We start from the raw sequence: 144,179 nt of genomic DNA on the forward strand, positions 1-144,179 counted from the left end.
TGACTAAATGCATAAATGCATGTAGAACTCAGTGGAGCACCTCACCCATGGCACGTGCTCAACAGACATTAGTCATTTTACCGAACACTCATCTTATAGGCGAAGGAAGCGAAGCCAGGAGGAGGGGTGATTTCCCAAAGTCCCGCAGCCAACCAGTCTCCTGGTTCTCACGGTGGGTGTGATGCCCACCACGCAGTGGGGCTGCCGACTCATACATCTGGTATACACAGACCCTCACTCAGAGTGAGCCCAGCCTCCAGTCACAGATGTAACAAGGACACAGGGACCACAGTGCCAGGGAGCCCCCAGCTGAGGAAAGAGTGTGACTATTTGGAACCATAAGTTCCAAACTTATAACATACGGCACCACCTCCCTGGAGTTAAGCCTTTGTCAGTGAAAGTTTTTGTAATTAACTGTGTACGTCATTCATGCCACTGTAATTCAGTAATTGGCTTGGACTGTCCTCTTAGTTCACTAACCAGACAATCCTTCTTAGTGCGTTGCTGTGGTTTCAGGCAGGGAGAGGGTCCAGGGGTTAGAACAAAAGACAGGTATGAGGGCAGAGCAGGATTCCTGGCTCCAGGAGACAGGGCTGAATGGAGGGCTACATTCAAGGGATACGGGCTCACTTGGGAGCCCCCTGCCAAGAGAGGGGGATCCAAGCAGCAAGAGGGCGTTGAAAGAAGAAAGGCAAGACGCACTCTTGAGCACCTACTAATTGCCTGGCACCAGCTAGGAGCTCCTCACACATTCACTTGTTAATCCTTTGTGGTGGGTGTTTTGGTCTTCATTTTGCAGGATGGGTAAACTGAGGCTCAGAAAGAGAGCCAGAAGCTTGTTCATGGCCAAACAGGCCTGTCAGTGCTCACTGCCATGCTCCAGCCGCCGGATGGATGTGGTGGGGTCTGGGAAGACTGCATGCTTGTCCTGAAAGTGGGAATGGAGGCATGAGTCTTTGTGACACATATGTGAAAGGTCAGGGTTCTCCGGAAACACCGACTGCTGTGTTTACAGAGCATGGGTTTCCCGGGGTGAAAGAGAAAGAAGTAACCCCTTTCCACTGGGAGCCAGTATGGACAGTATTCACTGGGGCTAGTAGAGTGGAATGTTGTACAAGGGCTGGCAGGGGCCAGAGAGCCTGGCAGAGGTTGGCATTTAAGGCCAAGCCATCCATTTTCCAGGGTGGATGAGCCAGCTGGGTAGCTGTCTGTCACAGTTTGCTGGCAGGTCTTTGGGCAAGAGGTTATAGTATTATTAGAAAGTGGGGGCTCATTATTAGAAGGGAGTGCTCAGTTTGCAAAATACTTCTTGGTCACTTTTAATCTGGGAAATATTGGGTGCAAGTTTACTAATACCCGAGTATCAAATTTTGGTGATGGGTGGGGGGAAGCTGCTTCTTGGTGATTCCTGCAAAAGGGAACAACACTGAACGGGAATTACTGCTACAGAAACCAGAGTTGCTCTGGAGAGTCGTCGGATATAACACTTTTTAGGGATGAGGAATTGAGCAGGAAGGACCCCTGGACGCCAGCTGGTCCAAGCCACCATTTAGAGAGTGTGGACACCAAGGTCCCGGAAGGTCCTGTGACGTTTCTCAACTGACATCCATCCAGCTAGTGGCCAAGTCAAGGCTGAAACCCAGCTCCCATGCCTCTGGAAAAAAATTGGGGGAAAAGGGTGTTTTTGGAAGGGTTTGAGGGTCTCAGGGAGTCCTGCCAAGTCACCATTAATAGTCCAGGAAGTTACTTGATCCCAGGTCTTCAGATTTCTGGTCAAGGAACTCAATCACTTACTACCCCTAAAGTTGGCACATAAGCCCCCAAACTGTTAGTTTGACCAAAAGGTGTTTTCCAGCTAAATCAAAGTTCTGAATAGATGGTATAATGACCTTTTGTTGTATCACTCAATGCTTTATCTGTATTTGAGGAAATAGCTACAGTTTGAGTCTTTCTTCCCCAAAGAGAAGCCAGAAGTCAGTTTCCTAGCCTTTCTTGAAGCTAAGAATGTTGCCTAGACTCAGACCATCAGAGGCATCCATGCAAGGCTTTCTTTTTTTTTTTTTTTTTTTTTTTTTTGCGGTACGCGGGCCTCTCACTGTTGTGGCCTCTCCCGTTGCGGAACACAGGCTCTGGACGCGCAGGCTCAGCAGCCATGGCTCACAGGCCCAGCCGCTCCGTGGCATGTGGGATCCTCCCGGACCGGGGCACGAACCCGTGTCCCCTGCATCGGCAGGTGGACACTCAACCACTGCACCACCCATGCAAGGCTTTAACTTAGAAGCAAGCATAGGAAGCAGACGCCACATGGAATCCTTTCCTGGTAAGGATGGCAAAGAACGAGGCCAGAGAGAGCATCCAGATCTCAGAGCCAGCAGAGCCTAAGGACTCAGCAGCTGTGCCCTGTGCTCAGCATCTGCAGGGTCTGAACCCAGAGCCCATGAGATCTGGATGAGCTGGGAGCGGTACTGGCTGGCTGTTTGGATACTGTTTGTGGTGGGCCTCCGGCCTCCAGGCCCCAGTCTTTGGCTCTCTTGGAGATCCTGTGAGCTCCTAATAACCTTTATAAATTCCACTTCTATTTAAACTAGATAGAGTGGGCTCTATTATCCTCAACTAAAAGTCCTAATCGGCACAAATATCATCATCATCATCATCATCATCATTATCGTGATCATCATGGCTGTGATTTACATCTTAGATTTAAAATGACTGGAGGGCTTCCCTGGTGGCGCAGTGGTTGAGAGTCCACCTGCCGATGCAGGGGACATGGGTTCGTGCCCCGGTCTGGGAAGATCCCACATGCCGCGGAGCGGCTGCGCCGGTGAGCCATGGCCGCTGAGCCTGCGCGTCCGGAGCCTGTGTTCCGCAACGGGAGAGGCCACAACAGCGAGAGACCCGCGTACCGCAAAAAAAAAAAAGGACTTGAGAAAAAAATAAACTTGTTTGTTTTACTTTGTATGACATTGTAGACCTTGAGACAGCAAGCTATGCGTGCATGGTAGGTGTTCATTAATGATTTGCTGGCTGCTGGCTAGTTGGGTAGAGAAATGGATGAAATTCCTATAATAAAACATGCTGCAAACCTGATCTTTCATTCTTGGTGGGTGTTGTTACTCAGATGGTTTCAGCTCCATCTAATAGATGACTGCATTTGAAGGAGCTTAAACAATAAAGGACATTAATTATTTCATGTAACCAGGAATCAGAGTGGAATCAGAAATAAGGTGGAATCCACACTGGTTAATTCAGAGGCTTAGTAACAGCATCAGGGCCTCAGGTTCTTCCATCTTTCTTCTCTGTCATCTCTGTGTGGTAGCTTTTGTTCTCAAGCTATTCCCTCGTGGTCACAAAATGGCTGCAGCACTTCCAGACGTCACAGATAGATATCAACATCTGGTAATACAAAACACCTACTATGTTTACGTGCTTGTTTTTGAGGTATCCCTTTTGCCTTTTGACAACTTTTGATTATACTGTGCCTAGGGTAATTTTCTTTGGGTTGATCTTTCTTGGGTTTTTCTGATCTTCAGGTATCAGAATGTCTATATCTCTCTGAAGAGTTGAGGAGTTTTCAGCTATTATTTCTTTAAGTAAGATTTCTGCCTCTTTCTCTCTTTCTTCTCCTTCTGGGTCTCCCCTGATGTGCATTAAATTAGTTCATTTGATGGTGTCCAATAGGTCCTGCATGCTTTCTTCATTCTTTTTTCTTTTTGTTCCTGTTGACAGTTTAGCTAAGCTACTTCATAGTATTGCTGTCTTGGCACCCATTATGTTCGGCCTAGCACCCTGCAGGGGCCTTAAACTGACACTAACCCCTCATGCAAGCACATAGATAACAACCCAAAGAGTCACAAACAGATGTAAGCTCTGATATGATTTCCCCAAAGCCCTTGTGCTCAACAGTCTTCCCGACCTCCCAGGGCCTTCCTTTTGTGCACACCTTAGATAAGAACCCCATGGAGCTTACCAAAATCCTTCTCTTTTTGGTTTGATCAATCCTGATTAGGTTTGGGAACCACAAAGCACTCCACCCATGAACCCTAATAAAGGCTATGTCCCAGGTCCTATTTCTCTCTCTCTGCCTATACCCTGCCGTGAACTCCCCATGTGGCCCCTCAAGGCATGCTGTGTACTTGCTTCAGAACCTGTGAGTAATAAGCTTCTCTGTTTCAATTTCTCTTGTGTTCTTTTTTTTTTTTTAAACATCTTTATTGGGGTATAATTGCTTTACAATAGTGTGTTAGTTTCTGCTTTATAACAAAGTGAATCAGTTATACATATACATATGTTCCCATATCTCCTCCCTCTTGCATCTTCCTCCCTCCCACCCTCCCTATCCCACCCCTCCAGGCGGTCACAAAGCACCGAGCTGATCTCCCTGTGCTATGCGGCTGCTTCCCACTAGCTATCTACCTTATGTTTGGTAGTGTATATATGTCCATGCCTCTCTCTCGCTTTGTCACAGCTCACCCTTCCCCCTCCCCATATCCTCAAGTCCGTTCTCCAGTAGGTCTGTGTCTTTATTCCTGTCTTACCCCTAGGTTCTTCATGACATTTTTTTTTCTTAAATTCCATATATATGTGTTAGCATACAGTGTTTGTCTTTCTCTTTCTGACTTACTTCACTCTGTATGACAGACTCTAGGTCTATCCACCTCATTACAAATAGCTCAATTTCATTTCTTTTTATAGCTGAGTAATATTCCATTGTATATATGTGCCACATCTTCTTTATCCATTCATCTGATGATGGGCACTTAGGTTGTTTCCATCTTCGGGCTATTGTAAATAGAGCTGCAATGAACATTTTGGTACATGACTCTTCTTGAATTATGGTTTTCTCAGGGTATATGCCCAGTAGTGGGATTGCTGGGTCATATGGTAGTTCTATTTGTAGTTTTTTAAGGAACCTCCATACTGTTCTCCATAGTGGCTGTACCAATTCACATTCCCACCAGCAGTGCAAGAGGGTTCCCTTTTCTCCACACCCTCTTCAGCATTTATTGTTTGTAGATTTTTTGATGATGGCCATTCTGACTGGTGTGAGATGATATCTCATTGTAGTTTTGATTTGCATTTCTCTAATGATTAATGCTGTTGAGCATTCTTTCATGTGTTTGTTGGCAGTCTGTATATCTTCTTTGGAGAAATGTCTATTAACACCATAAACAAAAATAAGCTCAAAATGGATTAAAGACCTAAATGTAAGGCCAGACACTATCAAACTCTTAGAGGAAAACATAGGCAGAACACTCTATGACATAAATCACAGCAAGATCCTTTTTGACCCACCTCCCAGAGAAACGGAAATAAAAACAAAAATAAACAAATGGGACCTAATGAAACTTCAAAGCTTTTGCACAGCAAAGGAAACCATAAACAAGACCAAAAGACAACCCTCAGAATGGGAGAAAATATTTGCAAATGAAGCAACTGACAAAGGATTAATCTCCAAAATTTACAAGCAGCTCATGCAGCTCAATAACAAAAAAAACAAACAACCCAAAACAAAAATGGGCAGAAGACCTAAACAGACATTTCTTGTGGTCTTTTGTTGAACTGCAGCTCACCATCTGGCATGCTTTGTTCCACTTAACAAATGTTAATTTAACAAAGTCATAATGATTCCTGTAACTGGATAATTTCATATAACTTGTCTTCAGGTTCACTGATAACCTTTTACATGTTCAGATCTGACGTGGAAGCTCTCTATTGAATTTTTCGGTTCTGACATTGTGTTCTTCAGCTCCTGTTTTTTTGTTGGGTTCTTTTCTGGTGGTTTCTATTTCTTTATTAAATTTCTCATTTTGCTTATACATCGTTCCTGATTTCATTTAGTTTAGTCCATATTCTCTTGCATTTCATTGAACTACTTTAAGATGATTATTTTGAATTCTTTGTCAGGCAGCTTGTAGATTTCCGTTTCTTTGGGGTTGGTGACTAGAGCTTTTTTATGAGTTTCTTTTCGTGGTGTTACATTTGCCTGATTCTTTGTGATCCGTATGGCTTTTCATTAGTAATCATGCATTTAAAGGAGCAAACACCTCTTCCAATCCTTAACAGACTGATTCTAGCCGGTAAACACCTCTCCTGTCAGGTACTCAGGCTGATGGCATGTTTTTGAGATTTCAGTTGAGTTGGGTTGAAGCCAGGTCACATAGCTGCTACTGGTTCTGCAGTGGGGTCTGCAGTCGGTGGGCCTGTTACCAGGGCATGGTAGGCATGTATTATGTCTGGTCCCTGGGTAAACGAGACTGCCTCCAGGACCTTAGTCAGTAGGGCTGGTGGTGGGACAAGGGTCTATTCAACCTACCAACAGGTGGCAGGCTGTTACCAGGTTTGACATGGGTATGACTCCCTCTGGATGCCTGGGAGGGTTCCTGACAGATCACTGGAAAGGTTCCTGGGCAGTGAGAAATGGTCCTGGACTGTGGCGAACAGGAGCTGAGCCAAGTCACAAGGCTACTTCAGAATCTGAGCTGGGACAGAGGCCTGGAGGTCTGTCTTTGGGGACACAGAAGGTTGTGTCTCCTACAGGGGCTGTGGGCAGGCAGCATGTGCCCAGATCACAGCTGAGAGGGGCTAGAGCCAGGTTACGGGCTGTTTTAGAATCTCTGGTCAGACTGTGGTCTATAGACCTGCCTCAGGAGCATGGGTGGGCATGTCTCCTGCCCAGTCACTGGGCCGGCAGGATTGGTGGCTAAGAGAAGCCAGAGCGAGATCGTGGGCTGCTTAAGCGTTCATAGCCAGGTCTGAGGTCAGTAGGCTTGTCACATGGGACACAGGTGGGTGTGACTCCTGTTGAGCCCTGTGTTGAATGTTGGTGACAGGACCGTGGCCATACGGGGCTGTAACTGAGTCCACAAGTGGGATGAGACTCTCTGGGTCTGTAGCTGGGACCACGGTCAGTGAGTCTGCCATCTGGGCAAGGGTCTGCCTTTGCAACATGGCCCTCCTCGGTCTTGGGCTCTACCAGGGTTTCACAACCTATTCCCTGGATCTCAAAGCTCCTACAAAGGCGCTTTTGTCATGGATGGCTGCCAAATTATTGTTGCTGAAGGTGATCAGCCCCCTTGCCGATGGTGCTCCTTGAGGTATCCCTTTGGGAAGTGAAGATACCATTGCCAGAAGATTCCACTCCAGCATATTTCTCCTCATGTCTTATTGGCCAATAAGTTGTGTCCTATATTTTTCTTAAACCACCCATGGAAGGGGAAAAGATTATCATGATAGTGTGTATCAATCAGGAGTCATGTCCTGGGCTGGAGAGGCCATACCTTCCCCCAAAGCCTGAACAAAATAGGATCTTTGTTGCACAGAAGAGAGGAATGGCTTTTGGGTAGTTGCAAAGGTTTACTAATTGCTTCAGTGTGCCAGCCCTTGAGCTGGCCTCTTCCATGTTCCTTAAATCACACCAGCCTCTCTGCAACATACAGGCAGGTATTACTATCCCCATTTCTTGAACTTGAAGCCCAGAAAGTTGAATAGCGCTTTGCCGATGGTCCCACAGGTGGTTCCTGGGAGAGCTGGGATTTGAACCTGATTTCAGGTTCAGAACCATCACAGTCCTCTGAGGAGAAAGCACTCTACCTGCTGTTTCGCAGAGGTTTTGCAAAAGCAGGAAACATTTCAGCATTGAAATAGCTAGCTAATTGAAGGAGGAGGCAGAAAAATGTATTCCCTTGCTGGAGTTAACCTTGTATTTTAATAAACAGTTTAAAGGAAAGAGAAACAGCTTCCCGTTTAGAAGCTGTTTAGAAGCCTAACACTGAGCTGCTGAAATATTTACTCTCCTGTAATTGGTGGTCATCCCTCAGGCTCAAGCAAACTGCTGCGCAGGAGAAACGAATTCAGCAGCAACTCGGTGGGACTTTCACGGGAAGAAATTCCTGCCCGTGGGTAACCGTGGTTCACTAATGGGCTCCTTGGGAGGCTCATTGGGGATTTATTTCTGGGTGGAATTAATTTCTCTCTAGAGGGAAGATCTCCCTCTTCCGGAGGGAGTGGGGGGGTAGTCTTGTTAATTTTCTTTCTAAATAGCGGACAAAATTTTTCCCCCTAGGTACATGGGCAGTGCTGGCAAATTGCTTTGGGTTTGAAGGTAGTTTTGTTTCTAATTCAGATAAATTCAGTTTATTTTAACTCCCATGTACTGAAAACATCCGCTGTGTGCCACACTCTGTGCCAGGAATGATCAAAACACATCGGGAAGGTCGTGTTTGCCCCAAGATCTCCACTGTCAGCTAGGAGACGATGCTGATAACCTAGACACGGGCAATCCCAGTACAGTGTGGGAGTGGGCTGTGGGTGTCCACAGAGGTCAGTTCTCCACCTGGGGAGGTGCAGGGGCAGGAAAGGAAGGCTTCCTGGAAGAGGTGACGCCTAGCATTAAAGGAAGGGTAATGAAGGCTATTTTAGTGTGAGGGAATAACCATGAAAGCCTAAATCATGAAATCACAAAAGCCCAAACTAGTGTTGCCTTCTCCACCCCATCCTAAGTGTCTTACATTTATAAAATTATTGAATTCTCATAGCAACCCTGTGTGGTAAGCACTTATTATTGCCATTTTACAAATGAACAAACAAGCACAGAGAGATTAAACAACTCGGTGAAGCTAAGTACATGGCAGAGATGGAATTAGAACTCAGGCAGCCTGGTTCCAGAGCCCCCCGCTCTAAACTACCATGCTGGGCCACTTCTCTTTATGTATTATACATGTAAAAATTATTTACCCATTGTATACATTTACTATTGCAGCAACATTTATGTGCACATAACAATATATAAAATTTAATTTGAAAAGATAGGAATTTACATTTTCTTCCAACCTGCCAATGTCTTGTGTTAGGCATCTATACCCTTAAAGTAGCAGCGTATTGGAAGGAAATGAACCACAATGGGTTGTGATTGGGGCAAACTGACCAGGGAGAGCATATATTTTGTAGCAAGTGGCATCTAGGATGGGGAAAAAAATCTTCCTTTCGTTGGGATCTCTGCATATGTTGGAATGGTCCTTCTGATAGTTCTATCTCTTCTACGGTATTGAAGAGATGACAATAATATCTTATCTCTACAGAACTTTACAGTTCACTAAAACACATCTAAAGCCTTTTTTCCTCCTCACTACCACTTTCAGAAGGTATCAGTGTAGTGGTCATAGTTTCCAATTCACAGGTAAGGAAAGGGGGCTCAGAGATGGGAGAAGATTTGGTGCAGGTGACAGAGGAAGCGGTGGCGGAGTCAGCCTAAGGAGCAGCACAGAGGGACAGGTGGCTGCCAGGAGCAGAACGGAGCCTCTGAATGGAGAGTGTTCGGTGACAAGGGGATGCTGAGTGATTCTAGGAGAGACTGAAGAGGTAGGCGTGATTATTAATACTTCTTTTTTGGAGGATCATTGATAGGTAAGATAATGCCGTCTGAGGTTTCACTGCCATATCGTTTTAGGTCATGGGGCTGAGAGGAGGTGCAGAGAGATGTGGGCAGAAGTCCGCTGGGCAGCATCTTGGATGGTGACAGCTTCACCCAAAACATTCAAGAAAAGAGGCTCAGGAGTCAGGCAAGTTTGGATTCAAAATCATATTTATTCTCTCTGGGCCTCGTCTGTGTGATGAAGATAAAAAATAACCTATTATATAGTATTAATTGAGATGATATATGTAAAGATTCCGTGATAGTGCCTGGCACAGGGTAAGTGCGATTTATTTTAGTAATTGTTGATACAAGTTGCTGGGACGCTTAGCAATAACGCATATAAAATGTCTCACTTGGTGCTGTTTATCAGTTGTGCTAAAACGCACTCATTACTGTGCTAAGAGCTAATGTTTACTGAGCATTTCCTATGTGCCAGACACCACTCTAAAGACCTTTCATATATCGATTATTTTAATCATCCCAATGATACTATGAGGTAGGTACTATTTTGACAATAGAGTCAAACAGTGGATCAGGAAGCCCAGAGAATTTGAGTAAGTCACCTAAGGTCTACACAGCTAGGATTTGAAGTCAAATCCTCTGGAAACTGCACTCTTAACCACCATATTATTCTGCCTCTCGCTGTTTAATATTAGTCCTACTGTTGTGACATTCTCGTTATTATTCTTTTCTACTATTATTCTCACTGTAATGCTTCCCATCAGTAATGGGCTTTTCAAGAACAGTCTTCTTGTAATAGATATTTCCCCACTGTTTCCCTGCTGCAGTCTGGGTGTACTACCACGATGTAAGCGGTGAGTAATGGGGAAAACCCTTGATGGAGTATCTTGTCTGGGACACGTGTGTGTTACATCCAACTGTACATGCTGCTGCAAAGACTTGTCTTCTTGACAGAAGATGGAGGCCCCCGGCCGTCGTAAAACAGATCAGCAGCACGGAGACCTCCTTCAAGTCACCAAAATGGAATGTGGGCTTTTGGTTAATGAAAGTGAAATTAAAACTCTGGTTCTATAATTATAAAAAAACTTTAATTTATGGACTGATTTCTATGTGCCAGATACTTTGCATATCTTATCTTATCTAATTCTCACAACTAGCCAGCAAGGTGGGTGCAATTATTCCCATTTTGCACGCAAGAAGACTGAATCTCAGAGGGAAAGCAACCTATACTTAGTCACACAGCTAGAAAGTAGGGAAGTCTGGGTTAAATCAAATATTTTGACTTCAAATTCCCTGATTTTTACGCTATATCATTAAGTTTCAAATTGCCCTGGGGGGACTTCCCTGGTGGCACAGTGGTTAAGAATCCCCCCGTCAATGAAGGCGACACGGGTTCGACCCCTAGTCCGGGAAGATCCCACGTGCCGCGGAGCAACTAAGCCTGTGTGCCACAACTACCAAGCCTGCGCTCTAGAGGCCACAAGCCACAACTACTGAGCCCTCGTGCCACAACTACTGAAGCTCATGTGCCTAGAGCCCTTGCTCCACAAGAGAAGCCACTGCAATGAGAAGCCCATGCACCTCAATGAAGAGTAGCCCCCACTCGCTGCAGCTAAAGGAAGCCTGCATGCAGCAAAGAAGACCCAACGCAGCCCAAAAATAAAATAAATAAATAAATAGCCCTGGGAAGTCTGTTGTAGGTTTCACCCTGGCCCCTTGACCAAGAGCCACCTTTACAGGAGCCCATCCTTGAATGTCTGAGTCAGACAGGTGTTTGCACTGGTTCTCCTTCTGTCGTTCCTACCTGGCCACTCACCTGGAATTATCTTCATGGACATGACCCTCCATGGGAATGGACCCTGGATCTATACAGTTTATTAGTGTAGCTTTGGTCAGCTACCAGCATACAGCAGGCACTCAAGTATCTGTTGAATGAATGAATGAGTGAATGGATGAATTAGTGAATTGCTTTTGAAGGCTTTTCCCCAAAGACTTGGCCTCTAACCTCTTGACATCCTCCTTCTCCTGCTTTCTGAGCTCCAGAGATGTTGTCTCTTTGTTTCTGACAAAAGCAAGGTGGGTGAGTGGACAGGGAGAAAGAGGGTTACCCAAGGGGCACAGGAGCTGCCCTTCCCTGAGATGAACAACAGGGTCCAATAAACCTGTGGGAAGACAAAATACCCCACTTAGAGGATATTCTCCTCCTTATACACATGTATTAGAGACACAGCAGTAACTTCTCCCCTCATGAATTGTTGAGCACCTATTGTATACCAGGGACTTACCTCAGCACCAAGGAGATGATTCAGCCACACTCAATTTCTTTTACTCCCCTATATATGCCATACTTTCTCATTTCTTAGCTTTCTGTTCCCTCTATGGGAATACTGTTCCCTCCATTCCCTGGACCCTTTGTCTAGATGATTCCTATTCCTCCTTCAGGTCAGAGATCAGACCGTTCCTTCTGTGGGAAGTCATCCTCTACCTTCCTGAATCTGGGGGTCAGTGCTCCCTGGGATCCCATGCCCCCCTTGACTCTCCTTATCATCGCATTTCTTAGTACTCTACAATGTAATTTTCAGCTTCCTTGTCTCTATCTTCCCCAGGAGATGGGGGTGGAGAGGATGAGGTTCCCTGATGTGCTCCCTATTGTATCTCCATGGTGCCTGGCAGCCATATAGTAGGCACTCAACAGATTTTTTAACATTGAATAGCTAAAATAGAACATATAAATGAACTTTCTAAGCAATAGACAACTACATAAACATAAATTGTTTTCATTCTTCTCCACTGAGGACCGCAGAGGATCTCATTTCCTTCCTGCTCAGGTAGTCCACCATCAAGTCCTAAGTTCATTTTCCTGACTCTTCTATCTCAAATGAATGGGTATTGCTTTCCCTAACATCTACTGAGCACATATTACTAGCCAGGTACTGTTTTATCCCCTTCTGTACATTAGCCTATTTGATCCTTAGAACTCTCTGAAGTAGGTACTATTCTTAGCATCATCTCCACCTTATAGATGAAGAAACTGAAGCAGAGAAAATGTAAGTGACTCATACAAGGTCACACAGCTTCTGTATCAGTTGATGTTATGGTAGGAAGTAGCACACACAAACTGGCAAATTGAGGAAGGTCTAATAAAAGAATAATTTATTAGGTTGAAACGTGACATTGCCAATATTTGATAATCTTTCAGTTGACTTTCAAAATGACAATTTTAGAAGATTAAACCTAATACAAATGTAAAGGCAGCGTTTAGGGAAAGCGATAAGCGATGGTGCAGTGCCCTGAAGTTAACAACTCAGGAGCTGTGGCCACCACTAGGTCGGAAAGACTGAGAGGAGGGAGTGGTTACCAGAACCCAGAGAGGGAGACAGAGATATGAGGAAGCCCCCCGAGAGGAGGTGTGGCCCTTGGATGAGCACATGGTGATCCACCAGGGAGGGCGGGGAGGGAGTAAATTCCTCAACCTGCTTCTTCTCAATTCCTGTGTTCTCTGCTGGGGCTCCCCGTTGCCTGAACTTAACTGGAAGCCAGGGGCAAGGGTGCCTATTGCTGTAGTTCTCAGAGTAGTCCACAGAGCAGAGTGGAGAATGGTAGAGAGTGAATTGAAGAAGCGAATGGAAGCTATTCAGCGCTGCTAATAAGTGATGGAGCTGGCTGGCAGGTCCAGGCCACTTTGTTCCAGGGCCCATGTTCAGAACCAGCACCTCTCACTTTGAACTTGGCAGAAGGAGCTGGGTCTACAAAGTCACTGGTATACCAAAAGCTCCTCTCAGGGATTTCCACTGAGCTTCTCAGGCACTAGGCTTCACCAACGAATTATTCACCTTTCATTTTAATATTTGATTTCTAACAAAGGAGCCGACGTTAAGAGTGCTATGGTGTAGAATGGATCCAATCTGAGCCCAGGGCCTCAACCCACACTTTGTAGGTCAGATTCACCCCTGGCAGTTAAATACTTTGGAGTGGATAAGGGCCCATGCCGTGTTTCATAATTCTTTTACAAGTTGAGGCTTGTATCAAGACTATCAAGACTATCAAGATGATGGTACATTTATGAACATTGATGGCATCCAACCAACAGAAGGCAGTTCACTCAGATCACAAAATATTGACTCTGGGAAGAACGATATGATCCTGGAAATGGAAAGTCCATGCTTTGAGGACATTTTGAGATGAAACACACCAACACATCAAGCTCTGGGACAACCCAGTGTTACTAGATAGTGGCCGAAAAAGATGAGGGTATGTGCTCTTGGTGTCTGTGCCAATAGGTCTGCCAGGGGCTGGAAATGGCCCCATTCTCTCTATCCCTTTGGTACCTTTGCACTCGATGTTTCTTCTGCCTATAACGTCCTCTACCTTTAATTGAATGACCAAATCTTACTCATTCTTCAAGTATCACATTTTCTAGGAAGGCTTTCATTATTTTCCATTTCACCCCAGGCAGAGTGAAGTTTCTTGGGCAATAAGATAGTTATCTATTTCTCTCCCCAACCAGACTGTGAATTAGCTTCTCCTCATGGCCAGAGATCAAGTCACAAAATCATTTCTGGAGACCATGTCACGATCGTATCTAGCCTACAGGATGCCTGGAACATAGTAGAGGCCCCACACACTTCGGATGCATGAATAAATGAGCTAATATAGCCTACAGTTTCAGAGGAAGCTATCCTCAGTGTTGGAGGAAGGGCTCAGTAAGGTTCTGTAAGAAATTCCACTGAAAACTCCTGTCTGTTCTTTGGGTGCAATAGGGAGTGTCAGCTGGAATTCTGAGTGCCTGACAATGGCAAAAAATATGCAAGAGATATGTGCACTGGGATACTGGGTTTGTTCCCAGAATGTGTGTGTGATTCTAGCCCCATGAGGTCAGTCTATCCCTACTTTTCATCCGAGGGGAGAACTAGTGGAATCTAGTTAGAAGCCTAAGTCCAAAGCTTTTGGTTTCAGATGATTCTGGTTCAAGTTCCAGGTTTGTCAGTCACTTTGTAGATGATCTACCCTCTGTATGCCTCAGTCTCTTTGCCTATAACATAATGATAATCATACCTAGCTCTCTGGGTTACTGAAATTTTTAAGTAACACTCTGGGCTACTGCATTTTTTTGTGAGATGATATACGCATATTCTTGGGCACAGATTCAATCATGAATGATGTTTCCTCGCTCCCTCTTTCGGCTGTTTTACCTAAAATCACTAATTCCAAGTGCAGGACTCCACACGGTGCTGTTGCTAAGGCAGTGTGTGGCAGATTACCAGAGCACCAGCCCATAGGCTACGGCATGTTTCTCACACTTCCCTTAACGTTTTCCCTTCTTATTGCATCAGTACTGGTCTATGTCCCTAAACTCTTTCATCTCTAACATAGTCCCAAACTGGTTTACCTCCCTGGGCGTGATTTCTACCACTTGAATCCATCCCCCATACTCCAGCCAGAGTTATGTTCGTAGAGCACAGCTCAGCCAAAGCCACTAGCCAGCTTAAAAACTATCAGTGTCTTCTCTTTTCCAACAGAGCTGAGCCCAGGCTCACTGAGATAGCGGTCAACACTTGCTGACACCTGGTTCCAAATTTCCTTACTCTGCACTACTCTCTCCACTCACCCAATGCTCTGAGAGCTGAATTTCTCTGTTCGCTGTGTATTTCTGCATATCATACTTTTGAGTCTTCCCTACTGTTGTGCCTCTTACCTGGGATGCCGTTGGTCCCATCTTCATGCCAAGAGCAACTCAGCTTTCGAGGATTAGCTCTATAATAACTAGAACTAGAGGTCATCTTTCCCTTCGCTGACACTTAAAACTAGTTCAATGTACTCTCTACGACTCACATATCACCACCACCACTACCGCTACAGACCAAATGTATGTGTCCTCCCAAATTCATATACATATTGAAATCCTAACCCCCAATGTGTTAGGAGATGGGGGCCTTTGGGATGTGATTAGCTCATGAGGTTGAAACCCTCATGAATGGGCTTAGTGTCCTTATAAAAGAGACCCCAGAGAGATCCCTTCCCTCTTCTGCCATGTGAGGACACAGCAGGGAGATGCCATCTATGTACCAGGAAGATGGCCCTCATCAGATAGTGAATCTGCCAGTGCCTTGATGGTTTGATTTCCTAACCTCTAAAACTGTGAGAATAAAGGTCTGTTGTTTAAGATACCCAGTGTGTGGTATTCTGTTATAGCAGCTCAAATTAATTTAGAGCGCTGCCACCATTACTATGGTCTCCCTCTTCATCCTATACCTCTTACTACTATTATCTAAATATGCCTTCTTTGTCATTCTAAGCAGAGCACTTCAAGGGCAGGGTTAACATTTGTGTGGGCTTTGTATCCAATCCCTTACAGTTCCCTGGGTCCTGGGTTAGGAGCCTCAGTAACTGAGACCCACAAGTGAGTGAAACTTTTCACTTTTCTCCTTTCTTTACCCAATCCTTGCTGTATCACCAGTTTGACTGTTCAGGTTCCATAACACCGATGGGGCTGTTTTTAAGCTGGAGACACTGAGTGAATAAATCAGCAAGTGAGCGTGGCTTCCTCTCTGGTTCCATGGGCTGATGTGGCTACAGGAAAACGTTTCCTTTCCCTGGTGCCAAGTGGTCAGCTTCTTTGCTTTCTCTCTGGCATTGATCTCTTCCTCCCAGGGGCAGGTGAGTTGGGTCACTGTCCTGGATGTCCAGACCAGCATGGATAAATGCACTCACACCGGTCTCTCAGTTCCAACAGGTCTGCAGTATTGGCTTCTGACCTGAAGCATTAAAGCCAGCAGGTTTAGACCAATAGGGCCCGCCCACACTTCCAGAGGTGGCAGAGGCTGCTACATGCTCACCTGAACCCGTTCCTTGTCCCTCCTGGTTACATCCTCAGTTGACTCTTCCCAGACTCCCTTGCAGCTAGGTCAGAACTTGTGGCTGCCTTTTAGCCAATGGAACAGGGGTACATGTGGTACATTGCTGTGGTAGAGCTGTCTCACATGTAGTCCAAGAGCTGATTATTGAATTTTCAGGAATTTTCTGAACTGGTTGTGAACTGTTATTAGCTGGAAATCAACCATGGTGGGGGATTTGCACCATGAAAATTGGCAAATGCTACAAATCAGATTTTTTCCCCCTAAAAAGAGCCCATTGTTAACCACGTACCAGCATATCACTGCATGTTTGCCCCCTCCAAGACTGGCTTATGAAGTCCTCCCATACACACTCCTTGCTCTTTCTGCCACCAGGACTAAGAAAAGGACAAAGCCATAAGGCATAAGGAGCCTGGGTTCTGAAATGACCAAACGTAACCAGGAACACTGACTTTGGACTATGACAGAAGTAAGAAATACAATTTACTATGTTCGGCCCACAAGAATTTGGGTTCTGTCTGTTGCTGCAGATAGCATTACTTTTCCTGATTAGTATAGCAGAGTTTGGATAAGAGAGGAAAGTTTGAATTCTGGCTCTGCTACTTGTAAGTTATATGACCCTGGTCAAGTTGCATAACCTAACGGGTTCTCTGTGAACTGGGGATAATGAAACCATCCATCTCATAGGGACCTTGCAGTTTGGAATGAGATCGTGAGCAGAAAGCACTTAGCACAGCACTTGGCACAAAGTAAGTGCATGTCAGTGTCTCTGATAGTTAACGTTGTCCTCGGCATGGGATTTTGGTCCCCAAATTGCCACTTTGCTTCCTGCCTGGCATTGCTCCTTGTGTTTCATCTCTTTTAGGAAGCTTATAGAGTGAGGAGGCTACAGTTTGGTGCATGTTCTGAGTATTCCCTGGATCCCTGGTTATGATAAGCACCCCCTCATCCTGTCATTTTTGATGAATAAAATAGTAAAACAATGTAACATCTAATAGTGGAGAAGACAACTAGCTTCCCTCTGAAGGAAGAGGGGTTCCCCAAGTTACTTCCTATTGAAGTTTTGCAAGTACCAAGATTTAACATGATGAAAAACTGGTTACTGTCTCAGGTGCTTTGAGCAAGAACCCAGACTCACTAAATGAAATAAAGTCCAACAGGGAAGGAACTTGTTTAATGTAATCCTAATGTCACATCTTTGCATGAGCCCTTAGCAGAGGATCTCAGATGGTTCTGGACACATATGTAGCTGGGTGATTCTCTTCCCGTCTTCCAAAAAGAGCTCTCCTTCCGTGGGAGGTTAATCTATAAGCAGGGAAAGGAAATCGATGGAGGCCTGGTGGTTGCAGTGGATTTCTCTCAGGTGTTGTTTCAAATCAATTTCATTCAATAAACATTTGCTGAGCACCTACTGTAGCAGGCACTGTGCTGGGCATTGAGGGCCTCAGACGGAAGTTGAGGTGGGCGTGTCCACAGGGACATCAGTCTAATAGAGACTAGGGTGAGTCTTCAAGTCCTGACAGACCAAGGCAGGTGTCCCACGGAGGCATAGAGAGAAGGCTGAGGGGCTCCAGGGAGGGAGTGAAGGGTCAGGAAGATGGTCTGGACCACCTCACGGAGAACTTTGAATGCTAGGCCAAAGGTTTAGAATAACAGAGGCTGTTGAAGCAAGAAAACATGATCAGAGGTGGGTGTCAAAGAGAACAGCCTGGAGTGGAGACCAAGACAGGATTGGTGGCAAAGAGACTGTAAGTGGCAAGCCCATTCTGCAGCCCAGGAGCAGGGTCGTTGATGAACATGTACTCCAGGGGTCAATTGGCTCAGGTTCAAATCCAATTCCATCAAGAATTAGCCATGTGACTTTTGGTGACTCTCTTCACCTTTCTGTGCCTCAATTTCTCTATCTGTAAAGTGGGGATAATAATAGCACCAATCTCATAAGTTTGTTATGAAGCCCAGTTGGAGCAATGTCCCCGAAAGCACCTGGCACGTATGCTCACCTGGCAAAAGTTAGCTCTCAGTATGATCACCTATTGAAGCGCCTAAGATGTGACAGGCACTGGGGAAAATGTGCAAAGACAAGCACAGTCACTGACCATGGCTCTTGGGAGAGAGAGCTCAGTAACCGTGTCTAGCATCTGTCAATTGCTTATGACGATTTGAAACACCCAACATGCTTTATCTCAGCATTCTATGAGCTGGATACCATTACTTACCTGAATAGTAGAGATGAGGAAACTGAGGCACAGAGAGGTTAAACAATCAGCCCAGGTTGCAGAGTTAGAAGGAATGGAGACAGATTTAATCCCGGGCCTGTTCTGACTTCCTCTTAATCGTTGCATCAGCACAGAGGGCTGTGTTTGCACAAAGAAGGGCCCCCAATAAAGGGTTGGGGGCAGGGCAGGTTTCTCAGAGGATGTGATGTCTAGACCAGGGCCAGAGGGCTAAGTGGGTGTTAACTTGCCCCAATTTTTATCCATTCTAAGTGATTCATTTCCCCACATTATAACTTCTCTGGTTTGGGGGTACACCTATAAATGATGGTATGTGATAAATAACGGGCAGCATTCTTTTCTTTCTTAGAAGCACATAAAATGATGCAGCCTAGAAATACAGGTTGATGGGTGAGGGCACAGGTAGGAGAAGCGAGGCGGACGAGCTTCAGGTGAAGGGGGGCATAGGCAAAGGGCCTTGGGAAGAGGAGAATCTGGCCCAAAGGAGCGGCTCTCGTGCCCAGGGCTGGAGGCTTCTTGCTGTGTTACAGATCAAGCATAGAGCTGCTGTCTTGCACGTAGGGAATGAGCGCTCTTGAACTTCTGTAGCAATAAATTCTGCTGTGATGGAAATGAGGAAGCACTACCCTTGGCATGCCCGTAAAGACTGGGAATGAGAGGGCCAGGGCTGCCCATGGTGACTGTTATTCTCTCCCTGAATGGGATTGTAACGCTTTCCCACCCCATACCCCCACTCCTTGCCCTCCCCTTCCTGTCCCCAAATCATCATCTCCCTCTGTGGCCTGCATCCCAGGCTGCCTCAATACAGATTTACTCTACCACCATAGAGAGAGCCGTTGGGAATTGGGGGCTATATCTTATTCGTTATTACGACTCCCACCCCACCCTGCAGTGTGGTGTATAACGCCCTGCACAGAGTCAGCGCAAAATAAATTCTGGCTGCATTGAATCAGAAGAAAAGAAACCTGGAATCCCGTTCCAGGTCGCTTCACTTTACAGTGAACCTTTGCATTGACACTTATAAACGACCTGGTTCGGGGCAGCTCGGATCATAAAGAAGCCATGGCAGGTAACTGGCTTTATTTTCTGAGCATTCCTTCATTCCTGTACCTAGGAATGACAGCACAGAACCTGGGGGATTTCTGAAAAATTCTCAGATCCCATCTCAGAATTGGAGATATCATCATTTACAGGAATACAGCTGTGAATCCGGAATAATAATAATAATATAGTAATAAGAAAACAGAAACCCACTGAAAATGACTTAAAGAAAGAAATTTATCAGTTCTTGCCACTGAAAATCAGAAGCATACTATCATTAGGTATGGCTGGATCAGGGGGCTCAAATAAAGTCATTTCTAGTAAGTTCTTCCACATAGTGCCCCGTCTTTAGATTTAAGGGATCCTGAGTCAAACACTGTGGCAGGTGTTACCAGCTTCCAACCTGCAGGAGAGCCTCATTACTCTTTGAGTCATCTCCTTGAAGGCCATCTTTCGAGGTGAAGGGGGAGACATTCCCTGTCCTCCAAGTCCTTTCCAAAGAAACACTTCCTGCAAGCCCTTCTCCAAGCTCCAGACATGACCCCTTTGTACCCTCAGTGTGAGCAAGGGGCTATCTCAACACCCACTTTGACATCTAATATCTGCTATATCTTGGTGTTTCAGTCAAAGCTATTAGACATCCTATTATATAATTTCTGTGCAGCTCTAGGGGCAAGTTGGAAATGGAAATTGACTTTAAGAAGCTTGAAAAGCGAAGATAACTTAGAAAGGATCAGAGTGAGTGATGGGTACTTAAAAGGTCTGCTCATGGGATTGAGGGCAAGGGTACCTCATCCCCAAGTCTCTGTTTTCTTACCAAGATGCCTTCAAAAGCACTTCATGGGCGTGTGATTAAGATTGAACCACGCAGTGATTTGCACAGAGCCGTAGCAGGCCCTGGATAATAACAGTGAGTCACTGTGCTTGGTTACTCACACCCATGGAAACTCATTCAATTCTCACAACAATCCTATGTAGCAGGCTCTGTTGTTAACACTCCCGTTTCACAAGGATGATCGTTAAAGCGCAAAGAGGTTGAGTAACTTGCCAAGGTCTTCTGGTTAGTAAGTAGTAAAGACAGGATTTGAACCTAGAGAGGCGAACTCTAAGACCTTGGTCTTAACCGCTGTGCCATGCAATCTCCTGATAAGTTATAGCTCCTTTGCCCCTGTCCCTTGCATTGAATTCAGCTGGCTTTTCCCCAGCCTTCCCTCCCATGTTGTCCACACCTAGTTCCATCTTCATTGTAGTTTGACAAGTTACACAGCACTGTGCGGTCGATTGTGCCAAAAACTTTGGAGTTATAGCCTATGGATGGACGTTTGGAAGAGTTTGCACAAATCTGGGTTTTGGAACAAATCCAGTTCTTTACGTAGGTGACAGTCTGCATGCCAGATTTATGAAGCCAATCTATATTCTCCATTTGGACAAGGATTCTCCGGGAATAAAGGATTCTCAGCCTAGCTGCTGGCTGTGAACAAAGAAAACAAATATATCACATTACTTGGCAGGAAAGAGTGCCACACTTCCAAGTGACATCAGGAAAACAGGTTGTGTCTTTTTCCCACCAGCTGGTAACCACACCCTCTACAGAGGCAGCCAGCCTGTAGCCCAAAGCAGCCTGTGAGGTAGGAGCTGTGCCAGGTCTGGCCTTTCCACCTGTGTCCTTAGGGAGGCAGGCAGTTCTCATCTGGTCATGCTACCTCCTCAGAGTATGACTCTGGGCTAGTTACTTCCCCTGCTTGAGCCTGTCTTCCCAATTGTAAAACAGAGCAAGGAGTGAACTAGAGGATGCCAAAGGTCCCCCTTGCTATGTACGATTATAAATTCATGGGTCCCTGCATACTACGCAGTGAGGGGTTTGGATGCTGTGGAAGATACACAGGACACGAAGCAAGACGGAAATCAGCATTTTGTAATCAGATGTGTTACGTAAAGCATGGTCGGGAGGGAAGGTAATGTTCGGGTTCTCAGGATCTCAGAATAGGTTTATATCTTTTGTTGCTCCTATCCTGGTGTACACAGACCCTGACAGAGTGTGAGAGGAGATTCTGGGCTGTTGTCTTGTGTTGAGCCCTTTTGATTGCTAGTAACAACGAACAACGAATTTCTTTTTCAGTTCCAAGGACCACAGCCCAGGAAGGGAAGAGATGCACCTGGGCCTGAGGGACTCCTACTCATCTTTTTGTCTTATTGCATGTAAGCTTCAGTCTCTTGGACCAGTTTCCTCTCATAGCCGGAAATCAAATGAGCAACGTAGAGCAGTGGTTAAGCATGTCAATCTGCTTGGGCTTAAATTGAAGCTCTTCTACTTATTAGCTCTGTCCCATTAGCAGACCTGTTAACCTCTCCAAGCCTCAGTGTTCCCAACCGTAAGATGTGGATGATATCAGAAACTACCCCATAAAGTGTTGCAAATACTATTGAGTGTTCAGTAAATGTTAGCTATTATGAGAATCATGATGATGCTGTCACAGCCTTGCCATCCAAGGGGCGATACTCCTCCTAATCTTTAGTCTAATTGTCGGTTCTGGTGATTATCCCTGGACCATTCAATGCTGGCCATGTGGGAAATTACTATGATTGACTCACCATGAGCCAATCAAGAGTAAGGGGGAGTACAGAGAGGTAGGATCTGGAAGAAGATGACAGCTCCTTTCTAGAATCACCTCAACTAAGAGAAAATCACCGTGCAGAAGAATGAGTTCTGTTTTAGCAAACAAGATTGTAGATGTCCAAGATCCAGTAGCAGATTCCCCCCTAACTAACAAAGCCAACATTTCAGGGCCTCTCAGAGCTGAACATGATTTTTACAAGGCCCTGGGCGGGTCACTGGCAACATGTTCACAGGGTCATATGTTTTGGTCAAAGTAAAATATTTTAACCACAGTTGGTTAATGTTGCTGTCTCTTTCCCATCTGATTTCCCCTCCATCACACCTTCCTCTGTGTCAGGTGACACTGGAGTGGCAACACCTGCATCTGGCTAAAGGGACATTGAGTTAGGGACACATTTATTTTTAGTTTTGTGGAATGAATTTATGTCATTCAGTGACTTTCATATATAGTTAAGCTGTTACTAGCTCACCCAGCGCAGGAAGACCTTCCAGGAAAATTGTCACTCATTTAACTGACTTAACTGGCATTAAGACCAAAGGTACAAGGCCAGAGATGGATTCTTAACATGAATATGATCTGTGGCACCTACCACCAGAAATATGTGGTCAACAGAGGAGGAGAAATAAGGTTTGAAACATACAAGGAAGAAGCTTACCTGGAAAATTTCTGATGCCTTCAAGCTTCCAGAGTCTCATAGTTGGATGGTTTTAAGCATACATGACAACTTGGATTTTAGAGCAGGAGTAAGGAGAATGTCTGCACATTATAAAACTGCTTAAGTCTTACACCGTGGGTGACATCTTAAAGAGCCTAGCAAATATCTTGGAGACTCAGAAGACACAAGATGCAAAAACTTTATTCTAAATGTGGGCGTTTAGTTGGCATTTAAAATTTTCATTTCCCTGATGATTAATAACATTTTTATGTGATCATGGGTCATTTGTACATTTTCCTTTGTGAAATTTCTGTTCAAGTCTTTTGCTCATTTAAAAAAATTGGGTTGTCTTTCTTTTTATTATTGAACTGCATAAGATATTTGTGCATTCTAATTATAAGTCCTTTATCAGATAAATGTATCATGAATATTTTCTTCCAGCCTGTGTCGAGTTTTCTAATGGTGTCTTTTGATGAATAAAAGTTCTGAATTTTATGAAGTCTAATTTATCACTTTACTGTTTTTTAATGAGTGCTTTCTGTGTCCCATCTAGGAAATCTTCACTTATCCCAAGGATGAGATATTCCCTTGTGTTTTCTTTAGGCAACTTTATAGGTTTAGCTTTTACATTGGTCTTTGACTCACGTCAAACTAATTTTGTATAATTTGTATGAGACAGGGAGTAAAGGTTCAGAATTTCCCCCCACATGGATATTCAGTTGATTGAGCACTATTTGTTGAAAAGATTTTCATTTCCCCATTAAATTGCACTAGAACTTCTGTAAATAATCAATTGCCCTATTAGGTATGGGTTTATTCCTGACTTCTCTATGCTGTTCCCTTCATCCCTCTGTTGCTCTTTACACCAAATACAACAACATCTTGGTAATAGTAGCTTCAGAGAGAGTCTTGAAATTAAGTGAGGGGCTTCCCTGGTGGCGCAGTGGTTGAGAGTCCGCCTGCCGATGCAGGGGACATGGGTTTGTGCCCCGGTCCGGGAAGATCCCACATGCTGCGGAGCGGCTGGGCCCGTGAGCCTGCTCGTCCGGAGCCTGTGCTCCGCAGCGGGAGAGGCCACAACAGTGAGAGACCCGCGTACCGCAAAAAAAAAAAAGAAATTAAGTGATGTAAATCCTCAAACTTTGTTCTTCTTTTAAGACACTATTTTCGGGTGGTTTTTTTTTTTTTGTATTTTATTTATTTATTTATAATTTAATTTAATTTATTTTTTTATACGGCAGGTTCTTATTAGGCATCCATTTCATACACATCAGTGTACACATGTCAATCCCAATCACTCAATTCATCACCCCCCCACCCCCCCCACCCCGCCACTTTCCCCCCTTGGTGTCCATACATTTGTTCTCTACATCTGTGTCTCAATTTCTGCCCTGCAGGGTGGTTCATCTGTACCATTTTTCTAGGTTCCACATATATGCGTTAATATACGATATTTGTTTCTCTCTTTCTGACTTACTTCACTCTGTATGACACTCCCTAGATCCATCCACATCTCTACAAATGACCCAATTTCATTCCTTTTTATGGCTGAGTAATATTCCATTGTATATATGTACCACATCTCCTTTATCCATTCATCTGTCGATGGGCATTTAGGTTGCTTCCATGACCTGGCTACTGTAAATAGTGCTGCAATGAACACTGGGGTGCATGTGTCTTTTTGAATTATGGTTTTCTCTGGGTATATGCCCAGTAGTGGGATTGCTGGATCATATGGTAATTCTGTTTTTAGTTTTTTAAGAAACCTTCATACTGTTCTCCACAGTGGCTGTATCAATTTACATTCCCACCAACAGTGCAAGAGGGTCCCCTTTTCCCCACACCCTCTCCAGCATTTGTTGTTTGTAGATTTTCTGATGATACCCTTCTAACTGGTGTGAGGTGATACTTCATTGTAGTTTTGATTTACATTTCTCTAATAATTAGTGATGCTGAGCAGCTTTTCATGTGCTTCTTGGCCATCTGTATGTCTTCTTTGGAGAAATGTCTATTTAGGTCTTCTGCCCATTTTGGGATTGGGTTGTTTGTTTTTTTGTTATTGAGCTGCATGAGCTGTTTATATATTTTGGAGATTAATCCTTTGTCCGTTGATTCATTTGCAAATATTTTCTCCGATTCTGAGGGTTGTCTTTTGGTCTTGTTTATGGTTTCCTTTGCTGTGCAAAAGCTTTGACGTTTCATTAAGTCCCATTTGTTTATTTTTGTTTTTATTTCCATTTCTCTAGGAGGTGGATCAAAAAGGATCTTACTGTGATTGCTGGACATTTTTCTTTTATAGTTTCTATGGCCTTGTTTTCAAGTTTAGTGATCTTATGTATGTCCAAACTGCTGTAAACCCTATCCAGTGAATTTCTTTTATTTTAGAAATTGCATTTTAGAAATTGCATTTTTCAATTGGCTGTTTTATATAACTTCTACTTCTCTACTGAGATGCCTCATCTGTTCACTCATTACTTCCATCTTTTCCTTTAAATTCTGAAACATATTTACATATCATCTATTCTGAAGACTTTTTCTGCTAATTCCAAAATCTCTGTTATCTCTGGGACTGTTTCTTTTGGGGGTTATATTTTCTTGTTTTGTATTTGTAGCAATCTTTTATTGTATATTGGAAATTGTGAATGCTACATTGTTGGGAGTCTAAATTTCATTGTAACACCATATTTAATTATTTATTCGTTTATTTATTTAATTGATGCACCTTTATAGGGTGTTATGTTTTGTTCTATCTGGCAGTTAATTTACTGGCACACCAGCATGATTTGTTTTTGTAGGCTCGTTTTTAAGCTTTGTTTGGGGGTTAGAGCAGTCTAACCCTATGGCATGAGTTTCTGGCCCTCAGTGGAATGCCTGGTATATTTAGTAAAGTCTCTCTACTCTGGGTAATTGGAATTCCTATATATCCCAGCTATGTTTGACATACAGAGTTTCTGTTCAGCTCACAAACTCCCAGTAGTTGCCAGACCCTCTGTCAGGTAGCAGAGAGTCTCACCCTTCCCATTTATGGCATATTACCTGGCAAAGACTACAGGGGACCCTTATACAGATTTCTGGATCTCCTTCCCTGGGCAATTCCCCTTTCTCCAAATGCTGTACTGCAAAATAAAGGTATCTCAGCTTTCCCAAATTCTGGTTTCTGCCTCTTCAGCTCAGTGAGACTGCTATACTCTGCTTAGGCTCTTCCTCCCATATTATTATCCAGATAATTCCTACAGGCAGAAAACCAGAAAGATCTAGGAGCTCATCTCATGTGTTTCCCTTCTCTAAGAATCAAAATCCTGTGTGCCTGTTGGCTAATAATGTTGAAAACAGTGGCTTCATATAGTTTGTCTATATTTTAGTTGTTTCCGGTAAGAAGGATGATCTGGTATAAGTTACTCCATCATGGTCAAACGTAGAAGTCTGCTCAGATGTTTAAAATCCAGTAATTTGTTGTGATGTTTTTGATCATTATAAGTAAAGGTTCACTTTAGTATCTAATTTTGCATTTCTAATTTTGTATTCTTTTTCTTAAGGAGGGCCCCAAATTGTAGAAACTGTAGACTCCACAAAACTGAATCTGTCTTTTTAGAAGACTATTTTCTTGAATAAAAATAAAAGTTTATTGCACAAGCCGAAAAGAGCTCCACAGAAACCCAAGGGGAGGAATGGGGGCACTGCCAAGTTCAGGAAAACTCAAACTTGGAAGTGTCAGAAATACAAGTTTCTCCCTACCATAGTATTTTCACCTCACTTTGCCTGTATTAGTCAGCTATGGCTGAAAAACAACCATAGAATCTCAGTGGTAGACAACAATAACAATTTCTTTCTCATTCACACGTCTTCAGGTTGACAAGTGGCTCAGGCTGCAGGTGTGTGTTGGCTGGGGAAACTCTGATCCTGATGGCTCATTTTCAGACTCAGGTGGCAGTGGTGGCAGATACCCAGAATATACTCTCTCATGGTTATGTTAGAAGCTCAACAGGGAAAACCCAAATGCAGAAGCACAGAACCCAAGTGCAGAATCCAAATGCAGAATGTGATGCTACTATATCATGTTCACTAGCATTCCTTTAGCCAAAACAACTTATGTAGCCAAACCTAAAGTAAAGGCTGGGGAATTAACCATGGGAGGTGGGAAGAGGGAGGAGAATATATGTTACTATTACTGTATAGGAATAAAAAAATTAGAATCAATTATTCAAGCTACCACACTGTCCATATACTTCATTTGCTTCTTCTGCTTACTGTACTCCAAGCCTTCAGGCTGTGCATTTTCCCAGCCATCTGTACATCATGAAAGCTGTCAATATATTTATCCTTCTGACCTAGATCCCTGCTGGAAACTTCTACGTATATAGCTTAGAAATTGGATTGGCCCAGTTCATCTTTTCGAGCCAGGTTACATATGTTGTGGTCCTTGGCTTGTCAATGGAATGGCCACCCTTGGCTCAGTCATCCATCCCTGGACAAATGGTGGCTAGCTCTGAGCTAAGAAGAGTCTGGCACTGTTTTCCCGCAGAGTACTAACTGTGAGGCAGCCTCAGCTAGAAGGGGAATTTTGGAATGGATGGTACCATGACTGGTATCTCTTGTGCTAGGAAGCAATACTGGGCAAATCATAAGAACTTCTGCAGTAGTTTTTGCCTCAAAGATTCTTCCACGTGGCAGGAAGCATGAGAAGTGGTGGGAGCTGACGGTGGTTGAAGGATAGTGGTGGAGGATACAGCAAATGAAGGAGTGTACTGACCCCTTCTAGGAAGGCTGGGCATAAGGTAACAGATGGAGGCAAAGTGCTATTGAAAATATCTACTCATCTGTATGGCATAAGAACTAGCTAATGAGAATGGGATTCCAACCAATAAGAACAGGTGTCAGCCCTGACAGCGAGCACCTCCATGCTGGTGTCTACCAGCTAAAGACCAGCTCTGGAAGGAGGAGAGGAAACAGGAGGGAAGATCTAGAATGAGACTCCCAAATCACCTTGCATCCCAATTATTGGAGACATAGTTAGGATTATATGAAGTATAATGGAAGTATTCTAAACTTCAGGAGGAAGAATAAGTCTTGGTGTGTTACAATCCATCCCTGGAGATGCCATTCAGATATCATTGCCTCTAAGAAAAAAGTGCTCAGACAAGTAATTTGTCTCAAGGCCATACAACTAGTAAGTAACAGAACTCTTCAACTCCTTACACTTTCCAATGCCAGATCACTTCGCAAAAGGGGTCTAGAATGTCATGTTAGAAGAGATGGTTACTAAGGCTGACTTCAAAGGAACTGAGTGGAGCCCTTTACTCTTTTGTCTTGGTGAAATAAGGAAAATAACTTCCACTCAGTAAGCACATTCTATATGCCAAGCACCGTGCTAGGCACTGGACACGCACGGTCTGTAAACCTTACCGAATTTTTGCAAGGTAGCATCCTATTTTATAGATGAGAAAATTGAGGCTCACAGAAATGATGTACCTCAGAAATACAAATGCCATCTACTGTAGGAGAGTAGCAGAGACAAAGAACTTCATGGTGACCTCTTCAGCAGCCATGACTACGGCTCTGTCTTCTGGAAAAGCAAAGACCCAGCAGAGGGGACAGGAGAACTGGCTTGGGGGTTCAGGAAGGATGTACTCATTCCTGATTGAGACTGATGTCTGGTCTCCAGCTGCTGCATCCATTCCACAGAGATTCTTCTGAGGATCACCTGGCATGCAGGGGGTTAAAATACACGGCAAGTTCTGTCTACATGGAGGACTTAAAAAATTTCCCATCCTGTCATACTGTTCACAACACACACACACACACATACACACCTTTGTCTTCCTAATAATTATTTCTCTTTTCATTTTCTTTGTGAGTAGAAAACAGAGCTAAAATTTCAAATTACTGATGAAGTAATTGAACTTGTGCTCAAATTGTGCTCAGATTTTAATATGGAGTTACTTCCAAGTCCCTAATATTTAGTTTTTCAATTAAATAGACCTTTGCCATCATCCCACGTGAAGCTACGCACAATTTCGTCACCACTGAATCTGATTCTTTTATCCTTATTATTATTCTTTAGTGGAAAAAAGATTTTAAACACACACCTTTTAATTGCTCTTATTAATAGCTAATAGAAGCTTACTTTCCTTACTTCCCAAAATGCTATTACATAAAAATGTAATCTACACACCTACACTGAGAGACCAGATTTATTAAATTCATGACATGAAAATGAAATATTCATTCAGAAATATTGAGAGTCCTGTCCAAGATCAATAGTCAGTCAGTGGCAGAGTTGGGGCTTGAACACGGATTTTCCGGCTTTGAGCCCCATCCCCATTCTGGATGATATCCTGGTCCTCAAAAAAAGTGAGATGGTGGTCCCTGGTGAGGAGAGAGTGATGGACTTCGTGCACACACTTATTGCTCAAATACCCACAGGCAATGGAATCACCCACCGACTTTTCTGGGGGAAAGTGTGGGAAGAAAGAACTACCACCCAGCTCGGGTGGCCAAGCCAACATCAAACCAGAATATTGCATTGAAGCTGAGTTCAAGTCTCTTTAATACAGAGGCAGAATCTTTAGAGCTTTAGAACCCAAAGTTCTGCAGCAGAGTCTTCAGAACTAAAAACACTAAAGTGGACTCTTTAGAACAGAAAACAAGCTACCAAGGAAAAAACATGGCCAACGTTGTCAGGTAATGACCTCAGAGGCTGGGACAATAGGGACTCCGCTGGCAAGAGGGTGATACAACCAGGGGAAGGACAAGCGCATTGGGGCGTGTTGCCCGATTCCTGTTCAGAATTATAAATACGAGTCTCTGGGAACTGACCAAGGGGTTAGCTAAGCTAACATGTATGGACACGCCAGTGGAACCTACAAGTTTATTCTGGAATATACAAGTTTGTGAGGAAATGTCTGAAGTCCACCTTTCCTGGGCTGGAGGTCCCAGAGGTTCAGTGACCTGTAGGCATCTCAGCAGCTTTAATTTGTGGCTGGTCCACACCAGTGGATCATCAGTCTGTGCTTTTGGCCTTTCATGATAGAAGCGTCTTCCTGATTAAGAGAAAGATGTCAGCTTGCAGGTCAGGGAGATTCGAGGAACAACCTTTGCATCTTGGCAGAATTCAGGCTGGCTCACCTCTGCTTGATCTAACTTTGATTCTTTTAAGTCCCAATGAGACAGATACTAGTGAAAACCATTGTCCTTTTATTGCTTACTAGCTACAGTGCTTAGAACTATTCAGCTGTTACTCTTTGGCTTCCTGCCCTTGGCTGGGGGTGAGACACTTTGACTCTCTGTACAGGACTTTGGGTTGTGCTATCCTGCAGTGATTAGGGGCAGGTGACAGAGTTGAACGTCTAGGCTTTGGAGCCAAGTCTCTGCATACCTGGCAGGCTGCTGTCCCAGATAGGGAGAGGTGTGTTAATCGTTTATTACCTTGCTGTAGAGACATCTGATCATGACTCTTACCTCATTCTGCATTCCCCATTATTGTCTAATAGAAATAGAGTAAATAAGCACATCTCTTAACAAAGAATCTTGTAGTGAAAAATTATATATTATGTGATCTTATTTCTCGTGGCAGCATGTAGCCCTTCTGTGAAAAGTATACACAGTTTTGTATAACTTGTTTACAAACAACAGAAAATATTAAGTCTGTTCATTCCATCTGCTTCCCATGAGAGGAAAGAATCATTATGTAATGATGTCAGAGGGTATTCCAGCCCCCAAGGGGATCTTTCTGGAGGCGTCTCATATAGAAGTCCTTCCTTTAGGGGATGGGCACCAGAGGGTCTTCTAGGAGAGTTTCTCAGAAGAAAAAGCAAGAATCTGGCCTCTGGAACTTTCTCTTCCTAATGTGTGTCGTTATAATAGCCAGTCTGGGCTCCCGAAGCAGCTATTAGGAAAGCGCTTAGATGGCCAATGAGATTGTTTCTATTACAAACAGCGAAACACGAGATGGGTGGGCTTTCTGGTGTTCTTCAGGCCGTTGATGGAAAAAGAGAGCCCTAAGTCTAGGCATGGGTGATGGCAACAGCGAGGGAAAGGAAGCAAACTGGGGTTTAGAGGAGAGAGAGAGGGAGGAAAGAACAGAGGGAGGGGAAGAGGGAGAGAGAGAGAAGGAGGGTGAGAGGGAAATGTGGGAGAGAAAGAGACAGAGAAACAGACAAGAATTGTTCCTATATTAGATATACATAGGTGTTTGTTAGAAGGAATATGAAAGAAAGTTTTGGCCCAGCGTTTCTTTAGTAAATGGTACCCATACGCAGTGTGTGATGCATGAAGCGAACTGTTGATAAGATCTATAACTTCAGGGTTTCTACAGGCTATTGCCCTGCACTGAGCGCAGAGTTCTAATAGCGAGCAGACGTGCCAGCCTATCCGCCCGTGATTCTGCCACCCAGCCACGTGCACAGCTTTCGGCCGGGAGCTGTATCGGCCTTCCCTCAGTTGACTTTCATGATGACCTGTGAGGCAGATGTTACGATCAGCTTTTTATAGATAAAGAAACACAGGGGAATAAAGACGAAGTGACCTGTACAAGACCAGCACAGCCACCAGAGTCCCAGGGGCTCAGAATCAGGCCCGAGCCCAGATGGTCATCCTGGGTTCACCTGGATCAACATCTCCAAACATGCCTGATCATCTGGGAGATGCATTAAAAAGACCCCAGGCCAGGCTCCACGCCAGAGCTATTAACCAGAGATCTCGGGGAGAGGCCCGAGAATATGCATTCTTAAAAAAGCATCCAGGTGATCCCCACCTTCATTTTAGTTTGGGAAACAATGACTTATGGGGATACCACCTCAGACCACTCTAAGGGGTGCTGGGCAAGGGAAGGGCAATGCTTGGGATTTTTTTTTTTTTGAAGTATAGTTGATTTACAGTGGTATGTTACTTTCTGCTCTACAGCAGAGTGAATCAGTTATACATATACATATAGCCACTCTTTTTTAGACTATTTTCCCATATAGGTCATTACAGAGTACTGAGTAGAGTTCCCTGTGCTATACGGTAGGTCCTTCTTCGTAATCTATTCTATATACAGTAGCGCATATAGGTCAATCCCAATCTCCCAATTTATCCCTCCCCCCATGGTAAGCATAAGTTGGTTTTCTACATCTGTGACTCTGTTTTGTAAATAAGTGCATTTGTACCATTGTTTTAGATTCCACATATAATGCTTGGGATATTTTAAAGAGCAAGGCTGAGTAGTTCGTAGAAAACACTGACAACCACCTAAAAACCACCAACAGTGAGAGAATGGGAAAATACGTGATGGTACATCTAAGCAACAGAATACCAAATGGCCCTTACAAGCGGTTTGTCTAAATAGATTGATGAATATAGGCGCATATTCACAACTGTTAATGAAAAAATATATGCGGGCAACGTTTGCAGCATGGCGCCGTTTGTGTGAATTGTAATATTTAATATTTTTTAAAATATTTATTTCCCCTACTGTTTATAGGGAGATGTCTGGATGGCCATCTAGAATGTTTTTGGATCTAGAAAATAACAGAAATGAGGGAAGCTGTCCACTGTCACAGGGAACGTGGGGACAGTGACCTAAAGAGTGGCCCTACCTAAAGGCAGTGGAATTTTAAAACTCCAAGGAAAATGGTCTCACCAAACAGATATGCAGGCCACCTCGTCTATAATTTCTATGCTAAACACTAGCAGTGGTTGCCTCTAGGTGGCGGTATTTGGGGATTCTTCATTCTACAGAACTTTATTTTAATTCTGTAGAGTTTTTTTAACTGCAATTTTTTCAGCTGTAACTATGCATGTGTGATTTATGAAAAAAGTGAGAAAGGAAGAGTCGTTCTGAGTTGCTTGTCCATCAGTCCCCTTTCGTTGTTGGCATAAAAGGCCTCTCTCCAGCCCCCCTGCAGGAGAGGGCACCTCAAAGCTGTGCTCTTTGGGGTTAGGTTGTCACATTTCTGAGGACGAGGCAGGGGCAGAGCCCTAGATCCTCTGAGAGGCCATTTGCTTTGCATAGAAATCCGAGAGCAAGCAATGGGAAAGGTCTTGTGGTCCAATGCCCAATACCCAGCAGCAATACCCAATACCCAGCAGCCCTTTTCATGAAAGTGAATCTCTGTGTTTTCCTTTCCCAGGCTACCTTTGAGAACCCTGGACTACAGAGCTGTGTGACTTTGGGACTTGATCTTGTCTGGGCCTCAGTTGGTTATTGGTTACTAAAAAGAAAAGAAAAAAAAAAAAACATAGAAAAAGGGTCTCTCTGTCCTGTCCTCACCCCATCCTATAGAATCACAGGGGCCTCAAGCCCCTCTTCTGCCTTCCCACAGTCCGGGTCCCTCACACCGAACTTCAAAGTCTTTGAGGCATCCTGTCCCCAGCCCCCTGGAGATCTTTATTTCGGGGTTTAAGTGTCATTCTTTGGCTGTCAAGGTGAAGGCAGCAACTTATGGAGCCGCTGACGTCATGGTCCCCAGGCCTTTGCTACGTCAACTCACCTTTCCAGGCCACGCTTTTTCCATCAGTTAAATGGGGTTAAAATACCTACCTGATGGGGTTGGGGGCTATTAGCACCCCTCGTTGATAGATGAGGGAAACCGAGGCTCACAGAGCTGTGTGAATCGCCTGCCATCACCTAGATCATATGAGGCAGAGATGGGATTCAAGCCCAGGCTGTTTCTGGCCATCGGCAAGCACCTCGCAGCCCCAAACCACCAGGGCACACTGCCATGCGTGCCTGGCTCTCCCCTGCCAGAGGCTGGGCTTTCTGGGGTAGAAGTTAAAGGCAACGATTCAGCCACACCGACCAGGCCAGCTGCCTTGTGACAAAGGAGAGGCAGGCGTGGTGGGAAGCTGTGTGCTGGGACTAGCCAGACGGCTCCAGCAGGGCTCAGACCCACAGTCTGGACCACACAAGGTACAGACGGCACACAGATGTGGAGCCAGGTCTAATTCTACTGGTTTCCAGGTGTGCGACCTTGGAAAAGTCATTAGCTGTTTTGAGCCCCTTTCTCTTTATCTTGTAATCTGGGGGTAGGCGTGCATACCTCACGGTGTTGATGTGAGGGTCCCGTATGCTGGCTGGGAAGTATACAGCCCTCGTGTCATTTAGGTCGTTGCTATTGGTGCCAAGGCTGGGCTCGGCGTGCTTAGACACTCAAGATCCAGGGCCACGGGCTGCTTTCCCGTCACATCCCCTCAAGATGCCTTGGGACCCTGGGGGAAGCTGCGAGTTCGCCCAGTGCGTGTTCTCGGACTTTCCTAAATTAGAGCAGAAATGAAGGCCTCTCTCTGCAAGAGAACAGTGCTGCCACTTTGGTTGGCAGTCACTGAACGGGCAGCGTTATTTCTAGGCTGTGGATTAGGACAATCTAGAAGAACCATCGGGGAGCTGTTGAGATGATTGGAAAGGCAGTTCTTCCCCTCAATAAAGTCCAAATGAGTACACTTGGAAACTCACCAGGGCTTCTACAGCCCAAACGGAACAGTTTCAGTTGAACAGTCATGTTGTTTCGTGTGTTTTTTAATAAAACAACAATATGTATAGATAAAGGAATGACACGGAGTTTTAAAAATACCAGGACGCTGCAGGGGAAAAAAGGACGTCGGTAGTTTTGTTTTTGTTTTTTTTTTTCCATTGCACCTTTATTGTTTACTCTGTCCACTGTTAAGAATTCTTACATAGTCTTTCTAGAACCACACAGAACCTGTGAGACGGCCCCCTCCCCTGATAGTCCATTATATTTCTAACCAGCCTCTTGGCCCTCGTCCTTACACGTGGGACATTCTGCCAGGGTGCAAGGAGTTCCCAGGCGTTGTTTATTTTTATGAGGGAGGGATGGAGGGGTGCAGAGCTGCCCTCAGCAAAGCCATCGGTTTGCATCTGACCCCCGAGGGCCCTTTCCTGGACCATCCCCACCTGTCTATTCCCTCTTTTCCCAGCATTTGACCGACCCTCACTGGGCTAGGGAATCAGACAGACCGGGGGTTTGCATCCTGACTCACCACTAGAAGCCACCTGATCTCAGGGAAGTTTCCCAATCTCTCTGAGCTCTCCTTTCTTCTTCTACAATGTGGGATAAAGACTCCCTAGCTCACTTACTGGGAAGATTCAGTGACTTAAAGGAATACAGGGTCTGGCGCAGCGCTTGGCACATGTACTCCCTGAATGCACATCAACTTTGTTTCTTCTGGTGGGGAAGAGAAGACACCTGATGAGAGCCAGGTGCTCAGGGCATTTGCTTTATAAAAGGGCCTGGTCCCTAGCAGAGTCCAAGAAATGACTCTCTAACAGTAGAATTTCAGACACCACAACAGAGGGATGGAGAGACCTGGCGGTGGAGATCTCCTGGGCATCATTCGAATCCAACTAGGCAGACTGCTGCTTCTTTTGCCCACGGGCAAGGCTGACACTAGCAGAAGGAATTCTAACACTCCTTTTTAAAGGCCGTGCCGCTGCAGCCAGTGAAAGGCCCATTTCAGGGAGCAGAACAGGGCAAATTCACATTGATGCAACTGTTCCTGCCAGGGAGGAAGTAGCTTCATGTGGGTATAAACCAGGAACTTTAAGAAATGCAGCAATCTTCTAGGGTGATCATTGCATCCCCTTCTAGTGCCCTGGTAAAAGTCACCTGTCTCAGGGGTGTCCTCACAGCCTGAAACACCCAGGTGAGCTCCTACAGTGGGGAGTCCATGTGCCATTTACACCCCACCTACTTTGAAAAGGATCCCAGGCGGCTCATTAAGGAAGGAATGATGCACCTAAAGCTCAGCTTTCCCCCTTGTCCTTCCCATCTTTCATAGTATGTGGCCATTAAAATCAAATGTGCTCAACAAATGGTCACAAGAATGCTGCCGATAAGAAGTTGGATACTCCATCCTACAGTCGATCTGCAGATGCAGCCGCGCTCCTCCTCCATGGTAGTCCTTGTAAAACATTGTTTAAAGCTGATCTATCACTCAGCCCTTGTTCATGCATAATTCTCAGTAAGGATACGGTACGTCCAAGGTCCACATGCCCACGATCGTTTTATATCTCCGATACAACAATAAAAAGCCGCTCGACAGACAATCTTAAAACATGCGCCAACCAAGATCACGGCTGGTATTACAGAGAAACGTCCTCCAGACTGAGAAGAGCTAGAGGGAGGAGAAGGTAAACAATACAAGATGACAGAATGAGGACTAGCGTGATTACACAACAGAACGTCTGCAGTCTAGGGGTTTAAGCAGGTAGAACCAAAGAAAGCTCTATGGATCCAGGAGCGCCTCCCCAAATATCTGGTTCATGCTAAAAAATAGAGCACGTTTATTAAAAATATATATTTATAAACCTCGATATGAACAGATACACACGTCAAGCCAATGAAAAAAGAAAAATAAGTTATCTTCCCAGTATCAAATAGACACTTTTGATGAATGGGATGCTTGCCCAAGGATGGTCCCTGTGGTTTTTTGTACCAAACAGCTCATCGAGTTAGGAGGAACTGCGTGTCCTGGGAGACACACCATGAGCTGCGTCCACTGTGAGCTGCGTCCTCCCTGTTCCTCTTTTTGAACATGTGACATCCGTCAGCGACCTGGGATAATGAACCTCTGCACCCATCCGCTCCCAGACGACGTCAAAGGCGAGTCTCCCAAGCGTCCTTTCGGGTCCCCTGCCAACGGCGTTGAGTTCCCTGCTGTGTGAATGAGTTTTGCTGGATTCATTGTGCTTCAGTGTCTGATCCTCGCAGCAGGATCGGTTTCTTCTGGTGACCCTTTATCAAGTTCGAAGGTACATCTGATTGAACGGTGTGTGTAGGTCAAAGCCACTTGTTTGCGCAGTGTCCTGTCACTGATCTGCAGACACACAGGACTCTTTTGGCCATCGCAAGGCCTGCGCACCCTCTGGGCCATTCACAGAGTGGTGTATATGTACACAAATATGATGACGACTAGGTTCAGAATGGTCCCGAGAATTCCCAGCATCGCCAAGACACTCTCTTCTTTGCTCTCTTTTTCTTGGCCTCCTCTGTCTTCATCATTTCCACTCGTGATTACCATCTTGGTTGCAAACGTCTTTATCTTCCTCCCCAGGCTAACCTGTAGTTGGAAAGAGGCAGCACAAAAGATGATGGTTTATAAGCATCCTCTCCATAGCCAGGCAGATTGGGCAGGGCAGTGATTTCCTGTCTGGGGACTAGATCTCAGGTGGGGGTGAAAAATCTTCCATGGAACCAATCTTGGGACCCATTGCTCTTGGCCGTGGAGAAATGGCAGAGCACAACTGATCCATTTCAAGGATGAATGTCCTGACACGGGCATAAAGAGATCAGCCCTGGAGTCCAGCCTGGGCGCCACCTACTCCACTGAGGTTTTGATTTAGCCCTTTTCCTTGAAGCAGACAGCTGCACAGTAGTCTGACTGAAACATGTGGGCTCTCCCACAGCGACGGCAATTTGACACACGTTCACATATTGGATCCCACCCTAGAGAAGCGCTGTCCGGCATATGCACGAAGTGTGTAGGAGGGCATCACAGCCACACTGTGTTCTAAGTGCCGGCTGCCCTGTGAGCAGGGGTGACTGCACCTAGGGAAGGTGGTTAACTGAGACCAGACTGGATGGAAAGGAGGTGGGGAGAACATCATAAGGAACCTGCATCACCTCCAGCAGGAGCATAAATTGGTATAACCATTCTGGAAAGTTCCTTGGCATTACCTAGAGAAGCGAAGAGACATATATTCTACAACTGGGCTGAGCACCTGATCTCCTACATGTCCACCCTAGAGAAATCCCTACACCTGTGCACCTGGAGACGGGGACAGGATCACTTCTGTGAGCTTCATCCGTGACAGAAGAGGACTGGAAGTTACCCAAACAGGCACCAAGAGTTGAAGAGACCAACGCATGGCCCATACAATGGACATGTCCACCAAAAAGAATATTATATGCACTGAGGCTACACGTGACGGCGTGGATGAGGCCCCAACACTTCAGGTAGTGTGAAAAAGCATATTGCACAGAATACACACAGCATATGTCAATTCATAAAGGCTCAAAACAGGCCAAAGCAAACCTATATATTTAGAGACATATACTTTGATGTTTTTTAAAAAGCAAGAGAATGATTAACACAAAATTCAGTAGAGTGGCTTCGTATAGGTGAGGACAGAGTGGAAAGCCATTGGGAGGAGCCAAAGGCCTTCAATATACGGGTCATTTTCCATTTTTTAGGCTGGATGGGGGGGTACACGGGAGTTCATTTTTATCCTTATCCTTTCAACTGTTTCAGAGATTCTCCGGAATGTATGATATATTTTGCAATAACTAAAATCTTTTCTTTTTATTCTTTAAAATGATAAATGTGGCCATCCAGGGGGCCTAGTGGGCAGCTGAAGCCTTCTTTTCCACTGATTACTAATCCAAACAATATGTAAGAAATGAACTATGTATGTGGGGTATCGACAGCTTGTCTGACGGGATGTGACACGGACCAGGCCAGGGCCCCTGGCTGCATCTCTTCCAACAGAGAGCTGTGTCTTTAGAGCTGGAAGGCTATTCATGCTCTAGAGTTGTGACAGTTAATTTTATATGTCAACCTGACTGGGGTGCCAAGACATTTGCCAAACATGATTCTGGGTGTGTCTGTGAGGGTGTTTCTGGATGAGATGAACATTTGAATTGGTAGACTGAGTAAAGCAGATTGTCCTCCCCAGTGTGGGTGGGCCTCATCTCATCAGTTGAAGGCCTGAATAGCAGAGGAGGGCTGAGTAAGAGGGAACTCCTCCTGCCTGACTGCCTTTGAGGTGGGACATCAGGTTTTTCCTGCTTTCGAATCCAAACTGAAACCTAGGTGCTTCCCAGGTCTTGAGCCTGCAGGCCTTCAGACTGAAATGAAACCATCAGCTCTCCTGAGTCTCCTGGTTGCTGACTCACCCTGCAGGTCCTGAGACTTGCTGGCCTCCATAATGACATAAACCAGTTTCTTATAATAAACCCCCATCTATCTATCTATCTATCAATCATCTATTATCTACCTATCTATCAACTATCTATATATCCATCTATCATCCTTCTATCTGTTATCTATCTACCTACCTACCTATTATCTACCTATATATCTATCATCTTTCTGCTATCTATGTATCTATCTATCTCTTACCTGTGTATCTATCTATCTCTTATTGGTTCTGTTTCTCTGGAGAACCCTGAGTAATCAATTCAGGACTCAGAGGCTATCTCAGGACAAATATGTGAGAAGGATCACGAAAAGGGGTCCGGGAAGGTGAGGAGTATGGTTGCAAGGTGAAATGTCTGCGTGTCTCTTCCTCTGGGTACGGGAACCCCTGAAAGGGCCAGGTCATGCCTTGTGGATCAAGTTTGGATTTGGAACACAGCGTATGTGGATAGATGTCTGTGTGGAGGAGAGAGACAGACAGTCAGTGAAGACTAGGGGAATTAATGCAACAGGAATGAATGAATGAACAAATGAACGTCTTAACGGGAAGTTTCACTTCCTTCACAACTTTGGTTTACTTGGTAGGCTCAGAGGGGGTTCCTAACCCCCTGAAGTGATTGGAGCCGACTTCATCTTTTCAGAGCTGTCCACTCTGTCCTAGACAATGAAATGAAACTTCTTGGAATAACTCCTGTATGTAGGATGTAATTTCTGATTAAAATTGCTTTAAAAAAAAAAAAAAAAAGCTTTGGCTAGGCAAACCTTCTAACTGGAACTGTTCGGCTTTCTTTCTTTTTCTCCCTAGTACAGTTTTTAATGATGTATAATACACGTAAAGAAAAGTGCACGGACTTTAAGTGTACAGCCTGATAAGTGTTCATGTCTGTTAGCTGTCACCAATATCAAGAAACAGAACCTTCCAGTACCCCAGGAGGCCCTATGGCCCCCTATTCCACTCACAATCTCTTTCTTCCTTCTTCTCAAAGCCATCATCCTGACTTCTAACATCCTAGGCTGGTTTTGCCTGTTTATGAACTTTATAGAAATAGAACCACACAGCACGTCCTCTTTTGACTCTTTTCCCCCCCAAGGTTATGTTGGTGCGATTCACCCATGTTGTGTGTAGCTGTGGCTCATTCTCAGTGTGAACAGTAACCCATTATATAAACAGACTCACATGTTTCTGCATTTATTTTACTGCTGATGGGCATTGTGTTGCTTTCAGTTTGAAGCCATTATGCTGCTATGAACATTCTTGCACATTCCTGTTGGCAAACACATGTATGCATTTTCCCCAATGTTTTAGATGAAAATTTTCAACATACAGCAAAGTCTAAAATGAATTTACAGTGAGCACCCATACACTCAGCAACTCAATTTCACCACTAGCATGTTACTATACTTGCTTAATCAGATACCTATCCATGCATCTATCCGTCCATCTTTTGGGGGGTATATTTCAAGGTAGACTTCAAATATAATTACACTTCCCCTTAGATACTGCAGCATGCATGTATTAACTAGAGTTCAATATTTGTTTACAAGGCTTTCTTTCGATGTAAAATTTATGTGTGTGCAATTTCCTATTGGTTGCATACATCCAAGAGAAGAACTGCTGGGATATAGGGTATGCATGTGAAAGTGCTCGTATCTGCCTGCTTGTTTGTGAGTGCTAGATTGGTCCCTTCTTTTATTTTGGTGACTCCATGGCCTAGCCTTTGCATGGAGTCACAGGAAGGCATAGGTACATCCACTCCCTTCTCTGCCCTGGGCAGACGTCTACCCAAGCGCCAGTTATCTGTTTCATGGGTCTCTGGTTTCTTGTAGTTTCCTTAGCTAGACTGCAGGCCCTGAGAGAGCAAGCTTTTGGATCTCCACCTCTAAGCACAGGGCTTGGCAGGGACCAGGCATTTGGGTAAAGCATGCTGAATGAATGAGGGGGTACTGAAGAGGAATCTGGCATCCCCCCCGACCCCATCTTTGCAGGGCAGGGAAAAGATCACCAAGGTCGGTCTAAAGAGATACAATGAGTGCTGCCCTTAAAACCAAAGACCCATCATTGCAGTCACTCAAGCAAAACAAAGTGCCGGTCGTGGAGGCTGCTTTGGTTTCAAGGCTGAATTTAGCCTCTTCCCTGAGTTAACCCGAAATAGCTCTGACTTAGGAGGAAGTGGAAGAGAATAATGAGGTCGACTGTGTTTACTTTCTGAGCTCTCTGCAGCAAACCAAGAGCCCGGAAGAGGTCCTCTCCGACTCACAAAAGAGTTGCATCCCCAGAGTTTGCTTCCAAGGTGCGTGAGTTATCACCCTGAATTTCCCCAGAGAAACCGTGTTGGGAGTGCAGCTAGATTCCCAAGGGAGCTACAGGGGGCTTCCTAGCAAAGAAGTGGTTGGGACACTGCTTTCTTTCGGAAATGTTATCTAGCCAGGGCGTGGAGGAGAATGAAAGAGGCTGGAGATTAGCTTGGAAACCAGACCAGTAATAGAGATGGGAGGGGAAAATAAAACCAAAATAAAACAGAAAGCAAAGACTGGGGCCGGGCAATATCTGACATGAGGCCTGCTACACAGGTATAAATTCATCCATTCACTCACTCACTCATTCCTTCCTGCCAGGATATGCAGGGAGGGGGTAGTGGGAATTAACTGCTAACGGGAAAGGTGTTTCTTTTGGGGGTGATAAAAATGTTCTAAACTTAAGATTTTGGTGATGGTTGCCCAACTCTGTGAATATACTAAAACCACTGAACTGTACACTTTGAAAAGGTGAATTTTGTGGTTTGTGGATTATATCTCAATAAAGATGTTTATTTTAAAAAGACAGCATCTGCAATAATAGCTGAAATATAAATTATCTAGGAATAAATCTAACAACAATGTGTAAATGTGTAAAATCTTTATAAAGAAAATTAAGAGTAGTTTACAAACAGACATAAAGGTACGTCTACATGAAAAGGTAGCTATACATCTTCAAGGAGTGTGAGAGTCAATATCCAGAAAACACGAGTTCTTCCCAAGGTGATTCCTATAGATTTACTGCAGTCAAAATTTCTACAGGGTCTTTGGTGCCCCTTGGCAGGCTGATTCTAAAGTGTATATTGAAGTGCAAGGAGATAATGACAGCCAAATTATTTACTAAAAAAGAGTAAGGTAGGGGCACTTGCCTTATAAGACGTCACAAATTACTACACAGCTTTAGTAGTTAAGCTTTAGACAAATACGCCAAGAGAACGGAAATGGGGCTACACATGCGTGGACACGGCTCATCACTGGGGGAAAATGGGCCTTTGGACACACAGTGCTGGAACAATTGAGTATATGGAAAAATAAGTAAAATCAAACCAGTATTTCACCAGTTCCAGTTGGATTATAGACAGCCGTGAAAAGGAAAACTTAAGGACTTTTATAGGACAATATAATGAGCATCTTTATGACCTTGGTGTAGAGAAGGATACCTCAACAAGACATAAAAGCTCCCCATGCGGAGCCTGTAAGAGTTGTCTTACAAAAGTCCTTAAGTTTTCCTTTTCACGGCTGTCTATAATCCAACTGGAATTGGTGAAATACTGGTTTGATTTTATTTATTTTTCCATATACTCAATTATTCCAGCAGGGTATATGTATAGCTGATCCACTTTGTTGTAAAGCAGAAACTAACACACCATTGTAAAGCAATTATACTCCAATAGAGATGTTAAAAAAAAAAAGATCTATGCACATGCATATTTGCCATACTGATTTATACAATAAACTGAAAGAAAAAGAAACATCATAATGCACAACAAGGATTGGTTAAATAAATGATGGTAATAAAAGAGGGAAAAAAAGACATAAGATCTCAAACGATAAAGGAAAATATTAATGAATTCAGGGACATTAAATTTAATACCTCTGTTTATCAAAAAATGTCATAAAAATAGAGTTAAGCGACAATCTGGAATATACGTGTGTGTGTGTGTGTGTGTGTGTGCGCGCGCGTGTGTGTATGTACTATGTGTCTATCATATGTATGCTATATACACTATATATATCATACATATCTTGTTAGTGTCAAGTCAGCAAGAAAATGATACACTTCCAGTAGAAAACTGGGCAAAAACCATGTCCAGGCACTTCTCAAAAGAATAAATAACCACAAAGAAGTTAAACTTCAGTAAGCAGAGAAACGCAAACTAAAACACAATGAGTTACCATCCAACAGCCAACAGATCGACAAGAGCTAAAAAATTCAAGATCACCACTCAATACTCACGAGGCTGTAAAGCAAAAGGGACTCTTACACATCAGCTGCAGGAGCACAACTTGGTCTCTGTCACTCTGGAAAACAGGATGCTATCATCTTATAAAGATGAACATACTCAGACCCTGGTGATCGCCATCCCAACTGCAGGCACACACCTGGATACACCTGCACCGCTGTCCCAGGGTATGCAGCCAAGCATGTTGACCGACAGCAATGTCAGTGTTAGCGACATGCTGGAAACCACAAAAATGTCCATCCATGGTGGCCTGTCATATATGCATACACCGGAATTCTACATGGCGCGAAAAGGAATGAAATGCTGCAGCCTGCAAGAATGAATCACGAATACCGTGTTGCATGAAAAACACGTGTCGCCAAAGACTACATAAGGGATGTTTCCATTTGTATGAAGTTCAGAAATGGGGAAAACCTAACAATGTGTCATTTAGAGGTATAAGTGTGATAAAATTACAAAGAAAAGCGAGAGAATAATAAACCCAAAAGCCAGGGGAGCAATTACTACTAAGTGCAGAGGGGAAGTGGATGGGATCAGGGCGGGGTCCCCAGGAACCCTTGAAGTACTGGTAATATTTCTTAAGTGGGGCAGTGGGTACATGGGTGATTGTTTTTTATACCTTATATTTTCTAAATAGGCTTTTGTTATCTATCCAATAATTAATACATCAATTAATGAATAAATATTTCAACTGAATACTCAATAATAAAACAATGCTTATAATAAAAACAAATTTATAATTTATTAAGATGACTTTAAAAAACAGATCCCCAGGGTTCTAAAGACTAGGGGTACTGAGTGTCATGCTAAGTGCCAGGAGGAACCCTGTACTCTGTAGCCAGGAAGGGGGCCACTCTCTCTGCAAAGACAGAGCATCCCTAGGGAGCGATGGACAACTCGGTTTTGGACATGGCTCTCAGCAAACTGGTCCTCCGCTGGGCTGCTTCTGATAAACACACTGGAGAGCTTTTAGTAGTTGGCCTATTTAGTATGTCTTGGACAATCAGCTCCATGAGTCTAGGGTGCTGGGTATGGCCTGGGTGTAGAGGCTGCAGGGCCAGCAGGGAGAGCCCTGAACAGAAGTCAGGCCTCAGTGCGGTTCCTGGAGACACAGCGGCTCAGGGCTGCCAGGGACCCAGGTCGCTGTGCAGTGCACATGCCCAGCGCCCGTGCCCTTCCTTCAGCATCAGTGTGTCACTTTCCCTCTGGAAAGTTAACCTCTCAGTGAACGCTGTCAATCAAGGAACCAAGGACATGGGCCTGGAACCAGGCTAAGCCCATGTGAGGCTCTTTCTGGAACTCAATCTTTGGTGGGATGATAGAAGGTGGGGCAACCCTAGATGCTGATCATCGCGGCCACGGCACCGAATGAGATTCTAGTAGCTGCTGCCTCCTGGGGGCCTGGAGCCAGTCTGACTTCTGGCCTTTTTTTTTTTTTTTTTAATTTTTACTGGAGTAGAGTTGATTTACAGTGCTGTGTCAGTTTCTGCTGTACAGCAAAGTGAATCAGTTATACATATACATATATCCACTCTTTTTAAGATTCTATTCCCATATAGGGCATTACAGAGTATTGAGTAGAGTTCCCTGTGCTATACAGAAGGTCCTTATTAGTTATTTTACATATAGTAGTGTGTATAGTAAGTCTCCTACAAACGAACGAGTTTCGTTCCGAGAGCGAGTTTGTTAAGTCCAATTTGTTTGTAAGTCCAACAAAGTTAGCCTAGGTACCCGACTAACACGATCGGCTACACAGTACTGTACTGTAACAGGTTTATAATACTTTCCACACAAATAATACATAAACAACAAATGCAAAAATAAAGAAAACATTCTTACAGTACAGTACCTTGAAAAGTACAGTAGTATCAGCTACATCACCACTGCTTTTATACTTGCTTCCAGACATCCTGGGCTTGAAATAAAGATACTGTACTACTGTACTCTCTATAGTACTGTACAGTAAAGTACACAAAAGCACAACCACGTGTAGAGGATGCATGCACGTGACAATGTACGCCAGACACGCAAACTAACTCACGTATTGGACACATGGACGCACATTCGCATCTTTGAAAGTTCGCAACTTGAAGGTTCGTATGAAGGGGACTTACTGTATATGTCAATCCCAATCTCCCAATTTATCCCTCCCCTCCTTTTCCCCCCAGTATCCATAAGTTTATTTGCTCCATCTGTAACTCTATTTCTGTTGTGTAGATAAGTTCATTTTTTAAAGCTGGGTTCACCATTTCCTTCCATCCCATGAATTACCTCAAATCCCTGCAAAAATAGTGTGTTTTTGCTTAAGGCAGAACCCGTTTCTTACCAACACCTGCTGTTTACAAACAAAGATCCTTCACTCGTACAGAAGTGACATTCAAGTTTATTTTGTTTGCTTCCTCATTTGACCTTTGAATTCCCCCTAGAAGAACTCCACTAAGTGTTCACTGGGCCTCGACTTGAATCCCTCTTGTCACTCTGGAATTTACCACCTGTCAGGACAGCTTATTCTACCTGCTGACAGCTCAGTCAGGAAAGTTCTTCTTTGCTTTAGAATAAAATATTCTCGCTGTAGCTCCCACCCCGTGAAACTACTTCCATCACTAGGAAACAGCAAAAATAAGTCCTTGTCATCTTTTGCAAGGCAACACCTCAGGTTTTGAAAAACTGATATGCAGTGGGAAGAGATGATAACTCTGGCCTCAAATACATCTGACATCCAATCTCGGCTCCGTGGTTTACCAGCTGGGTGACTTGGGCAAGCTGCTTCACCTCTCTGACTCAGTTTCCTTATCTGTAAAGGGGAGGTAATACTTAGCTTGTAGGATTAAATAGAACGGTCGTGAACTGCCTAGCTCAAGGACTGGGAACTACTATGGTCAAATGATGATGATGACGGTGATAGAGGCTCGTGCTCATGCCCCAACGAGCCCCCTTTTCTCCAGCTAAGCACCCCCCGTCCCCCACTTGTTTACACAGTCCCTCCTAATCATGATCCTTCTCTTGGAAAGGCACATCCTAAAATCACAGCGTTTACAAGAAAAGCATTACTCCAGGAAAGGTTTTCCCAGCCCAGATGGGCCAGAGCTATCTCCTTCCTCTTTCTGAGGCAGCACACCCATTAATGCTGCCCAGAACCACACCGGCTTTGGGGCCACCACACCGTGCTGTGGAGTCGTGATGCTGCAAAGCCACGTGGACCTCACTTCCGGTTGGAGGGAAGTGAGTGTTTTGAACCCAAGACAGGACGGAGTGTTTGGACTGCATTACATTTCAGCACCTTGGCTCCTAGATGACCTCTTCTCCCCAACCAGTCATTCTCCGCCAGCTTCAGACCATCCAAACGCTGGATGTGCACCTCCTCCGTGCTATTGCCTAGATGACTCACTTCCCAGTTTTCGACCAGGTTTCCAGGTTACTGCTAATTGATTCATAGCCTCACCAGCTGTTTGCCTTCTCCTCCTGCCCATATTTCTCCATCTTTTCTATAAGATGCCATGAAGTCCAGCTAGGACTTCCAGGTCTACCAGACCAGTGACCTTGCCAGAGGAGAACATGGCTGAGAGATGCAGTCCTAGGGACCCACGCTGGGTCCCGGCACCCTCTGTCCCCTCGACTCACTTGTAGGGTCTCGTTCTCTACACCAATTTCTCAGAGCCTTTTATTAAGAGTCACAGACCTGGGCTTCCCTGGTGGTGCAGTGGTTGGGAGTCCGCCTGCCGATGCAGGGGATGCGGGTTCGTGCCCTGGTCCGGGAAGATCCCACGTGCCGCAGAGCAGCTGGGCCCGTGAGCCATGGCCGCTGAGCCTGTGCGTTCGGAGCCTGTGCTCTGCAACAGGAGAGGCCACAACGGTGAGAGGCCCGCGTACCGCACAAAAAAAAAAAAAAGTCACAGACCTTCCTTCAACTGCCACTTGGTGATCAATAGTCAATAAGAAATGAAAAAACCCACAGGATTATGACCCACGGAAACATCGCACAGCAGTTAAAAACGATGATGAAAAGACCAAGTGGCCTAAAGGCAGATGCCCAGGCTAGGAAAACACAGGATATTACAATTCAGGTCTACTTAGGATTATAAGTAATAGTTTTCAAACCTCACTAGTACAGGAAAAAAATGCATGAAAAAATGCATGAGGAAGAATATTTGGAAATTTTCTGTAATGTAGTTGATTACATTATTTTACTTTTATATTCCCTTTTATATTCAAAACACATACATACGTAAATAAAACCATGAAGACTGCAAGCGCTTCTGTCTTTCTACAACCCTTCGAGAACCTTACCACCCAGGTGACAAGGACAAAGCGTTCGATGCTGGTGGGCAAGCAGCCACTTCTGTGACAGCATCTCTCTGCTGGAGGCAAGGAAGGAGGGAAGGGGCTGGAATTCCAGCTGGGAAATGGGCGTGGGTGTGTGTGAGAAGACAAATGATAAAGGTTCTGACACCATTTCTATTACAACAGAGATATTTAGGCTGAATGGAATTGGCTTCAGTACCCTTTAATTCTAGTAGAAACTCATTTTTCAAAATAATGCCAGTCTTGGGACTAAATCTGTGCTCCCTGACATGCTGGAAGGTACCACACATTGAAGACAGGAGTGGAGAGACGATTTCATCCAAATTCTTTCCATGACTCGCTGACTGCCTTCTCAGGAGTGGCTCTGGCTCAGCTGTAGTTCCAAATTTCTGCATCTCTAGGACATTTAGATATTGTGGGGTGAGGACATTTCATTCCAATTCCATTTAACAAGGATGAGCCTCTGCCTGGAAATTCAGAAACGCTGGGTGACAAATGCACTGGATGATGCTTGAGCATTAAGGAAGCAACGAATTTTCCCTGGAGAAGAGACCTCAGTGGTCACTTAAAACACAGCATCCCCTGGGGAACCTGAAAGCCAGACTTCCCATGAGTATGCCCTGGGCATCCACACAGAGCAACGGGCATGCCCCAGTGAAAGACAAAGCCTTTGGCCCTCAAGCACCTCATGACCCAAGGAGGGGAAAACACAGCGTCACTATTGTGATGTGAGCCCAGGGCATGGCAGGGGGCGGAGCGGGGGCCACAGAATGGGGGAGTCCTGATTTACTTGATGGGAAGGAGCTAAGCTGAGACCGAAAAGGCTAGCAGGACTAACTCGGCCCGTAGTAGGAGAAAACTAGGTGTTAGGAGACTGGCAGGTGCAAAAAATAACGTGAATGTGCAGAAGGCTACACACAGAGTCTGGGCGATGAAGCATCATGGTGAGTGTGGTGAGAGCTGACGCCGCGGGGTGGGGAGAAGAGGCCAGACAGGGGCTCTTGTAAACCACTCAGAGAGTTTTGGAATGTATTCAGTACACCATGCAACAGGTACTTGGATGTTCATTTCATGTTTATTATCTCAATTATACATACACGCTATTTATATAGGAGATACTCCATAATAAATTTAAAAACCCATTTAGCTCCTAAAAGCAGACCACAGTAAGTAAAAGTTGGAAACTTGCTCTCCAAGATGAAATGTTTGGGCCAGGTGGATGCCAGCTCTGCCAACATTCCACAGTGAAGCCTCGGTCCTTGCCTTCTGAGGCCTCAGGAAATCAGCTGGGAGCCACTCTCCGAATGACAGACAACTTACACCCAGGCAGGGTCCTCTGCAGAATCTGGGCAAGAGTTCTCCAAAGGACAAACTCTTCCCTATGTGCCCATGCCCAGCCTAGGGGGCCACAGAATGGTCTGTCTGGGTTCCATTAGATGCTACTCAAGGGAGATGGCGGCCTGGACATCCCTGGTGAATGTAACCCCATGAGTTCTGAAGAACCATTGAAGAGAGAACATTTGTAAAGCATTTAACCTGCTCAGCAAAGATTTGCAATTATTATTATTATTATTACCAAGTTCAAGCTTGTACTGCTCACCACATGACAGGCTAATAAATGAGAGACCATTTGTTGGGGCAAGGAGTAGCGACTTTATTGAGAAAGCCAGCGGACTCCTGTCCCAAAGAACCATCTTGCCTGAGTTAGAATTTAGGCTTCTTTTATACTAAAAGGGGAAGGAGTAAAGGCAAAAATTTCCTGGTTCCGGTCAGCCTTCCAAGGAGATGTGTTAATGTATTCCTTCCTGCAGTCATTCACAGGTGAGCCTAGTCAGGAGGTTTCCTGTGAGCTAAACAAAGATATTTTAGCTTAACAGTCATTATCTGGGAGGCAGGGTTCCCAGAAATGGGCCATTGTGTATAATTTAAGCTTATAGACAACATCTCTTTAGTGATTAACTTGTAATAAAATACAGAGATTCTTCCCTATTACATTATTATTATTAACAAGCAGAGTGTTGTCCCTTACTGTCAAGATATTGCTGGATCTAGCTTTGCACATGAGGCCTGTCATGATGTGACCAGTAACTACTTCTCCACCTACCCATGGTGATACCAATCACACCTGCTAATTAGTAAGTACAAGGTATGGGCCAAGCTCTCTATTGTCATCCAGCCTGTCAGCCACTCGACAAATTTTTATTGAGCACCTACTATATGCCAGGCCCTATTCTGGAGTATTGGGATACAGCAGCAGCAGCACAGACAAAAATAAGTGCTAGTCCCCTTTAAGAGATAAGGAATTGAGACTAAAAATAGTTACTGAACACCTACAACCTACCAGGCACTGCCCTAGGTACTAGGGATATTGCAGTGAATAAAACAAAGAACTCATCAAAAACTGAGTCAGGATTAAGCCCAGTCGCCGACATCCTTCTCACCTGCTGCCTCCCTCTCGTGCCCCTCACTCTGGTCTGGCAGTCCCCACCCCCCAACTCCTGCCGTGTCCTTAACCGCAGTGCATCCACGCTCTCTCTCTCTTCCTGGCTTGAACAACCGCCACTCATCCTTCCGGGCTCAGCTCACTTGGCTGCATCTCCAAGGACCCCTTCCTGACGTCGGGAGGCCCACTGCAGACTGTGTCTGAGAATCTCCAACCCTATTCTGTAACCATCCCTTTTTCTGGGTCCTTCCCCACTAATCTGTGAGCTCCTTCGGCAGGGGATGGGCCTGGGTCTGATTCATCTCCAGGTCCCCCAGCCCTTGCGCCTGCCCTGGAATACCAATGGCGCTCAGTGTATTGAGACGGCAAGTGAGTGAATGAAAAGATGGACCTCAAGGTAGCCTGGTGAGGTCCAGCTTCCAGGTTAGGGGAGGAAAAGTCAGGAGAGACAGCTGAATGGGTGACAGGGACAGCCCAGCCCAGCACACCCAGTTGGACCTCACTATAAAAAGACAGGCCATGAGGAGAACCTGTGTTAAAAGAGCAAGCCATCTTTCCCAACTCTCCAGGCAGGGGCTGGTTAACGTTTGCGTGGGGGGATGCATGGTGGGGAGAGCGAGGGGTCATCAGCCCTGAGGCCAGGTCAGAGAGATCACCCCTGCTCCAGCAGCTCCTGGAATCTTCCTTCTCTTGTCCACCATCTACAAATGGCGACACCATTTGCACTCAGAGTGAGCAATGGACAGACCGGGACCAGCTTCCTACCTGCTCCTACCTGGGGAAGAGCCTGGGCAAATCTCCCTGGGCTCAGCCTGTCCAAGTGACCAAGGAGAAGTGGGCCCAGATGATAAGATATGGGGGCCCTCAGTCGACGTGCTTATTTTCTTTTCCACCTTGAAGTCCGATGAAAGGGAGGCTGTGTGGGGTATGAAAAGTTTAAATACTGATATAAAGAGGAAAAACAGCTCCCTGTACTAACAAACACTTAGGGGTAAATTAATCAGTATTTCTCTTGCTCAGAGAAGAATACATTTTTAGTTGTGGGGAAAATTAATTATATCAGCCTAGACTTCCCTGAGAAACACGTCATCAGGTAGCTCTGGGGTGAGACTGCTTAAACCCATCAGTGGAAATGAGACACAGCTCCACCAGAAACATCACACCTGCCTGCCTGCTACTTCCGCTGGGCCGTGTACCTTACTTGACAGTAGACCCCACCTCCAATTCCTAAGAGCAGCAGGATGTAGGGAGAGAGGCTGGCACTCTGGGCAGCTGGATGTGAGTTCCAGCTTGTCCCCCGGTGAGTTATATCACCTTAAATACATCAGCCTCTGTCTCCAGTCCACATCTATAATTGACTCGAGATAGACACAAACCTGGACTTTCAAGAAACAAATATTTGGGCTTCCCCGGTGGCACAGTGGTGAAGAGTCCGCCTGCCAATGCAGGGGACACGGGTTCAAGCCCTGGTCAGGGAAGATCCCACATGCTGCAGAGCAACTAAGCCCGTGCGCCACAACTACTGAGCCATCTGCTGAAGTGGAAATCACTCGGTGCTGGAGGGAGAGACACAGATGCTAAGGGGTCCATCCTTGGTTACAAGGAGCTCCAGAATTGAAGGGAACTTATGAAACATTCTGTCCAACGTCCTCAGCCAGGGCTGGAGTCCTGGGGAGAAGGGCTCAGGCCCTGCAGGGTTCCCAGACTGGGCTGCCTCTCGGCTCCCCTACCCCTCTGCAGACCCTCCCCGCCCTGCTTCTCAGTAGCAACCAGGACCCAGGGCTACCATCTCTCAGGGGCTGAGTCTCAGGGCCCTGGGTTCTGGTCACTTTATTTTTTTAAAAAAAATTATTAATTTTACCTGTTTATTTTTACTTTTATTATTATTATTTTATTGGCCGGACCACACGGCTTGTGGGATCTTAGTTCCCTGACCAGGGATTGAACCCAGGCCCTCAGCAGTGAAAGTGCTAAAAGCTTGGAGTCCTAACCACTGGGCCGCCAGGGAACTCCCCCGGTCACTTCGGATTCCACATTTGCAGGCTGACCGCAGGCCTGGTCAGCACACCCCTGCGCTGCACTTCTTAAGGCCAGGCTTCTGCCTGAGCACAGGCTCCCAGTTCCTGTCTGAGAAGCCTGCTTGGTGACTCCGGGCCTGGGCCACTGACTTTCGTGTCCATCTCCATCCTCCAGGGAAAGAGTGTTTTGCTCTAGAACCTGCCTGGTGGCTGGAGCTCTGCTCCTGAGGCCGGCGGGTCAGGCTACCACCTTCCTGAGTCCTGCCTGTGCCCAACTGCCCCTTGGCACTGCCCATCTTATGGCATGAGCCCCACTGCCCAGTGTCCCACAGACCCTCAATGTCAACTGCTTACCAGGCCTCAGTGCATCTGCCAGATTGACTTTCCCCAGCTCCCCAAAGAGGCGGGTCCAGGCCTAAGCCAACCACCCAGGCCAAGCGGCCTGTCTCCAGGTGTGTCAGGCAGGGCCCCAGATCTATTGTCAGGGAACTCACAGAACCCACGTTACGTGAAAATGAGCTGTCAAACACGTTCACACCCTACGCCGTCTGCCAAAGCCCTCTTCGCCAGCTGTGGTGAGTCACAGATGACCACAAAGCCATCTGAGCCTCTCTCCCCTGGACAGGCAGGCATCCTTGTCCCCTCCCCTGGGGTGACAGCACACAGTGGCAGTGACCCTGTGCCAGTTTCTGGGTCCGGCCTTAAGAGATGGACAGCTTCCACTTCCTGGACTTTGGAGCACTCCACTCTGGGGGAAGCCCGGTGCCCTGTGAGAAGTTCAACTACCCTAGGACTGCCTGCCGTGAAGAAGCGCAAGCCTGGTCCATGCAGAGGAATGAGGAGAGAGAGGCCTAATGGTCCCAGCTGTGCCAGCCCAGGTACCAAATGTCTGAGCGGAGGAGCCTTCAAAGCCAAGTGATGCCAACACAAGAGTCCCCACGTGGGAACAGCCCAGCCAGGCCCACTCCACCCACAGAGCCTCGAGAGATAGTAACAACTTTTGTTTCAAGCCACGAAGTTTAGGCTGGTTATTCAGCAATAGGTAACACTGGCTAAAAGAAGCTCTTGTTTGCTATCCTTCAGGAAAAGGAGGTTTTTCTTCTTCAAGCAACAGCAAGTGATTCCAGCAGAATCTGATAAACAGGCAGACAGAGCCTTCTGGGGGAAGAGCAAAGATCATGGACATCAATTTTCTCATCTGTAAAATGGGATCATAATTCCCTGGGGATTCGGATGAGAACCGTGTGAGGAGGATAATGGACCAAGCTGACTGCATCTGTGATTTGTGTCCAATGTGTGTCATTGCGTGTGTGAGGAGGGCGTTCATTCTGGAATCTGTGCACCTCAGTTCAAACAGATCCAGAGACCTAGCAGGTCTCTAGGGATCGAGTCTGGTTGCCTCTCACCTGGACAATCCTGCTTGGCTAAGCCATCATCTCTTACCTCCTGGTAGCTGAGGGACCCTGGACACACTAAGGGCAGTCAGCAGAGCCTGGGGTGACGGAGCCCTTCCTAAGGCCTAGGCAGTGTTCTGGGCACTTTACATCCACTGACAATTTTAACCCTCACAACAACCAAAGAGGAGGAGGCGCTGTCATCATGTTTTATCAGTGAGCAAATTCGGGCCAGTGAGAGGAAGGGACGTCCCAAGGCAGGTCTCACGGCTGGCAGGTGTAAGAGAGCCGGACTTAACCCACACATCTGGCCCCAAGCCCACGCTCCCAAGTGCCCTGTTCTATCGCTTCCTAGCAAAGGACCACAAGCCACCCCGCCTCCCTCCTTTCATCTCTGAGCCTCAGTTTCCTGGTGTACAAAACGCAATGATAACACGTACCTGCTAAGTGTTACGTGGATTAAATGAGAACTCATCCTCGGGGCCCAGCACACCTCTCTCCCTCCCCCAGCACCACACTTTATGGGTGAAGGTTGCAAATAAAGGGTATCTACTGAGAAAATGTATGTTGCTTTTCCTCCCCCAAAGATCCCACCAGGGAAAGGACAATCCTTTTAAGGAAATCCAACTTGAAGATCTTGATCAGATGAGAAACAGAAGAAGCTGAAGTGGTTGCAGAGGAATGTGGACCCCTCCCTGCAGACAGTACGGAGGCATCAGTCTCTATTCTTTGCCCCAGGGTCCAAGCTCAGAAGTTTAACTAGACTATGAAAGGGATGTGGCCAGAAAGTCCTTTTAAGAAGTGGGCTCCCCATCCCGGCACTTGGGTGCCCTCATTTCTAAATGCCTCTGGGGAGATCCCACGGTTTCTGAAGGGCACAGCCTAGAACAGCGCCTGTAATGGAGATTTCTTAGCGCTCAGGTCTTGCTGAGCAAACAGCTCTGCCGGCAGCTGCAGATCAACAGCCTGTATTTCATCAATATTTTTCTTTGGAAAAGAAAAATACCTATCAACATTTCACTTTCTCAGGAGCATTTGCATTATAATGTGATTTTTTCGACACGACCAGACAGCTGGGTGGGTTTTACCATCTACCGAGATACCCAAATCCCATCTCTGCATGTGGATCTCTCCAATGGTGCTCGTGTCCTGGCTGGAAATAGCATCCGTCTGAATGACAGGTTTTTTGAAGAAACTGCTACTGACATGCGGAGAGAAGTCAGGGTTACAATTTTGATCCAGTACTTGTCCAAAACTAATTGGAATTTTTTAAAAATGGATTTTGCTACCAGGTGTCATCCTCCCCAAAATATACATAATGCAGCTCCTGCCTACCTGTCCAAATTCCTCCCACGCTCCCTCTCAGTCATTCCTGTACCAACTACACTAGCACCTGCCACCTTTTTCGCAAATACCACCCCAGGGCCTTTGCACTTGCTGTTTCCCTCTATCAGAACACACTTTGCCGAAACTTTTGAGCTGACTTGCTCTCATAGTATTCAGGTTTTGCTCAGATATCGTGCCACCAGAGAAGTCTTCCTGGCCACCCTGTCTGTAAAGGTCCTCACTCTTCACTCTTCATTCACATGTTTACTTCATTTTCCTCAAGGAAATGATCACTACTTGAAAGAAAAGTATTTTTCGTTTCTCCTCATCCTCACTTTGAAGATTAGCCACGTGAGGGCAGTCTTGTCCTCCACTGGAGCCCCAGTGCCAAGAACAATGTCAAGTATACTGAAGAGACTCAATAAGTTGTTTTAAACAAATGCATAAGTGCCCATTTTCCAGAAAAGGAAGTTGTGGCTCACTGGAGGTAAGTGATTTGTCCATGACTGCGGGAGCCAGAGGCATCAACCCTTACACTGTCGTGAGCCCAAAACTATTGGATTAATTCCTACATTCTTCATTTGCATAATTTCTATTTCCTGACTCAGTCCAAGCACACCGGCTCCCTTGACATCTCCGCTACCATCTCCATGGAGCTTGGCGCCCAGAAGATGCTCAGAAAACGTTTGTGGAAACAGGTCTGAATGCGTGAGCAGAGCCCCCTCCCCCTGATTCACATGGGGTGGGGTGGGGGAATGGGAACATTAAGGTTCTTCCCATCTGACCACTCGCTGAACACTCAGTCCCTCATCTCTAATAATTTCCCCACGTTTTTGCCCAGATTTCTGTTGGAGCATCTCAGGGCTGCAGGAATCACTGCCTCCCATGAGCAATCGCTCTTGTCAGCGCCAGTCAGAAAGTTCTTCCACCAGCCAGACAATAGCTCATGCTCATTTCTCTGCTAAGCACACACCTTCTGGAGCTATTCCTTGGCTTGCTTCCTACTCATCTCAAATGTTATGTTAGAAAATAAAAGAGAGAATCAATAAAGGATCACTGAAGATAAAAGGCTGGGGAAAAAACGTTCTTAAAAAAAGAGATAAAGAAGGCCAGAAAAAAAAGGAAAATAAGGAATTAAAGGTACTTGTAAATCATGTGCCCTCAGTCCTGTCTCATGGCACATAAATGGGCCAGACTTCCCTCCACGAGCCCGTTTGTCCATAAAGTGGAGATGGGGGCCAGGTGGGTTTGCCCCTTCTAAAGGCATGTGTTTCCCTTCTGCTGCCGCTATTTGTTAACGCTGACAGTACTTAGAAATCCAGCACCACTCGCCCTTCTGAAACTAGCACTGCCTGGGACCTTTAGCCACCTTGTCATGCACGGTAACAGCTACCATAGATTAAGCGCTGACCGTGTTCGGGCCACCTGCTCACTCCCCAGCACAGCCCCGTGCACGCAGCAGCCACTGTGTCTTCATCCAACAAGCTTAGGGCTACCAAAGGGGGAGGGGGAGGGGGAGAGGAGGGGAGGAGGGGGGAGGGAAGGGGAGGGGGAGGGGAGGGGAGGGGAAGGGGAGGGGGAGGGGAGGAGGAGGGAGAGGGATAAACCAGGAGTTAGGGACGAGCAGATGCAAACTACCATCTATAAAACAGATAAACAACAAGGTCCTACTGTATGAGACAGGGAACTAGATTCAATATCCTGTAATAAACCATAATGGAAAAGAATATACATATATGTGTATAACTGAATCACTTTGCTGTACACCAGAAACTAACATGAAATTTTAAATCAACTCTACTCCAATTAAAAAAAAAGAAAAAAAAGAAGAAAAGAAACCCAAGCCTCCAAGTGGCAAAGTCTTCCGCTGCCCTGGGCTCTGCCCGCTGGGGCCTGGCTACCCTGGAAGAGGCCTTGCCCTTCTGTACCTCTGGACCCCGGCTCTTGCTCTATCCTCAGCCATGTCCTGCTGTCCTCACCTAATAACAAAATTCAACTCACACTGGGCACAGAGGCTGAGACTCATGCTGAGGGCAAAGACTGTACCTTCCTCAACCCTTGTAATTAGCACAGTGTTATGCTTACAGAAGCCTTTACATACATTTGCTGAATAAATGAAAACCACCAAGGAACAGCGAAAATCTCCCCGTAAGTGCTTCCATCTCGGATCCCGCGTGATTTGAGGACCTCCCTGAAGCTGAACGACTGTTGTGAATTTCCTTTAAGTGATTTTACTGTTTCCTTTCTGTAAGTCAGAACATTCAAAGGAGAAAGTTCTCAATAGCAGAAGATGAGGGTAAATGAACTAAAATACATGTAGTTAATTTTATTCCACATTTTCCTAATTCTGCACCTTATCTGGAGTCATAAACCTCTTCGAATTCTTCCCTATGCAGGTAGAAAGCCCTGGGGGACCTAGGAGTCCCTCGAGGGGGCGCTGTTCCACAGGCTGGTACATGCGGGTCCCTACGTGGCATCCCCAATGCGAGGGTCTCCTGTCCTGAGAGGGAGGAGCCTGGGTATTTTCTGGGGGTTTGGGGGAGACTGGGAGTAGATTCCGCAGCCCCCACCTTTGGGCAAAGGACACTGGGCCAGGGAGGAGCAACCAGCCCAGGACTGATCTGCATGTTCCCTGACAAACAGGGAACTTGGAAACTTGGAAGGAGTTCAAGCAGGCCTCCTACTGGGGGGACAAAGACAAGTGGATGGGAAATCTGACACCAGTCAAAGGAAATGGGAGAAAAAACCCGAGGGTTTACACCTGTGTGGGGTGTGGGACGAGTGTTGACTGTGCACCAGGTCTGTCACTGGCCAGCCTGTCACTGGCCAGCCATGTGACTTCAAGCAGTCCACACCCCCTTTGCAGGTCTCACTGTCCCCATCTTTAAATTAGGTGGGGTGGGCAAGATACCAGACAATCTCCAGCGTTGCTTCCAGCTCCTACATCCCATTATTCAAGTCTTGAGTCGAGAAATATATGAGAGAGTAGACTGCGATCAGAAAGCCAGGCATCTATCGAAGCTACCAGGATCTGCCAGCAGAAATAACTCTTCCTCCTTTGCAAAGAAGCTGGGCCAACTGCTTTCCCTGGTATTGCACAGAGCACGCTGCATCTCACTGATGCTCTTTGACTACCCTCAGCCTCTTCTGCTACACTTTGCAGAATGAGAAACGTGTCTTACTCCTTTCTGGATCGCCAGCACCTAGCACAGTGCTTGGCACACCGTGAGCACGCAATAACACTTGCCAGACAGATGGGTGGGGCTCTGGCAGGTCTCTCCAGGATGGCTCACCACACCCTCTCTGGTGGAGACTGCTGTCTTACCAAATCCGTGTTCCACTGTTCCCTGGCACACAGCCAGGCTTCCTTTCCCATCTGCCTTGCAGGTAGGTGTGGTCACGTGACTGAGGTCTTGCCAAAGGGATGTGAGCAAAGTGACGTATGCCAGGGCTTTGGGAGGCCGAGCAGCCGAGCTGCTCTCTTTGTCATTCCTCCAGCCTGGATGGCGACAAGGTCCTAGAGGATGGCGGAGACCCAAGATGGGGAAGCTGGGTCCCTGCATCACTGCATGGAGGAGAGCTGTCCACCCACCCGACACGCCCACAGCACCGGGCTATTTATGCACGAGAAATAAACTTCTATTGTGTCTGAACCAGTACATTTTGGGGTCATTTGTTACAGTCCTTCTACTTGCCCTACCTAGCATTACCTTTGCCCTTTTAAAAATGGAAAAGAAAACTCTTGAATTGCAAAAGGGGAAGGTGACAGAAAAGCTGATGTTTTTGCAATTTTTTCTTTGGAACTGGTGTTTCTAGGGCTTTGAGGATCAAAGTTCCTGTCCTCTTACTGACACACCGATGCCACCTTTCTCCCACAACCGACTATGAGCAGAAAATTCCAGGGCTCCAACGGTCAGCAAAGTGAATGAGTCTGGGCCTAAAACCTACCTAAAATCTATCGAGTCTTTTGGAAAACAGGTACTGAAGGTCTAGTAGGTATAAGGCACTGGGATGGATGCCCTAAATTTGCTGTCTATTTTTCCAAACCCTAAATCAGTCTGCGTGATCTGAGAAGCACAAATTCAATCAGCACAGTCAGAGGCAGTAGAAAAGAATAACTGACATTGAGAGAGTCCCAGAACCTCCAAGATGTATGGAAGCCAGAGGGCACGGTATCCAGACATGAAAGATCTAGGCCTTTTTACAGGGTGGGGTGGATAGCCATGTATGAAAAGAAAGTAACACCCGGCTACTGAGAAGCAGCGTTTCAGAGAAAAGCAGATCAGAAATCAGAAGGTTGGAATTTACCAGCTGTGCCCTTCCTCCCTGTGTGACCTTGGCCAGTTATTCAATCTTCCTGAGTCTGATCACTTATTAGCCAAGGAAGACACTCACAACAGCTGCTAGACTTTTCTCAACTCCGGATAAACAGGCACATAAGCAAATGAGCAACACGAGAGAAAGATCCAGATAAACAAACACAAAAAACTGACCTTAGAGGAGAGAGAAATAACTCACAGATTAAAGCAAATAAACAAACAAAAAGCTCTAATGACTATCCCGCCACTCAGTATATTAATGGCTATAAAACAAAAACCGATTTCCTACTAGGAAAAGGAGCAATCAGAGAATAAGGAAAAGCTCTTAAGAATTAAAAATATCAGGGCCAAAATGTTTTTTAGAAATAATTTTTGAAAAAGATGGACAGGAAAATGAAGCCAACAAAATCTAGAATACATTTCTAGGAGAAAGGCAAAGAAATAAGAAAATACGAGAAAAAAAGGTGAAAGTACCTATTAGACCCATTCTGGAAGGTTTAAACGCCAACAAAGAAGGGGTTCAGAAATGTGGAAAGGAAACAAATTGATTTTTAAAAAATCAAATATATTAGGACCTCCCAGAGCTAAAGGACCAAGTCTTCAGATTACAGGGATCTGTTAACTGTCCAGAAGAATGAATGAATGAAGAGCTAAAGGCCCAAGTCTTCAGATTACAGGGATCTGTTAACTGTCCAGAAGAATGAACGAATGAAGGGTATCCTCATGTAATGCATAAATGCCAAGGATGAAGAAAAAGTCCTAAAATCCGCCAGGAAAGAAAAAAGAGGAAAATAAAAAAAACTACAAGGAACCTAGAATCAGGTTTCTCATGGGCAACGTGGAAAGCTCTCAAAATTCAAGATTCTTTAGGAAAATCATTTTGAACCTGGAAGTCTGCCCTCAGTGTGAGTATAAGACACAGACATTTGCAGACAGTCTACTTTCCATGTATCTTTTCTTAGGAGGTTCCAACCCAGGAGAGCAGCAAAGGGGAGCCCAGAAAGATCTCTAGGGAGCAGGTGTGCAGAGGAAGCAGCACCGTTTGGTTCAGGAACGGAGAGGGTCCTGAGAGGATAAAAACGAAAACCAAAAACTGGGAGGGGCTCAACAGAACAGGTGGTGTGAAAAGAACGAAGATATGACAAAGGCAGATAAAAGCAAGAAGGAAAAAAAAGGCAACTAGAAATTCCAGAGGGGAGGAAAAAACAAAAAACAAAATCCTTCATAATAAGGTCATGATACAAACATGAAGCAAACGAAAATATGGCATGATTTTAAGCAATGGATGGAGTACGAGCAAAGAGAATCCATTTGACTCTGTTACGGGACATTCTGCCTCGAGTGATCCAGGGGTTGTGACGCGGATCTCCGGAGGGAGAAATGTTATCCCAGCACATGGTTTAACCCAGCATCAGATACTTCTGATACAGCAATAATTGTATCAATGCTGCCTGCTGTGTCTGAGTTTTAAAGTCAATCTACAGGCAAAGCATATGGCAGAGAATATAGGACAGGAGGTAAATATAAACACCCCAATGTAATATCAACCCTATAAGGTGCGTGATTCTGAATCTGAGGGGGAAGGCAGGAAAAATGGCAAGACACTGATAACCTCATCTTCCAAAATGCAGAGACAGAAGCACTGTGAAAGGATGATGGGCAAAGACATTTATTTAAAAAATGAAAAAGTAACTGATTGAAGCACTTTAATAAAAATAGGTTAAGAATGGTCAGGGGAGGAGTCAAACCTTCTTTTGCACTTTAGCTGACATCCACAGTTATGGCCCAAAGGTGATGAATCCACTGCCCGGATGTGAATCCGGGCTCACGCAGAAACGGGAACGGTCGAGGTGAGGATTAAATGAGTTTATGTACGGAGCATCCCCAGAACAGTGCTCGCCACTAAATAAGAATGCGAAATATATCAGGCATTCTACCGTGCCCCTGCCTACACAGTTTGATGTGTTACAATGTACGTGTATTGATTTAAAATTTTTCAAATGTTAAATTAAGAGATATGCCAAGCAGAGCTATTTGAAGGGACAAATGCAAAAGTGAATTTGAATCAGGGCAGGAAGTGTAAAGTACTATCTTAGAGGCTGTTTCATAAGCAGGACAAGGAGGCTCCTGCTGGGAGCTAACGGGTGGCCCGGAAAATATGGGAGGGGGGCTTTGGTGAGGAAGACTCCCCAGCGAGAAGCCTGGAAGGAGATTCTGTTCTTTGCGCTCCTAAACTGTTGGCAAACTGTAGAGCTCTCTATTGCTGCATTAGATCGACATAAAGTAGTAGTTTTTTTTTTTTTTTCTCCAAATAATACAGACACAAAACAAGTCTGTACACCTTTGGGGGGGCCTGGGGACTTTAAAGAACTATTTGCAAGTGGGATTCAAACAGCTGCTCTGGTGCTTACATTATTTGCAGAGCTAGGCAAATGCGGCAGAGGTCTTTCTGTTTTCATGAAAAGAGAAACAGCGGAGGCTCGAATGGCCTCCGGAGTTCAGGTTGGGGTGATGCAGGCCCTGGCTTGACTCTAGCCTGCCCCAGCCCCTTCTCAAAAGTCCCGGCTTTATTATGAACCAAACAGGGCAGGAGGTACCTCGTCCCAAAAGATGTGGCTGGAATGAACCTTGTCGCCCAAGACAGCCTCCAGTGGGCTCAGAGCGAGGCCTGCACACTTCCCTGAATTAGATGCGTCCGTCCAATCTCTGTTTCTCGGCTCTGCCTCAGTCTCCCATGAAACCCAAATACTTAGGCCCTGACACTCCGCCTGGCTCATGCCAGTTCCCTCCTTTCATAAGCCTGGACTCTGAGTTAGGGAAGCAGAGGCTGGGTGGTGCCGGGGGACCTGCACACGTGCGGAGCCAAAGAGAAGACCGGCTTTGAATGGCATCACTGGCATGTGAATGCCTCACTGGCAGCGTGACCTTGAGAATATTTCCTAATCTCACTGAGCTTTTGCTTTCTCAATGATTCATGAATTTATTTAACAGATAGTTTACTAAGCACCTACCTGGGGCCAGGGACCATGCTAGGTGCACAAGGCACGATGTACGCATTCAAGGATTAGCAAGGAGAAGACACTTGGGGGTGGACGCTGTGATGGGAAAGCCCTGTGCGCTAGAGAAGCCAGTGATGTGGGACCACAGGCTGAGGTGGGAGCGGCCAAGGTCAGGGAGAAGGGGCTGCCCGAGGTGGTACCTAGCCAAGATTGAAACAGCGGCAAAAGCAAGAAAGTGCTCCAGAGGACACAAGAGAAGGCGTAAGGGCTCAAAGGAAGGAAAAACGGATGTGAAAGAAGTTCTGAAGGTTTAGGGCATAGAGTGGTAATGGGGAGGGAAGATTCCAGAAAACTCTGCCAGGAAGAGCAGAGGCTGAGTCCCTGAGGGTGCCTTGTATGGATTCGAGATCACTGCTAATATGCGATGATAATTCCCACTTTGTGGAAATGTTGGGAGGCTTAGTGAACTGTGACCCTGGGGTGAGGGTTGACCCCTGGGACCTCGTGTGAGCCTGTATTGGCAGCCACCCAGTAAAGCACAGTTGACTGGTTGACGTGACCATCCCACTGCCTGGATTTTGGCTTGCCTCTTCCTGCAGCAACTCTCCACTCCCCTGACCCCCACACACATGAACACACACGCACCGAATACAGGTCCACATGCGTGCTCTGCTGGAGCCCAGCTCTGTGGACACCGAGCCAGGCTGGGCTCCCAGCACTTCTCCCAGCAGGTCAAACCTGCCTGCACATCTGTCTTTCCCGCCCCAGGTCTGGCGTCCCGCCCCTCCCACTGGCCCTTGTCAGGTCCCTGCATGTTTTGCCTAGAGCTCTCCCCTCCCCAGTTCTTCCTGCCTGGACTGCCCTCTTTCACGAGGCTGATTGCTACCCCTCCTCTAAGACACAGCTCAGAGTTTTCCCTCCCCAGGAAGCCCCTCTGATGAGCCTCTTCCGGCTTCAGTGCTGGTCCACACTCCCTGCTCTTAACTGGCCGACAGCATTTGTCACGTCCCCTAGAGACACCACTGTCTGACCCAACTCCTAGAGCGGTGAGTCTGCGTGATCCGTCTCTGCCCTCGGCTCCAACCCAGCACCAGCAGAGAGGAGCTACTGGACAGGGGTTACGCGTGGATGAATGGTCCACCCAGTGGGGATGCCACATAGCGCCCCAGCGACTCCAAAAGAGCCCTCGGAATGAGGACACTTCGGGCGCCTGGATCCTCCCATCCTGCCCGTAGCGACCTCTGGACCTTGGCTGTATACCCTTGCAGTCCCATCAGCGGCTTGCTGAGGGGGACGGCAGGCAGGATCCTCTTTTTAGACCTCTTGAAGCTCCACAGGCAGAGAGAAGCAGGTCAACTGGTGGAAAAGCTTGTTCTTTCAGGCACAGCACGGCCTTAGGGATTTTTTTTAAAATGTAAAAACCTAACAATCTATATAGACCCACAGCTCAGCACCTGCAGAAGGTCACGGGCCTGATTCCAAACCTCCTTCCTCTGTCGACTGGGAACAGTTTATACCAAGAAAAAAAATGTTTCGATGAGCACAAAGGCCACCAGAGGCCCCACAAGGCCTGTCCCCCTCCAGCCTCGAGCCCGATCGTCTCAAAGCGGGACCGCCTCTCTCCCTCCTCTGCTCTCCGGCTGCCCGGAGTTAGACGAGGCCGGAGTCTGCTGGGCTCCAACAGGCATGACTGTCTAATTTGTCCAATTCATTTAGTGGTCCCCAACCCCTTGCACAGATGTGGCACACAGCGTGTGTTCAATGACAGCTCATTAGCGGGAACTGTATCGTCTTGTCCCCAAGGAGAGGAGCTCTGACGAAATGGCATTTGCTTCACCCCAAAAGGACACCAAGTCCAAGGAGATGGGCTCTTTTCCCTGAAACACTCTCCCATCCCACTGGCCCTTTCTCCAGTGCCCACGGCCACTGACCCAGCTTGGGACCACCCAGCACTGGCTGCCCCTCTTCCCTCTTCCAGAAACCTGCTGTTTCCCCTTGAGCACAGTTTGCCCAGACTGTGCGTGGCAAAATCGGCTCTCTGCTTTGAATCAGCAGGAGCCAGGATGTCTGTGGCTAGTCCCACCACAAGCATCATGTCTGCAAGGCTGGGCCTTGGGCTGAACGATGAGTCAGACCCAGCAGGGCAGGGCCGGGGCCCAGTAGTGGAGCCACGATCGGTCCAGGTCTCGCATCTCAGCCCTGGAGGCAGGGTCCGTGGGAGCTTTCAGCAGTACTGCTGCCCAGGCCACACCTCAGACTAGCTGAATCCCAATGCAGAGTGAGGGAGCCCAGGCATTTCCACATGCTCCCTGGGAAAAATGTCCTCCAAGGCAGCGGGGGTTGGGGACTCAGCACTCAGCACGTTGCCTCGGGCAACGGGTCTCCTCAACTGCGCCCGTGGACTACGCATCTGGCACTCTGCTGACTGCTGGCGGAGGCGGTGGTCTTTCAGGAGCATCCCCTGCCCTCAGGGAGCATTCAGGCAACTTGGGGGATAAAGGCCACACGGAGGGTGAGGACAGATCTAAACCATCAGAGCCATAAGGAGCCGGTAGAGCATGACCCTTGCCCTGCTGGCCCTGGGCCACTCGGATTCTTTCTGCAGCAAACTTTTTTCCTTAAACAGCCAGGCAGCCTATATTTTCAGGTTTGCCAACCCCACGCCCACCCAGGTTGCCCCAGGCTCCCGTTTCCTAAGACCCTGAATTCCCATCCTACAAACCGAAATGTCCCAGGCTGCCTTCTGTGCTACCAATAGGACAGACTGCTTCTGCCCAGACTCCCGTGCTGCCCTCACCCCTGCCCCCCCGCTCCTCTTGGGTCTCCTCTAGTTCTCGGCAGAAGGCCTCTTATAGAATTCTCTAAAGGGTCCCTGCCTATGCTCCGCTCTCTGGTCTCCTCTAGTGACATGATGTTCCCACCTCATGGACCACAGTTGCTGCAGACTTGACAGATCTAGAGCATAACTCATCTGCATGTTTCCACTTGCAAACGCAAGAAGTTTCTACAGGGGACCAAACGCACCGTCCTTTCCTATGATCTGTTCCCACCGGGGCCACGTTACCGCCCATCCCTGCGAGAGGAGCCACCTTTGACTATGCTCTGTTCTTCAGTCAAGTCCTGCCACTTCCTCCTTAAACATCCCCTGGGTTATAACCAGAGTTGACATTTTTCGAGTGTGTGGTTTTAATGAACACACACGGGCTCATCGAATGCCGCAGCAGCCCTGCAGTGCACATGGAGTGAAGAGATTCGCCCTGGGGTGTCTCGGGGGCCCCAAGTGCCTGCCACAGGGTGACTGAATTTGTAAGTACATGGCAGCTGCCATGCATCCAAAGCTGTGCTGAAGGGAAAGCAGAGATGGCCAGACGTCCCTGCCCTGGAGATGTCTGTTAGCTGGCAGGGCAAAGAACCAGACTAGCTCGAACGTCTAAGCTCTGTGCCACCTCCCCGAACACAGCTGTCCCTTGGCCGCCCTGAAGTCAGAATGATACCCAGACCGAGCAAGGCACCAGGTGCTGTCTGGAGCCCCAAGGAAGGATGCTACAGCCAGCCGGGAGCGACCACGCTCCCCCAAACACGTAACGTGCCCATGCTGCCATCCAGTCACTGCGTCCAGGCTCTGGCGGCATCCCAAACAGGTGCCAAAGCTGCAGGACCCACCCCCACGGGCGCTAAGCGGGCAGCAGCTGAGTTTTCGCTCAGGGGCCAGAGGGATCCAGGGGCTCCCTGGGGGCATGTGCTGAGTCAACCTGAGAAGGGGACAGGTAAGACCCCCCCCACGGGCTCGAGAGAAGTGACTACTCATAGAACCTTCTGGTTGAGGACATGACATGGTCCACTAGAGACCCCGCCACCCAGGCAGTCTCTCAATGGAATGGGTTGAACTGTGTCCCCCAAAAGATATGTTCAAGTCCTAACCACTGGTACCCGTGACCTTATTTGGGTCTCTGCAGATGTAAGCAAATTAAGATAAGGCCATACTGGATGAGGGTGGGTCCTAAGGGACATCTGGATACAGAGAAACAGGACACACAGGGAGAACGTCATGTGAAGATGTAGGCAGAGGTTGGAATGATGCAGCTATAAGCCATTGAACACCAAGGATTGCCAGCAACCACGAGAAGCCTGGAAGAGGCAAGCTTTTCCCCTACAACCTTCAGAAGGAGCTTGGCCATGCTGACACCTTGATTTCGGACTCCTGACCTCCAGATTACACTTCTGTTGTTTTGAGCCACCCAGCTTGTGTTATTGTTACTGCAGCCCCGGAAACTAAGCATTCAGCAAGGACACGTGACAAAGGAAAGCCCAGGTGAGAAAAACCCTCCCACTTGCAGGTGTACTGCATAACCACAGGGCTATGAACTTGGTAAGAAGTCATCCATCGGGGTGAGACTTGGCAGTACAGAGACCCTGGTCCATATTCCCGCTCTACCCGTGTGACCCGAGGCACGCTCCCAAGGTAGTCTAAGCCTTTTTCTTCATCTGTCATTTGGGGCCATGAAGCCCCGCCCACCCACAGAGCTGCTAAATTCGACTGTGCCCGTGATGGGCTTTATAAACAAAATCATTGTATGAATTACAACAAGACTCTCAAGGAAGAGGGTGGACGTTGTTCTAAAGGCGGTGGTTTTCTCCAAGAAGGGAATTAACATTCAAAGTCGAGGTCACTCTCAAGGCTGCCCCCCAGGGAGGCGAAACCTTGCTGTAGCTTTTACACCGAATGCATTTTCAGTAATCAGTCCATTTGCATCTCTCTGCATATGCCAAACATTTGCTTTATTTAAAAGTGTTTTCCAGCACAGATTTCTAATTGCAAATGTTGGTTCAACCTCCACATTACCAACAGACTGTCTTTTTACATCACAGACTGGCTGGTGCCGCTTCCCTGCACCCCAAGCTCGGCTGGCTCTGACTGCACAGTCTGGCCAGTCTGCCAGACCTGCATCCACACTCCTGTGTCCATCCCCTGCCTGGGGTGCCTCCTTCTCTCCTCTGGCCAGTGCTTCCTTCTTGTTCTTCAGGAGTAAACACTTCTTTGGGGAAGTTTCCAGAGTCACTCTGTTAGTCTCTGAGCAGCTCGTTCATTCTGCTAGCTCACCCGTATCACAGGCTTGCCTCTGTTATAGATGGGACCCCATCCATCTCCTTCACCCGAAAGGACCCTTTTTTAGGAGTCAACAACCTGGAATCAAATCCCGCTCCTTTTCTTGCTGTCTGTGCCACTCTGGACAACGCCCTGAGCTTCATTTTCTCCATCTCACAAGGGGGAGGCAGTGGGAGGCTGGGGATTAAATAGTGCACGGCAGGCTCTGAGCCCAGTGCCAGCACATACCAGTGTTTTGTTACTATGGGTCCACAGACCAGATCAGGTCTATGACCAAGGTCTTAGTTCTCTTAGGCAAAATGAAAACAAACCAAGAACAATGCATGGTGACTGGTTAATTAATTAGACTTAAATAAATGAATTAATGAAAAATAATTACTCTTTGAAAATTCCAAAAGTAGGGTTTTCCTATTTTTTCTTAATATTTATCATATGATGGTGGTAACAGAGGGCAGATTGGAATTTGACAATCTCATGCCAACTCCTCGATTAAACAAATTTCCCCACCTGTGTATACCAGAAGGCTGGCAACCGCAACCCTAAACCAGGAAATGGGGTAGTGAAACGCCAGCCCTGCACGCCCGTCCTGGGGAACCTTCCCAATTACAGGTGAGGAGAGTCAGCTCTCCCCACGTGACCCCATCCACCCAGCCACAGCTGCTTAGAACAGAAGACCCCACCCAAGCCAGGCCACTTAGCTTTTCTCCTGGGAATCTAGGCCCCCAAGGAGACGGAGTGAGTTGTGAGGTCACGCAGACACAGGGCTGAGGCTGTCATTTTGGGGTGACCATTACTGAGCCGTGTGCTCAGAGGAGTAGCAAGGGAAAAGCAGAGTTGAGAGACGGGGGGAGGAGGGAGGGACCAGATGGTGAGACCTGGGGCTCCAGACAGCGGGCAAGGGAGACGTCCCGACAGCTGATCATGATTTTTCTGTGAGCATTTCTCCTTTGCGAAGCCAGACTTCAATTCTGGCTTTAGTTTTCATGAAATGCTGATTCCTTATCCACAATCTCCTAGTGATTATAATTCACGTGTTGACTTTTCTGTCTTTCTGCCCCTCTGGGTTCCACGAGGACAGACACCAGGTAGGACCTGTGGGCACACAGAAGCTACTCAATGAAAAGTCTCTGGGTGGCCGGAAGGATGATTATAAGCCTGCTTGGGGAGCAGGTGTTGATTCTTGCCACCCCATGTGCCAGTCAAGATGCAGGACCTCCAGGGCTTCCCTGGTGGTGCAGTGGTTAAGAATCTGCCTGCCAGAAGACCTAAATAGACATTTCTCCAAAGAAGATACACAGATGCCCACAAACACATGAAAGGATGCTCAACATCACTAATCATTCGAGAAATGCAAATCAGAACTACAGTGAGGTATCACCTCATACCAGTCAGAACGGCCATCATCAAAAAATCTACAAACAATAAATGCTGAAGACGGTGTGGAGAAAAGGAAACCCTTCTGCACTGTTGGTGGGAATGTAAATTGATACAACCACTATGGAGAACAGTATGGAGGTTCCTTAAAAAACTAAAAATAGAACTACCATACGACCCAGCAATCCCACTACTGGGCATATACCCTGAGAAAACCATAATTCAAAATGTCATGTACCACAATGTTCACTGCAGCTCTATTTACAATAGCCAGGACATGGAAGCAACCTAAGTGTCCACTGACAGATGAATGGATAAAGAAGATGCGGCACATATATACAATGGAATATTACTCAGCCATAAAAAGGAACAAAACTGAGTTATTTGTAGTGAGGTGGATGGACCTAGAGTCTGTTATACAGCGTGAAGTAAGTCAGAAAGAGAAAAACAAATACCGTATGCTAACACATATATATGAAATCTAAAAAAAAAAAAAAATGGTTCTGAAGAACCTAGGGGCAGGACAGGAATAAAGATGCAGATGTAGAGAATGGACTTGAGGACACGGGGAGGGGGAAGGGTAAGCTGGGACAAAGTGAGAGAGTGGCATGGACATGTATACACTACCAAATGTAAAATAGATAGCTAGTGAGAAGCAGCCACATAGCACAGGGAGATCAGCTCGGTGCTTTGTGACCACTTAGAGGGGTGGGATAGGGAGGGTGGGAGGGAGATGCAAGAGGGAGGAGATATGGGGATATATGTATATGTATATCTGATTCACCTTGTTACACAGCAGAAACTAACACACCATTGTAAAGCAATTATACTCCAATAAAGATGTTAAAAAAAAAAAAGAATCTGCCTGCCAATGCAGGGGACACGGGTCCCAGCCCCGGTCCGGGAAGATCCCACATGCCGCGGAGCAACTAAGCCTGTGCGCCACAACTACTGAAGCCCGCGCGCCTACAGTCCGTGCTCCGCAACAAGAGAAGCCACCACAATGAGAAGCCCGCGCACCGCAACGAAGAGCAGTACCTGCTCGCCACAACTAGAGAAAGCCTGTGCGCAGCGACAAAGACCCAACGCAGCCAAAAATAAATAAATAAAACAAATAACTTTTTAAAAAGAATGTGCATTAAAAACAAAAGAGAGAGAGAAGTAGTGTCTGTGCAGGGAGGAGAGGGAAGGAGAGGAGGGTGAGGGAACGAGGGCAGGGAGGGTAGGTGCAGGCAGGCCTGACTTTTCCATCAGATGCAGGGGGCACAGGGCTCAAGACTCATAGAAACGTTTCCACTTCTTTTAAAATCAGAAGGAAAAAAATGAACTTTTATTTAGAAGAAAATGCTTTAATATATAACATTAAAATATTCATCCTGATATCAACTCAATCATGAGATACAACTTTTAATACTTGTTGATGCAGAAATGTTCACGGAGGCGAACGTGCTAAAGGGTCCAAGAAAGTGAGCAGAGGCCAGGGTGCGGGGGAGGGAGGCAAGGGGACGAAAGGGGAGGCGAGGTGGGGCATACACAGGGCCTGCACCAGCACCTCTTTGAACCGAAAAGCAGACATCGTGTTCTTAGCAGCTTTGCTAGCTGCTTCGGGGAGCACACCTGAAAGGCGGACAGGAGGGTGCCGGGGTTTAGGGAGCTCCGGTTTCCCACAGAGCAAGGTGGTCAGTGTTTACAAATGTCAGGGGGGTGGCCGGATGTGCTCAGGATCCCATCGCCTGGGTCACACCCTTACTCTGCCGCCTACCAAAGTCCACCCCCTGTACATGCCACCTATGCTCTCCATGGTGGCTTAAAACGTGCCCCAAATTCTGCAACGCCCTTCCCATCAATGTGGGCTCCAATGTGGGCAGCCTTAGTAATTTGTTTCTAAGGGACAGAATATGCCGGAAGTGATGCTGTGTGATTTCCAAGGCTTGGCCATAAAAGGCGATACAGACGGCCCTCCCACACCTCCCTCCTTCTTGGGACATGTGCACTGGAGCCCTGAGCCACAATGTAGGAAGTCCAGCTGGCCTGGCCCACCTGCTGGAGAGACCACGTAGAGAGGCTACACAGAGATCCCAGGAGCCCCCCACACCCCCAGGCTGTGTGCGTCCTCCTGGGCCAGGTACCAGGCATGGAAGTGAGGAAGCTTCTGGGTGATTCCAGCCACAGCCACAACCTGACTGTGATCTCACAGGCCTTCAGCAAGAACCATCGAGCTGAGCCCAGGCGGCCCCTGGACTTAAAGGATGACTAGTGTTTGAAGCCACTATTTGGAGGTGTTTCCTATGCAGCAATAAATACTCTCTAAGCCTTAGTTTCCCCATCTGTAAAATGGGAATAAGAAAAGTAACTGCTTTATTGAGCTGTTGCTCAGATTCAATAAACTAGTCCATGGAAAGTACTTATTTAGCACAAAGTCTCCACCCAGAGTAAGGACCTAGTATATAAAAGCTATGATCATCACTAACTGTTATTATTACGGTCATTGTACAGAAGAGAAAACAAGGTCCAAAAAGGCTAAAGCAAATTGCCTAAGAATCGCACAGTGAGTTAGATGCTCCATGGTTTGACTCTGAAAACAGGTTCAACTAAAACACGCATGCCCCCCGGAAGAGGGTGTGACAGTAATCAAAATCTCACTGAAGAACCTGCCAGTCCCGTCTGGAAGGGGCTAGGTCCTTGACCAGAAGAACAGAGGGACTGAGGTCAGACACTCTGAACGTCTTCAGAATAATCCCACTGCCCACCTGCGTGGCACCCATACATTTTCTAAAACATTTAGCCTCCCTCCACATGAGGATAGTACTTTTTAGCTCTGCTCTACTCTTCCATTATAAATAAGTGTAAATAAGGTGATGAAACCTACGAAACCTGCCAGCAGGTAGATTACCTCTGTCCCAAACTGCCATGACATACGGGCCTCGCAAGATTATTTATCTAAAACATACATTTACCAAGTTTGGGGGTAATAAACTGGGAAAGTTTGCAAACAATTCCTTCATGTTCCTGAGGGCTGTGATGGACGCAGTTCACGAACGGGAACTGTACTTATATATCTGCCTAATAAAGCCTTGAAGGTTTTACTGTTGTGAAGTCAGCCGGCAGGACTGACATCCATCAGCTTCTCACGCATTCGGGAGAACCTCCTTGATAAGGCGAAACACAGCCAGGAGAGCCGGGTTGGTCCCGAAGCTCAAACAGATCCCTTTCCACGTAGCACCCCTCACTCAGCCACTAAGAGGCCTGGAGCCACTCCTACCGCTAAGCGAGCTCTGTCCCTGGCGCTGGGGATGCAGGAACAGACAGTTGGGAGGAGACAGAGACACCGATGAGGATGCCAATGGCGGTTTGGGCTGGACTCGGGTACATCCAAGGAGCCTGGAGAGTCTGGGTGGCAGGCTTTCCTGGATAACTGGTGGGGCTTTTCATGATACCCTGAGCTCCAAACGGACCTCAGCCTCAGTTCTTCCCATGGCCAGACGCTGAGAAGCATTCTGATTTGCTCTGATACTGTTCTCTCCTTGCATCAAACACCCACACAAGCTTCACAAACGAGCAAGTGAGGAAAGGGCCAGAGATCCAGGGGTATTCCCAGCCCCCTCCAATTCTGGTCGCCCAGGACCCTGGCTCTGGGCCTGGCTTCCAAGAGGAAGGGCAAAGGAACAAGGAGAAAGCCACATCCTCTGCGACTGGTTGGGGACAAAGCGGTGTGAGCACAAACTGTCCATTTCCACGTGGACTTGCGCCAACACTGGGCACTGGCCAGCTTCAAAGATCATGACCAACTCCAGAATGACTTGATGCCCTGCTGGGTTCCAATCCCACTGTGTGACCTTGGGCCAGTTGCTTCGCCTCCCTGGGCCTCGATTTTTTATCTATAAATGGGGCCATTGGGAGGGCGGAGCTGCATCCCTCCCCTGAGCCCACATTCTGGGGTGATGAGGTCCCCAGCAGGCGGCAGCTCTTCAAACTGCCCGGGATGCTTTGCCCTTGGCATGATTTTGCAGTCAGCCTGTCCTAAAGAAGGCTCTTTTCCAGGGCCAAACTCCCCAGAAACAGCTAAGAATTTGCCCACTGGCCTGTGGAACAGGCCTTTTCTCTCCCTCCCCTTCTCTTAGCAATGAGAAGGTAGAGGACCCCTGGGACCCTCTTCCTTGCGTCTGCCCCACTGGCTCTGCAGAAGTCACCCATCCCACCGAGCATGTTGATTTCAAAGTTAACGATCAGAATGGCATGGCCTTTGCTTCCTGAAACTGACCCCTTTCCCGCCCACGCCCACCGAGCCCGTTGCTGGGAAGCTGGCCGGCGAACGCATGCCCTGGATTCTCTCAGCTGTGTTTGTAGGTCTGGGAGCATTGTTTTTAGGCCAGGAGCAGCCTGAATGCATTTGCAGAGGTGCAGGGAGACCCACGGCTCAGTGAATCAGGCTGGGACACTGCCTGCTCCACTTCCCGTTGGCCGGAGTCCACGACGGCTGGGCAGCAAGTGCTACAGCCAATGGCCACCTCGCTTCCCCTCCGAGTCCCACAGGGTCAGTGGAGCTGGGGTCTGGGCAGCGGGGCCTGGAGAATCACTCAACAGATACAGAGCAGTAGACACAGGGCAATCAGAGAAACAGGGCCTGGAGGTCATGCCCCAGACAGTCACACTCATCCTGCACAGACGATGCCTTATTTTTATACACCTTTTAATACATTTATACCTTTTACACACCTTCACCATAATACAGCCGAGCAGGAAGCAGGACCACCAGCTGTCTTGTTAAAGCCCACACCCTCACGCAAGCACTTCCCACGGCTCCATCACCTGTGAGACACGGCACACTCCTTAACCCGGCACTCCAGGCCCACTCCCGCTGGGACAGGACTGACGCACCTCTGCTCCAGCAGCCCGACGCTACAGCCCTGCACCACCTGCTCACCCACCCCTGATGGTCCGGCCTCTGCACATTTGCTCATACTCTCCCTCCTGCCCGGAATACCTTTCGCCCTCATCTCTGCTTGACAAGTTCCTACTCATCTCTCAAGACTCATGCTCCCACCCTCCCCCATCCAAAGCCATCGTTCCCACCTTTGCCTTCTCGGGGCACGTGAACCACTCTAATTAGCTACAGGGTCGTTACACGTTTTCCCGACTGTCTCGGGGTCCATTGAAGACAGACAGCATCTTTTTTTCCCTTTATCCCCACACCATCCTACCTGATGGCCTCTCAGTGACGGCCTGGTCCATGTGTCCACTGCAGGAACCTGTGAGATGGATGCTAAGAGTGAAAATGGTTCTTTCCACGAGATTCAAGGAGAAGCACCTACCATGTGCAGGACACAGCAGGGCCTGAGGTTTTCATGGCCTTTTTCGTACGATACACTGCCAGGCAGGCTGGCTTCAAGGGACCCTGAACTACTGCCATGTGTTGACTTGTCTAAGACACGGTTTATGTCTTAAATCTCTATACCAGCTTATGCAGTCAGGTCTCCTTGGAAGCGAATCTTACGAGATGGTCCATCTCTCCCTCCTACCCAGCATGCACTCAATATTTCTGAGATCGATTTGATTCAGCCGGGCCCCAGGAGAGCCACTCCTGAAAAACAGGCCAGAGCTCCTCTTCCCTGGTGGGAGAAGACACAGGCCAGAGGACTGTGGTCCAGGCCTCCCTGTTCCATCTGTATGAAAGCAAGAGCCAGAGTTGGAGACGAAACCAAGCAGACCCCAGAGCCGCTGCGTCTCCCGTGTACGGCAGGCCTGCAGTGATGCCTGGACATAGCTGCCGCCCTGGGAATGTTTGTGGACGGAAGAGGAGGGACGGCAGGGCCCCCAGGGTTAACTGTGGCTGAAGAAACATCCAGCCTAAGGGAGGGGATCGGGGTCTTTCTAGAAGATTCCTCTGAAAGAGATCTCCAGGCCCACTTCAGTGATCCCGTCCAGTGATGACTCCCCCCATAATATGGTGCTCTGAATTAAAGGGCTGCTCCTGAAACAGTATGTACTTGGTGGAGGGCCTGAAAGCTGAGACTGGCCCCAGTGAGCGTGAGAGCATCCGTCCGTAGAGAGTTTCAAAGCAGTGGGGAGACAGAGAACAGCACCTCCTCGGGGCTGTTCCCCACCGGCCGAGCCCCCTTCCTTGTCAGTCCCCAGGTCCCATGGGCTCATGGAGAGTGACAGGGCTCTCGGGCAGCTGTGTGCGTTTCAGGAACGGCACGAAGCCGGTGTGGCTAGAAGGGGAGAAGCAAGGGGAGATGGCAGGAGCGGAGGTCGGACCCAGGGCCAGATCGTGCAGGGCCCTGGAGGCCTTCCCAAAGTCGTTGGCCATTGCTCTCAGGGACACTGGCGAGCTCTGAGCTCTGAGCAGAAAAGGTCATGGTCCTTTAGACGCTCCCTCTGGGGGCCACTGGAAAGCAAACTGTAGAGGGCCGCAGGGAAGCAGAAAGAGAATGGCTTGGGTGGAGGTGGGGGGAGTGGCCAGCATGGGAGGCGGCGCCACATTCTGAGTGTTTTGGAGCAAGAAGGGGACGAGTGATTAACTACCTAGAAGAATCTGGTTCTCGCATTTTTATTGCTCCTGAGAGAAGAATTACTGGGAGGGTGCTAAAAATACAGATTCTGGGCCCCTACCCTCTGAGGTTCTGACTCAATAGGTCTGCCACGAGGCCCAGGAATCTGTATTTTAGCAAGCTCCCCGGATGCTTCCACGGAAGTGGTACCTGGATCCCTCTTGGAAAAAAACCCTGCATGACTCAGTCCTTGCACTTCACAGCCGAGGGAAGCCAGTGGAGGGCCAGAGTGGGGCTGAGGCTTGTCCCCAGGTGCCCAGGTGAGACAGGGCTGACAAGCAGGCCCCCTCACTCCCAGGCTGGGCTCTCCTCACTGGCCTCCTTGCTCCGCTGCAGATTTGGGATGGGCCCTAAAGGGCAGTGGTACCGTCCCAGGCCTACAGGAACAGAAGCCATGTGTGGATACACTGCAGCTGTCTGTGGTCCACCACTGCAGCCCCAATGCCCTGCAGTGCCTGGAACAGAGCTGGTGTTCACTGAATCTTTGTTCTACTGTTGACAATCAACACCTGTCCGATGGAAGAACAACCCCAGTGATCACCAGTGATCAGGCAGGACCAGAGAGGCACACCCAGTGGAGGAGATAGCACCATGGCTGGAGAGATGGACAGAGCAGCTCTCCAATTCCACAGGGATACCTGGAGCAGGCTTATGACAACTTCAGCACCTGTACGACATTTTCGGACGGGTGTTGATCTTGTCGGTAACACTGAGAAAAGTCTCAACACTCCCTTCTAGAGAACAAGTGTATTCTTCTATCCTGCTTTCTGGGTGGAGAACACGGGCTTCCACTTCTACCTTTAATGTTTAACACTGCAAAGCCGGGCTTACTTTTTCAGAAGTTTTCAATAAAGCCCTCTCAGCAAGTGAACTGGGACTACATGCACTCATAAATCACTTTCTGCTTATTCATGATGCTGTCAAAGCACATTCACTTTATTTAAAAACAGAAGACTTGTCAATAGGATCATTAAAAGATGACTGCCGGGCTTCCCTGGTGGCGCAGTGGTTGAGAGTCTGCCTGCCGATGCAGGGGACACGGGTTCGTGCCCCGGTCCAGGAAGATCCCACATGCCGCGGAGCGGCTGGGCCCGTGAGCCATGGCCGCTGAGCCTGCGCGGCCGGAGCCTGTGCTCCGCAACGGGAGAGGCCACAACAGTGAGAGGCCCACGTACCGCAAAAAAAAAAAAAAAAAAAAAAGATTGCCATTATCATCCATCTTCTGAATGAAAAGGAAGCAAGAATCTTTGGGGGGGCAGGGCGGGTCACACAGAGGCCAACGTAACTTGAGTGGCTTATCTGTGGCAGAACGAAACGGTCTTGGTCAGGATCCCAGACTATATTAGCAGACATAGGCTCAAAACCTGGGATGATGGAAAGACAGGAGGCCCTGGGCATTCCTTATGTGTGCTTCTGCTTGGGGATGCTAAAGGAGGCATAGAGAGTGGCTCATCACAGTTTGTTGAGAAACTGAAGTGAGAATACACAGAGCCTCCCGAACACCCCACCTGACCTGTGATTCTGGTTTCCGTGATGTCGAGTGCAGAAGCGTTCCGCCTAGCAAATGCTAAGGCGAGCCCTCGACGTCCACCAGAAGGGCCTGTAAGGGTGCAGGCTTTCAAACCCACGTAGAGTCTCATTTACACTCGTCACAAGCCACATACAAAGACGGCATGAAACATATAAAATTCTTTAGTAAATTTAGGAAAATTCTGTGCTTCTCAATGCTGGAAATGGGTGTTAAATCATTTCTACTTACTAGGCCCCAAATAAGTGTTCACAGGAATCACAAATCAGAGGCCAGGGACTTCACGGCCTTCTTGCCTAACTGCCGATGCCTCTGTATGGCCACTTCTGCATTCTCTGCCGTTGACTAGCCAAAGGTACTAAAAATCTGGCCCAGAACTGAAGCTACCAGGAATCTGTTCTCTCAAGGCTTGGGAGCAAAGGGTACAAACTCTACAGGTCTCACTAGGGACATGCAATGTAATTTATCATTCACTAGGGACATGCAATGTAATTTCTCATTCACGACATCGAAAAACTGTGCTGGCTGCTAAGATGTTTTGGTGTTTTACAGATGACAGGTGAATCACAATCGAGTTTTCCAACTCATTCTGTCTGCTTTTTCTCATTAATCACCTTCCATGAAACTCGAAGCTCTTGGCACAGAAGCCATTCAGGAAACCAGAAGAGGTGGAGGGAAGGTCCTTTTTGTTAAGACATCACTCCTATGACATGGGCAAGGCCAGCATCAGAGCTAGAAGGAATTTAAACTGCTGGCGAAGACAGCCAGCTTGAGTATCGTTACTAGAATGTAAGGAAGGGTGATTTCAATGACTTCCCTTTACCCTCTGTAAATTGTGTGTTGCAGACAGGATACTGGAATCTTCTGTCCTGGGTATGGATGATAGCCATCCAGATTTGTAGAGCTATCAGCAAAGACGGCAGCAGCTACGCTAGCGTGGGTGGACTTCCGCAGGCTCCACGAAGTATCTGCTGTTACGGCATCTCTATTTGTTACGGCATCTCTATTTGGGGGCTTGAAAAGTTCTTGAAACTGACAATTCCTCCTCTAAGTCCTGGAAACTCTTAAGAGCTATAGGTGAACCTTTAAGTTCCTGCATATGCTCCTTCTACTTCTTTCTCTAGTTTGCTGTCTGGGGGAGGATTAACCCGTGGCATGCTGGAAGAGGAGTCACGCTCTTTCCGAAAGCTTCTGTTACATAACTTTTATTCTGCGTCCCTTTTCGCGAGGTGCAGGCTGGCAACGCCTTCCAAAATATCCCACGTGCCAGCTTGTGATCACTTCCCATAGAACCCAGGGTGACATGGCACCTAAGGAGTTATTTTAGCTTCCCCCGAAGAACTACCAACGCTAACCCTTGTAGGGTAACACTTGGCTTATTTCTGAGTATCTTTCAACTCTAATACATTCGACATAGAGTTCAAAGAAATCCAACATTTTGGATTCAGGAGTCTCTCAAGAACGACATCACCCCCATATGTCATATACATCAAATCTTTGGCATGCCCTCTCTGTGCCATACTGTTATTTAAAATTTGGGGAAGAAGGACAGGGTTCGATTTCCAGACACACTGCAGCATCAGTGGACATGAAGTGTGGCAGGTAAGGGAAGGATGCTTTCAACCCCAGCAGAACGCACTTGAAATCGTGCTTGTTTCTGCCATTCAATAACCGTGCGACTTCGAGTGACGCGCTTCAGCTCTCCAAGCTCAGGCTCCAAATCTAGAACAAGGGTTCGTAAGATCTACTTTGCAGAGCCGGCGGGACAAAATGTTTAAGGACTGGTGGTTCCTTTCTCCCACCCTCTTTACCTGACGATGACTGCAGCTTCGCTAGGAAACCTGACCTCTGACCACAGACTATTTAAAGTGTGACAAGTAAGCCTGCCCAGAGAACCCGGCAAAAACACCACTGCCAAATCTACGAACTTCTCACCATTTTTCAGCTTCAGCTGAATTCAAGGCTCTAATTAAAGTACTTTCCATTTTCAAAACAACTGCAAACAGTAATTACATACTTCCCCTCCTACCTTCCAGGAACAGCCTAAGACTACGGCGAAACCTCCATGTCCCCTGGACCTCGAGCTATAAAGCTAGATGTGACACTTCTCCTACCCCGTTGACCCAAATTACATAGTGGCTCCCGCCGCATGGACCCTAGAGAGGGTCCTGGCTCAGCCCTCTCCGTTGTGTGCCAAGATGCCACCCGCAAGGTGCCATGACGGGAAAGCTGGCATTATTGCCTTTAAGACGAAAAGTTCTTTCATCACACAGGGTAGAGTCCCCGCTTAGGATAATCAATACACTTTTTTACAATCACCAGTTCTTTACTGTTTATACAGATATTTAATTGAAAATGTTATGTAACCTCAAAGTACAGGGCACTCTGGAGCTATTAATAACCAGCTACATCCAGATTCCGAGGACTCTTCGGGCTTAGAGTTGGAGGGGGTCTCCTGGCACTGATGTACACACATGCACATGAACACAGGGACACATACAAACATACACACTCATTGCACAGATGTAAATGAAGACCCCAAGAATGGAGATGACTTATCCAAGGTCACAAAGCCAATTCACAGCAGAGGCAAGAATAAATCCCAGGTCTCCTGGCCTCTGGAGGATGTTCCTCTTAGAGAAAAGGAACACACCCCATAGGTACCTGCGTACATCCTCAACACTGCACAAATGCTGCAGCATCCGAAGTGGGTTCTCACAATGCGGGGCTTGTCAGCTCTGATCAAAAGACTTCCTGGTCTAGACTCCCGAGTTAGAAATGGGATGCCCACCAGGGAAACGTCTCATTGTTGTCATTCATTTGTGATGCATACCCCTCCTGCTCTCCCAAGAGAAACATGAGGCACCTAGAATATACCTGAACGTGAGGCCATTATATATGGTGTGGAAGAGGTCAGGTTTAGCAATCTTCCAGAAAAGAAGTGGGTTGAAGACAAAACAGAATCGAAAAGGGAGACTTTTTTTTCTCAATTGCACACTTTCACGCCAGGAGGGTAAAAAAGAGCAAAAAATAAGAGAGAACTGATGCATTAAAAACTGAGTATGAGGAACAGGAGTCATATTTTTCTGTGGAATCAGGCTCTGGGTAGCAATAGTACGATATGTGACATAAAAACTGTTCTCTCATAATTACATCATCATTTCCAAAAGTAACTTCATGAAGATTGTTTCTCTGCCTTCATTTTTATTCAAAACCTCACCCGTCAGTCATGCGGAGCTAAAACACACAATGCTGGTAGATTGATATGTCCACACAAGATGCCTTACTCGCCATTCACAGACCCCATGAGCTTGTCAAAAATGAAAGCTTTGCTTTGGTTCCGTAAATATCAAACAGTCATAAGACCCGCTGGGAGCACAGTTTCTGGGAAAAAAAGGTGGGCCGTGCCCGTTTCATTTGAGATTCAGTAACACTTTAAAAGGTTCATTGATCCGCATCTTTAAAAGACCTATAACAACCCCATTAAGTGCCCACAGGGCAAGTTGATGAATTTAGCTGTAATTACAGGCAAAGACCAAGTCAGGGTCTAAACCTCCTAGTGGCCCCCCTTTCTTGTGACAGTCCCTCTATTCCTGCTGAGACAGGCTCCACCCTTCCCTAATATAATCAGCAAACAATGGAGAGAGGAGAGTCTAAAAATCACTTTATTTACTTGCTTTAATTGTTTAGGCGGAGAAGGTTTTACCTATGCAGCTATGACAGTTTCTTTCTGAAAGGCACAGGCAGGCTCACCAGCTGGTCCCTTTCGAGCCAGCTGGACATCTAGCTGATGCGTTGTATTTCATCAGTTCTTAGGGGTCAATGTCATCTCTCCAAATGAAATGCCTAACCTGTCCCATGAACCCAGTCTGGCACGTTGGGACATTTTATAGCCACCATGCTTTAGCTCAATAAATCATCCGCTAAAGCACTGCCCAGGCTTCACCTCCTTTGGGTGGAACCTGAATTTTGCAGCTCCCTCGGGCACCATATCCTCCTCTTGGAAATCAACAACCTATTTGATCAACAAGCTATCTTTCCAAATGTGTGGGTCTGATCAGCTCTCACCCCCTAGCTCCGGCCTGTAACCCCCTCTTCTGCCACTCGAAGAATCCCTTCACTGGAAGGGATCTGAGAGTTCATCCAGTGTGACCCGTCATTTCACTGACAGGGAAACCGATGGCCTTTCCCTGTACTGACACCAACACTGTCCGAGTCCTGCAGACCACCAAGCTCAACGCTTGGTCACTCAAGCGAGTAAACAAGCCCCTCGGACCAGGACCAAGTGATTCCGCGTGGCTTTCCCTCTCAGGGTCGACCTAAATGCACTTAAGCAAACAGTTAAGAGCTACAAAACCAGAGAGTTGGGGGCAAGCTAAGGCCTCCTGTCTACATTACCCTCCCCCCTCCTTTTCTTCTGGATTGAGATGTGGGAAGTTCTGATGACATGGAAGGTTGGCAAATTTGAACCAAGATAAAATTTCGGGCGGGGCTGGTTCCTACACAGTGGCCATCTGGGATCAGCCTGTTAAGTAACCATCTCTAAGACGTACACAACCAGGGGCACGAGCTTTGATTAGCCCTCACACCACAGAAAGGTCTACGACATGGTTCTGAGGCCGAGCATGTGCTGGGCACACACAGCAGAGAGGAGGCACACAGGAGGATCTGAACTCTGCCCTTTCCAACCTTGAAGAGGCCTGGGAGAAACAGAATCCCAGGAAAGAGAGCACCCAGGGGAACATATCCTCCTCCTACCTGAACAGAGGTGGTCACGCACTTACAGTTCACGTAAGGGTGAGCAGCTATGTGATGGAGGGATGGACAAAAAAATTAAAAATACATGCTTCCAGCAATCTATTTCATCCAAGCAGATACTCATCAGCACAAGTCTTTTCACACACACACAGTAACTCCAGACGGAAGCAGTTAGTAGAAGAAATGGGACAGGTGTGTTTGTTACAAAAGGATCAGCTCGAGGGAGAGGTGGAAACAGCACCCTGGTTTCCAATCCTGGTCTCCCTGCTTGCGCTTCCTGGCCCTGTGACCTTGATTAAGTCATTCAGCCTCCCTGGGCCTCAGTTTCCTCAACTGAGCCAGAGAATAAGGGGAACGCACTTCCTCTGGTGGTCTGGAGACACACTACCCAGCACAGCCTGGACACCAGTTTCGAGGTCACTATATGTGAGTCGTCTCCCTCCACAAATGAAGCGTCTGAACCCAGGTTGCATATAGCATTATCGAGACCAAACAGGTCTCCTCCTGCCTGCGTGTCAAGCCCGCATCTGCCTCCCTGATGGCCCGGGAAAGCACCAGGTCTCGAAGGCGCCCGGGCAGTTCGGCCTCTAGGCAGGGTCTGGGGAACAGGGGAATCCAGGGGTTCAGTAAGAAATCCCGCAGGCTCTAGGTGGGGGCCGAGCAGGGGGCTCGGAGGCAGCCTCTGGGGCCGTGAGAAGGGGCTTTGTTTCCGCGGCGGAGGGCCTGGCTTACCGAGCAGCGCATCCGGAGGCGGGCGGGGGGCGCGCGGGGCACGCAGCAGAGCCACAGCCTGGCCCGGGCCCGGGGTGCCTGAGCCGGAGGAAGGCGAAGAGGAGGAGAAAGAGAAGGCTGCCGCCGGCTCCTGCCTCATTCTCCCGGGCAGCGCCGATCCGCTGGCCGCTGCCAGCTGGGGCTGGCCGCCGGGCGCCGGACCCCGCGCGCGCGGCTCATGTCCCGGTCCGCCGCTGTCGAGGTGTGCGCGCAGCCGGGTAGTCTCCGGGCGGCGCCCCGGGGCTCCTCATGCCCCGCGCCAGGGCTCGGCAGGAGGACCTCGGGGAGGCAGCGCGGAAGAGAAGAGAGGAAGAGAGAGCGTGAGAGCGCGCAGAGCTGCGCCCCGCGGGTCCAGGGGCGGCAGGCACCCAGCAGGACCGCGCCGCCCCACTCACCGCGCCGCTGAGCCCCGCGCCGCGCGCCCGCCCAGTGGGGCGCGGAGCCCCGGAAACTTTAGCACATGGCTGGTCCGGCGGCCGTGGTGGCGGGAGCTGTCCCGGTCTTCCCGCTCCCCCTCCTCCCCGCCCCAGCCCCGACCCCCGAGAGCAGCTTACCGGCGGCGACGGCGACCGCGACAGTGGGGCGCCCACTCTGCCGCGCGCAGAGTGCGCACCGGCCGGGAAGGAGGAAGGGGCTGGCTGCGTCGGGGTCCCTGCAAGGGAGGGGCACCTCGGCGGCGGCGAACCGCGCGGGTTAAGGCGTCCTGGGAGGAGGGGGCGGGCCAGCCTGGTCAGCAGGCCCGGACAGGGAAGGGTCCCTGCGCCCCCGGACCCCGCTCCGCAGCGCAGCTGCTGACGACACGCCCGGGCTTCCCCGGCCCCGGGTCTGCGGAGCCCGCCCTGTTACCTAGCGACTCGTTCTGGGGAGCCCACGCTGACTCGCACTACTAGCGGGGCTGCGGCAGCCGAGGGGAGGGGAGGGGAGGGGAGGGGGAGCTCCGGAGGTGGGGGAGGGTGGGTGGCTGCAGCCGGAGCTCCTCCTTCTGCTTCCCCCTCTGCGTTGGGGAGGGGCCCGGGGAAGACGTCCTACACACGGCCCCGGAGTATGGGGGTGAGAGGAAGGCCCACACCGAGGTGGAGGTCGGGTGGGAGGTGCGGAGATGCGCCTTCCCCTTCGCTAAGGATGCAGCAGCAGGTGGCGGCGACGTGGCCCGTGGAGGCCCGGCGCTTACAGGCGCGCGTATATGGGCCCGGCCGGGGCGGGAGCGTGAGGAATGTGGCAGTGGGCGCGTGGGGGTGTGTGACACACTCCCACCCACGTGACGTACTTGGGGACACGAGGACTCGGGTGGCGGAGGAGCCTCCTTCCTCTGGTCTCTCTCACTCCTTCCTGGACATTTTGCTCCTGCGCTGTCTCTTCATCATGGAAGCCCAGGATGTCGGGGGCAGTTTCGTTGTAATCAAACCAACCCCGGTGTTGGCACCTCCCCACCCTACCGCACCCTACCCCACCCCTGTATCCAGTTGCTCACATTGGGGGTAGACACTTCAATCTGGCTCGGGATGCCTTCCCATTTGGGGATTTGGGGCCCCTCCAATTTCCCGCAATATGTATATGGAATGTGCCCTAAGTTACTTCACATCTTCCGTAAAATAGCGCGTTCATCCCCAAAGCCTGTAGCTAAACGCTAGCACCTAAGTTGCCCCACAAATGTGAACATGTATTAGCTGTAAAGCTACAGCCAGTCTCCTGATCTAGGACCTCCCCAAAATATACCCCAAAGCCCAGGAAAGTGGGGCAAGGGTCTGTGAAAGTCCTCATCGCAGGTAGGGACCGCTTTTCTGGATGAGGGAGATGACTTGCCACTGGGAGCCTCAAAGCAAGCAGAGCCCAGGCCTCCTGATTTCCAAGCTCCCACACACCACCACTGCCCCTCTTCAGCAGCTGGGTGCAGAGAGCCTCACTTCCCCACTCCTGGGAAGACCACTCATTCCTGCCGCCTCACCCCCTGGACCAAGCCCACACCCCTTCCTCACCCTACTGTCCTCTCTTCCTCTCTGGTGTGGATATGGGGAGAAAGAGGCAGAAGATGACCCCACAGAGGAGAAGGGGGACCTCTTTGCCCAAGAAAGTGCCCCTATCCTAGCAGGGGGTCTCACCAGGGCAGATCCCATCCCTGAGGGGCTTTGGGAAATACCAGGACCCCAGCGGGTTTTGTTAGCCCATTGACAGGATTCTTCCTCCGATGGTGATGATGATGATTACCATAGTTATTATTCAGATGTCAGTAACTCTTGCTGAAAAACCCTGCAAACCCATCCAAACAGAAACCTGTATCTTAAGAAACAGAGGCCCAAAGGCAGCAGCACTTTTCTGAGAAAACCACTTTGCATCCCAGCCCGTGTGCCAGTTGAGATCCAACATTTTCTAGTGAAATTGGGAGCAACACTGTAGCCCAACCAGTTTTTATGGGTGGTGGCAGCCAGGCAGCTGGTCCACAGAAACTCCAGAAGGACTGCTTCCTGGCACCATACTGGCAGCCGGCTCTTTCTTCAGCCCAGATTTCCCAATATGCAGATATAATTGGACATCTGATTTGGTCAGGGAACCCAGTGCTCACAATAAACAAAATCCCAAAGTTTGTATTCCATGCACAACCAGTATCTGGGCCCCACTATTTCAGGAAACAAGGCAGCCTGTGAGGAAATGTGATTTGACAGTCCAAACATCTCATTCACTGTGCACAAAGATTTGAAAAATATTGGCTTGCGTCAAAGCCAAAGCCAGCACGTTCATCCTTTACAGTGTGTGTATGGGGGCGGGGCAAGAGGGCAACAGGTGGGACTCCCTCTGCATCATATTGTTATTCCTCATGCTTTTCTTAATACAGGTGGGGAATATATGAGCGCGTTGAGATTAAGGAAACCCGTGAACCCCCAGGGCCACATCTTTCCAGGATGTCCATCTGCATGGCAGTGGAGGAACATCTCCTCAAATTTGTAAGGACTGTTCACTGGAAGTTGGGCACAATACTAGTCACTAGGGGTGCAAAGATGAATTAGATAAACGCTCTGTCCTCTGAGTCCTCCTCGAGACATTTATAGAGGGCTTAACTCATGCCCAGGTATTCTAGGTACCGAGGGCTCTATCTACAAGTGCTAATTTTAACTTCATTAACCCCTCTCTGCGGGATGCTCAAAAAGGTTATATATAGGTTCCCTAAAGTCACGTAGCTGGCAAATGAATGGACTTGGGAGTTGCAGCCTGGTCTCCCTAACCCCAAAGGCCATGCTCCTAACCATTTTTCTATTTTGTCTGCCAGGCTAAAGAAAAATGGAGACAACAATATTATAGAAAATGTCTGCCTGACATTTAGGATTACAAATGAGATGTGTGTATAAAGTCACCAGGATTTGTTCCTGGAAGAGTTAACTCTCAATAAAAGCTACCTATTGTTAATCATTAGACCCTCAATTTTATTTTGAATTCATAAGCTCTGCCTTATCGGGATTACCAAGTACTATTCTTGGAGGCATAGACAGAAGTGATAAAAGTGCAGACATCTGTCTGCAGGACTGCAGCTGGCTGCACAGAGGAGGTGGCATTTGAGTTGGATCTCCAGGCATGAGTAGGTGTTGGGTATGTGGAGAGGACATGAACAGGAATGGACTGATCGAGAGGACTGTATAGGGGAAATTCGCAGAGCTATGAATAAGCAGCTCATGTGGGCAGGAGTTAAGACCCAAGACAGGAAAGCAAGAGGATGGACAGGAGCTGTGGAGACCACGGTTTCTGAGTGCTGGCCCCCTCCCTGAAGGCACAAGCAAGGACATCTTTTGAGCCGGGGCTATGGGGTGGTGAGTGGGGAGGGACAATGCGGCAGAGAGCCAGAGAGGGGACCCAGCCTCCCGGCAGCCACCAGGCAAAGGTTTACTGGCCGTGCTTGACGGGGGCAATGGGGTCATGACGCCTGCCAACCTCAGTGCTTTGCAGGGCCACTGTGAGGGTCAGAGCCCACTGCGTGGGTCACTAAGTGCGAGAGCAGGCTTGGCAACGTGTCGTGGGTACATTGTATGCACAGGAGGCCTGACTCGTTCACCCATTCTCGGGATTTTTTTACAACTCATTCATTCATTTATGTGTTCATTCATTGAATATTATAATATTACATTTAATATTGTGTTTATTGAGCATCTACTCTGTGCCCAGCACTCTGTTGGCTCTAGGCATTCAGCAGTGAACACACCGTGGTCCCTGCCCTCATTTTACTCACAGTCTAGTGGGGAGAGAGACCAGTCAGCAGGGTGGGGTGGCAAGACCGGGGCTCAGTGCTGTGTTGCCTGCAGGCCATGTGGTCGCACAGAAGAGGGGCTCTTCCCTGGATTCAGGGCATTGAGGAAGTTTTCCTTGGTGGGATGATCCCTCGGCCTCAAAGCTGATACCTAGCAGACCTCATGGCTGGAACCTGGGGCTTCTGCCTGGGTGGTCTGGTCCTGGTGATTGCAGCCTCTGGGATACGCAGCGTTGGTGCTAACAGGGCGGCTGAGATAAAGGATAGGGCCTGTGGAGTGGGGAGAGGGTGTCTTAAAGGACAGGTAAAATGTAACACTGTTTTTGCCTAGAAAAGAGGCTTTAGGTCTGAATCTTTCCTTTCCAACACCCATATTAACGTGGTTATCAAAATAAAATAACTCAGCCAACCACACTTAAGAAGAGGTGAGAGGGGCTTCCCTGGTGGCGCAGTGGTTGAGAGTCTGCCTGCTGATGCAGGGGACGCGGATTCGTGCCCCGATCTGGGAGGATCCCACATGCCGCGGAGCGGCTGGGCCCGTGAGCCATGGCTGCTGAGCCTGCGTGTCCGGAGCCAGTGCTCCACAACGGGAGAGGCCACAATAGTGAGAGGCCCGCATACCGCAAAAAAAAAAAAAAAAAAAAGAAGAGGTGAGAGACTTGGAATTAGGACAACTGAGGAGAGATGGGATCATGGGAGAAAAGGAAACAGATAACTTGGCAAGAGGGTATCATCACCTTAAAGAGATGAAGGACTTTCTTATAGGAGAGGGTTGCATTAGCTCCTACGTGTGGCCCCAAAACATTGAACTAGGCCACCGGGGAGACGGTGTTTTCAGGACAAGGAAGGATAACACTTAGATCAATACCTGGCCCTCTGACTACTTTTGTAAACAAAGTTTTATTGGAACATAGCCTACCCGTTCATTCATGTAGCGTCTATGGTGCTTTCACGCTACAAGAGCAGACTTGAGTATTTGCTACAGAGATTGTATGGCCCACTAAGCCTAAATAATTTATATCTGGCTCTTTGCAGAACAGTTTGCCAACCCCCTGCATCAGAGCAACCCAGATATCAAGTGAGGTGCTTTGGGAGGGAGTGAGCTCCCCATCACTGGGAGTATTCAGCAAAAGCTGAAGTCCTATTAAGCAGTGATGTGGCTAAGAGTTTGAGTGAACTTTGAGATCATAAGGATCCAGCAGTTCATGACAATTATTCAGACTTCTGCAGTGCCTGCTGGTCACATAGTCACAACTATTGAAAAATAAATCCATCTTCAGAGCAGCCTCGGTCAGATCTACAGTGTTTCATCACTGGACCTGAAGTCCATCAAAAAGAGCAATGGCTTCCTCTGCCTGTGTAATATAAGGTAGGTGATGGACAGATTCAGGCAATCTCAAGGGTGAACATCTGGAGGAAATCTTTTTACACCCAAGCCTCTCTTACAAGGAAGACGCACTCACATGTAAACTCATGGATGAATGACGGCGTGGATCGTTTCTGGGCCACCAATGTACCCACGAGGCTAAGATGTTCCTCTGTGTTTCAAAAGGATTCGCTATGGAATAAGCTAATTTACCTTTGTTAGGCTTCTGTTGGGGTCAGTGGGGACGTCATTCGGCAAACTTGGTGCCAGACCTTGAACTGGGCAGAGCACCTGCCCTTGAAGAGCTGGTGGCCTGGGCCCCAGCTAGCTCAGTCAGAATGTGATGAGTATCTGATAGATCCCAAAGGCAGGGAGAGACTTCCTCGGCCAGGTGCATTTATCCAGCAGAGCAACATTGCTGCACAGCACTATTAACAGAAATTTGTTTTCTTTCCAAGTGGAATTGCAAAGAAAAGCAAAATGTTCTCTTTAGAGGGAAAAAACGTCTGTGGCCATTTCACTGTCTTGTCCTCAGCTAGGTTGGATATAAACAGAGTCAATCTCCCCGCCTCAGCTGTCTTGCAAAACCGTGATGGACACAAGAAAACATTTTCTCATGCAGTAATCCACAGCCTGTGTGCAGAAGCAAAGATTTTCCAACCAGAAAAGGGGAAATGTGCTTTATTACAATCCCCTTATGAAGCGCATTGGCAAAGGCGAAATTGATTAAATACTGTTCCTAGTGTCCACATGAAGGACTGCTTCCCTGATCCTTACTGGCCCGGTCCAGTTTACACCACGGTGAATTCCAGGTACTGATTTTCCTAAAGCCTTCCTTCCTCTGAGTCTCAAAGTAAACACAAATTTACATTTCGCATTTTTCTTACTGCTGGTTTTGTTTTCGGGTGACAGATAATCAAGATATCTGGTTGTAGGTTTGCCTTTGGCAGGATTTCCAGCTGAGAGACAGACACCCCTAAGAGCTTTCTCCTGAGAAGAATTCAGATGTTATTCAAGCTCTGACGCATCCATTCTCAGACACTTAATCATACTCAAAACCCATTTGAATCGAAGTTTTCCTAGCTCTCCGGCTAGGGGGAACCTTAGTGTTTACGGAGAATTTTAAAAGACCACAGAGAATGCTGAGGCCTTGCACCTGTCGATAAACAAAAGACCTGCCACGGGGGCTTCCCTGGTGGCGCAGTGGTTGAGAGTCTGCCTGCCGATGCAGGGGACGCGGGTTCGTGCCCCGGTCTGGGAAGATCCCACGTGCCGCGGAGCAGCTGGGCCGGTGAGCCATGGCTGCTGAGCCTGCACGTCCGGAGCCTGTGCTCCGCAACGGGAGAGGCCACAACAGTGAGAGGCCCGCGTACCGCAAAAAAAAAAAAAAAAAAGTGCCACGGAAAAGGCTGTCAGTGTTCCACGCCTTCACGGGCATCGCTAAGCTGGCTACTCCTTTGTCTTGCCTTCCCCATCTGCTGTCTGTGACATGGATTGTCTAATCTCAATGCTGAGGCCTCATGGCCAACCTCACCTCTGTTCCAGGCCCCAGAGCCCATGAACCTCAACTTTACCCTGTTTTTACCATCTCCCTTAGCCATAGCTTGAATGGCATTGAATTCCTGAGTGAGGGTTGATTGGTGTGTGTGTGTGTGTGTGTGTGTGTGTGTGTATGACAACTTGCAATGCAGGGAACGAGGTAGTAATAGCCTGGTCCCCAGTTAATTATAAATAAAATGATTCCTAGATATTTTATCGATAGTTACCTGGCGTCAGCATTCTTGGTTGCCGCTCTCAAGGTAAAATTGGAAAGTATTGTTAAATTAATCTCTCCGTGTACATTCAAGCACATGTTACCTTATTCCAAGGATTACTATTAATGTAGTAATTTAGTTCTGCTGGGGAGATCTTCCCATAAAAGAGACATTTCCATAAGATTACTAAAAATGTGAAGGTTGTTTAAGTCATTCTTTCTTCCCTAGTCTCAGCGATCCATAATGTTCATTGCTCTGAAAGTTTACAAATATCCTCCAGTGGACCATGGGAAGCCATGGTCATTAAGAGATAACATGCCACAGAGCAATGGATCATGGGAAGCCATGGTCATTAAGAGATAACATGCCACAGAGCTGATCCATGATCAGAGACCTTGAACCTGCCCCGCTCCACCACACACACCCGGTTAGCCATGGCATCTGCTAACGTTAAACACACCATCACAACGTCACCTCAGTCATGTGCAAGGAAGGAATTTCTTGCCCACAAAGAAGGCAGAAGGTTTCCCACCTTGTCTTTCCTATCAAGATCCTTGCTCAGACTTTTTATTTGTTCCAACAAATCGGCCAGAGGCTGACTTGGCCTCTTTGAGACTCTGCATCAAACCAAGTCTTGTTCAAGGAAGCTGGTTTCCTTGCAATAGGGTACGTCTAAATGAATAAACAGGGAGGGGCTTTCGATCGCTCATGAAAAGGTATCTCATAAAACACACGCATGCTGAATTGCTAGGCTGATGACGTGAATAACCCGTTCAGGAAAGTGTCCAAAGATGTTTCATTGATTTAAGAAACCTTTCAAAAGGAATAATCAGGATACACAAATCTCTGCTGAAGTTTCTTCATCATGTTTACTATCACCACTACCACCACCACCACCATCATCGTCATTATCATCATTGCCAGCATTTACCAAACCTCTACACTATGGCAGGCACCTTCACATACATTATTTCAACCTAAAATTCACAGAAATGCTGCAACTACATCTCATTATCCCCATTTAACAGATGAAGAAACAATGGTCCCGAGATTTTTAATCTGTACAAATGTAAACTTAGCTGATGAATATTTCAAATTGTTAGAAGTTTTTAATTTAATGGTAACAGTATATTTATATTTGACCAGCCAAAGCCTATAGCTAATAAAATGCAATGTGTTCTGTCACAGCAATGAACATAAATGCAGAACTCTCAGGTAATAATTTCTCCCTTTTCCGAGTAACAAAACAAGCAGTGGCTGAAAGACTTACCTCTCTGCCTTCTAAATGGCTAGTATTTTAAACTACTGTTATTTTCAGAGTTTACCCACTCCAAACACTTAATCCCTGTCCCTAATTTTGAACCAAGAAAAGATGTCCTTTCATCTCTTATCTGTTGTTTTCTAAACTGTTAAGGTTTAAGTATCAATAACCTTGTTAAAACATCATTGTAATCCATTATATTTTTAGAAATCATTGAATATACAAGTCCAGAGGGTACCTCTCTGTTCGATCCCAACCCACTCCAGTCTTCTGAGGTCCTTTCAAAGACACTCACTAACTGTGTTTCATAGCAGCTTCTACATTAAAAGAGAAAGTCCTGCGGTTGGCTTGAGTAGGATGGAAAAGGTAGATGAAAGTGTAATCGGTAAAAATGAAAATGCGTTTATGATTTCTCCAACAATCAAATTGCTGTCATTTTAGAGGTGAATGGCATCCTCTATGTGTGTGTGTGTGTGTGTGTGTGTGTGAGTGTGTATGTGCTTCATCAAATGGCTGGAGAAGTTATAAAGGAGGAGAGATGCAAATGATGGTATAGAAAGCAGCAGGCAGCAATGGGTCTCTCGTGATGACTCTGAGTTAATACTCCTCTGGGGAAGACGGAACAAAAAAAGAAAAAAGGTAAAGAAAGCACAAATACAGCAAAATCTGTCCTACAGAGTTAAAATCTGTTGGATCAGCCAAGTTTTTCTGGCAAAGCAGTACAGAATATATGTTTACCCTGTTAATTTTAAGTACTACAACTGGATAGTGACTAATATCCAATATCTGCGTTGGGGGTTAAGTAGGATGGAAGAGTGACAAAGAAAATGCAAATTTTTGTTTCCACAGTAACCTGGGGAAACACTGCTTTGAAAAACTAGCACAATATTGCCCTTCTTCCCCCTGACATAAAATAAACTAATTAGTATGTATCACAAATCCAACCACAGGACTGGACTCAGGAATTTCTTTGGTGTGGCATTATGGAGAAGCATGTATAGTCAGGGCCAACCTGAGGAACTGAGAGGCTCAAGGCATCTAGAGGGTTTGTTTTTTTTGGGTTTTTTGCCCTTATTCTGGAGATGAATTTCTGGAAGCAGTTCATGGGGCCACATTGATTCTTTCACTAAGTGACAAACATGAACAGCTTGTAAACCTTTCTCGAGGGTTATTTTGCTTCTTGTGTGGTTGGTGGTGGTTGAGGTGGCAGCCGTGACTACCACTGACGGAACACCTACCTCTAGGCTTGTAGGATGCTGGCACTCCACTTGTTTGATTTAATCCTTCTACCAAATCTGAGAGGTGGTTCATGTATTACCTTCCATCGTAGAGAAGAAAGCCAAAGATCGGAGGTATGAAGAACATACCTAAAGCCACTGCATTAGTTATCCATTGCTGTGTGAAAAATGACCACAACACTCCATGACTTAAAACACACATTATTTAACAGTTATGGAAGGTCAGAAATATGGGCATGGCTTAAGTGGGTCCTCTGCTTCATGGTGTCTCACAAAACTGCAGCAATGTATCCACCAGGTCTGGGGTCTCATCTGAAGGCTCAACTGGGGAAATATCCACTCCAGGCTTTTTTCCATATTGTTTGTGGCAGAATTTATTTATTTATGGTTACTTTCCATTTACAGTTACTACAAAATATTGGCTATATGTCCCATGTTGTACAGTACAGCCTTGAGCCTGTCTTCCACCCAATAGCTTGTGCCTCCCACTCCCCCATCCCCCTTCCCACCCCCACTGGTAACCACTAGTTTGTTCTCTATTTCCGCGAGTCTGTTTCTTCTTTGTTATATTCACTAGTTTGTTGTATTTTTTAGATTCCACATATAAGTGATGTCATACAGTATTTGTCTTTCTCTGTCTTATTTCACTTAGCATAATGCCCCCCAAGTCCTTCCATGTTGTTGCAAATTGCAAAATTTTGTTCTGTTTTATGGCTGAGTAGTGTTCTATTGTATACATACACCACATCTTCTTTATCCATTCATCTGTCGATGGACGCTCAGGTTACTTCCGTATCTTGGCAATTGTAAATAACGCTGCTATGAACATTGGGGTCCACGTATCTTTTAGAATTAGTGTTTTTGGCTTTCTCAGATAAATACCCAGGAATGGAGTCGCTGGGTCAAAGGGTAATTCTATTCTTAGTTTTTTGAGAAACCTCCATACTGTTTTTCACAGTGGCTGCACCAATTTACACTCCCACCAACAGTGTAGGGGGGTTCACTTTTCTCCACATCCTCGCCAACATTTGTTATTTGTGTTCTTTTTGATGATGGCCATTCTGACTGGTATATGTGATATCTCATTGTGGTTTTGATTTGCATTTCCCTGATGATTAGTGATGTTCAGCCTGTTAGCCATCTGCATTTTCTTTTTCGAAAAATGTCTATTCAGTTCTTCTGCCCATTTTTAACCAGGTTGTTTGTTGTTTTGATGTTGAGTTGTACAAGCTGTTTATATGTGTTGGATATTAATCCCTTTTACTGGTCATATCATTTGCATATATTTTCTCCCATTCAGTAGGTTGACTTTTTGTTTTGTTGATGGTTTCCTTTGCTGTGAAGAAGTTTTAAATTCAATTAGGTCTCATTTGTTTTATCTTTGCCTTTATTTCCTTTACTTTAGGAGATGGATCCAAACAAATACTGCTACAATTTATGACAAAAATGTTCTGTTGTTGGCAGAATTTAGGTCCCTGAGGGAAGCTGGATGGAGGGCCTCACCTCCTAGCCACCCATTGGCCAAAGGCCACCCTCATTCCTTGCCACATGGGCCCCTCCAACATTTCAACTGGCTTCATCAACACTTGCAGGTGGAGAAGGCAATAGAAAGAGTCTGCTAGAGAGATGGAAACCACGATCTTCTGTAACCTAATCACAGAGGTGACATCCCATTCCCTTTGCTGTAGTCTGTTGGTTAAAAGCAAGTCACAGGCCCTGCCCTCACTCAAGAGGAGGGATTATTCAAGGGTGTGGATACCAGGAGGTGGGGCTGCTGGAGATATCCTTGAGTTTGCTCACTATGCCTACACATATAGTTCCAGTTGCCTTGATGGCATCTAGTCTCCAGGCTTCTTCTCCTGCTGCTTCCTTGTCCTCACTAGATCTTTCTTATCCTTGGAGGCTCTGCTCCAGTCACACCTTCCTCCAAGAAAACATCTCTGGAAACTCCAGCCTTCCTTTTCCTCTTTTTTCCTGGTGAATTCCTCTAGCATTGATAGCAACAGATGTAGTGACTTTTAAGTAGTTCTGTTGCAGACCATTTTTCATGTAAGCTGTTTGGTGGACTCCTAAGGCACACTTTCAAGGGGAACATACCCTTAAACCATGCACCTTGTAACCCCAGTGTTCTGCAGAGCTTCCTCAGGGCTGATGTTTTGGGGATACATGGAAGGCAAAATTCTGAACCAAAAGCCCTATGTATAACTAAAAATCCACTGCCCATATTTTGTATTAGATTTCATTTGAAGAAAGATTCCATGCTAAATAGATATCTGGAAGCCATTTGTCGAAGAAGTAATGTTACAAATGATAAGTTCCCAGATAGACCACCACTTATAATATTGTTTCTTTGGGAAAACACATTTAAAAATCCAAATTTGATCCTACGTACAGTAGAGGATCCTCTAGAGTTGCTAAGGTGGAGGAAGGAAGGGCAGGGTAATTTATTATTTTAATCTATGTAAGAGAAAGCACTTTTTAATATACCTTCTAGAATCCACCCAGCACTGTCCTTCTCTACATTACTGTCATACCAACTTTATTTCAGGCACTCAGACTTCCTCACCTGAATGACTGCAACAGGTTCCCACCTGGCCTTTTTGCTTCCAACTCATCCTCCATGCTGTAGGCCAAGGGAACCTCCTAAACTAGAAGAGTAACCATGTCACTCCCTTATTTAAACCCCTTCAATGACATCCCCCAGGGCAATGGCAAAACTCTTTGTTTGGTCACAAGGTCCACTGTGAACAGCTATCATTCATGGGTGTCTAATATCTTTTGGAAAATCTGTCTACACTTTGACAGTTCCCACACATGAGGCCCACATTCCCATGGATGAATGAAAAACAACGTCAACAGCAGCTAGGATGCAAGCATGCGACCTGGGTTCTTCCAATCACATCTGCCCATGAGAACTGGCTGTGGAAGTATTCCATGAGGCATCAGGCTCCATCATCACCCAGGAGATGGTGTCTATCAGGCACGACAGAGCAGAATCTGATTCCTCTGGGGCAGCTTCTGGTATCCTGCCTGGGATGACTGGGGCTAAGTGGTGTGTATTTGCAATCATGGCGTTGGCTGGTGTGCTCGGTATTAGTCATGGCTACGTGGTTTCTGACCACATGGTGTCTTAACCCTGTGAGATAATGAAGGGAGTGGAGCCTATGACTTGCTGATAAGAACCTGACCAATACAAGGCCTTTATTTTCCAGCCCTGACAGATTTTTTCGGCCTCCCTCTTGGCCCTTTCCCCACAACCTTCGTGCTATGATCTGACTGCATTAAACATATTTGGAGTCACCAAACACTTCCTTCCTTCTCTGGCTCCTGGGCTTTTTCACATGATAGTCCCTGTGTGTCTGAGACATTCTTCCCTGCCCCTCACTTACATGGATTACTCCTCAGTTTTCAGGTTCTACGTTGGTATCACTTTCCCTGGAAATTCTTTCCTGACTCTCAAGTCTGTGTGAAAGGCCCCTTTGACGTGTACTTCCTCAACTGCAGCACATAAACTATTGCATTTTCATAGGCTATTAACTCATCTACATTTACCTTTAAGTTATGGGAAAATACCATGTTTATATTATTCACCGTTTGCAGTGGGCAGCTACTACTCTGCCTGACCACACTCGCTCTTATTCAGGAAAATATTTTATTGAATTCAGTTAGTAAGAATGGGACTGCTATCTTCCTAGTGATTCCAACCTCCCTGGTAATTAGTAGGGTAGAAACCTGATGCAAGCTGGGCTATTCAGAGTCCTCCATTCGGATTTCTGAACAAGGAAGGTGAAAAACTGCCCTTCAGATCCATTCAGTTTCCAAATTTTGAGATGTGGGTCTGGGGATTTTAGGGGCCATGCCCCTTGTGTTCTTTATCTATTGCACAACAAAATGCTACAAACCTAAACACATTAAAAGAGCACACGTTTATTATTTCAGAGGTCCTGTGGTTCGTGAATCTGGGCACAAATTTTCTGGATCTCATCTGACAGCTATAATCAAGGTGTCTGTCAGTGCCCTAGTCTCATCTCTAGTTCAAATGGGGAAGAATCCCTTTCCAAGTCTGTATGGTTGTTGCAGAACTTGGGTCATTGTAGCCTATAGGATTGGGGTCTTAGTTTGTTGGCTGTTGTTGGCCAGAGGCCACCTTCTGCTCCTCCCTGGTTGTTGGCCGAGGTTGCCCTCAATTCCTTGACACATGAGGCTTCCCAACATGTCCCCTGACTTCACCCAAGCCAGCAAGGGAAAATATGCTAACAAGAAAGATGTTACAGTCCTATGTAATATCATCTCAGACGTGACATCCCATCACCTTTGCCATATTCTGATATTTAGAAGCAGGTCACAAGTCCTGCCCACGTTCAAGGGGAGATTATATAAGGTTATGAGTGTTCAGAAGTTGGTATAATTGAGAATCATCTTAAATTCTGTCTGCTGCACACATTCTGAGTTGAAGAACTCATTTGGAATAGAGCAGAAAGAAGAAAGAAAGAAGACCCGAGGTGTTACAAGTCCTCATTCCAATTTTACCTTAGTCCCAGCTGTAATCCTACAAGTTACCGCATTATGATTACCATTTCCCCACATAACCAAGTGTGTTGTTGTCTGTTTTAAATGAAAAGGTTCTAACTAAAATATCGTTGTATTTTTAGAGCCTAGCACAGTACATGGAATATGAAACATGACCCTTAATAATGTTATATTGAGTTAAATTGAGGAGCCTGCCACCTGTTCATTATTTTGGCAATTTTAAGCCACCAAAACATAGGATGTTGGAGCTTAGAGCCCTCTTGTTCAACTAGTTCATTTTACATTCTGAATAAATCAAGGTTGAGAGAGAACAAGTGAGTAATCTGTCCCTTATCACATAATTAGTCATATAGTGATAGAGCCAGAGCAGGGTTCTAAATCCCAACTCTGCATCTGGCGTTACCAGAGGGAGGAGAAAACCAGACTCTAAGGTGAAATGATGGGTAATTCAGGACCACAGACAGTGGCTCACACATGCTGTTCCCTCTCAGCAGTTTAGCCTTGATTGGCCAATGGTTTCCTGAATCCATGCAGTAAGTACTGAAATAAAAATATCTGATATACCAGGTAAGAACTTAGATGCGTCAAATTATTAGTTTTGATGTGATTTACAGTTTCGCTCTGTATGAGAATCATATATCACATCTCACTTATGGCTATGAGTACATAATTTTCCTTAATGCTTGTCAGACAAGGAATTTAGATTAGTTGTTATTTTTTAACATAGTTTCAGTAATTCTTGATAATCAATTTGTTTCAGCAAGAAATCAGCATTCCTGCAGTTCATTGATCTAAAAATATGTTCTAGGGAAAAAATTACTTTATAGCCTAATGCAGAATGCATGTCTTTTTTGCTGAATAATGTTCTTTGTTTCTGCAGAGACATGTGCATTCCCCACTGGTTTGGTTCACATAGTTAAAATAGTTGAAATGTTTTGCTGGCTCTTTTTAATACTTGAAGGGTGTCAGCATGCATTTGGGCATAGCTGGAAATAGCCCACAAGGGGTTCTCTTTACAATATTTGAAAAAGGCGATCTCTCAAATTTGCTAGTTGTAGAAAATGGAACATAAATACTTTCCACTGAAAAATACTGCCTGACGTAAACATCTCTGCTTCTGTGGTTTTGAGGCACGCTGAGTAGGAAAGTGTTTTGTAAACTTTAAAGCACTATACAAACGCTAGCTGCCCTTGTTAGAAATAATAGTATTATTGTGGTGGAATTTGTTATTAAGAGATGTAGAGCGATACCTTTTCTATTTGACACACACAGAAAGGGTAGCTGCCAACAGGGTAAAATTTTGGACTTCGGTAGAAGAAATTAGGAGAGGACTGTTACAGAACTCACTGGGTGAGGCTCACATTTGAGTTAGCAACGGTTGGGTCCATCTTCCCCAGCAGATGTTGAACTCCTTGAAGTCAAGAACTGTGCTATTCATCTTTCTGTCAGCCCCTTCCCCATGCCAAGTACCAGAATCTCAACAAATGTTCCTTGTTTTGCAGTGAATGCCTTTCCAAGCCAAGTCACCCAAACTAATTAGTTCTGTGTGTTGTGAAAGGACCGAATTTGCTTTCTTCACCAAATTACATCTTGTAGCTTTCTTTCCTTTTTCTTTTGGTTTTCTGCAAGATATCAGAAGTTGTAAAACTCCAAAAGGATGCTAATTAGAAGTTAGTGTAACTCACGGAGAAAGCTCTTTAAAATGGCCGAGGTGAAGGTGAAAGATTATAAAAGAATTTGCAAAATGGGTACTTATTTTACTATGTCATGTGGCATTAAATTAAATGCTTTTAATAGAACCACATCTTGCAAAAGCAGCTAGCCACTGCTAGCTGTTTTCATTGTACCTAAGTAAATTGAAATTATTGGCCTATATTGCTGTTATCTGCTTATGACAGGTTCAACCTCACTTAATTTTGAAGGGGAGAAATGATCTGCATATATCCTGAGTTCTTATTCTTTCTCTTTCTCGTCCAGTTGTCAGCTCTGTAGAAAGGAATCTCAAGAAGACCATGAGATTTTTTTGGCTGTATCTTTTACGAGCAGTGTAAACTTGGGCAAGAGATTTATCTAAGTTTCAGTTTGTTCATCTGCAAAATGGGGATAATAAGCTTGCCTCAGAAGCTTCCTAAGAGAATTAAATAAATCTGTGTGGAACACTTGGCAGTATGGCAAGGACCTATCTCTCTTCCTTCTCCCCTCCCTCCTTCCCCCCCCTTCCATTCTTCCCGCTCTACCTTAAAATCATTTTCAATGCTTCAGCAAGATATACCCTCCTTGAAGGTGGAAGAAAGAATAAAAGAGGTGAAAAAAGAGACAGAGAGAGAAAAGCAAGATGGAAGTAAACCCATAACTTTGCAGACCTCCCTAGTTTGCTTTTATTGGCAGCAATAGAGTAGGTTGGGGAAGAGTCAGAGAAGAGAGTACAGGTGGACTTCAACGGTGTTGAACTTCAACTTCAACGGTGTTGGACTTCAACTACCTATATTCAGGTAGTTGGGAAGGGCTGTCATTGAATTTCATCATTAATGAAACTGACGATTAGGAATGTAAGTTTCACTTTTATTTCTTAAAACTGTATTTATTGCACATCTACTGTTGGCTGGATTTGGGACTGGGCCCTAGAGATGGAGTCAGGCCTCTGTCCCCTTGCCCATCCTCCCCCAAATGGGTGGAAGAATATTTCCAGTAGAGGAAGGGCTAGGGATCAGTAGAAGCAGGGGGCTTCTAGGGGATCTGTAGGTAACAGGGTAGATTATGGTTAGGACATTACTTGTAATGTCATTCTATGTTGAATCTAGTAGGTTTCTTTTTCATATTATTTTCACTATCTTTGCTGTTGATTGTTGACTACTTGGGGAAAAAACCTACTACTCACCATTTTACTGGAAAAGTTCTGTTTTCATTATTAACCTCCGAGTCCTTCGTGTCTTTCTAAATGAGCTCTATAGACATTAACCCATAGAACTTCAGAACTGGGAAATGGCTTTAGAGTAAATATATTATGGTATCCTCATTTTACAGAGAGGTGAGTCAAGACCCAGAGAGACGAGGTGACTCCTTCAAGGTCACACAGTAAATTAGTGGGGTTGGGAATACAATCCATGTTCATCTCTAGGACTCTTCCCATGGCTCCCAACTGCTCCCAGCTCTAAAATGTGTTCCTATCTTCCATACTGCTGACAGCCTTCCTCTCAAGTCACCATTGCCGGCTTTCTTTCCTTTTTTTTTTCTTTTCTTCTTTTAAGAAATATATATTTTGTCTTTTAAAAAATTCTTTTATTATTTTTATTCTTTTATTATCTTTTAAATTTTATTCTTTATTTTAAAAAATTCTTTCATTACTTTTTTTTTTTTTTTTTTTTTTGCAGTACGTGGGCCTCTCACTGTTGTGGCCTCTCCCGTTGCGGAGCACAGGCTGCGGACACGCAGGCTCAGCGGCCATGGCTCACAGGCCCAGCTGCTCCGCAGCATGTGGGATCTTCCCAGACCGGGGCACGAACCCGTGTCCCCTGCATCGGCAGGCAGACTCTCAACCACTGAGCCACTGGGGAAGCCTTCTTTCATTACTTTTAAAATAATTTTCAGGAGTACAACATAGTGATTCAATATTTACATAGGTTATACTGTATTTAAAGTTATTATAAAAGATTAACTGTATTCCCTGTGCTGTACAATATATCCTTATAGCTTATTTATTTTATACGTAGTAGTTCATACCTCTTAATCCGCTACCCCTATCTTAATCCCCCTTCTCTCTCCCCACTGGTAACCACTAGTTTGTTCTCTGCATCTGTGAGTCTGTTTCTGTTTTGTTATATTCCATTCATTTGTTTTATTTTTTAGATTCCACATATAACTGATAACATACAGTATTTATCTTTGTCTGTCTGACTTATTTCACTAAGCATAATACCCTCCAGGTCCATCCATGTCGTTGCAAATCATTGCCTGTTTTCTGAACTAATCATTCAGGATCCAAGGTTAAACTAAGGATGCTCTGGGTACCTTTCTTCCAGAGAAGAAATCAGATGAGAGATTGAGTTTGGCATCACAGGTAAACACATTCTGGTTATTTGGGGATGACACCTTGCTTGGTCTACTTTGTGGCACTCCAGAGCCCTGGAAAAAAATCTAAAACTAGTAAAATTTCCAGCTTCTTTTCTCCAGTGGGAAATGTTAGAAAGAACAGAGAGCTGGAAGCCTGAACACCAGGACCTGGCTCCACCTCTTTTCCCTAATTCTCCATATGGCCATGGGCATATGTCACTATGCTTTTTCATTCTTTGATTTTGCCAGACAGTTACTCAGTTCATTTAGTCACTAAAGGTTAGGACGTCATGCTATGTACTGGGGATACACTCACGTATAAAACATGGGCTCTGTCCTTGGGTGGGGCGGTCTCCTGTGGGGGTAGCAGACACACAGAATATACACACTGTGCTGCAGTACCTGGGCTCACAGGAGGCTTGATGAAATGGCACCAAACTTAGACTGGGGGGTGAGATCCAGGGGAGACGTCTCAAAAGAGGAGAGGTTGAAGGTAAGGAAGCCCTGAAGGATTATTAGGTAGCAGGTGGATGCCAGAGGTAGAAAGCAGCATTCATCCATCCACCCATCCATTAAACTCTTCACTCATTGTATTAACAGGTGTTAAGCATCTCCTACAGATCAAGGAATACGGAGATGATAAGACATGTTCTCTGTCCCCAGGGAGCTCCCATGACCTTGAGCAAAGACTCCGGGACCACAGAAGAGCATCTGGCTCCAGGGAACAACAAGTAACTTGCTCTGGCTGGAGCAGAAGCCCCTGTAAAGAAGCAGCAGGAAGAGAAACTGGAGAAGTGGGCAGGGCCTTGTACACCACGAAAGGCCTTAGGAACCGTCAGAGGAGGTTTGTGATGTACCTGAAGGACCAGGAGGGCGGCTCACGGGAAGGTCAGTGCGGGAGGAGGGGAAGGGCAGAGAGTACATCACCCAGCTTGAGATTTTGGAAGATCTTTCTGGCTGAAGAATTAAGAATGAACTGCACTGGGGAAGGAGAGGGCAGAGCAAAGGGGGCAAATGAGGAGACCGTTGCTGATGTCAGGGGGACTGTCCTAGTGACACGGACAAGGGCAAGGGCAGAAGAGAGAGAGGGGATATCACTGAGCAGGAATCAGAAAATCTTATTTTACACGCCCGTGTCACAAAAAAGAAAGTTAAAAGGTAACAAGTCTCACCCATGGTCATGACCCTGAATTAACAGAATTATCCTAACAACCCATGAAACTCAGTCTCAGGAAATCCGGATGTGCAGCAGCTCCACTACCAGCCAGAGTCACGTGCTCCCTTCTGCTGGGTGCATTTCTTCATCAGTCATGCCTGAGACTTGAGCTGGACAGAATTAGGTGTACATTTTTCTGTGCTTTCCAGGCCTTTATTCACACCTATGCTTGGTGTTCATCACAGTCTCATCATGGAATCTTGTGTGTAGTTACAGGTCTGTCTCTCCCACTAGGCTATGAGCACCTTGATACTAGGAACTGGCTCCAGCTCTGTGACCGCCTATGCTCTGCGTGCTGACAGCTGGCTCCTGCAGCATCTGCTTTTTCCAAGGATGTTTAGGGTCTCATGATGGGAGCAATTTTAATAGTCTGGCCCTCTAGGGAGACGGGGCCATTGGAGAAAATTGACAAGTGCTGGAGTAATCAGAGAAGCCCTCTGAGGAGGGGGTGGGATGGGTGGGGTGCAACAATGAGGAAGGGATCTCACTAGGAAAAAGAGAGGCCACCGCGTGGGGTCAGAGCAAAACTGCAGGGTGGCCCTGGCAGGACGGCCCTGGCTGCCTATGGCCAACTGCTACTCTGATAGGTCACAGCATCCCAGGCTGGCTGGCGAGTTGGTGAACAGCACCGCCCAGTGTAAGCCGTTAAGGTGGCAACCTACCTTGCTACGATGCATTCTGTGAGAGGAGAGAAAGAACAGAGGAGAAGTTAGAAAGAGAAGGAAGAGGTCACACTGCAGGTATGGATGGAACTTGATCATGGGGGCCTTGAAAGCCAAAGTTCAGGCAGGAGCACAGGGTTCTCCATCCCACCACCTCCCTGCTCCCCAAACCATCATGCAGACGATCCAGTTCAGAGCTTGAGGGTGCCGGCTCCCTCTCCAATCCCAGGTCTAGCCCAAACCTTAGATAAGTTACTCAACTTCTCTGTGCCTTGGTTTACTCATCTGTAATATGGGTCAGGAATAACAGTTCCATCATGCCCTGCTCTGTTGAGATGATGAAAGGAAATAATGCGTTTAAGACCCTAACACAGTGCCTGGTGTGCCGTAAGTGCTCAGAGCAGGTTGGCTGTTAATACTGTTTCAGAGCGGCCTGCTGTGTCCTTGGTTTTCTGACCTGCCCGGTCTGTTTCTTTTTGAATATCTTTGCATGATTTCTTCATCCTCACCCACTGTTGGTCTCATCAGAAGCCTGAGCTACTCTACAACCAGCAATGTGATTCTTGTCTTCTAAAAGACTCTTGTTAGTTTCATACATTTTGCATGACCCTCTCCCTCGGAAAGTGGTTTTTCAACAATAAATGCTATTTAGAAGAGCATACTTTCCCCCTGCCACGTTTCCGTGAGCCCTGTACGGCTGGGAGAAGGATCTGCCAGGGGTTTGCAGTGAGTATGCTTGGCTGTGGAAATCCTTGGGCTATAAATAGTGTGTGTGTGTTTTTTAATAGGATGGACTCATTTTCTCTGATCATGAAATCCATGGCTTCTATCTATAGCCACAGTGTTGCTCTGCTAGTACTGAGGGATTTTAAAAATAAGCTTCAGGAAACAAGATGTGCTCACCCAACTCTCTCAGTATGGAGGCAGCAGAAGGGGCCTGCAGATTTGGGACTGGGATTTAGGGTCCTGGCATTAACCCTATGCTGTCTCTAAGTCATCCTCTGTTCCAGGTTGCCTCAGGCCTTGTGCCTTCAACTTGCATTACATTTGCTCCAGTGAAGAAGTTCATTCATTCATTCACTGGGAACCTGCTCTGGGCCAGCCATGATTTCAGGAAATAAAGTGTTCCTAATATCAAGGTGCTCATAGCCTAGTGGGGGAGACAGACGTGTAAATACATACAGGATTCCATGATGAGACTGTGATAAATGCCAAGCGCAGGTGTGAATAAAGGCCTGGGAAGCACAGAAAAGGGTACACTTAATCCTGCCCAGGGCAGCAGAAGAGGCCCCTCTGGTAGGTTGAATAATGGCCCCCAAAGATATCAGGTCCTGATCCCCAGAACGTGTGAATGTTACCTCTATGGCAAAAGAGATTTTGCAGATGTGATTATGCTAAGGATCTAGAGATGGGGAGATGATCCTGGTTTGGGGGTGGGCCCAATGTCATTACAAGGGTCCTCATAAGAGGGAGGTGAGAGGGTCAGATAAAAGAAAGAGAGAGGGCTTCGCTGGTGGTGCAGTGGTTGAGAGTCCGCCTGTCGATGCAGGGGACACGGGTTCGTGCCCCGGTCCGGGAAGATCCCACATGCCGCAGAGCGGCTGGGCCCGTGAGCTATGGCCGCTGAGCCTGCGTGTCTGGAGCCTGTACTCTGCAGCGGGAGAGGCCACAACAGTGAGAGGCCCGTGTACCGCAAAAGAAAAAAAAAAAAAAGAAAAAGAGAGAGGAGAAGGAGGGGTTGCCGCAGGAGCTGGGAGAGATCTGAAGATGCTGTGCTGCTGGCTTTGAAGATGCAGGAAGGGGCCATGAGCCAAGGAATGCAGCTCGAGAAGCTGGAACCTGCAAGGAAAAGGATTCTCCCTGTGAGTCTGGGGGGAAGTGGAGGCCAGCCAGTACCCTGGTTTCAACCCGGTGAAACTGACTTCAGACCTGTGGCCTCCAGGACAGTAAGAATCAATTTGTATTGTTTCAAGCCATCAAGGTTGTGGTGATTTGATTTAGTGGCCATCGTAAACTAGTATACCACCCAAGGGAACACTTCAGCTGAATGGTTGCAACAAACAATTGGTGTTTAGGGCCACTCAGTACCCATTGCCTTCTGTTGGTACCTGCGCCCAGTTTTCGCTTAATGACCCCTTCCTCAGCACAGCCCATGCTGCAGTGAGGCAGGCTCAGGTCCAGCCCTGGGGCCGCCCAGGGCTTAAGTCCAAACTTATTAGCATAAACCATCCCCCAGGCCATATCATTGCCTCCGGACTGAGTATACGACATGTGTTGATTCCACTAGATGTTAAAAGAGTTGCCTTCCTGCCACACTCCAGCTCTGGGTGAACAAGGAAGCATGTAGCCCCAGAAAGAGCCTCTTGGAGCCATGTAGAAAGAAGCATCCTGAGAAGGGTGCAAACTCCAAGCAAGTGGAATCTGAAGATGCTGAGAGACGTAGAGTCCTGGCTGTCTCCCCTGAGCTGCTAGACTTTTAAGATGCACAAGCCAATTACATTTCTGCAATGGTTAATTTATGTGTCAAGCTGACTGGGCATCAGGGTGCCCAGATATTTGGTTAAACGTGATTTCTGGGTATGTCTGTAAAGGTGCTTCCTGAAGAGATTAGTGTTTGAATTGGTGAACTGAGCAAAGCAGTTGGCCCTCCCCTCTGTGTGTCAGCATCTTCCAATCCACTGGAGGCCTGAGTAAGGGATAATTTGGTCCCTCTGTCTTCGAGCTGGGACGTGGATATTCAAGCTGGGTCATCCGTCTCCTCCTGCCTTTGAACTTGGACTCAGACTAGAACTTACACCACTGGCTTTCCTGGGACTCCAGCTTGCCAATCGGAGATCTTAGACTTCTCAGTCTCCTCAGCATGTGAGCCAATTCCTTACAGTAAATCTCTTGATATTTATCTCCTATTGGTTCGATTTCTCTAGAGAACCCAGATTAATACAATTTTATTATTAAAAATGGTTTGCATGGGAGTTTTTGTTACCTGCCCCTGAAGTATCAGATAAAGAATGGAGAGGTTCTGCTGTGAGCAGAGAAAAGGGAGAAGATTGAACATGAAGTCAGAAACAAGTATTATGACTGCAGTGTGTGTATGGTGGAGAGGAAAAAGGAGACCCAGAGACTTGAAGGCCAAGATCACGATGCCCAGTGAGAGCCAGCTAACGATTAGATCACAGCGCTGAGTGTCAGAGCTGAAGGGAGCTTGGCCAGTGTTGATTCCAAACGCTTTGTTTTACAGATAAGAGATAAGGATACTGATACAGATAAGGATACAGATAAAAAGACTGAGGCACAAAGAGAGGAGGGGCTTTTGCTCCAGGTCACCTTGTAAGTTATGGCTGACACAGAACGAGAAGTCTCTTCTCTCTATTTCCCTGCCTGTTCCCCCAGGCTCTGCTCTGTCCCAACTCTGCTATTGTGTGAGTGAGTGGTCAGCGTAGGGCCAGGTCAGCCACATATATACAGGTGCCCAGAACCCCCAGATGGGCAGTCTACACCCAGGGGTTCCCGGTGGTCCAGGCTCCAAGGAGAAATCCGTGTTATGCTTTCTCTCAGTATGTGGCTCAATGAGGAAACAGAGAGGGCTACCCGGGACCATACGTGATTTTCTATAACTACAGGCAGAGGACGGAGCAGGAGAGTAGGAGTCCCACAGTTGGGTCCAGCCAAATTCTGCCTCTTGAAACTCTATGCCCAAAGAACGTTGTTTAACCAACGGCCCTGCTGTTATCCATGTGATCTTTCTACCTTTCAAGGGTAACAAATAAGTAGTCAGAGTCTGAAGTTTCACTCACCTTGGTCCATTGGCATTGATTGCAGAGGACCGTGGAGGCATGCTTTTAGTGCCATAACTTCTAAAGCCATAACTTCTCTGGCTTTTTAGTGTCCTAAGAATGACAGCATAGTTCAAGGCTTATTGAAGAACACTGATGCTCTGTCTGAATTTCCTATTTGGTTTAGCTCAACATTTTGGCTTTTTTCTTTAATTGAATTCCTGTTGGTGGAAGGTAGAAAGCTTCTCGTGGAAGTCAGCTCGTGACTCCTAAGTCACCCGCCTGCATCAGGGTGGGTCAGTCACACTAATCCAGCTTTCATGTTTGCTAATCTGTTCTAAGGGATTGGTCAGTTAACACAGTTAACTCTGTGCCTGACTTGTGCCATCATTTTACGTGTCTCACAACAGGACGAAAACTTACTTATCTACAGACATTTCTGAAAAGGACACATATGAATGGCTGAAAGGTATATGAGAATCTGCTCAACAGCACTAATCATCAGGGAAATGTAAATCAAACCCACAATGAGACACTAAATGACACCTGTTAGAATGGCCGTTATCAAAAAATAAAATAAAATAAATAAAAGATAAGCACTAGTGGTGATGTGGAGAAATTGGAAGCCTTGTACACTGTTGGTAGAAATGTAAAATGGTGGGGAAGTGGTGGACAACAGTATAGAGATTCCTCAAAAAATTAAACATAGGAGCTTCCCTGGTGGCGCAGGGGTTGAGAATCTGCCTGCCAATGCGGGGGACACAGGTTCGAGCCCTGGTCTGGGAGGATCCCACATGCCGTGGAGCAACTAGGCCCGTGCGCCACAACTACTGAGCCTGCGCGTCTGAAGCCTGTGCTCCGCAACAAGAGAGGCCGCGATAGTGAGAGGCCCGCGCACCGCGATGAAAAGTGGCCCCCGCTCGCCACAACTAGAGAGAGCCCTCACACAGAAACGAAGACCCAACACAGCAAGAATAAATTAATTAATTAATTAACTCCTACCCCCAACATCTTCTTTAAAAAAAAAAAAAAGTATCTATCAGGGAGCTGTATATGTATGACCATGGGCACAAATGTAGTACAATATAAAAAGTAAGAAAAATCAGATACTAGCACCATTAAATCTTTAAAAAAATAAATTAAAAGTAGAACTACCACGTGATTCAGCAATCCCACTCCTGGGTATATATCCAAAAGAATGGAAATCAGGATCTTGAAAAGCTATCTGTGCTCTCATGTTCATTTCGGAATTATTCACAATAGCCATGATATGGAAACAACCCAAATGTCCATCAACAGATAAACGGATAAAGAAAATGTGGCACGTCTGCACCATGGAGTATTATTCAGCCTTTAAGAAGAAGGAAATTCTTTTGCCGCAACATGCGTGAAATTGGAAGATGTTATGTTAAGTGAAATTAGCCAGTCACAGAAGGACAGATAGTGCGTGACTCCACTTACATGTGGTACCAAAATAGTCAGACTCCTAGGAGCAGAGACTAGAATGATACCTGCCTGGGGATGGGAAGAGGGGAAAGTGGGGAGTTGCTCAGTGGGTATAAAGTTGCAGATATATGTAACATGAGGACGTTCTAGAGACCTGCTGTGCACCAGAGTGCCCACAGCTAACAATATGTATTGTGCACCTAAAGATGTGTTAAGAGGGTAGATCTCAGTTCACCGCACACATACAAAAGCAAAGGGACACAAAGAAACTTTTGGAGGTGATAGATATGTTTATAACCTTGACCGTGGTGATGGTATCAGGGTGTATGCATATGTCCAAACTCATCAAATTGTAGACATTAAATATGAGCTGTATATCATTTATGCCTCAACAAAGCTAGAAACATATTTTTTTTTTTTTTGGCCGCACCACGCAGTTGGTGGGATTTTAGTTTTCCCACCGGGAAAACTAACCCGATTGAACCCGAGCCCTCAGCAGTGAGAGTATGGAGTCCTAACCACCGGACCGCCAGGCAATTCCCAACAAAGCTGGAAAAAGGAAAATAAATACAAAATTATGTACACACACACTGGAGCCATTTAGGTTGTAGATTTGCATTCTCCCTCCCAGATCCTGTAAACACTTGATTGTTGCTTTCAAGACACTGAGGCAGTGTGGGACCTCCAGCCATAGATATTCACTTCACTCTCAGTAAATTTACCACTTGGAGCTCTACGCTCAGGCTTTTCTGCCCATAATAACTTTTGTTTTAACGTTGCACCAGAAGGTAATCTTTTTGAAGACATTGCAAGTGACAATTAGGGATTCAATTTAAGATAAAATCCAACTCTACGTGGTACTGCCAAGTCAAATAACTCACGTTAGGTAACAGCACCAGACAGGCAGAGACAACATTTTCACAAAAGGCAAGTTCTTTTCAAAGTCAGTTGTAAGCTGCAGCCTGGTTTCAGGTCCATCAACATTTGAAAAGATACGATCTTGCAGCTGAGAAAATACGATGTAATAACTGTCATATGGAATTTACTAAAGTTAATTTTCCAGTAAACACAGTGTTAAATACATTTCAAAGTACAGGTGCAGCTCAAATCAATGATTTTCTTACTGCCTCTTTCTAACACTCAGAGGTCAAAGAATGCTTTTAGGTATCATAAGAGCCCATTCAGCCTCGGGAGACTTCCTGCTCCATCAGGCAGAGATGGCGGTGGGTTCTGGGGTCACTGCATTACCAGCACTGAGGCTGCCACATAACTGGGGCTCAGTCACAGCAGATGGTTGTCAAACGACCTCCCCAGACTATCATCATCAGGATTCTAATCAGTAAGAGAACAGCTTTTGCCTAAACCAGCAGCATTTGAACGTGGCCTTCCTTGAAAGATGGGCGAGATGGTGTATTAGTCAGATGTGGCGGCTATAACAAAATTCCATAGACTGGGTGGCTTCTGAGCAACAGAAACTCATCTCTCCCAGTTCTGGAGGCTGGAAGTCTAGATTGGGGTGCCAATGTGGCCAGGTTCTGGGGAGAGCCTCTTCCAGTTGTAGACTGCCCACTTTTTGTTGTACCTTCACGTGGTGGAAAGAGGGAGAGAGAGCCCTCTTCTGTCTCCTCTTTTAAGGGCACTGACCCCATCATGAGGGCTCCACCTTCATGACTTAATGACCGTCCAACAGCCTCACCTCCAAAACCCATTGCATTGAGGTTAGAGTTTCAACACGTGGATTTGGAGGGACACAAACATTCAATCCATTGCAGTCAGGGAGTGGAGGTTGATCAGTGGAGGAAGGAACATATGGGGAGAGGATAGAATTCTAGGAAAAAGAGCAAGAACAAAGCACAAAGATGGGGACGCATCTAGGAAGCCCGAACAATGAGGGCTGTCTTGCTGTGACAGAAGTGTGAGGTGAGAGGTAAGGAGCCTTGACTCAGGAGGTTGGAGGGGGCCTGGCTAGAGTATCCTGGGCCTTTGCTGCCACGCTATGAAATTACAAATTTTTCCAACTCCATTTGGCAGAAGTTAGAGAGTTATGAGGTATTTGACCTTTATCTTATGCCATTTAAAAATGCTTTTAAATAATCAGGTCAACATTAGCACTTGGGCCAAAATGATGAACCTTTTTTTAATTTCAAACTAGCCAACTAGGATATCACTTCAAACCTTATGTACAAATATGACATTTCCTGCTAAACAAACTCCAAGTCACAATGTAAGTGCTCCGTGGCTGCCCTTGCCAGCATTCACACTTCACTGTGATGTGTGCACCTAGACAGTCCCACTTCCAGATTTTCGAAAGCCTCCCATTCTCCAATTCTGACACTTCCTAAGCGTGTTTTGTTATAAGAGGAGACATAATACAAGGCTAAATGGCTGAGCTACTTGGCAGACTACAACTCTTCTGTTGCAATAAAACTTCTTCCAATCCCTTCAATTAAGAATGGTGTGGGTTGAGTTCTAGCCCCCAAAAGACACGTTCAAGTCCTAAACCTTGGTACCTGTAAATGTGACCTTATTTGAGATAGGGTCTTTGTGGGTATAATCAAGTTAAGATGAGGTCAAACTGGATTAGATGAGTGTCCTCGTAAGAAGAGGGAAATTTGCACACAGAGACCCGGAAACAGGGAAGAAGGCATGTGAAGGCAGAGACTGAAGCGATGTGCCCACAAGTCCAGAAACACCCAGGACTGCAGGCAACACCAACGAAGTGAAGGAAACGGCAGAGCATAGGTTCTCCCCAGAGCCGTCAGAAGGAACCAGCCCCGTTGGCATCTTGATTTGGGGCTTCTGGCCTCCTGAACTGGGACGAAGTATACTTCTCTTGTTTGGAGTCACCCATTTGTTATGGCAGCCACAGGAAATTACTACATGGGGACACTGAGAGGAGGGGACCTGCCTCAGATCCTGGAGCTGGTTTGTCACAGTGCCTGTCTTAGATGCCTTCTCTGATGCCTGGGTCCCTAATCCAGCTTAAAGGTAAGCACGTGTTCACCTCTTAGGCTGCATTTTACTAAGCTTTGTACCAAAGCAATGAGCAGGAGAGAGTGAGTTATTGAGGTTGGTGCCCAGTTTTCTAGAAGCAAACACCATTCTTCCCTATCAAATCACTGTGCTCGTCTTATCTACCTAATGAATTTCTGTCACATACTACGGATATTCCCCAAAATGTAAGCTCTACTATTTCTCATGAGCCCAAACACAGGCTGGTGCATTCTACTTGCTTTTATCTGCCCAGTCCCTGTTCAGCTAGAGTTACTAAAAGAATAATAAAGAGAAAATAATTGTGCACTTCTGTTCTGTTTCTTAAAGAAATGAATTAATAAATATGGTGAAATTCTGTCATACATTCAACTCCCTATAGATCTGTTATCTGACATCTTGGTCCATAATTCAAAATCTCTTTAATGAGCGAATTTTTTCAGCTACAGGATTATATTTAGTATTTCAAGGACTTCTCTGAATAGTAATATTTAGGATAAGCTCCGTTGATCAAATTTCCCTGGGATTTTTCAGAAGATTCAAAACACCTCACCCAGCTGACACCAATATAAAGAGTAAACCTCAAGCCATGTTTCTGAATTCCCAAACCCTGATCCTGGACACTTTACATCATCCTGTGGGAACGTAAGTGGCGGGGGCAGCAGGAAGGAGAGGCAGAGCCCTGGAGGAGAAGAGGATGAGATTCGGAGTCAGAGATCTGTACCCTCGGATCCTGGTTTTGCTGTGTATCATGTGGGACTCTGGTAATTAAATTAAGCTCTCTCATTTTTTCCCCTTTGCACCTTGCAAAGTGAGTGGTGGTTCAATGAAACAATACACACATCTTGGGTAGTTCTGAGCGGGAAAGAAACCTACTGAACTGGAAGAGAGAAATACATTTAGTTCGAATGGGTTCAGTTAGTCAAAAAGGTGGAAAATCATGTGATGCGTAACATGTATGTTTGGAAACACTTTGTGTGTGATGGCGGCAGGAAGATCAAGTGCTGAGTTGGGGGTGAGGTGATAGCGTGGTCAGTAAGACGTAAGGGAACTTAGGCAAGAAAGGAAGACGAGGAGGCTCAAATCCCTGTGGCCTCGTGAGTGACGGGAACCAGGGACTCAGGGGATATCAGCCAAGGTACTGAAGGGTCTGCTTAAGACCAGGTGTGTGGGTAACCACCCTGGTGTGGGGTCCATCGTCATGCGAAGAAGTAAACAGTGCCAGAGACAGAGAGGAACACATGGTCTCAGGAGATCCCCCTTGGAACGGGCATTGGAGCACAGCTTGAGCTGCATTTGATAGAAGATGAAAAAGGACATTGTTTGGGGAAGAGAGATCATTGAGAGACAAACAGACTGGTACACGCATGCACTCAGAGTGAGAGAGAGTTGGACTGCGTGTCTGAGAGCATCGTGAACTTGCCCGTTCATTCTCCTGTGGGATGGTTTCAAACTGGAAAAAAAGAAAAGAAAAGCTACATGCTCCTAAACTTGCATGGCCTCCTGTGCCTGCTTACTCTGTCCCCGCAGTGGGTCTCGGGCTGGGGCAGGCAGAGTTCATGGTCTCCATGGCTTATGAGCTTGTGTGGTTGCTGTGATTTGGGGCAGTTGCAGTGTTTCGCTGGCTCAACTACTCTCATCCCCCTTGCAGTAACCAAGAAAGGTTGAGCCCATCCAAAGGAGGCAGAAGAGGGCAAAAGGCAGTCAACACATATAAAGTGTCTTTCTTACAATAGGCACTCAATAAATGTCAACTTCATCCACTCCTAGGGTTTTATCAAGAAAAGGTAAAAATTGCTCAGCATGAATACACACAGAAACTTTAGATCCTCAGCACCAAGTGCGTAAAAATTAGAGCTGCATGGGTTTTGTTTTTTGTTTTTTCAATACATCTTTATTGGAGTATAATTGCTTCACAATGCTGTGCTACTTTCTGTTGTACAACAAAGTGAATCAGCCATATGCATACATATATCCCCATATCCCTTCCCTCTTGCGTCTCCCTCCCTCCCACCGTCCCTATCCCACCCCTCTAGGTGGTCACAAAGCACCGAGCTGATCTCCCTGTGCTATGCGGCTGCTTCCCACTAGCTACCTATTTTATGTTTGGTAGTGTATATATGTCCAGAGTTGCATGGTTTTTAAACAGTGGTTAAAACAACTCTGGGATGTACTGCCCTGATATTTTAAATAACGTAAGATGTGGACCTAACTATTCCAGTCAGAGAGCGGAAAGGAACTTGGGCGAAGACGCAGAGGCCCAGACCCTGGATCTGACTGCAGGCACCCTGACTTGGTGTCACCAAAGGATGCCAGGTCCTCCCCCTCCTGCCTACCGATCAGCCATGAGGATGAAATCCCTGTTCGCCCATTGTCCTGAGTTTGGCAGATCATTGTACAATCTGCTCTGTCCTTTGTGGAGGGACCTGATGGACAGAAGGCAAAAGTCCCTGGTAAGTAAAACAGAAACAAAAATATTATGCTTTCTTTTTGTTTTGTTTTTTTTTTTTGCGGCACGCGGGCCTCTCACTGTTGTGGCCTCTCCCGTTGCGGAGCACAGGCTCCGGACGCGCAGGCTCAGCGGCCATGGCTCACGGGCCCAGCCGCTCCGCGGCATGTGGGATCCTCCCGGACCGGGGCACGAACCCGTGTCGCCTGCATAGGCAGGCGGACTCTCAACCACTGCACCACCAGGGAAGCCCTATGCTTTCTTAAATTAGAAAAAAAAACCAAACATTTAAAACATTACTATTTTTCTCCCCTTAAACTTTCCAAGAATTAAAAACAGACTTATAAAGGCTACTAGACCAAAAAAAAAAAAAAAATCATTAGAAGAGTATCAAAGGATACGGGGAGTCCAGAAATAAACATATGAATTTAGTACGAGAATGTTTCATCTCAGTGGAGGAAAAAAGGAATATTTAATGAATAAGATGGATAATTGGCAAAACATCTTTAAAAAGTTCCCAGTGTTCCTCCTTATACCAAAATAAATTCCAGATGGAAAAAGATAGACATATAAGAGATAGAATCACAAAATGACTACTGTGATAGTATCAATAAAAATAAAACAACACTAGCTCATCCCTGCATTGGGTACAGTGTCTGGCGTATTTGAGGCATCCAATAAACATTTGTAGAATCGATACGCAATGTGCCAGGTTCTCCATAAAGTGCTTCGTATGTCTTATGTCATTTAATCCTTCTGTCAGTACTACGAGATAGGGAATAATAGTTTCCATATTTTGCTGATGAGAAACAGAGGCACAAAGAGGTTAGATAAGTCCCCAAGGGCCACCCAGCTAATAAGTGTGAAAATGATGTTTAAACACCGAAATTCTGACTCCGGAGTCCTTGCTTGATTTTTCCCCGTGTGTGTGTGTGTGTGTGTGTGTGTGTGTGTGTGTGTGTGTGGTGCACATGTGTGTTTTTCTGATAGATAACATTTTTAAACTTTTTATTATGGGAAAAGCTTACATGCATACAGAAATAGAAAGAATAGTACAGTGAGTCTCGAAGGACGTACCACCCACTCGAAAGAGTCGTCATAACCAATCCCACTTCATTTGTAGCCCCAGCCATTTCTGTCCTCCTTGGGTGACTTTGAAACAGATCCCAGACTGCACATCACTTCAGGTGAAAGTATTTCTGCCTCTGGTTCTAAAAGACAGAAACATTCTTCTTCAAACATAACCACAGTTCCATTATCACTCTAAAAAAGTAATTTCTTAATAGCAAATATTCAATCAGTTTTCAAACTTCCCTGTTTGTCCCACTTTTAGGGAGGGGTCCGTTTATTGAGGTTGTTTGACAGTGTTCTCAAGTCTCTTCTAACCCACTAGTTCCCCACCTTCAACTCTTTTTTCTCCATCCTTGCAATTTCTCTGATGAAGAGTCAGGGTCGCTGGTCCTGCAGTTTCCCACAGTCTGGATTCTGCCAGCTACATCCCCTGGTGTCACTGAACATGTTCCTCCATCCACCATGTTTCCTGCAAACTGGCAGTTCAGTTCAGTTGAGTCTGTATGGCTTAGTCTGTACTGATGAGTGAATATTTTTTAAACGTGTGTGGTGGAGAGAAAAGCCTTCCAAGAATGCCCCCAAAAAAGAAAGAAAAGAAAGAAAAACATAACCCAAAAGCTGTTTAGAACATGGTTAGATTTTTCTGTCTAAATATTTAGAATTTCTTTCCTTTATGACAGTCTTCCCTTCTCTCTCCCAAGAGATCATAAGACATTCAATAAACGGGGGGAAATATCTGCAATGTTCACAATGGTTCATATGCATAATCTATAGGGAAACTCCAGCAAATTATCAAGAATAAAATAAGCAGCCTGCGGCAGCCATAAAACTGTGTACTCGGCTCTCCTGCTGGTGGGAGGAGTGGTAACCAATAGACAGCTCTGGCTGTGCTCTGAATTCACCACTTCATCTGCCCCCAGGCCGCACTTCCCAGGGCTTCTTGCCTACCCGTGAATTTAGCTGGCAGAGGTACTAGTGCAGCCCCTTCCAGTATGAAGGAAACTCCTCTGAGGGCGACTCTGGCTTGACGACCCCACCGGCCTGGCTGAAACTTTCTAAGAACTTTCTTGAATCTTAGACTCTGCCTCCCAGCCCTCCTTTCTTCCTCTGTCCTTCATGGAGTCAGCCCTGAGTTGGCATCTGACGGCTCCTCCCCATTCCCCCCACAATAACTCTCTTGAATATCTAATCCCATCTTGACATCTGCTTTTTGGAGGACCCAAAGTGACACACACCTCACGTTTCAACTATCAGGTGGGAACAGTGAAAATAAGACTGAATTTGTACCGAGGGTGTGTTGAAGTTGGCACGCCCATCTACTATCATGGGGGTGGAGCAGATAAACAGAACAAACTCTTACGAAGGACAATTTAGCAAAATGTCTCAACATTGTAAACGTTTAACCTCTTTAACCCAATGATTCTGTGTCTAAGAATTTAGTTTAAAAAGTTAAAGGATGGTCTTCCCTGGTGGCGCAGTTGTTGAGGGTCCGCCTGCCAATGCAGGGGACACGGGTTCGTGCCCCGGTCCGGGAAGATCCCACATGCCGCCGAGCGGCTGGGCCCGTGAGCCATGGCCGCTGAGCCTGTGCTCTGCAACAGGAGAGGCCACAGCGGTGAGAGGCCCGCATACCGAAAAAAAAAAAAAAAAAGTTAAAGGAGAAAATATATATCCATCTCAACAAGATGAGAAAAAGCATTCCATAAAGTTCTATAGCTATTTATGACTTTTTTAAAACTCTTAGCAAAAGAGAAATAGAAAAGGATTTCCTTAGAACTTCCCTGGCAGTCCTGTGGTTAAGACTCCAAGTTTCCAATGCCAGGGGCATGGGTTCAATCCCTGGCCGGGGAACTGAGATCCCACATGCCATGCAGCCAAAAATTTTAAAAAATATTATTAAAAAAAAAAAAGAAAAGGATTTTCTTAGCATGAAGAAGAAGTTTCTTTTTTAAAAAGTGCCTGGGGACAAGGATTGTATCTGTCATCTACATGAACCTGGCCCTAGTCCATATGCTACCTGGCACATGGTCAGTATCTGAAAAATATATATTGAATGAATGAATGGATGGATGAATGAAAGAAAGAAAGAATGAATGAATAAATACTGAATGGACGAAGTACCCCCAACTCTGTTTTCAACCACATCTTCCTATTCTCCTTCCCACATCACCTACTTCAGCCAAACAGAGTGACTTTTGGTCACTGCTGCTGACATATGGTTGCACTTGATGGAACGTCTGTGAGCTGAGCTGGGAGTTTGATTCACATCCTTTGTGATTATTACCACAACCCAGAAGGGAGAAGAGAATTCCCCATTTTACAGATGAGAAAAGTGAGGCTCACAGAGGCCAATAACTTGCCCGTGGATGTGCAGTCAGTGAGAGTCAGCATTTGGATTTAAACCCACGTCTGTCTTGAAGGTCTGTATTCCTTTCTCCTTCTCACACACAGCCTTTCTGTGGCAGTGCTAGGATGTCTGAAGACCCTGTACTTAAACCTAAAGTCCCTGATACCTGGCCACTTGTTCTGAAAAATGACAGTGTCCAGTCCGCTTCTCCCTGGACCTAAATGTGCATTATTCTTCCATGTGCCTAGTGTCTGCTGGGAATTCCATTGGCCACATCACGTCTGCCCTGTGCGAGATGCTCCAGCCACCCTTGCAATTCTAACCAGTGTGAGCACCACCCATTGGAGCTGGGGAACAAGGATGCGGGGACATCATGTGACAGTGAGCATGTGTGACTCCAGCAGGCTCATCGAAGGACATGGCCTTGGGGCCTCTGTTCCCCACAGCCACCTGGAAATGCTTTAATTGGGGCCCAGCCACAGACGACATCTTCTTTACAGGCCCGCAAATAAGAGGCCAGGTCCTCTGAGAACAGGCTGCCCAGAGCACGGTTTGTCCTCTGCTGACGTTGATTTCAGCCATTAAACTTCAGTCACTTTAATAGTCCTGATAGTATCTTTGGGAGAAAAAAAAAAATCTAATTTGCAGAATTGTAGAGGTTAGAGAGCCCTTCTGGCTTTGTTAGTCATATCCTAACCCAATTCCCTTTTTTAAACATTGATAGATTCGTTTTTTAAAAAGTTATCCAAAGGGCTAAGTGCTTTGCCCAGGTGATACACCTGGCCTGAAACACAACTTTGAGTGGGAAGCCAGGAGTCCAGTCTCCCCATCTCATGCTCCTTCCACTCTGCCCAGATCCCTGGGGAAATGACTGTCCATTAGGGCAGCTTCCCACCGTTAAGAGTCCAGGGTAGTGGTTAGGATTATGTTCTGGTCTAACCCTAGCTCTGCCACGTGCCACAGGTATGGTCTTGGGCAGTTAAAAATCTTCCCTTGCCAGGACTTCCCTGGTGGTCCAGTGGTAAAGAATCTGCCTTCCAATGCAGAGGACATGGGTTTGATCCCTGGTCAGGGAACTAAGATCCCACATGCTGCAGGGCAACTAAGCCTGCATGCCGCAAACTACAGAGCCCATGTGCCCTGGAGCCCGTGTGCCACAACTAGAGAGAGAAAATCTGCAGGCCACAACTAGAGAGAAGCCTGCGTGCCACACGAAGAGCCCGTGCCACAATGAAAGGTCCCGCATGCCACAACTAAGACTCAATACAGCCAAAAAAATAAAGAAAATAAATAGTAAAAAAAAATGTTCCCTTGCCTCAGTTTTCTCATCTGCAAAATAAAGATGATAAAACATGATACACACCTACGGGGGTTATCGTGAAGGTCAAATACATTAACATATACAAGTAAAGTTGTTAACACAGTGAGTGCTTGGTGCATAATAAGAACTATGTAAATATTTGCTATTACAATTATCATTATTATGTATCTATGAGTTACTAACCCCAGGTATAGGAAATAAACAGTTGTATCTTTTCAGGGTGAAGTTAAAAGGATTTGTACCCGTTTATAATAACTCCTCAATGAAGAAACAGATGAATAAATGAACGCACAGATGGATGATCGGATAAGTCAAAATACCTCAGAAGGATAGCTAATGGCTTTGATATTTCTCCACATGACATATCTATTTGACAGAGAATTCCTTCATCTTAGGGTGTTAATGGTGTGACTTTAGACACTGTGGTTTCCCAACAGGGTGGACGTTTAGGGGAGGCGGAGTGGCTGGGCTTCCCAGGGGATTTGACCTCCATATTAAAATAATCTTCTTAGCTACAAAGGCATCAGGCCCTCCCATGTTCTAATGCAGGCTAATTGGGGCTCTGAGTTGCAGAAGGGACTCTCAGCTATGATCGATATGCATTTAAGCTCCTAAGGCAGCTTGTCAGCTGACGGAGAGGTAGAGTACAGATGTGAAAGTTAATGACACAGAAAGACAGAAATGGATGGGAAAGGTACAGTTATCTCTAGCTTTAGCATATTCTGCCCTGCCAGGAGCACAGTTAAATCCACACCCTCTTAGGAGATAAGATGAGGTTTGCCTTGCAAAGGCATCCATTCTGTCACCATCCAGCAAGCACCTACTACATGCTAGGCACTGTGCCTGAGGTTGGGAATGCCAAGGTGCCCCAGACGCAGCCCCTCTTTTCCACGACCCAGTAGAGAAGTGACCCAACATTTCAGAGTGCTGCGGGAGAGAGAGCATGCGCTGTGAACTGGATCCTGACCAATGCAAGAAGGTGGAGGGGGGTCTCTTAGACTTTCCTTGAGGGGGTCAGAGAAAACTGTAGCGGGAGGGGACACTTGAACTGTAGTTCCACAGATAAAGAAGAGCTTACTGTTAGAAAAGCTGGAAGGTCCCTAACAGAAGCGAAAGCATGTGCAAAGGCACGGGAACATCAAGGGAACCTGGCACTCGTGTCACAGCCATAGCAGCGGTGAATGCGTGTCAGGGAGGGGTAGGAGGTGGGGAGGAGAGAGGTACGAAGGAACTTACACTCTATCCTGCCAGCTCTTGCAGGGTCATGAGCAGGGCCGGATCGTGATGCAATTAGTTCATCCTCTCATTTTTACAGAGGAAGATAAACGAGGACTTGGATGTGAAATGACCCCCCCACCCCAGGGGCACAGAGCAAGTTCATGTATGTGCCAGAATCCAATTCTCCAAACTCCCCCTTCAGCTCCTTTCCATCCTGTTCTATTGCTCCCTCCAAACCTAGGAAATTTTAAAAAGTAACATAAAATGAAGCTCCATTCGGAGAGAGGCCACACGAGGACAAGGAATTCTGTTTAGGGCTATTTGGGATGGCATCCCTCTTCCACTTGACAACTCAGAGACTCAGTTTACTCATCTGTAAATTAGACAAGATTATATTTTCTACCCGTGACTAAATGAGATACACGTTGTGAAAATACCCAGCATCCTGCTTGGAAAGTAGTGGGGGGATCAGCGAACATTCACCAGAACCGTTGATGGGATGAGACCTTATTGGTGCCCTTGGTGAATGGGAATCTCACATCAATTCATAAACTCAATCTGTAGACCAGGGCTATTTTCTTGGAGAATCTTTAGGAGAAATGCTCAGGTCTCCCCGCATTAGTGGTTTCCTTTAACCCACCCATCTTCTCTTGGACAAATTAGTATGGGGCCCCCTGGGGTGACTCTGCTCATGGAAACCTCCCTGCACAGCATGGCATTGGTATGCTAAGCAGCTTTGGTTCTCTGAAATGATTGCCCACAAGTTACTTGGGCACTAATTTTCATGTCGTGTTTATTGCAGTTTGAAATGGTTCTTTTGTTTTTGGTATAGCAGAAGTACTGGAGGAGGAACTTGGGGAGGAGTGTAATCTATCTGAATTTGAGGGTAGTAAACAGTCTTAAGCCAAGCCCTGAGCTGTGTCTGAGCTGAGAACATTTGTGTGTCTCTGAAGCTGTGATTACACCGGGGTGAAGGAAGTGGGAACTGCTCTGCAGGGTGTGCACGTCCATAGCACACTGCATTGTTTCAACCGAGCGTCCCGGACGGTACCAGACTGCCAAACCAAACCAGAGAGGGAAAAAAAGGCCCTTAGTGCAACTGTGTAGTTAAGGTGCAGTAGGCTATGCGTCATCTTATAACGACCAAGTACTGGTGAGTCTCCCTGTTCATGGGACAGTGAAATGCAAAAGACTTTTTTTTTTTTTTAAATAAATGTATCTATTTATTTATGTTTGGCTGTGTTGGGTCTTCGTTGCTGCATGCGGGCTTTCTCTAGTTGCAGCGAGCGGGGGCTACTCTTCGTAGCGGTGCACGGGCTTCTCATTGCGGTGGCTTCTCTTGTTGTGGAGCACGGGCTCTGGGTGCGTGGGCTTCAGTAGTTGTGGCATGCGGGCTCAGTAGTTGTGGCTCGTGGGCTCTAGAGCTCAGGCTCAGTAGTTGTGGCACACAGGCTTAGTTGCTCCGCAGCATGTGGGATCTTCCCGGGCCAGGGCTCGAACCTGTGTCTCCTGCATTGGCAGGCAGATTCTTAACCACTGTGCCACCAGGGAAGCCTGCAAAGGACTTTTTGATGTCTTCTTCTTCTTTGCCTCTTGGCAGTGGTGCCCTGGTTGTTCATTTTAATTCCTTAAAATTCTCTCCTTTCCTGATTTCCAAGAACCACACTCCTGTGGGTCCCAGGCTCCTCTCTGACCACTTTCTATGCCCTAAAACTCTGGATTCCCCAAAGGGGTGGACCTGCAACCCCTTCTCTTTTCTGTCTACTCTCCCCTTCTTAGGAATCTGTCACTCATGTCATGTAGTCTCCATGAGCATGAACCCGAAGCTCTGTTCAGTTTCAACCTCTCTCCCAGGATCACTATTTCTTTTTTAAACTTTCATTAGGAATTCTTTACTTTCATAGCCAGCATTTACCTGAAACGCAAACACTTTGTAACAGGACTTACTATCATTCCTCTGCAAATTGTTCTTTCTCCTCCTATGCAAAGAGCCTGAAACTTGAAACTGGAGGATCTTTACTTAATAAACCATGCGAATTTGACACATTCATGTAAATTCTCAAAACCTCAGTTTCCTAAAACGGGGCTGATAATACCTACTTCAAAATGCAATCATGAAGCTTCAATGAGAAGAGGTATGGGGAGGTGTCCTGGAAATTCCAACGTGCTGTTTACTCTTGGGCCATTTTGATGACCACTCTTACCAGCCAAGGGCCCGGGCCAGGCAAGTGGCTCCCTTGCACTAGGTGCAAAATATGAAGGGGTGCTAGAAAAAAGTCTTAATCAAGATAAATACCATTTTAATACAATATTTAAAAAATCCAAAATAATGCAAAACCCCAAGATGAACAAAATATTAAAAACTTTAAATGAAGACAGGATCCCACCCTGCCTCGCATGACCAGCCTCACTCACCTCACCCTAATTCCACTCCTGCATCGACCTCAGCAGCACCTGGGCCTCCTCCCTGCCCCCAGATGCCCCATATGCAATCAGTTACAATGCCCATCAGTTCTGCCTTTGTCATCCCTCTGACATGTGTCTTGTGTCCGTCCTGTGTCCTTGGATCCCAGGAAGACTGCAGTAGGCTCCCAGCTGGCCCCTCAATTCCACTCCCGCGCCTACCTGAATTCTCTTTTAATGTCACTGCCACCCCTCACTATAAAAGCTTTCAGCAGCTACCACCATGTGCCTGGCCAGGGGTAGATTTGGTAAATCAGCACTTGATTACAATGTGACTTCCATTGGACAGGGACTTGGCTATCTTAGTCACCATGGGTCTTTCATTTTTAGAACATCTCTGGAACAAAGCAGGTGCTCAACTGATGTTTGTAAAATGAATGAATAAAAAAATAAAGTCCTTAGCACAGTGCTCTAATTGATAAAGTTGTTTCCCACAGGGGTACAGCTTAGAATTTCTGCAACTCCCATGCAGGTACACTGGAATTGAACAATTAAAGAAACAAATGGCAGAGGGTAAGAGGCAGATTTCTGACTGCTGGAGACAGAAGTTAGAGGTAAACAAGGGGAGAAAGCTTAGAATGATCCATGTGGAATGGATTAGAGTTGGAGCCATCAGAATGAACTCATATTTATAGATATGTGTATATACACAGGTTAGTATACACACGTATATTTCCTTTATCCGCCAGCTAAGAGGACCTTGAAGCAGCAGATCTTCCAACAGCACACAGTAGCCAGATCGTGGTTTCTAATACCATTCTCCAGTAAAAGTAAGCAGGGCTCCTTGGAGAAATGGCTGATGCTAGGACTAGGGCTGGACATGTGTAAGATGAGCCTGGAGCATCTTACAGTGACACAAAGTAAGGACGTGCTCACAAAGCTCACGACGAGGGGGGTACGTCAAAGGGACACAGGAGTCAAGCGAAAGGGGCAAAGCTGGAACAATCTGAACGACAAAATAAATACTGAGTGTTGGATTATAACCCAAAGTATAAAATCAATATCCATGGGTCCATACTGATATAAATACATGACTGAATAAATAAATGGGAGAGAAGAGTCAAGTCTTCCATGCAGAAAAATGCAAATAATTTATGTAGATCCTCTACCTTTTAAAGGCGGGCTGTGCATAGTAACTTCCTTCCAAAGATGACAGTATGGAAAGTGCTGGGGGGAAGGAGAGTAACTTTACAGTGGAGAAACCTGGCAAGCATGACCTCAGCCTGGTGATCAAGGTCAACAGCAACAGTGATATCATACTGATAGCGTGAAATGCTTATAAATGTGATAAGAATGGCAGTTTAGCACTGTGGTAGTCTTCCCCCAAACTAATAATCCCGGTTAACTATGAGAAAAACATTAGAAAAACACAAAATGAGGGATATTCTATGGAATACCTAGCCAGTACTCCTCAAACGAACAAGGTCATCAAAAACAAGGGAAGTGGACTTCCCTGGAGGCGCAGTGGTTAAGAATCCACCTGTCAATGCAGGGGACGTGTGTTCGAGCCCTGGTCCGGGAAGATCCCACACGCCACAGAGCAACTAAGCCCGCGCACCACAACTACTGAGCCTGAGCTCTAGAGCCCACAAGCCACAACTACTGAAGCCCGTGTCCCTAGACCCCGTGCTCCACAACAAGAAAAGTCACCACAGTGAGAAGCCCGTGCACTGTAATGAAGAGTAGCTCCCACTCACCACAACAAGAGAAAGCCCGCACACAGCAAAAAACACCAAACGCAGCCAAAAATAAAAATTAATTAATTTTAAAAAAACAAGGAAAGTCTGGGGACCTGTCACAGACCAGAGAAACTTAAGGAGACATGATGACAAAATGTAATGCAGTGTCCTGGATGGGATCAGGACATTAGGTAAAAACTAAGGAGATGAAGGATAGTCAGTACCTGACTTACAATAGCGCCACCCACGATTTTTTGACTTTACACTGGTGTGAAAGCAATATGCCTTCAGTAGAAGCCATACTTCAAATTTTGAACTTTGATTTTTTTCCCAGGCTTGTGATATGCAGTACAATCCTCTCTCATGATGCTGGGTAGCGGCAGTGAACACAGCTCCCAGTCAGCCACGTGATCGCGAGGGTAAGCAACTGATACACTAACAACCATTCTGTACCCAAACATGCTGTTTTTCACTTCCAGTGCAGTATTCGATAAATTCCATGAGCTATTCAACACTTTATTATAAACTAGGCTTTGCGTTAGATGATTCTGCCCAACTGTAGGCTAATGTGAGTGTTCTGAGCATGTTAAGGTAGGCTGGGCTAAACTATGGTGTTCAGTAGGTTCGTGTATGAAATGCATCTTTGACCTATGATATTTCCAACTTATGATATTTTCCATTTACAATCATTTTATCAGGACTAACGCTATTGTAAGTTGAGGAAGATCTGTATAGGCTTGAGTTTATATTAAAGTATCAAGATTGGCTATTTGTGACAAACATATCACAGTTATGTAAGATGCTAATAAAAAGGGAAACTGGGCAAGGGGTATATAGAAACTCTCTGTATTATTGTAACTTTTTGGTAAGTCTAAAACTATTCTAAAATAAAAATGCTATTCTGAAAAGGTAGGAACTTATTAAAAACAATAGTACAGTTTTGCACATGCTAAATTTTCAAGAAGTACATAAATACTACAATAAGTATGTCATTTTACTTGGAAAAAAATTTCTCTGCATTATTGTTGCTTATAGGTAATGTTGGTGACAGCTGAGACGGACACATAAACAGCTCATCTAAGACAATTTAGTGGGCTTCCCTGGTGGCGCAGTGGTTGAGAGTCTGCCTGCCGATGCAGGGGACACGGGTTCGTGCCCCGGTCCAGGAAGATCCCACATGCCGCAGAGCGGCTGGGCCCGTGAGCCATGGCCGCTGAGCCTGCGCGTCCGGAGCCTGTGCTCCGCAGCGGGAGAGGTCACAACAGTGAGAGGCCCGCGTACCGGAAAAAAAAAAAAGACAATTTAGTAATTGACTGTGAGGAGGGAAGGGCCTTCATCCCTCAACTATTGCTGTTAAAGAAAAACTTATTCTGACACTTGTTAAAAGGTAGGGAAGATTTTATTCACAATATTGCTATGGGGGAGAGAGATCAGGCTCAACTCCAGACACAGCAAGACAAGGGGGGATTTACAGCCAATGAGCGGAGTGAGGGGGGTCAGTGGATGGAAAAATACCAAAAGGAAACATCAAGGGTATGGGGATTCTTACTAAACTACTAAGCCAACTTAGTGAGATTCTTGCTGAAAACAGGCCAGAGTGATTAATTATCCAGGATGGGGGATTCTCTCTAAACTGACTTAGCAGGATTCCTGTTAAAACTGGACTTGGCAAGGACAGACCCAAGAGACCTAGGTCGAGGCTCTGTCAAGAAGAGGAGCCCAGCTAATGTCTGGTTATGGGGAGGGTCTCTGCCATTGCCTGGCTTGGCCTCATGCAGGGTAGGCTGTCCCAGGTAGTCTGCTTGGTTACAGTAAGAAACAGTCAACCAGCCCCAATAACGGGCCACTGAATGTACTCAGCGCCTTCCATGTTTATCGGACAGAGCGGCAGGAAGCACAGCGGGGCCTCTGGCTTCCTCCAGCTCCTTCTCCCTGGGGCTTCATGGTCCCCCAGCTTGGCTTCTCTCTCAGCCCGTTTCTCCTCTCCTCTCCTCTCCACAGACCATCTTCTGTCACTCATGATCTCTGCCCAGCTGGGCGAGAGGCCAACTCCAACTGGGCAAGATGTCAACACAACTAGACTCCCCCATACCTTCTTGGTGAATGGCCACCACATCCGATCTCTGTGACATGGTTCCTCTTATGAGGGTCTAATTGGCTCAGCCCAGGCCACAAATGAGCCATCCTTTTTGGTTTTTTTTAAACTTATTTTTATTGGAGTCTAGGTGATGAGCCATCCTTGAGTCATTTCCATGATTGGTCCAATCAGCTGTTGTGGGGTCAGGGTCACGTGACTTCTTTTTGCAAACGAAATGAGCAAAGCCAGTTAGGTCAGAAGAGAAAGTTGGGAATGGGAGGTAAACTGATTGGCCTTCTGATAGACAGCCCCTTGACCTGTGTTCCCTTCAGGAACATGACTGTGAATGCTGGGAAGAAAGACTGGAGTGTTCTTGGGGTTGACTGTTGCTTCTCTGAGCCAGGAGTCTATGGCTGCATTTCTTCTATTACTTTCTTGTGCTGAAATGCCAAGATGTCAGGGTAGGAGTGAGGATTCTGATTCTGATTCTTGGGCAGCCTCTGATGTAACGCTACGTGCTAGGAGCTTGAAGACCTCCTGCTGTCCCTGCTCTGACATCCCAGCTGTGTGGACCCTGGCCCGGTCACTTACTCACCTGACTGAACTGTATTCCAATAGGCTGAATTGAGTTAGGACAGCTTTTGGAGACACCAGTTGATCCAGTCCACAGTCAATAATAGTCAATGAGCATTTACCCCCTGCCTGCTGTGTGATAAGGAAGGCTCTCTCCCCCCAGCGCTTGGCTTTTAGAGACTAAAAGGAGGGGCTGGCACTACCTGATTTCTTAAGCTCCTCCCATGACTTCCATTAACTGTTTTACAGTTATCAACGCCCAAGAGCTGGATTAGTGCTACTGTGAGAAAGAGAGCTAGAGAGCAAGAGCGTGTGTTCAAGAGAACGTACATGACAAGGCTGCTTTCAAGGAGGAAAATGGAAAAGCCAAGAATGTGGTTGTCACTAGAGAGAGACAGGAGCCAGTCTGCGAGGGGTGGAGGCATAAATCTCTCCCACTTAGAAGCTCCTCCCAGAGTTCTCTCTAGTGGGAAAAGACTGAAGGGCTGGAGAGAGAGGTTTTGGGAAAAGAGTTGACAGAGCCCCATCTCCAAATGGGCCTGTGCTCTCTTGGCTGGAGCCAGACACACCAAGTTCAAGGCTGCTGTATAACCCAAGGCAGGTTGCTTAGACTGTGCTAAGTCTTAGCTTCCTTAGCTGCAAAATGGGAGATAAAATACCTTTTCCCCAGGGCCACTGTAAAAAGCATATGATAGTAGACATAAAGGTCCCTGTAGACACCCTGTAGATAGTAGACACCCTCAGTCCCTGATACATAGCCCCTATTTAGTAAACGTGAGCTTCCTTCCTCTCAAGCCGGGAGGCCCATTAATTCAGGGAATCTCAGAACTGATGGAACAGAGTGCCCATCCATTTAATCGTTCAGGTAAAGAAACTAAGGCTCAGAAGGGGAAGGCACTTGCTTGAGTGTGGGACATGGCTTTGTTGCCGGCTGCACGATTGGGTTCCCTTAATCACAAGTCCTATAGGACAGGCTCATGGGATGCGTGCGCCTGCGGGTGAAAACTAGAACTTCAAAGTGGCTCAAGTCCACAGAATCAGTGACCTACCCCCTCACCGAAAGCTCGTAGACACAGCAGATAGTTTGAAGTTTGGGATTCCCAGGAAAGAGCATGAACTTCCAGAAGCCCACGGTGAACACTGATGCTGGTGAGGATAAGCCAGAGCCGCGGTGGCTCATACAGGGCCTGAACGCGGCCCTAGAAGACCCGCCTGGGTAACGGGGGGCCGGGAGAGCACCTAGTTCTGAGGCTGCCTTCACGGGGAAAACGTTCAATCACTGAGTGGCACCCTCTTGTAGCTGCCTCCTCAGCATCCATTCCCTCCTTTCTTGGTGTCAGCCCCCCAAAATATCCTTTGGAAACCACCCCTCCTCATTTTTAATCTGCGGTTTACCTTTTCGGATCGGCATCCATCCACCATCCTCCACTGCAAAGGAGGGCCTAGCACCATGCCTGGCCGGCCAATCAGAGCAGTGCATGCTGCCCTGCCCATCGTGACTGGTTCAGGGATGAGCACGTGACCGGGGCCAGACCAATCAGAGCCAATGAAACTTAACAGGTGTGTGCGCTCCTGGGAAAAAGACCCTCTGTCGTTTCCCGAGTTAAAACATGGGGTGTGGGCTTCCCTGGTGGCACAATGGTTGAGAGTCCGCCTGCCAATGCAGGGGACACGGATCCGGGAAGATCCCACATGCTGCGGAGCGGCTGGGCCCATGAGCCATGGCCGCTGAGCCTGCGCGTCCGGAGCCTGTGCTCCGCAACGGGAGAGGCCATGGCGGTGAGAGGCCCGCCTACCGCAAAAAAAAAAAAAACATGGGGTGTAAGCCTGGAGTTGCCACCACCAGGGGGACGCCGGCCTGACAAGAGAACCCACACTGGAATGCAGTGAGAGGGTCCATGTAGATAGAGCCCTCCCCCCACTTGGCTTGGGTAACCTAAATTTCGGAGAGAAACACCCCTGATATCTCAGCTCTTGGTGGCTCTGGGCGTGGAACTGGAATCTGTCTTTGGGGAGAACTCCAGCTTTGTTGCAGAAGCTACCATATTGAACAGTGCCTTTGGCCACGCAGAGATAAGGACAGATTTTACCCGGTGTTCTTGGAGTAGCCCTGAACAACCCGTAGCAGCACTTCACTCTAAGATGCTGCGTGTTCTGTGTACAGAAGTTGAAGACTGTTATTACTGTGCTCAGGGGGATCATGGGCTGGGAGGTGCCATGCCCAGAACCCCATTCACGGAAGGACTTGTTGCCCAAATGCTGGGTGTGCTGCCTGCAGACAGCCTGCCCCCAGCACCCCCCCGCCCAGTGTTGCCTCAGCTGCAGCGAGCACCTAGCTCAGGGGCACAGGTGCTCAGTGGGCCTGCGTCGCATCTCTCCTTCTTCCTCTGCCCACTCCTGCTTCCTTTCCCTCCCTCCCAGGGGAGTTGATCCCAGGGATGCTCTTTAATCAACACCCCGCACGCTAAACTTCTCTGAGATGGCTGCCCAAAGCCCCTGCCTGCTTTGTTCCCTCCCCAGTCTCTGATTAAGACTGTGAGCTGAGCCCAAGCCCCTTTGCGACATGCAGATGACGCCAGTGAGTGATGAGAGCGCCAGCCCAGCCTTAATACACGTTTTCTTATTTGGTGAATGTTCCCTCTCCAGGGAGCCAGCGGGGCCATTAGGGCTCTCATTACAACATCTACAAGATGAAGGGCCCCTGCCAGGAGCCTGCATCTGAGTGGGAGGGAATGAGCCTGGAGCAGGGAAAGCAGGCGCAGAACTGGGGCATGGTAGGAAGAGTGGAGGGACTCAGGAGGGGAACAGAGTGTCAGGGCAGAGTCTGTGGGTCTGACTTCATGTCTGGAGAGAGAGGGAGGGAGGAATTGCTGAGCACCTGTTTGTGGGAGGCATGGGGCAAGGGCCCACCCCGTATAGCATCTCTTCTATTTTTGTCTTCGCAGCTACACAGGGAGGCCCATATAGCTGTCTTCCTTTAGGTGATGAAAAGCAGAGGCTCAGAGAGGTTAAGTAACTTGTACAAGGCCACACAGTCTGCTTGGAATAAGAATATCTGCTTTCCTGCTCCAGGGGCTGAAAGCCAGGCCTCTGCCATCTTGGTCCCCAAATTTCTACCAGCCACCAGGCAGGTAAGCTAGGGAGGCCACTCTGCAGCCTCTGCTGTCTTCAATGCACAGGGAAGATTTACACTCTGACCTGGGGACTGACCACTTTCTTTCAAAACTTGTCAAGAAGCCCTGTGCCTTATAAAGGCATCTGACTCAGTACTCTGTGTGCAAACTCCACTTCATGGAGGGGAAGGAGCTGAATGAAGGGTTCATGCAACCAACCACTACCTCTGGACCTCCAGCTGCAGGCACTGTTATTGCCCTCATTTTACCGCTGTGAGGTCGAGCACTGTGTGGCACAACTGAAACCATGACCCAGCCTGTGTGATACCAGAGTCTGCTCTAACTCCTGCCTCATGTGGCCTCAGACGGCTCAGTCCTCAGCACGGCAGAGACAGGCCAGGTGTGTTTGTTTGATGAATGACTGGATGAATGCTTGGATGACACCCTGTTGATCAAGAGCTCCTGGGACAGGGAACAGAGCCCTTTGCACACGTGTCTCTACAGCTGGCCTCACGCAGGAGGTGTTCAATAATAACAGTGGGATGACTTACAGGGCTGCATGGGTAGACGGATGACTTTTCTGGGATCTCTGCCCAAGCCCATGCTTTGGTTTTCCTGTTGTTTCCCTTCACTAGCGACAAGGTGGTCTAGCCTGGCCATTTTCCTCCATGAACTTGTGAAGACCAGACCGCTGTGAGGCCCAGGTGTCCCTGATTAGAGAGCTGGTGGATCCCCAGGTCGAGTGGCTGGAACTGGGTGCAGGAGGGCTTGGCTCGCAGGGTCCCCTCCTCAAGTGGGACAGGAAGGGGTGAATAGCCACAGCTCCTCGAAGGTGGGCAGGAACCACGGAGCTGGTAAAGGGGGCAGCAGCTCTCTTGCTATTGCTTTGGAGTCATCCATCCCTGGTAACATGGGCCCATCAGATTGTCACCTGCCTGTGACTTGCTTCCTTTCACTTCTGCCATGGTGGTAAGTATATTGTCTGGGCTGGCCTGCTGGTCCCAGAAGAGGAGAGAGACATAGAACAGAGCCAAGGCCCAGCTAGCCATAGCTGGTCATAGGCACATGAATGAATGACAATGGCAGAACCACCTAGCTGAGCCCAGCTTGGTCAGAGCCAACATTCAGCCAACAACTCATGAGAAACTCTAAATTTTTAGGTTGCTTTAAGCCATTGAATTTGGGAATGGTTTATTATATGATTCAGGTGACCTTGGGCAAATTACTTAATCTACCTGTGCCTCTCTTTCCCATTTGTAAAATGGGGGAATTAGTAAAACTGCTCCGTGGAATTTTTCTGAGGATCAGATGAGTTAACATCTGGAAAACACTTAGAAAGACACCTGGCTCATAGCAAAAGCTGTGTAAGTATTTGTCTAGTAAAATACACATCTTCGTGTTTATTTGAATAATGCCTGTCTCCTCCATGTGACTGTAAGCTCCATGAGATTAGGGTCCACACTTGTTTGCTCATAATGTCCCAGTCACTAGTATAATGCTTGGCCCATAGGAGGCATTTAGTAAATACCTGTTGAATTGGTAATAGATTTTTCCCATCCCTAACACACATAGGAATTGTGAGATTAAATACTGAACTTCCTTTTTTAAAAAAAAAAAAATCTACCATTTAATGAGCACTTACTAAATGATAGGCACCACATGAAACAACATATACCTGTCAGTCTGCTAGGGCTGCCATAACAAAATAGCACAGACCAAGTGTTTGAACAGCTGATATTTATTTTCTCATAGTTCTGGAGGCTGGAATTCTGAGATCAGGTGGCAGCAAAATCAAGTTCTGTTACAGGCTCTTTTCTTGGCTTGCAGACAGCCTCCTTCTCACTGTGTGCTCACATGGGGTAGGGAGGGAGAGAGAGAGAGAGAGAGAGAGATAAAGAGAGAGAATAAAAGAGAGATATCTCTGATGTTTCTTCTTATAAGGGCACAAATCCCATCACGAGGGCCCCACCCACATGACTTCATTTAATCGTAATTACCTCCCAAAGGCCTCAACTCCAAATACCACCACATTAGAGGTTAGGGCTTCAACATATGAATTTGTGGCAGGGTACAGGGTGCAGGGTGGATGACACAATTCAATCTGTAGCAAAATCTGAAATAAGTAGACTTATTATCTTCATGGTAGAGGTAAGGAAACTGAGGCTCAGGAAGGTTAAATAACTTGCCTGCAGTCACACAGCTAGGAAGTAGCAGATTTGATCTCAAGTCTGAGACTCGAGTTCCCATGTTCTTCTTCCACCCTGCACACCTGAGTGTTTGTACGTGGCCCACCTCAGCTAGGATTATGAAGGATAATGGAAAGAGTTGCATGTATCAAGAAAGGGTCAAGTTTCTGAAATTGCAGGCTTGGCCCGAAACAGGAAGCCAGTCCTCAGAAGGGAATCTTTAATTAGATGAGATCAACTTCCTCTCTCAGGAGTGTCTGGCTGGTTCTGTCACTGCCAGAGGAAGCCCAGTGTCAGCATGTCCTCCTGAGGTGTGGTGGCCTCTCTCCCAGTCGCCAGCATGCACTTTCCGAAGGTAGTTTATTGGAGTTTGCTCCCTGAGGGCCACTTCCTGAGCAAAACAAGGAGGCAGCAGTGAGATTCTTATGTGAAGGTTTTCTTCCTTGGGCAGGCGTTGGAAGGAGTGGGCAGCACTTCTGAGTAAGCAGCTCTGGGTGGCCTGGGACTTCAGGGGCAGGGATGCTCAGGGCTGCTAAGTCAGGCTGTCCCTGCCTCTGCCTTGCCCTCTGTGGGAGTAAAATAGGAAATGGCACCCTGTGGCTTCCCTGCCCTCTTCAGCAGCCCTCTCTTACCCTTTGGTGGCATCACACTCTGTCCTGGGGTCCTTGAAAGGAGAGGGAGCTGGAGGACGTGCCTCATGGCACCAAGAGCCAGGGGTCTAGGAATCTGGTGTCAGCTGCAGCCTACCAGCTGTGCAGCCTACGGACACTTGATCTCTGTGAGCCTTAGTTTCCCCCTGTGGAAAATTAAGAGCTGTAAGTGCTCAGGGAGTTATAATTCAGTGTCCTAAATAATAATAAAATACCGATTTTTTTATTCAACACCTTCTACATCCTAGGTCTAGGGCAAAGTGCTTTATAGATACGATCTCTTGTAGACGTTACAAAGACTCCATGAGGAATTGTAGGATTGATTCACTTTTTTTTCTTTTTTTTTTAAAGAAACGAGGAAACAATCTCAGGGAGGTTAAAGTTGCTTTCAGTGACAATTGATTAAACTTTTGGGCATCCATTTCCACCTTTGTCCTTCCTAATAGAACCACAGTCTTACCCAAGTAACCCTCTGGCCCCACATGCTTTGGGGTAAGGTGGGCACATCCCAGGATCCAGGTCCCATTATCTCTGAGCCAAGCAGCACGTGACATTCAAGGGCAATGCCATTGGGCTTGCTGCTCGTGTGGGGTTCTCCTGAGGTGATGCCGTTGCCCAGATGTGGCCCCAATTTCTGCTGGCAACCATCTGGCCAGCATGAGGGAGTCCCCGTTAGGGTGGAGCCAGCGCTCCTCAGAGAGATGAAAGAGGCTGGGTTTCTGATGACATTGTTGGACTGTTAAACCAACCACTCCCAAGGCCTGCCCTCCCTCTAGACTTCCTGTTTTGTCAGATAATCGATTTCCTTTATTTTTTTTTCAGTGTAGTTGGACATCATTCAAATCATCCTGATGGATACTGTGAATAAATGGCAGATATGGTGTAAATTGGGGTCAATCCAACTCCAAACCCATGCTTTTTGTAATCAGTCCCTGAATGATAAAGATTTCTTGTCTGTTTCATTAAACTATGGAACAAGCATTTATTGAGTGACTGCTAAGTAGGTAAACTTTTTACAAACAGGAGATTATTTCATTCGACCATAACCTGAGAAGGCAGATTGAACTGATAAAATTTTTCCCGCAAAGGAGCAAAGATTAAGAGAGATTAAGAGACAGAGGTCGAGGTCACGTAGCTAGTAAGTGGCCAAAAGTGACTTCAAACTCAGACATCTCTGAGTCCAGAGCCCATTTTTCCTCTCAGCATTGTGTACCACTGCCCAAAATCTTGTGACCTCCAAGCTTTACCTGTCTCAGGTGAGATCATCAGCGAGCAACATACTCAGACCAGTTCCCATCCTAGTTTTTTTCCTATTTTTTTAAATTGAAGTATAGCTGGTTTACAATGTTGTGTTAGTTTCAGGTGTATAGCAAAGTGATTCAGTTATACATATATATTTATCTATTCTTTTTCAGATTCTTTTCCCTTATAGAAATAGACTCATGGACAGAGAAAACAAACTTATGGTTGCCAAAGTGGAAGCGGGTGGGTAGTGATAAATTAGGAGCTTGGGATTAACAGATACACACTACTACATATAAAATAGATAACCCATCCTACTTTTAACTTTCCCCATATACACTCTAGAAAATTGCCCATAATACACTGGGACTTATCACTAGGCTCTTGTCTTTAATCCTCAGGTCAGATGAGAAAGACCACCTGGAAGTAAGGAGAGGGGGCAGGACCACGTCTCCCATTTCCTCAGAAAAGGAGGAAGTTCTACCAGTAATTCCCTCCCTAGTGAAAGTGCTAAGGGGGTACCCTGCCTAATCTCTCATCCTTGATTTACTTCTTCCCTGGAGGAATTATATTCAGCAACACAAATGTATTGAGCAGCTCTTATGTGCCACACCCAGTACTAAGTGCCGAGGGTAGACCAATGAAGAAGATGAAGTCCTAGCTATAGGAACCATCCCTTCTCTAGGGATGTTGGTTGGAGCCTGGCATTTGTTGGGCTACATTTTTCAGTTGCACAGGGCTTGTGTTTAGGGGCTGTTTCTCAGGTATCAGCCCCTTGTGTTCTCTCATCATGCCATCTTCCAGCAGGGCATCTCAGAGGATCATGGAGACTGAGAAACATTTATATATTTTTTGAGATACTTAAAAAAACTAACTTTTATGCCATAGTCACAAACTTATGCTGTATCTGAAATATATACATGTAGCAAACCAATGCCTTGAAAGTCAAAAATACTATGCTACCTAGTTGTCCTAGTCATCAAATAAGTACATGATTTATTAAAAATGTATTTATTCACGCTCTGTATTCATTGTGTCGGTTCAAAGTTGTATTGGTCATTAAAAGAGTGTGGTACAGGTACATGACTAGAAAAGCAGATGAATGTAAAGAAAGAGGTCAAAAGACATACAAGAATTTAGGATACGATAAAAGTTGCATTTTAAATCAACTTGCGCAAAATGAATTTTTCAATAAACAGTGTGAAGTTGCCGAAAGGTCATCTGGGGGAAAAATTACATTCCTAACGAAGTAAAATTCTCTAAGATTTACATTTAAAAAAAGAATACCATAAATGTACTAGAAGAATATATTGGGATTTTTTTATAATGTCAGAGAGGAGAAAAACCCATTTAAGTATGACACAAAATGTAGAAGTTTATACAAGAAAAACTATTGCAGTCCTCTTTCTTTTGGTAGTGGCAAAACTATCCGTCAATTTCTATCAGTGGAAACCTGCCTTGGAACTGAAGTTTTCACCAGATGGACCGTTAGGTTCTTCCTCCTGTGAAGGGTGGGCCCTAAGTTTACCCTGTTTGTCTCCCAGGGTTGTTGGATCTGGGGCAGGATTGTCCCAACTAAATGGTTGAGTGTGGGCTGTGTGGGGCATCAGGGAATAACTAGGGACCCCAACGTAGGTCCTCAAAGGGAAGCCTGTCCTACAAAACTCCCATTCAGAAGGGCAGAGTGACAGGAAAACGAGCAGAAATGTCAGTGTAGAACCCTGGCCATGGAAGGCGCTGGAGAGAGGTTGCTTCACATAACGGGGAGCCACTGGGGCACCAGAATATTCATGCTCTAAACCAGCACTTCCCTCCCAAGTGAAAGGAGCTCTCAGCCTAAGCTAGCACCATTGTCTCTCCAGAGGCATCTCCCGATACAGTAGCTTGCAAGCTGCAATTTCATTGCCAAAGCAACACCTGGTAATGAAAAAGGAGGTCGAAGGGAGAAGAAAAAAACTCTTAAAAGTCTGCCACTCTGAAGCCAATTTAATATTCTTTTCCAGTGCCAGGATGGCATGTGGATGCAACAAAGTGGGAAGGCTGCAGCTTCCAGCGCTTTTCACGATCACAGTGAGTGCAAACATTCTGCAGGGTGCTTTGGGGTTTACAGAACACTTTCGTGTGTCTGATGTTTCATTCACTCCCTACAAGCAGCCCTACAGAGGCGTTTGGTTGCGAGGGCCATCTGGACCTGTTGAATGCGGCTGGCGGGTGCTGTGGGAACCCCTCCAGAAGGCGCCAGGCAAGGCTGACCTTCCTAATGAGAAGGAGCTGTGACTTCCTGAGGGCGTCTGCACACCTGCTCTCCAGAGACCAACCACAGTAGCATCATCTCCTTTCAAAGAGGAAGAAGCAGGACAGGAGAGTAAGTGATGGACTTGGGGCAGCTGATCTGGCTGTGAACCCGGATCTCTGGGACCCTGGGGAGGTGGTGACCCCAAGCCTCTGTGCTGCCCCACTCTGTAGTCAGCAGAGAATCTTTAAGCCGTGCACAGGGCTGCAGTTTGCTTGGGTTTTGCTGGGGCACAGCTCAGGAGGAGCAGGTGGCCCCATTAGGTGTGGTCCATGCGAGTGGGTGTGGCTTTCCTCAGCGTGCGTCATCGGAGTGGGCGTGCCTGTCCTGGGCCCGTATCACACACAGTTTAGAACCTAAAAGTGCAGAGATGCTCTTCAAGTTGCCCCCAGTGGCCACCTGCATTCTCAGAGGGGAGGAGCCATCCATGGGAGAGGCAGCTATGGCCCCCAGGGGTGAGCAGAGGGTGGGATTTAATCTCCCATAACTCTACCCTCTATTTCCCCCATTCATTGTTATGGACGATTGATGGTTTTCAGTCCCATATAAAGTGCTACGGAAACACCTCAAACCCACATCCCTGCCCACAAGCCCCTCATCCACTCCTGCTCAGGTGCAGTTATAAGTGGGGTGTCTACCACATGTATCCCCGGCCCTCACCCCTGCAGCTTATACTCATGCTGGCTCTCAGCTCTTACGCAAGTTGCTTAACATTGTGGGTTGAATTGTGTCCCCCCGCCCCAAAAAAAGATGTGCTGAAGTCTAACCCCCAGTACCTCAGAATGTGACCTTATTGAAATCAGTTAAGATGAGGTCATACTGGGTGAGCCCTAATCCAGTATGACTGGTGTCCTTATAAGAAAAGAAGGGTCACAGAGAGGAGAATTCCACGTGAAGACAGAGAGGCACAGGGAGAGACGTACACAGTGAAGATAGATGGAGGTGGAGATGGGAGTGATGCAGCTGCAAGCCACAACATGCTAAGGTTTGCCAGTGACCTACAAAAGCTTAGCGAGACACATGGAACAGACTCTCCAAGCCTTCGGGAGGAGCCCACCTTGCCAACACCGTGATCTTGGGTCTCTGGCCTCCAGCGCTGGGACAGAACACACTTCTGTTGTTTGCAGTCACCCAGTTGGTGGCGATGTGTTACAGCTGCCATAGGAGACGAATACACTTGCCCACACTGCAGACGGCTAACACAGAGCTTGAATCGTGTATCTCTCTTGCTCAGAACCCTTCAGTGTTTCCCCATCACCTTCAAGGTCAATGGCAGCTACTTGGTGTGATTCACAAAGCCTTCACGATCCGGTCCTGCCTGCCTATCTCTCTGGCCTCCTCCCCAGCCCTCCCTGCCACCGGCCTTCCTGCCCAGCCACAACAATGCCCTGCCACCCCTGCCTTCCCCAGGGAACTCCTATTCATTCTTCAAAACCTAGCCCAAATGTTGTCTCCTCAGGAAAGACTTCCAAGATCTATCTGGATGGAGAGAACTAGTTGCTCACTCTTCAGTTTTGGAGAGCACCCTGAAATACCTCTGTGACGGCAGGTACTATGAGAACATAAGCTCCACGAGGGTGGGCGTTTTTGTTTCATTCACTGTTGTGTCCTCAGAGCCTAGATAACAGGCTGTCACTAAATATTTGCTGAATAAGTGTATGAATTAACGCAGCAATGAATGGGTGAATGCAATGTGCTTTAATTACACTCACTAGAGAGTCTCCCTGTGGACTGAGCTTCCTGGTATGGGGAATATATCTTTTTTGTTCCATGAGTCTGCGGATAACAGGGAGAAACAGGTTTCTTTTCAGCATCTGTGACCGGAACAGACGAGGTTTGAGGGACACAGGGCTAATGGTGGTAAAGTGAAGCCAGGCATACGCACCAAAATAATAAAAAGGCATTTTCACCCCTTCATGTCAGCCAACTGCTACTGCTTTAAAGAGAGCACAGAAAACAAAGACGCTTTGACAGAAGCAATTCTGCAGGAGCAGTGTGTCCCCGGGTACCAGAAACAATAGATATTAAATGTCATTGGGAATGTAGGACGGAGAGCAGAGGGTCACCTCGCCCTACCTCGGGTGAGGAAACAGACCCAGGGAGGGAAGGAGTCTGTGGTGGGAATCACGGTCAGGTGGCCACGGAACTGTCCTGCTATCTGCTGTTTTTATTGGAAAGTTAACTGCTTCGTATTTGATCCCAGCACATAGGAAGTGGAACGCCAGGACAAGAGGGGCCCTCAGAGACTGCTCAGCCCAAATGTGCTGTCGCAGAGATGAAAAACAAAGCTCACTTACCAGAGGAGAAGGGAGAGGGATGAGATAATAAACAAAGAGATGCACAAGAGGCAGAGTGCGCAGAGAGCAATGCGGGGAATTTAAATGGCCACTTTACATCGGTAGCTAGGGAGGCGTCTCCACGCAGGTGACATTTCAGCTGAATGACAAGGAGCCTGCCAGCTGGTGAGCTGTGGGAAGAACATTCAGGGCAGAGTAGGCAGTAAGTGCGAAGATCTTGGAGTCAAACCGGGATGGTGTCATCCCTGAAAGAGAAAAGAAGGCAAGATGGAAATACCACAGAGACACTTGCACAGCACCCTGCCTTAGCTCAGCTTCCCTAGAGATGGAGCTGGAGATGCAGATCCTTGTGTGAGTAATTTAAAGAGGGAATATTCTCAGGAGAAACCTGAGAGGAGGTGAGGAGTGTGGAATGTGGAAGGAGGAGAAGTGGTTTAGGGAGAGTCTAGCCTCAACTGGATCCCGCAGGGAACTCTGGTACTTAAGCTGCACCCCAGAGACTGTCCTGCAGGGGCAGGGGCTGGGCGCTTACACCCCACATCAATCAGTCACTGGCCTTGGGTCACTCCTGCAGAATTTGGCTATAGATATTAGGCATTTCTAGGCAAAGCAGCTCTCAGCAACCAGGGCCAGACCTTGGATCCCCCAGAAAGGATCCAAGTCTGCGCTGTTAGCAGTCGACACCTACAACAGCTGGGAATGGGTGCAGCTGCCCCTCTGCGAAATCTGGGAGAGGGGTTCACCAGCTCTACACAGTGCATGGATTTCCACCTTAAAGTGTTCAAGGTGCTTGGACACCGATCGTCCCATTTGATATTTACAGTCACCTGTGTATAAATCGCCGCTGTTTTGCAGATCACAAAACTGACGCTTAGAGAAGTTAAAGCACTTGCCAAGCTCGCTCTGCTAGGAAGTCAGAAGGCTGGGCCTAGGACCTGGGTTTTCTGATTATCCAAGGGCTCTGCCCACTCCTCCAGACTGCTTCCGATCCCTAGGTAAATGCCAAGCCAGGTGAGGCAGGTAACAGGTGCTATTTGTTTCGTGTCTTGCCGCACAGTATAAACAATTCATAACATCGATGTTAACACACTCCCTAGAGAGGAGTGATTCCTGATAGCCAGCGACCTTGTGGCAACCTCCTTCGAGCATCTGATTGGAGCCTGGCCTGCATCCCTGGTTAGTTCAGAAGACCTGTACTTACCAGAAGAGCTCACCACATTTCCTATCTGAATGGCTGCAAGTCAGCTCAGCAGAGACCTGGTGGGACTCGGGGCTTTAGGTGCACGGACTAAGTGCTCCTAAAGCTTGAGGTTAAAACCACAAGGCTGATGCTGTGCCCTTCTGGGCCCTCGTCTGCTTATGCTGGGAATCCCCCTGAGATGCAAACTATAGCCCACATTTGTGCAGCCCTCACATGCCTGGTGAGCAGTGGGTCCTCAGGAGTGAGATTTGAGCCCCCAGCTTCTTTTACATTAGACATTTTTTTTTTTTTTTGTGATACGCGGGCCTCTCACTGTTGTGGCATCTCCCGTTGCGGTGCACAGGCTCCAGACGCACAGACTCAGTGGCTATGGCTCACGGACCCAGCCACTCCACAGCATGTGGGATCTTCCCGGACCGGGGCACGAACCCGTGTCCCCTGCATCAGCAGGCGGACTCTCAACCACTGCGCCACCAGGGAAGCCCCACATTAGACATTTTTAATAGAAATTTTCCTAAAAGCTACTGAACAAAACTATCTCTTTGTAATGATTTAGGAATTGTTATTCTGAGTGCCATTTATCGTTTGGGGGCTGAATCTAGTATTTCTTTCAGGAATAGAGGCTGCTTGCCCTTAAACTAAATAACTCCCGTATTCTGCCTGTTATGGTTGAATATGTGCTCCCCCTCCTGATTCATATGTTGAAGTCCCAACCCCCCAGTACTTCAGAATGTGACCTTATTTGGAAAAGGGGTCTTTGCAGATGAAATTAGTTAAGATGAGGTCAGGCTGGAGTAGGGAGAGCCTGTAATCCAATATGACTGGTGTCCTTATAAAAAGGGGGAAATTCAGAGACAGACACATACATAGGGAGAACACCACGTGGAGATAATGTAGAGATCAGGATGGTGCTTCTGCAGCCAAAGATTGCTAATAAACCACCAGAAGCTAGACAAGAAGCATGGAACAGATCCTTCCCTCAGCCCTCAGAAGGAACCAACCCTGCCGACACTTTGATCTTGGACTTCCGGCCTCCAGAACTGAGACAGTACATTTCTGTTGTTTAAGATGCTCGGTTTATAGTACTTAGCCTTGACAGCCCTAGCAAACGAATACACTGCTCCTCTCTACTGTTATGTATAGATTTAGTTTTTAATCTTTGTTCTATGCCTTTTCTTAGCAATCTTACACCTGAATATAATAGATTTTTCCTTTATTAATCCAATTGTAATTCAACTTCTAATCAAATAAATGAAAAACTAATCAAGCTAGTTAGACATGTGGGTAAAATGGGACCCAATAAGATTCTGAGTAGGGTTTAATGCTTGAGTTTTGTAACAACTATTTTGTTTATGCCCAGACTTTTCCCTGAGGCTTTCAGATTTCTGTACCAGAAAGCCAAGGGACCCTGAAGCCTGGCCTTTAGATAAACAAGTTTTCATGGGTGAGGAAGGGAATTAACACGTCAGGGCTTAGGTTATCTCATTAAATCTCATTAAATCATTATAACCAAGGGATAAGTTAAGTTTCTCATCTCGACTTTATACTCAAGGAAGGACAATGGCATAGAGTGAAGAAACTTGCCCCAAATTGTACAGCTAATAAGTAGTAGAGCCAAGATTTGAACCCAAGTCTTTATGACTTTGAATCTTGATTCAAGTCACTAGGTGACTTCTAGTAATTAAATCCGCTGGCCTCACATGTTGGTATCTTCTAATGGTCATACTTATCATGGTTCTTTGTGTGGACAGAACTGGGATGTGACAGTGGGAAAAGGCCATCAGCCCAAGAGCTTTTGCTTGTCCGTAATGGGAAAGAGGCATTCATCTTGAACAACAACAACAAAAAATCCTCTTCCTTAGACGCCAGCATGGCTCTGTATGCAGTTGCCTCCTGACTTAGTTGCCGCTATTTTGCTATGGACCAGAAAGCCACATCAAACCACTTTGCTATCGTTGTGTGTTAAGTAAGAGTCAATAAGGCCATAATAAAGGACTTTGCCTTTCTGGGTTTATACCATTTTGAGAATTTGATGAGTGTTATGCACCCCCGTCCTCAATTCACATAAAATCATAACTACAAAAATGTTTAATATAACTTCACGTATTCTCTGTCTCTTTTACAGCCAACCACTATTCGTGGCACCAGGTTAAAAATCCCTGACTCTAAAGGGGACCAAAAAAAAAAAAACAAAAGTCCCTTGAATGGTTTTTAAAAATATCGGTGACCTTATCCCAAGGCCAGTCCATTAAAATATGAACTTTGTGTTGCAATCCGATCAAGAAAAGAGATTATGGAATAAGATGGAAGAAAAGGGGCAGATAATAAAGAGGAGGAAGGGGGGGAGGCAGGGGAGAGGGGGGAAGGGGGGGTGAGGGGAGGAGACCTGGTGCAGAGTGACTGACAGGTGCTGGGAAGAAATGACCTGGAGGGTGAGACATACGTCCTGACAACTTGGACTGACTTGGAGTCAGATGCCCAGCTCCTGTCACAGTGACTTAGATTCAATTTGCTGTTGAAGAAATCCTCCATCTCCAGTCACTTGGGGATGTCTGCCAGCCCAAAACACAGCTGTGAGGCTGTGCATTCTGCCTGGCCAGACACCAGGGACACTTGGAAAGGACACTAGTTTTGTCTTCATGGAGGAAAGAACACTAACCTGACAATGAGAAGAGCTGCTGCTTACTAGCTGTATGACCCTGGGCAAATCCCTGCACTTCTCTCAGTCTCAGTTTACTCTTCTGAAAAATGGGACCCATTACCCCTGTCTGGCCTGCCTCTTGGGACTGTGATGAGGTGCAGGTACTTTACAGACTGAAGACGCCAGGTTGACATAAAGAAGGCCATTAGTCAGTGGGGTGATGGTTCATGGGCCTCAATAGACGTAGTGTCCGGAGTCATGGCACCAGCGCCTGGGACACATTCTCCTCCAGGGCAGGAGGCAGCTGGGCTAGAGGACCTGGAATAATCTTCCACTTTGTTCTGAATCATTCTCAAATACAGTTAATTCTGTTTGTCCACTTCCATCTGCCCCAGAGTTGAGAGATGGCCTCTCTCTTCTCCCACCAGCTGTCTGTCCTGCCTTCCATCAGCTCACTTCCACCTGGCACCAGCAAGAGCTTGCCAAATGCTTGTGGCACTGACTGCCCTCCCAGAGACTGTGCGGATACGATGCCACGCTTGGTGCCTGTTGTGCCCAATCTCTAGAGGGCATCTCTGGGGATAAGTGGGGTTATGCTTCTCAGGTGGCAAAGCCACTGCCTTCAACCTATTTTGTGAATGTTTCCTACATGGTAGGTGCTCTCTGGGGACGCTGAGGAAAGATGGGGTAGTCTCTGCCATTCAGGGGTGTAGGAACCAGCGACTGTTGAGTGTCTTACATGGGCTGAACACTGTATGCACACTTTTCTAATCCCTGAAACAATCTAGTGAGGTCACATAATCCCCATTTACAGACAAGGGACACGAGGCACAGAGAACATAAGTGATTTTCTCAAGATGTGCAGCTGCTAAGAAAGGGAGCCAGCTTTGGTCTCCCTGGATCCAAACCCCATGCACTTTTCTCTGTACTGAGTTAGCTCACAGTCAGGAGGGGAGGGGAGGGGAGAGAGGTTTGTAATAACATCAATAGTAATAGCTCACAATTGTTGTGCATGTGTTATGCAACAGACACTGTGCTAAGTGCCCTAAGCAAACTTCACATGGTCACAGCTCTTCCGATATTCACAATACCACCACGTGGTTTCTATTTATAGCTCCACTTTACTCAGGAGATAACTTAGACACAGAAGGTTAAACAAAGTTTCCCAGTTCCCACAGAGGGAAAGTGACAAATCCAGGATACAAATGCTGACAGTCCGGGGCTACGCTTTCCTCATCAAATGGCTAATCACTCTGTAAAGTGGTGAGACTCAGTACAACGAAGTTCAGTGCAAGATTCTCCCTGTAATGCTTCCTTCCGTGTGTCACCTTGACTGGGCCATAAGTGCCTGTATATTTGGCCAAACATCATCCTAGGAGTGCAGGTGAGGGTGTTTCTGGATGAGATTAACATTTGAATCAGCGGTCTGAGCAAAGCAGATTGCCCTCCCCAGTGTGGGTGGGCCTCACCTAATCATTTGAAGGCATGAATAGCAGAAAAAGACTGAGTAAGAGGGAACTCCTCCTGCCTTTGAGCTGGGACATGAGCTTTTTCCTGCTTTCGAATGGGAACTGAAACATCAGCTCTTCCTGGGTCTTCAGCCTGCTGGCCTTCAGACTGGGACTACACCACTGGCCCTCCTGGGTCTCCAGCTGGCCACTGCCGATCTTGGGATTTGTCTGGGTCCATAATCAAATAAGCCAATTCTTATAATAAATCCACCTATCTGTCTATCTCCTGTTGGCTCTGTTTCCCTGTGTTTCTCTCTGATGCCACAGGCAGCAGCCCCCAGGCCGCATTGCCTGTCCCTGACTCATCCCCAGCTCACCCCCATAAGGGCAAGTTCCAGTCTTCACTGGTGGGAAAAACTGAGGACCTTTCCACAATCTCTGATTTCAGGTCTCCCAGCTCTTCTGACCTCAGCCAATCAAGTGACATTTACTGTCTTCCTTGGATGTCTGCTGTTTCTGAACTCAATTTAGCAGGAAGGCAAGAGAAGGAGAAGATGCAGCTCCCTGCTCTCGAGGACTGGCTGGTGAAAAGAGGAGACAGAACACCCCAAGTGAAGGCAGGGGAGTGTTGAGTGAGGATGAGGGTGGAGTTTACCCATCTCAAAAGTCCAACTGGCTGGTACTGGTTATGATGGGGAAAGGCCAGGGGGAGGGATTTTACCTGGGTCAGAGGCAGGAGGTACAGCAACCCGGAAGGACTGACTTTCCACTGCAAACGGCGGTCCCTGGTCTGAAGAGCAGATGCAGTGACAGCAAGCACGAGCTCACACAGCAAAAGGCTGGGGGGTGATAGTGTCAGAGTGAAAAATGGCCCTCGCTGCAGCTGAGCACTCAGTGCTCTCCGAAGATTAACCAGTCCTTGGCCATGTTTGGAACGAGACGCAGACGAGGCCACCTTGCAAAGCCCAGATTGTAAGTATAGGGAAGGCCCCCGCCGAGGAAGGCCAGAGATCCTCTCAGCCCTGGTCCCTTCTACATCCCTCTCCTGTCGGGAAACTAGGCAGAGGCCAGCAGCTGCCTCAGCCGGCCAAGGGAGAAAGGACCGGGCTGGTGCTGTTGAGAAGGCCTGGGGCTCCATGGAGGGAACACGGCCTGCTCCAGCCAGACCGGATCAAGCTCCTCTCTCTGAGTCCTGAGAAGGCCTTAACTTGGGCTCCCCAGGACTATTTCAGGCCCCTGTTTTCTTTGAATTGCACAGAATACCAGAGATGTCCCACCCCAAGCCCCCACTGCAAGATGGAGAAACCGAGATGGATAAACCCCTGACCAAGAGAGGAGCCCTTCTCTGTATTTTAATCCACCATGGCATTCATCACGCCGGATGGACCACCTGCTTACCACATCCTTCAGAGAATCCACTGTCTCTGCCCATCTCTGAATTGCCAGACACTAGCAAAGAGCCTGGCACAGAGCTGGTGCTTCGTAGGTTATGTGTTGAGGGAATGAAGGAGTTGGTAAGTGAATGAATGAAAGTCTAAATGCTGGGGCGTGGG

At 46.8% G+C, this 144,179-nt stretch overlaps 1 protein-coding gene across 2 annotated transcripts; it reads right to left on the bottom strand.

Annotated features, from left to right (window-relative positions):
• Positions 1–34,374: 34,374 nt before the first annotated feature.
• Positions 34,375–82,960, bottom strand: TUNAR (TCL1 upstream neural differentiation-associated RNA). Of its 2 annotated transcripts, XM_067726517.1 has the most exons (3): positions 82,391–82,960; positions 81,798–82,115; positions 34,375–36,830 (listed from the first exon to the last, which is right to left on the bottom strand). In XM_067726517.1, exons 2-3 carry the CDS (start codon positions 81,807–81,809, stop codon positions 36,645–36,647), a joined length of 198 nt encoding a protein of 65 aa, XP_067582618.1. In that variant the 5' UTR covers positions 81,810–82,115; positions 82,391–82,960; the 3' UTR covers positions 34,375–36,644. The 2 variants fall into 2 exon arrangements, with proteins under 2 accessions (XP_067582618.1, XP_067582626.1); XM_067726525.1 differs by lacking the exon at positions 82,391–82,960 and having other exon boundaries at positions 81,798–82,132.
• Between the last annotated feature and the right edge of the window lie 61,219 nt (positions 82,961–144,179).

The sequence above is a fragment of the Pseudorca crassidens genome, chromosome 1, assembly GCF_039906515.1.
Source record: "Pseudorca crassidens isolate mPseCra1 chromosome 1, mPseCra1.hap1, whole genome shotgun sequence".
Classification (NCBI taxonomy): domain Eukaryota; kingdom Metazoa; phylum Chordata; class Mammalia; order Artiodactyla; family Delphinidae; genus Pseudorca; species Pseudorca crassidens.